Source organism: Colossoma macropomum, unplaced genomic scaffold (assembly GCF_904425465.1).
Source record: "Colossoma macropomum unplaced genomic scaffold, Colossoma_macropomum, whole genome shotgun sequence".
NCBI classification, from domain to species: domain Eukaryota; kingdom Metazoa; phylum Chordata; class Actinopteri; order Characiformes; family Serrasalmidae; genus Colossoma; species Colossoma macropomum.
The window spans coordinates 1,273,722-1,402,500 of NW_023495303.1; the positions used below are offsets into that span (position 1 = coordinate 1,273,722).

General features: G+C 41.1%; 4 protein-coding genes across 5 annotated transcripts in view; all 4 read left to right on the forward strand.

The window, feature by feature from the left end:
• The first annotated feature begins 7,821 nt into the window (after window positions 1-7,821).
• Window positions 7,822-22,624, forward strand: cnot9 (CCR4-NOT transcription complex subunit 9). Its single transcript, XM_036562063.1, has 8 exons — window positions 7,822-7,854; window positions 10,569-10,748; window positions 12,975-13,090; window positions 13,907-14,016; window positions 16,095-16,204; window positions 17,628-17,726; window positions 17,862-17,953; window positions 21,606-22,624. The coding sequence occupies exons 1-8, from the start codon at window positions 7,837-7,839 to the stop codon at window positions 21,772-21,774; spliced, it is 894 nt and encodes a 297-aa protein (XP_036417956.1). The 5' UTR covers window positions 7,822-7,836; the 3' UTR covers window positions 21,775-22,624.
• A 6,533-nt stretch (window positions 22,625-29,157) lies between these two features.
• Window positions 29,158-74,920, forward strand: plcd4a (phospholipase C, delta 4a). The gene is made up of 16 exons (XM_036562052.1): window positions 29,158-29,239; window positions 34,902-34,952; window positions 40,826-40,984; window positions 42,156-42,384; window positions 43,356-43,485; window positions 45,167-45,398; window positions 50,774-50,975; window positions 53,043-53,187; window positions 57,164-57,316; window positions 61,852-62,010; window positions 68,410-68,566; window positions 70,695-70,811; window positions 72,853-73,031; window positions 73,947-74,079; window positions 74,321-74,470; window positions 74,739-74,920. Exons 2-16 carry the CDS (start codon window positions 34,913-34,915, stop codon window positions 74,828-74,830), a joined length of 2,277 nt encoding a protein of 758 aa, XP_036417945.1. The 5' UTR covers window positions 29,158-29,239; window positions 34,902-34,912; the 3' UTR covers window positions 74,831-74,920.
• Window positions 74,921-81,743: 6,823 nt separating this feature from the next.
• Window positions 81,744-105,939, forward strand: fam207a (family with sequence similarity 207 member A). 2 transcript variants are annotated; one of them, XM_036562066.1, is made up of 6 exons: window positions 81,744-82,045; window positions 83,097-83,226; window positions 98,954-99,022; window positions 103,570-103,741; window positions 104,577-104,645; window positions 104,984-105,939. In XM_036562066.1, the coding sequence occupies exons 1-6, from the start codon at window positions 81,848-81,850 to the stop codon at window positions 105,102-105,104; spliced, it is 759 nt and encodes a 252-aa protein (XP_036417959.1). In that variant the 5' UTR covers window positions 81,744-81,847; the 3' UTR covers window positions 105,105-105,939. The 2 variants fall into 2 exon arrangements, with proteins under 2 accessions (XP_036417959.1, XP_036417960.1); XM_036562067.1 differs by having other exon boundaries at window positions 83,100-83,226.
• Window positions 105,940-114,360: 8,421 nt separating this feature from the next.
• adarb1a (adenosine deaminase RNA specific B1a) overlaps window positions 114,361-128,779 on the forward strand; it is a 56,704-nt gene continuing 42,285 nt past the window's right edge. Inside the window, exons 1-2 of the mRNA XM_036562056.1 lie at window positions 114,361-114,517; window positions 118,065-118,167. Of these exons, the coding sequence (XP_036417949.1) occupies window positions 114,415-114,517; window positions 118,065-118,167 (206 nt within the window). The 5' untranslated portion in view covers window positions 114,361-114,414. The remainder of the gene's footprint in view (window positions 114,518-118,064; window positions 118,168-128,779) is intronic.

Sequence of the window (128,779 nt, forward strand, 5' to 3'; positions counted from 1 at the left end):
GCTTCTCCTTTTTTGAAGGAACACTACTGGATCCACCTGCAGAAAGAAGATTTCACATTCAGTGTTTGCATATCAAATAATGGAAATGGCTGTTTTACTAAATATGTAGTGCCTGTTTTAAAGTTATATTGCCATTTATCTCAAACTTCACTAAATCTAAACTACACATGAATTTAATTAACCATGTTAACTTACTCATATCAGCAGTGCAGCGACTCTGCAAATGGTCCTGATCTGATGTATGCCCAGCATTATCGTCCTTTCTGGATTTCTGTGATGTGAGAAATTGATCGTATCATCAAACTTGTAATCATTTAAGTCTCACCACAATTCAAAGTGTTAGTATTAATATTGCATATAACAGCATGTTAATAATATGATGTACATAATGTTACTGGGACAAAATAGCACAACATTAAAACTAATTCTTACCTTTTTGAAGATGCTGAGCTTTGGCATCTTGATATGGAAGATGTTCTTGAGCTTCTTCAAGTTTATGTTCTTCGGCCTCTTTGTTTCGGGCCCTGCAGTTGAAGCATCTGCATCTAGATGCTTCCGTAAGGCAGTCATCAGGGCCTCGTCAAATGCAGAGTCTCGAAGGTCCAAAGCTTTGTGCAGAGAACCTTCCTTACCAAACCTTTGAAGGAGCTCAAGAAACGTACCCGTTAGAATTTCCTCCAGCTTTGCAGCACTAGAGGATGCAGAGAACTCGCTGAGAATTCTCTCAATCAGCTCTTTCGGATCGTTCGAGCTCGCTTCTTTTCTCAGGTCTGATGAAGTTGCTGCTGACTGCGCCAGAGTCCGAAGAACAAGCCAAGTTGCCAGGATGGCATGATCGTTTGTTTGCGACGTAAGCGAGCCTCTGCTTGAGACTTGGCTTGATACGAAAACGTCATCAGTGGTCTGGCTGGAGACCAAAGGTTCCTCTTTGATAGTGGGAGAGGAACCAGACTCAACCGATGCAGGACGGTACAAGTCTTTAGGGTCTGCACTCTTAATTGCCCTGACGATGGAAACAGCCAGAGATCCTGCCAACAGCTCACTCTGGGCTTTTACTGCTTCAATGAGCTGATTTTCAGATCTCATTCTCTGAAGAAGCTCTTCATACACAGCATCAATGATGGAGCGGTGAAGTTTTTTGAGAGCATGCTCTCCATCTTCCACTGTGACAGCAGTGAAAAGAGCTAAAATTCCTTTGACCATGTCGGTAACATTCTGGACCTGGTCCTCATCAATTAAGAGAGGAGATCCATGGACCCCAGTGGATGAAATCTCCTGTACTTTTTGTAATATTGCACGTACGCAACAACGGAGAGCATCCACGGAAATGGTTGGAGGAGATGTATTGAGTTCTTCAGAGCTGTGTGAATCACTTCCAGATGTCTCTTCAACATTTGAATCCACAGCATCCAACTCATGATCAGACAATGCTGACACTTTGTCCATCACACTGTTCACGATTACTTCAGAGAACAGATCCATTTTGTCAGCAAACATCTCAGATGGGGGTCTTGAGATCTCAAAGCTCTCAGGAGTGACTCTGAAGGGCATCACCAGACTTGGAATGTCGTTAGCAGTGGTAGAAGCTGGTCGAGGGGCAATGCATGACCTGAGCAAACATTTCACCGCCTTGTCTGCAAATTCAACAAAAAACTCAGAAGCAAAGGGTCGTTGAAGGTAAGGGTAGTGCTGTAGAACAGATGCTGACATGTTCAGAGAACTTAATCTGTCTGTCAGTATGAGCCGGACCATGTTGGCGAACTTCTGAGGGGCTGTGGTCAAAAACAGATCCTCAACTCTTTCTGCTGCTGCAGATAACTCCTCAAGGGAGTTAAAAGGACCTGAGCTCAGTAAACCCAGGGAGGCCATCATGGTGTCCAGTAAAGAGGCCATTGAAACCCTCTCTCTGCTCTTGGGTGGCTCGTGTTCATCCATCACTGATGGTCTTTCAAGGTGTGATATCTTACCAACACTTCCCCCAACACTGATCTCTAAAGGATCGACCTTAGGTGGTTTCTGCTGATACATTGCAGAAAAATCCCTGAGGTGTCTCATGGCACTGTTGTAAGTACTACATGCAGTGTACCACAGAATCTCCTCAGGGACATCAACACCTGATTCCATCCAACCCAAAGCTTCAGACCGTGTTTCTTTCAAACCATCTGGTGTAGAATCCAGATGTTCGCAAATTCCATCAATGACGGAGTCGACGAGGTCGAATGCCTTAACCAAGCATTCCGAAGGAGTTGGTTCCACACTGCAATGTCTTTGGCTTGTGTGAGCACGCCGGGAACGTGGAGAACTCACAAGGAAGCTTGAAGACTCGAGTAAGATTTTACTCACTTCCTGAGCTGCCTTGGTCCGAGTATCCTGACTCTGGATTTTTTGGAAGCTTTTAGCTGAGAAGCTTCGACGGAAAGAAGGTACCTGACAATCCAGAGTAGTGGCAGGTATGCGGTCTCCGAAGGATGAACCTGAGACCTCTTGGATGTATGCCATTAAATGGTCTACAAGCAACTCTGATATGAGTGATGTATCAGAGGTACATTGTCCAAGTACTGACTGAGCATCCTCAGATACCTCGGACTTTGTAAATGAGTCCAGTTGGACTAACAGCTCATCCACAATGATTCTGGCATACCAGAACGCGTTCTTCAGAGTTTGTCCAGGAACGGAAGTCTCCATCTTGCAAGCCATATTGGTCAGTTTCATAAGGCTGGGGATTCTATGACAGGACTTAGCTCTTTTGAGGGATTTATCAGCCATGCTGTCACTTCCACCACAGCCTGGATCAGAGCTGATATCATCACTGATCGATGAACTCCGAGAGGACGTTAGCATGTCAACCAGCTCTGATAGCAAATATTCAGCAAGATCTGTCGCACACATCTTTGGAGGGCAAGACAAATCCGATGCACTCTTGAATTCTTTGGCCCGATAGATGGTGCAAACCTCAAGAATCACATCTTTAGCACATTCCTGAAGTTGTGCCTGGTCTTTGGATGTCATGTTCTCAGCACTGGGCTCAACAGACAGTGACAAATTACAGAGCTCAACTGACCCACATGGAGACGCCAGGAGCTCAGTCTTTTCCGTCACATTTCTACGAAGCTCACACATGTGAGAATCATCAAGAGCGTCAATGATGGTCTTCACGATGGCATTCAGAACTTCTTTGATGACTGACTCCAAAGAATGGTTTGAAGACCCTGGTCTCGTGAGGAAAAGCGACCTGGCATCCATATTAAGAACTTCATAAATTGTTGGAATGATGACTTTCTCTGACAATGTGGTCACGATCTTCTCAATGTCCGTGTTCATTGTCGTGATTTCGTCCCTCGTAAACTTTAAGCAAAAGAACATATTGACAGTATTAGTCATCACTAGCATTGTCTTACAGGGTTCATCTGCTGTGATTTCACAATAATGATATTAAAATAAAAATATAAATTAATTGTATTTGAATTATAAAAGCTCACCATTTGATGCATTCTACCAAGCATCACCTGTAGTTGCCTGAAAGATAAAAGATAATGCAGAACAGCCATTTAGTGCTGATGTAACAGAGACAGCGACTTTTGCACTAAAATGATCATAAATGTCAACAAATTCATCATTATTGAGTCTTGTCTATTTAACCACCCTAGAGGGAAATGTCATGTCTGTTAGCTTGTTTCATCACATTTTATTGGTTACCAGCGGCTAAAGACCCAGGAGTAACCAATCAGGATTCAGATCTGTTACCATAACATTAATAATTCATTTGAAAGCTAACAACACAGCTGTAATGGAAGATAAGCCATAATAAATGCCATATATGTGTTTTAGTCCTTATGCATAGTAATGTCATTCATATGTATATTTCATATCTGTGTACTTGTAAATACATTTGTACATTGTGCTGGATATTTGTATGTTTGTATTTGACAGTGTACATTTGAGTAATTCCTGGCTGCACCACTCAGTGCTGAGTACATACCGATCAGTCAGGCTCTGTAGGAAACGGGAGACGTCCTGAGACTTAGCAGAGTCGCCAGGCTCTGAGTGAGAACCTGCTGCGTTACGAAGAGCATTCTCTGCCATGTTAGACTCTCCTGAGATATTAAAACACAGAAAAAAACAAGAAATCAGGGAATTTAAATACTTACTCAATTACAACAGCCATCTAAAACATTCATTTAGACCCTCACAGTTCTTGTTCTCACAGTACTAGTAGCCTAGTAATAATAACATCAATAATAATTACAACAACACTAATAACTGATTATAAAATACACAAAATAATAACCAGCAGGAGAGAGAGAGAGAGAGAGAGAGAGAATGGGAGAGAGAGAGAGAGAGAAAGAGAGAAAATGGGAGAGAGAGAGAATAGAACAGTGAGAGAGAGAGAGAGAGAGAGAGAGAGAGAATGGGAGAGAGAGAGAGAAAATGGGAGAGAGAGAATATATATATTCTGGTTCTTTTTCTCTATAGTGGTTCTTTATCTCTGTTTCGGTTCTTTTTCTCTATAGTGGTTCTTTTTCTATATATCTCTGTTTCGGTTCTTTTTCTCTATAGTGGTTCCTTTTCTATATATCTCTGTTTCGGTTCTTTTTCTCTATAGTGGTTCTTTATCTCTGTTTCGGTTCTTTTTCTCTATAGTGGTTCTTTATCTCTGTTTCGGTTCTCTATCTATACTCCGGTTCTTTTTCTCTTTTTCATAGTTTAATGTCCTGATTTGGTTCTTCAGGTGTAAATGAGTTTAAACTGTACTCACGTTTTATCTGGTTCTGTCCGGGAGAAGATCCGCGCTGTTCTGTCTCAGAATAATTCGGGGTCCGGATAAATGACGTCGCACATCCGAACACTATGAGGTCATCAATCCGACTGAACGCGAGGCTGAAAACTTCCGCTATTTATAGGCAAGCTCCGCCCCTCTGTGACGTCATAGACGCTGCTCGGTTACCATGGAAACCAGACTATACATACATATATGTATGTATATATATATATATATATATGTGTGTGTGTGTGTGTGTGTGTGTGTGTCTGTGTGTGTGTGTGTGTGTGTGTGTATGAATAAACCCCATTAAATAAAACTCTTAGCTTTTGTTGATCATTTCTAAGCCGTTCGGCGATGTTTATCGGTGCTGGTTGGAGTTTATTGCTGTTCACTGCTGAGAGTTTCAGCGGGACGAACGAGCGCGTTCTCTTTTTAGCTCCGTCTCAAATCGCTCCCTACACCCTATCTAGTGCACTGCGTAGCTCACATAATAATAGCTTCAACATCCAAACAGGGCGCTGTATGTAAAACACAGAGCCATTTGGGATTCAGCCACAGGCTGCACGACTTCTTATTGGACATATAATTCACTCTTTCGGTGTAGATGCCATCGTCTGACATGCACTACAGAGGGAGCTTGAAGCCATTTGAGACACAGCCTGCATTTCTACAGCGTATATCGTGTTAGGCGGCTGTTTCAGGCAGCAGAGCTCACTACTGGCATAATGACGCTACATGTATTTGTACTGTTAAACGCTGCTCTCACTGTGAGATGCTTTTATTTTCTAACTGATTAAATCTGAGATTTAATCTCAGACACTGCAGATACGATCTCCACCGCCCCCTTACATATTTACTACTTCTCGTTCCACCTTAAATGGTGCGGCAGTTACTCTCAGGTGCCTGAGGCGAGTCTGAGTGGCCAGAATGTAACTGCTGAACTATTTAAGGTGGAACGGGAAAATTCGAGTCACCTTAGCTAAGAAGGTGGTTTCAGCCTCGTTTACTCAGTTTAGTCAGTCAGGAGAGCTAACGTTAGCTGAGCTAGTGAGCCAGGCGTAGTTCCCCCACTGAGGCCGGTCAGCACTGACGGTCAGAGCTGTGTTTGTATTTCAGCTCGTTTGAAGAGTGTTAATGCTAATGCTAAGCTAGGTTAGCTGTTAGCTGTTAGCCCAACAAACCTTCATTCTGTAAGTAGCTTTGATGCCAACTTAGCTACCTAACTGAGCCTAAGTTAGCATGTTAGCGTCAACTGTTAGCGTCTGTTTTAGGATCGACTGGATAACATTAACACATTAACGTTACTTTGGTTCTTAATATTTTGGTTCTATTATTGTTCTCATAGATTTATTAGCTGTGGTTTTGAACCAAGTAGCTACTTGTTAATCCATTCAAACCCAAATTTTGTATGAAAAGGAATTTAGTTTATTAAATTCCACACTGTAATAATAATAAAGCCACAGAACCTTTTCTGACTGTTTGTGTAGTTTGTATAACTGCCTTGAATGAATATCTGTTTAAATTTCATTTTCACTTTTATTCACAATATTTTCGATGTTGCTTTGTTAAAAATCGATACTCACGTTTGACCAAATGACCAGATTTCTATGATCAATTAAGTGATAAAACGTATTTATCTGTATGGTTTGATCGGTTTGATACATTTTTTCACGTTTGTGCTCAAACTGAACTTTAAAAATGATTAAATTCATTTTCACACTTAAAAGATGGTTCTTCAAGGGTTCTTTACTAAATAAAATGGTTCTTCATAGAACCATAAACAAAGAACCCTTTGTACAATTGAAGCGTTCTTTACATCATTAAAGGGTTCTTCAGGTTGATGGAGAATGTGCATGAATGTGCTCTAGATGGTTCTATATAGAACCTTTTTCAAAACGGTTCTATACAGCACCAAAAATGCATCTTTTGTTGTTATGATGTCAAGCCTGTACCAATAGAAGAACCCTTTTCAAAAAGGTTCTGTATAGAACCATATACAGCACGCTTTCCATCAATCTGAAGAAGCCGTTCATGATACAAAGACCTGCTTTAACCATGCAGAGGGTTCTTTGAGTGTTCATGGTTCTATATAGAACCATTTTTGTTACTAAAGAACCCTTGAAGAACCATCGTTTTTAAGAGTGTACTAGTGTCTGATTGTGTCAGTGCTAAATGTGAAGCTACACACTTTGTATAGAAACTTTCTGTAAAGGGTTCTATATAGCACCCAAAAGGGTTCTTCTACTGTGGTGAGATCAAGCTTGTAACAATGAAACTAATCAGTTCCAAACATTTCCACTAGGTGGAGCTGTTTAACCGCACTGACTACACTTAGTGAACCTGGTGCTGCTGAAACAGCGCCTGCATGTTCTACAGCTTCACTGTATTAGTCAGTCATTAAAGGGAAGATCCACCAAATTTTAGATTTCTGCATAATTCAATCACTGAGATGTAAACAAAGTCAGTCACAGTGGTTTGATGTGAAACGGTTCACTGTAGAGAAACTTAGCGAGTCAGATTTCTTTACAGTGGTGGTGATGGTGATACATGGTGTACATATGCTGTCGGAACAAAACCTCATATCTCCATTTTTGTGTTTTTTAGTTTTTTGGGACAATTCGAAAATGCTTGTTGTCCTGTTTAAACACCTCAGTGTCACTGCTGGACTGAGAATAGTCCACCAACCAAAAATATCCAGCCAACAGCGTCCTGTGACCACTGATGAAGGACTAGAGGATGACCAACACAAACTGTGCAGCAGCAGATGAGCTATCGTCTCTGACTTTACATTTACAAGGTGGACCGACAAGGTAGGAGTGTCTAATAGAGTGGACAGTGAGTGGACACAGTGTTTAAAAACTCCAGCAGCACTGCTGTGTCTGATTCACTCAGACCAGGTGGTCATAATATTATACCTAGTTGATCTGGCGCCCTCTGCTGGACGCTGCAACTCTGAGCGGAGCGGTTGAACACAACAGACAGGATTTCTCATGTGAAAGAGGGAAGTTTCACTGTTTTCGGCTGAAAAAGGTTCTCCACAGGTACTGAAAGAGCATAGACAGCCCTTTTGGAGGATGCTGGCCACAGGAGCGGTGAGTTATGCGGCGTTCTTTTCATTTTATTCACCACTTTATCCTTCGTTATACCGCTGACTCTGCCTCCGGCCTGCTAGCCAGGGTAGCTAACTTAGCGCTAGCGCCAAACTTTACTTTTAGCTGGAACTGCAAACTTTAACCGCCTGGTTTGATGCAGCGGGGTTTTTTTTCAGTGCTGCAGAGCTCATTATTACATGGCGGGTCCGTAAAGTGACCAATGTAAAGATTTTTAAATCATAAGCTGGCCGGCCAGATGGCTAATGCTAATACTAACTAACGCTATCTGTTAGCCCCGCAAGCTATAGTGTACGGTCTGTGTGCGCGAGCCAGCTAGCTAACGCTAAAACTCTCCCAACGGTCACTGTGACGCGAAGGATATTGGACTTTGTGGACTTAATTTATGCTGTTTTTACCTTTAAACAATCTTCTTTTGTACTCCAGATATTTTCACTGAAATCAGAGCTTTTGTATAAGAATAACTGACGTTAATTTGCCAGCTAACAGTCTAGCCTCACTAGCTAGAAAGTTCCTGGCCAGTTTGCATCACGCAGTAAACCAAACTAACCCATATTTAATCGATTCACTAAAATAAAAATGAGCTGAATCAAATCCTATCAATCGATGTCCAGCTCCGTTATTAGAGCGTCTAGTGTTAACTGAGGGCAACCGGCAAAACTGGCTAACTGCTGTGCGTTAACTGAGGGCAACAGCTAACTGTAACTTAGTTAACCTACAGCAGTAGGTACGAGTTGACTGTCCAGTCTGAGGTCAACAACTAAAGAAGACTTTAAAAAAAGATGGTTGTTCCAGGGTTCTTTAGTTTAGACAGCGGTTATATATAGAACCATATACACTTAAAGAACCATTTACATGCTTAACTTATTCTCCAGGGTATATTTTGGTTTTCTATCTGAATTTACATGACCAAATCGTAAGGCAAATTATTCAGTAACTGCATGAAATAAATGTACATTTTTTATTTTATTTATTTTTTTTGTAAAAGCTCCCCTCAAATTAACAGAACATGTGTTTTATGATCACACATATTGCTATATGCTTACAATTTACTGCTGAAAGCCAAAAATCTTAGACGCTCTTTATATTATTTCTATAAAAATAATGTTTACAGAGCAGATCACTGAAGAGACGCCATCTGTTTGTAGTTTATAGCCCAGATTTTTATTATAAGGGTTTAAAATTACATCACCCTATCTATTTGACAGGAAAGAAGACAGTTACAGCTCTCATACGACCCCCACCTTTAGAACGTAGCTTATGAAATATGAAAGTTATGAAGAATATGACGAAGTGCGTTTTGGAACCACCGGTGGTCTCAAGGAGTTGAAGAGGTTAAATGGTCCTTTGCATGGTGAAATTTCTTTGAAAATGATTCTATATAGAACCAAAAAGGATTCTAACAACAACAGGAGAGCCCGATTTGGTGCTATATAGAACCATTTTCAAAAAGGCACCATATGGAAACGTATACAATACATTCTCCATTAATCTGAAGAGCTATTTAAGTAAGAACTGGTTCTATATAGAACTCATGGTTCTAAATCCTACTTCCTTTACCAAAGAACCCTTAAAGGGTTCTCTTTGAAAGTGTAAAAACAGTTTGCATCACATAAAGAATTAAAAATAAATCATATCTACTCGATTCACTACAATAAAACAGAAAATATTATCTCATGAAATCAGGCCCTGTTATTAAAGTGTTCACAGCGTAGTGTTAACTAATGGCAACAAGTGAAACTACTGTGTGTTAACTGAAGGCAACAGCTAACTGTGACTAATAGCAATAAAGTTAACTGAAATCTGAGGCCGACAGCTTAAGTAGACTGTTATAATTAAGGGCTACAGTTACTAAATAATTTATAGGACTTAATGGGCTTAAAGTTAAATACCTCAATAATCTGTTGCAAATTAAGGGATTAATGCTGCATCAAACATGAACTGTTTCTGATTTAAGATTATTATGTGAAGATAAAATGAATAATAAATTAACAAAGTTCTTACGTCTATTAAAAATCATCCTGAAACCATTTTTTTTGTTGGGCTGTGTCGGGCTCAGGCTGGGTAGCGAATCTTTAATCTGCACCTATGCAAAATATACTTAAGAAGCATTAAAAGATGTTTATGTTCATTGGCATGTTTATGGTTATTTATTCTTTAAACTGCACTATTTGCAAATAAAGTCACTGTCATCCATAAATGTGCAATATCATAGCTGCTACATTCTTTTATGTTCATCCTTGCTTTATCATTTTAAATGATTTAAGTTGTATTATTTTTGTAAAGCTAAATTATATAATTTTAAATTAAATAGTATTTTCTTTTTAATATTTTGCATTTCTTATTAGTTTATATTTTTCTTTTATTTGTAGTTGCTTATGCACAGTTAGCATTGCTGCCCAATTTCGTTGTACTCAGTGCAATGACTTTAGTATCTTATTATCTTTATAACGTTTATATCTTTTATGGTGTCTTAGTATCTTTACTTTATCTTGAAAGCTTTTTTCAGCACCAAATATACACAAATTGTAATCAAAAAAACAATATTGAATTACAGGTTAAAAAAATGTATATAAAAAAAAAGAAAGCATCAGGATCAGTAGTAGTTTTGATGCTTAAGTATTGACCTGCCCTTTTCTGATTTAGACCATTTTCGCATTACTGCGTGTTGACATGTGTTGACGTGTTCGATGCAGGCTGTAAGCACGGCGCTGGCGCAGGTGGACCGCGAGAAGATCTATCAGTGGATCAATGAGCTGTCGAGCCCCGAGACGCGGGAGAATGCGCTTCTGGAGCTCAGCAAGAAGCGGGAATCGGTCACTGACCTGGCCCCGATGCTCTGGCACTCGTGTGGGACCATCGCTGCACTCCTTCAGGTACAAACGTGGACGTCTTGAGGCTGATTTGTATTTATTTGGTGTATTTGCACTGAGATGAAAAGGGTAAGAACCCATAGATGGCGAACACTCGCAAAAAAGCCGATGTTCAGCACCTACAAAATCTACTTGGGAAACAAATTCCAGGGTTGGGACGCGACTCCTTGTTTTGTGCGGACCAGTCAAAGTTTCTCCTTAGTTCAGTCTGTTTTGACAGGTGTGACAGGAGCACACCAAACCACTGAAAAGTGGTGCCCCAAAAATTGTGGGTCTCAGTCCGTTTAAGATAAGATAATCCTTTATTAGTCTACAATAATTCCAGTGTTTAAGACCATTTATTGTTAAACTGTGTTGAACGATCAGCAGAGCTTTATTTTACTGCAAAGGACGATTATTTTATTTTTATTTAAAAATCAAGTTCTGCGTGGCGCCGCAAAAGAGCAGTAAAAGAGCCACGTGCGGCTTCGGGGCCACATGTTGCCGACCCCTGTTCTAACCAAAGGTAAAAATATTCTAATAGCACCAAACTGTTAGAAACCATAAAACAGATTATGTTCAAGAAATCTTTGATCTGAATTATTTGTTATGGAACGCGATATAATGTAACGTTATACATATATAATAAATACATAAATACATTGTATTTAATAAATGCATAAATACATTTCATATGCATTTTATTACACTGTATATCGTACCGTCTTCTGAAAGCAATAAGCCACTCTTTACAATAATTTCACTACAAGAGGGGGGTTCATTTAATACTGCTGTAAAAACTGTAAAAATAGATGGATTCTTACTGCTTTACAGTGTCAGTGCTGCTGTCTCTCTGTCAGATCACACCAAGGACAGCCTTTAATCTGAGTAGTTTGCTTTCACCTGCTGGAAGTTTGTGTATGTATGGGAAGCCTTGAGGTTCTGCCATAAATCAAAACATGAAGACGACTGAAACCGTGTTGTATTCACAGTGCACAAATCAGTCAGACCAGAATAGGAACCACAAACAAACTGTACTGAGACCAACTCAAGAGGTTTGGTTTTGGGATCGCTTAGAGAGGTCCGAGTTTCAGTGTTTTCACATATAGTTCGTCTTAAAAGAACCGAACCGAGTTCTGTTAAAGTGAACATGGAAGGGAACCAACTGCAAATGACCTCAGTTCTTTTTGTTTTCACAATGTAAGTGGACTATAAAGAGGACTCAGTTTTCTTTCTGGTCCTTTGAGATCTCAGACCACTTTTTGTTCAGACCACAACTCCATTAGAACTCAGACTCCTTTCGTGGCACTCACGGTGGGCGCAGTGCTCGCAAAGTGGGCAGCGTTCTCTTGAGAACTCTGACCTTTCAGGTGGTGAGAGGAACCACCAGACCCGCCTGCTGCTCTCCTATTGGCCGCGCTGAAACGACTGTATGAAGTGCACTGTGCAAAATTAGAAAAATGACCCAGAGGGTCTGCCGTGGTGGGCTTTGTTTTCAGCTGTGCTCCTCACTGAGCTCCACCCGGCAAAACTCTGCGTCTGCGGTGAATCTTCATTCATTCAGCGTTCGGGATGAAAGCAGCTTAAAATCCTTGGTCTGTTTTACCTGCTGAAGTGCTGAAGACTGTGGCTGTGTGTGCGCCGAGCCTCGAGGTCTTCACCATATAGCAAAGCTGAAGCAGACTGGGGCCGTTTTGTTTTTACAATGTACAAATCAATCGAACCACAAAACAAACTACAAACGAACTCGAGGTGGTCTCAGTGTGGTTCGTTTTTGGGGGCGTTTAGAGGGTCTGAGTTTGTTTGGCGTGTTCACATATGCAAAAGGAACCATGACTCAGTGGTCCAGCTCAGATGCTGAAACAGCCCAAGTACACAGAAAACCGTGACTCAGTGGTCTGAGAATTCAGAGCTTGAAATGCTGAAACAGTCTAAGCGTGTGAACGTCCACAGTGCAGAGTGCCGGGAACAGAGAACCAACCCAGCGTATTATCATGAACAAACTAGCTGTGACATTTGTCCTGAAGAGTTTTCACTCAGCTGCTGCGCATATGAAGCAAGATTTAGTTTTGATTTAACAAATGGTGTAACAGTTTAACAAGTGTGGTTGGTTAACAGATAAACCAACAACCAATGTGTACAGTTTTGTATCTGTGAGACTGTCATCATAACCGCTAGTAAGATATGTGACTGATTCTCCCAGCACTGTGTCTGATGGTTATTTTTCTTTTGATGTTTTTTTTTTAACAGGAAATAGTGAACATCTATCCCTCCATTAACCCTCCCACGCTGACGGCGCACCAGTCCAACAGAGTGTGTAACGCCTTAGCTTTGCTGCAGTGTGTGGCTTCGCATGTAGAGACACGGTAAGCGCTGCACACTCCAGGAAAAAAGGCCAAATATCATGTACTGTAGCTAAAACAAAACTAATGTCACTAGTGTGCAGGTCCCATCCATTGCATCGTGGATGATACAGTGCTGTGTTATTGTTTTCATGATTAATTATGTCACAGCATGCGTTCCTGAGGAGTTCACAAGTAGCTTTATATCTAGAACACTGGCCAGTTGCATGTGTAATGGAACAATATATAGAAGCTATGTTTGAATTACAAGCCTCATTGGTCCAATCCGATTTTTTGCTCAAATCCGATCTCTCTAACACGATGGTTCACACTCATTTAGGTAAGTGACTCAAATCTGTCATTAATATGAACGAACCGCGTCCTGAAATGACCCGCATGCGCACATCCTACTCAGTAACGTCACGTGAATGAGCAGAACGAGCTTCACTGTGAAGATAATTAACTCTGATCAGCTCTCAGCTTCATTATTAGAGCGAGACGAAGGAGAAAAAGGTGAGATGAGCTGCTTTTCCACCATTTACAGGCTTTAACTTCTGTTCAGCGCTGCTGCCATAGTAACGCTGACTGATGGCGCAGTGGAAAAAAGCACATGAATTCCGATCTGAGCGTCACATTAAGGTCACATGGCCATGAATCGGATACGTATCCGATCTAGGAGCACATATGAAAGTGACTCAGGTCAGATTTGAAAAGAAAAGATTTGCGTCCACACAGCTCTGAAAACATCAGTTCTGAGTAACAAGTCCATCTGGTCCATCGCTGTTGTGATCTCAGCATTCAGAAGTTTTGAACAGCTCTCTATGTGTTGGTTTCTTCTAGATCAGCGTTTTTGGCAGCCCACATCCCCCTGTTCCTGTATCCATTCCTGCACACCGTCAGTAAAACGAGACCCTTCGAGTACCTTCGTCTCACCAGCCTTGGAGTCATCGGTACGTGCCTTAACCTCTCTCACAGAACATTTCAAATACACAATTAGGCTGCATCTAATGATGAATGTCTGAATGATTGTTTACATACATCTTAAAAACCCGGTAACAAAGGCTGTGTTCACACAGCAGGTAAAACTGGCCCAAATCTGATTTTCTCACCAAGTCCAATTTTTTTGTTTGGCTGTTCACATTATCTTTTAAATGTGATCTGTATGCGACATCAGTCTGAACAGATCAGCTGCCAAACTGAGCCACATGCGCAAAAGATCAATGCTTCACGCGGCTCATCCAGAGGTAAACAATCACGACTGCCAGAGAACGCCAGTCGCTCCCGGAGGATCAGCTTCATCTTCGCCAGCATCACAGGAGCCATCATGAAGCTTCACTGACTGACAGCTGGGCTCATCACCCAGAATGTGTTTGAGCCGTAAAAAGGGCGCGGTCACTTCTTTGGTTCGCGTCCTCGGATTCTTTAAACTTTGCTTTCAGACTTTTAACTGTTCTTTGACACACAGACACACATCTGTGTCACATATGAAGAAAAAGATCAGATTTGGGCCACTTTTACCTGCTGTGTAAACGCAACCAAAGCCAATTCTGAGGGATAAAGGTTGGAAAGTGCTCATGTGAAAATGATATATGCTTGTTTTTGGTACATAAAACCCTGTAATAGACCTCAGGGGGAACAAATGAAATGCAGGGGAAGAAAGAAACACGTAAAAAGCATCTAGATGAGGTTGTGAAAGTGAGACCTTAATTTTTGGCATTTTTATTCCGAGAGTCGCTCTGTAAAGCCTGAAATAATCATTTAAAGTCAGAGACATCAAGTTGTGAGCTTTTCAGTCAAAGTAATACATCTTTAGCCGCTTTTGCGCTGCATGGTACTGGCTCGGCTCGACTCTTACGCTGCAGATACAGTACCTCCTCAGTGTAGCTGGTCATCATAGCAACGCGAACTGAGTTCAGACGATGAGATGATTCTGGTTGCGACACGCGAGGGTCTAACTGGTAGTTAGTGTTAGCATTTGTGATTAGCGATTCTCTCCAATCAATCAGCAGCCTATTGTGATTTTACATCACCTTTTGGTATCAGCTCAGCTGCTTGGAACGTCGATGGAGATGGGGTCTACACTAAACAGTATTTTGGCCGATTTTAAGCCTGATTTGCCCCTTGCGTCAAATTTTCACAATCTGAAGCGATTTTCCAGGTCAGGAGCTCGATCAGAATCGACTGAACGCGCGGATGATCTGGTAGTGTGAGAGGAGAAATGTGTGAATCTTAAGCGATCAGAGCCCCTCCGATATTATCAGACATGTTTGATATTTACGACTCAAAATGTTCACGAGTCCGGCGGTGTGAGAAGGTCAGAGATGTGAGTGAGGGATTCAAACAGCAGCCAATCAGAGAGCTAGAAGAGCGGAGAAACAGGCAAAGAGACGTGCATGAACAGCTGAGTGCAAACGGGAGCTGCGTGTAAAACAGTATCATGTTTATGTTTGAATCCAGACGTCAAAACACTCTCTTCACAATTTCGGCTCAGCTGCCAGTTTCTCAGGAGTTCTCAGGATTTGAGTGGTAAATCTGAGCCTCCTGCTGCTGCATAAACTCAATCTATCTAATTAACCATTGCTCCACCTGTTTTTCCCCGTTTTGTATTCTAATATTTTATATTTTGTATTCTAATATGCTGTTTCCTATCCGGTGTCGACCAGAAGAGGATGGGTTCCCCTTTTGAGTCTTGGTTCCTCTCGGTGTTACTTTCTCCTGCTCTTAGGGAGTTTTTCCTTGCCACTGTTACCATTGGCGACACTCATGGGGGCTCGGACCCGGATTTTTCTGTAAAGCTGCTTTATGACAACACCTGTTGTAAAAAGCGCTACATAAATAAACTTTGACTTGACTAAATCTGAAGTGCGACAGTGGATCGTCACTAATGTCTTTTTGCATTAAATGTGCTTTTATCTGCACCCATATTGAAAATGTATCTGTGTGTGATTTTATTGTGAAATTCTGTGCAAGACAAAACATGAAATTTGTGTGTGTGTGTGTGTGTGTGTGTGTGTGTGTGTGTGCGCAGGAGCATTGGTAAAAACAGACGAGCAAGAAGTGATTAACTTCCTGTTGACGACAGAAATCATCCCACTGTGCCTGCGCATCATGGAGTCCGGCAGCGAACTCTCCAAGACGGTGCGGTCACAAATTCACCATGCTCTAATATTGCTAGCTCTACAACAATAGGGCTCTTTTAAATGGGTAGTTTGGCCACAAACACTACTGTAGCTCACAGGAAATGCAAGATAGCCATGCTAGTTACTAGTTTGCATTGATGATGCAGATTCTGACTACTTTTCATATTTGAGTATACATGATAGGTTCATGAACAGATAAAAAGGCAGCAGGGAAAGTGGGTAAATAATAGCTAGAGGTCCTTTTTCTGGTCACTGCGAATTAAACTGGTAGTTTTTTGGAGGCTGCCTCTTCACATGATCTAATGCAGTGGTCACCAGCCCTGGTCCTGGAGATTGAACCCCGATCTTGATCCTGGTTCCAGCCCCAATCTACCACCTTGCTCCAGCTAAATAAATCAGAAGTTCCCATCACTTAACGCAATGTTAGTCAGCGCAGGCGTCTGTTAGCTGACGTAACAGATCTGGCGGTTGACGCTTTCCTCCGAGCGCGTTCAGCTGTCCAATGACGTTGCGTGAGCGGCAGTCTGAAAAGATGCGGTGGCTGGTTTCACAGGTCTTGGAGGAGGCCTGTGTTAGCCTTCACCCTCCTAGCCTTGGTAGTATCGTGTGACTGGGGGAGTCTTAACTAGCGGGTGGAATTGGAAACGTCTAAATTGGGGCGAAAATTGGGTAAAAATCCCCCAAAATTATATTAAACAAAAATGAACATCGATAACATTGACAGTTTGGAGACAAATCGACTTATTTGCATTTATAAGCACTCAGCTGCTTTCCTGATACGTTTAATCTGCAACGAGAATCTGTCATAGTCGTGAAGCTGTAGTCAGCTTTTCATTTGCCAGATTCTCCTTCGAATTTTCCACTTTAAATGGTGCAGCAGATACATTCTGGCACCTCAGACTCCATTTAAGGTGGAACGGGAAAATTCGTACAAGAAGCCTCATAAAAATCGAACGTTTAGAGACATTTTACAAGAAACTGTCCGACTTTTTGGGAAAAGTTTCCTGCTGGAGATGCGAGAAAAGCAGCTACAGCTGAGCTAAAGCTTAAAGTAGAGCAAAGTAAGTCTGCGTTTTCGTTGATATTATATATTTTCTTATCTTAGCACATGAGCACATACTGAGATGTATTTACAGCCAAGATGGTAAAATGGACATAAAATGTTGTGGCTCCCAAGGTGGTTTGATTTTTGTTGAAAGGACAAAATGGCTTTTCTTAACATTTGGGTTGCGACCCCTGCACTAGAGTAAACTCGTGAGGGCAAATGATCCAACATATTAATTTGTTAACGTAAGTTTGGCAGAGATATTAAAGCCCAGGTGCTTTAGCTTCCAGGTGTCCTGTTAGATATCCTGCCTAGTAAGTCCGTGCAGAGCTGGGACCAGTTGACTTGTACTAACAGTTGTGTTGCTGTGCTGCAGGTTGCAACGTTTATCTTGCAGAAGATCTTGCTGGATGACACGGGCCTGGCCTACATCTGCCAGACCTACGAGCGATTCTCTCACGTAGCCATGATCCTGGTAAGGACGAAATGCACCACTGATGGGTTCTTAAGTGGTTAGATTTCACTTCATTTCATTTTACTTGCCCCAGTGTTTGATAATTAGTGATTTCACTGCACAGTTGGTAACAGTGTTGTGACTGGTTGGCCGTAGGGGAAGATGGTACTGCAGCTGTCTAAAGAGCCTTCGGCCCGGCTGTTGAAGCACGTCGTACGCTGTTACCTGCGCCTCTCTGACAACTCCAGGTATTTAAAACTACGAGCAGCTACGTTTAATACCAACTATTACTCTTTCCTGTTGTGTGGGCCTCATGTCTCCAGTTCCTAATGAGCCAAATTAGTGAGCTTTCAAAATGGGCACTTATAATAAAATGAATCTGAGTTGTATAGACAGCGAGCAGTGGGTCGTATATTCTTCCTCAGGTGTGAGTGTTGTCATAACCGTAATCCTGGTGTAACACAAATAAGCACAGGTAACGCAAGGTACAAACAGTGCAACCCATGCTAACGTTACCCGCTTTGGCTCAGTGTCAGAGTCAGGAATGCTTCAGTCAAGTTTCCAGTGAAAATGAAAACGCTTTGATTCTTTATCACACCTGTGCAGAAACGGCACCGAGGTTCAGGATCCATCTGCTGGAGAATGTCCAGCTCAACTAATGCAAATCATCTCTATATAAAGCTAACTTATTCCTTAAGAATTCAGACTCACACATTCTGTCAGATTTGGTCTAATGACTAGTTTATTTAAGACCCTGGCGGCCAGACTTTACGTAAGTTTTTTGTTTGTTTCTTTGTTTTTTTTTATGACCTCTCTTTTTTACTTCCTATCCTTTTTGTTAGAGTATGCTTACCCTTTTTATAATGTAAATTGACATTATTGTTAACATATGATGTTTATTGTTATAAGAAAAGCGTGCATTGTCGGAAGAAAACCTCGTATCTCCAAAATGGTATCTTTACAGGAGAAGGAAAAAACCTACTTTACTTTTAATGTAAGTCAATGGAACCAGTTTTTTTTTCCCCCGTCATTTTGGGCCGTTTCTGTCGGCCCATTCATCATGAAATTTACACACAATGTAAAGAGCAACAGGCATTTTCAAATTATGTCCAAAAGTGAAAAACAACAAAAATGGAGATACGAGGTTTCGTTCCGACAGCAGCGATATACTCATACAAGCATCTAAAGTGACTGTATTGGATTATGTCATAGCAAAGTAGTTATATAGTCATAATTGTTGTAGTAATTGAGGTACCGACACGTTCGTTTGATACATACGAGTTTTGTAGAGAAAATTACAAACAGAAAACGAAAACGCAGCAGACCCTCGATGACCTCCTGCCGTCTAGTCCGAAAGCAGGCCACTTTTGAGGTTGTGGCTGTAAACAAATGGCCGGTCTTTTGGGGTTAGCATTAGCTTTATATAGATCCTTTTACATAAAGCTCCTCTGTTTCCTCTCCTACTGACTCGGTCAGCTGCTTCAGATGGCCTGCTGTCTCTGGGCCTTGTGCACGAAAGCCATGCAGTGCAGGGTCTGACTGTCAGAGTGTTTTGGGATGCACATATGAGACAAATGACTTAAGAAACTCTGAAGCTGAAAGTGGCTTCTTACTTAAATTCCCATGCCACCTTAAGGAGTGTACAGGTGCCAGAGTGTAACTGCTGCTCCGTTTAAGGTGGAACGAAAAACTTGGAACAAAAAGTTGGCAATAAGAACTTCAGTAGAAATTGATGAGAAACAACTCTTAACACTGTTTTTGGCAGTTGATAGAAAACAATATTGACATGGATTTATCTATATATTGATCAGTTTTGATTTTACTGATGGGACGTCACTGTTAACCCACATCATACCGCGTACTGCCCACTGCTTTGACAACCATAGAGGTGTGTGAAACAGTCTTAGCCTGATTTGGGCTGTAATAATGTCCTGAAAAAGGCGTAGAACATGGAAAAAATATGAAATGTGGGTTTTATTGTGTGTTCTTTACTAAAAAAAAGCACTGATGTTCACATGTGGAATCGTGCAGGTAGATTGCACTACACTATAGAAAGTGATGTAGCTTCGACTAATTTTGTTACAGGACGAATAAAAAAACTATGTTGTATAATCGTAGTGGCAACGTTAGTTTTGATGGTGAAAAATTAAGTTTATTCACATTTATTTGCCTGATTCATCTTACTTACTTACATTTTAAATATCCTCAACCTGTCTTTATTTTTGAAGATTTATTTGAACATGTATGTATGTATGTATGTATTTATGTATTTATTTATTTATTTATTTATTCATGGCTCTGTTGTTTGGTCTAGCCATAGTCATTGCTGTATTTCCAAGAAAATCATTTATTAGTCCTACAGTGGGGAAATTCACAGTGCTACAGCAGCAAAAGGATAGCAAGGCACTCAAGAAGAGAAGTAACAAAGTAATTAACCTTGTTGTAACTTAACAAGGTTACAGTTGTTACTTAGTGCTGTATAGACAATATACACCGATCAGCCATAACATTATGACCACCTCCTTGTTTCTACTATCGTTGTCCATTTTATCAGCTCCACTTACTATATAGGTGCACTTTGTAGTTCTACAGTTACAGACTGTAGTCCATCTGTTTCTCTGCATACTTTGTTAGCCCCCTTTTACCCTGTTCTTCAGTGGTCAGGACCCCCATGGACCCTCACAGAGCAGGTGCTATTTGGGTGGTGGATCATTCTCAGCACTGCAGTAACACTGACGTGGTGGTGGTGTGTTGGTGTGTGTTGTGCTGGTCTGAGTGGATCAGACACAGCAGTGCTGCTGGAGTTTTTAAACACCTCAGTGTCACTGCTGGACTGAGAATAGTCCACCAACCAAACAATATCCAGCCAACAGTGTCCTGTGGGCAGCGTCCTGTGACCACTGATGAAGGACTAGAGGATGAACAACACAAACTGTGCAGCAGCAGATGAGCTATCGTCTCTGACTTTACATCTACAAGGTGGACTGAGAAGGTAGGAGTGTCTAATAGAGTGGACAGTGAGTGGACACAGTGTTTAAAAACTCCAGCAGCACTGCTGTGTCTGATCCACTCGTACCAGCACAACACACACTAACACACCACCACCACGTCAGTGTTACTGCAGTGCTGAGAATGACCCACCACCCAAATAGTACCTGCTCTGTGAGGGTCCATGGGGGTCCTGACCACTGAAGAACAGGGTAAAAGGGGGCTAACAAAGTATCAGAGAAACAGATGGACTACAGTCTGTAACTGTAGAACTACAAAGTGCACCTATATAGTAAGTGGAGCTGATAAAATGGACAATGAGCGTAGAAACAAGGAGGTGGTCATAATGTTATGTCTGATCGGTGTGTGTGTTGTATATATATAATACTAAAGATAAAAAAATCTAAGACAAAAAAACATAAACTCTATCCTTCACATAAACCTTATTCACAAAATTAACAATATAAGCAATTAGAAATAAACAAGCAAGAGAAATATTTACACTGTAAGGATATTCATTATTGACTGTAAACAAGACGGAGCTGCATTCTCCATACTCCATTTTTATGCTATCGTTCCTTTCCACTGAAACAGGAACACAATAGTTGGATTAGTTGGTTAATCAAAACAGATGTTTAATAGGTTAATTGATTACAGAAATATCGCCAGTTGCAGCCCTTTGCGTGCTGCATAGCTGGACTGGGAGAATATTTTTGGGAGGCTGGTTTGTTTTGCATAAACCACAATAAGATGAAACTGTTTACACTGATCAAGTGATGTTTGCACAGGTTTCATTTTGTTTGCATTTCCTTCTCTCTCTCTCTCTCTCTCTCTCTCACTCTCTCTCCCTGTCTCCCTCTCTCCCTCTGTCTGGTTGTCCGTCTATCTCTGTCTCTGTGTCTGTCTGCGTAGAGCGAGAGAGGCGCTCCGTCAGTGTCTGCCCGACCAGCTGAAGGACACTACCTTCGCCCAGGTGCTGAAGGACGACACCACCACCAAACGCTGGCTAGCCCAGCTGGTCAAGAACCTGCAGGAAGGACAGGTCACAGACCCCCGCGGAATCCCACTGCCTTCACAATAACGCACACGGAGACCTCATCCAAAACCTGACACAGAAACAGGGTCATAAGCCAACACATCTCTCTGTAGCTGGAGTTTTACATGCTTACACACACAACACGGACTGTTCTTGTACTCAAGAGCACTTAGACTTGAGGGGTTTTTGCCAAGACTTAGGAAAGGTGCTTAACGTTTTGCTTTCAGGTTCTTTAAGCAAATTTCCACGGACGTTCTGGACTTTACTGGACTTGCCAGCAGCAAAACATACTCCATCGTTTTTTTTTGTTTGTTTGTTCTGTTTATTTTTTTGTTTTTGTTTTTTTGAAGGCCTGCCTCTCCATCATTCTCTCTCTCTCTTACGGTCTTACAGACTGAGCCCCCTCTTGCACACAGCTGGTAGAAACATTTGAATACTGTAAAATACAACTGAATCATTCTACAGCTTGGTGCGCAGGGGTTGGGGGGAAGGGGTGGGATTTGCAAGGGGTTGTAAAAATTGATTTTTGTAAAATATTTTGGATGGTGGTGTTACTGTGTTTACTTTATTTCAGTGCATAAAGGGGCTTTATGAAATATTAAATCATGTATGGCTTTTTGATTCTGGAGTCTGCTGCTTCACAGCTTCACACGTCCTGTATAAAACACAAAGGTCCCGTCGTAAAATATGACGATCCGTTAAAACGCTAAGGATTATTCTGCGGTCGATGCAATAATCTTTGACTGTAATGCTTCTCGCAGGGGGCTCTGAGTGTACAGATGAATTAAGAACCTAATTTTGTGTAAACTGAGGGGCTGACGACTTATTTTCAGTACTCCTCCATTAAAGATGCAGTGTGTAAGATTTAAGAGATCTATTAGCAGACATGAAATATACTACATACAAAAACCCTGTTTTCATTAGTGTCTAATTAACTGTAACTACGAGTTCTGTTTTCGTTAGCTTAGAATGAGCCCTTCAGATCTACATAGTGAGCGGTGGCTCCTCCTCCAACTGCTCTTTTGTCATTGGCTGTAGCATTAAATAATCCCATGATACGGGCCCTTTAAAGCCTAACATTGAAAAATTCCATGATCAGGGCCCTTTAAAGCCTAACGCTAAATAATCCCATGATCCGGGCCCTTTAAAGCCTAAAGTTATATAATCCCCATAATCCGGGCCCTTTAAAGCCTAATGTTAAATAATCCCCATGGTACAGGCCCTTTAAAGCCTAATGTTAAATAATCCCCATGGTACGGGCCCTTTAAACCCATGATACGGGACCTTTAAAGCCTAATGTTAGATAATCCCATGATACGGACCCTTTAAAGCCTAACGTTAAATAATTCTATGATCTGGACCCTTTAAAGCCTATCAATAAATAATCCCATGATACGGGCCCTTTAAAGCCTAACCTTAAATAATCCTATGATATGGACCCTTTAAAGCCTATCAATAAATAATCCTATGATACGGGCCCTTTAAAGCCTAACGTTAGATAATCCCATGATACGGACCCTTTAAACCAATGATACGGGCCCTTTAAAGCCTAACATTAAATAATTCTATGATATGGACCCTTTAAAGCGTATCAATAAATAATCCCATGATACAGGCCCTTTAAAGCGTATCAATAAATAATCCCATGATACGGGCCCTTTAAAGCCTAACATTAAATAACCCCATGATACGGGCCCTTTAAAGCCTAACGCTAAATAATCCCATGATACGGGCCCTTTAAAGCCTAACGTTAAATAATTCTATGATATGGACCCTTTAAAGCCTATCAATAAATAATCCCATGATACGGGCCCTTTAAAGCCTAACGTTAAATAATCCCATGATATGGACCCTTTAAAGCCTAACGCTAAATAATCCCATGATATGGACCCTTTAAAGCCTATCAATAAATAATCCCATGATACGGGCCCTTTAAAGCCTAACGTTAAATAATCCCATGATATGGACCCTTTAAAGCCTAACGCTAAATAATCCCAAGATATGGACCCTTTAAAGCCTAACGCTAAATAATCCCATGATACGGGCCCTTTAAAGCCTAACGCTAAATAATCCCATGATACGGGCCCTTTAAAGCCTAACGCTAAATAATCCCATGATATGGACCCTTTAAAGCCTAACGCTAAATAATCCCATGATATGGACCCTTTAAAGCCTAACGTTAAATAACCCCATGATACGGGCCCTTTAAAGCCTAACGCTAAATAATCCCATGATACAGGCCCTTTAAAGCCTAACGCTAAATAATCCCATGATACGGGCCCTTTAAAGCCTAACGTTAAATAATTCTATGATACGGGCCCTTTAAAGCCTAACGTTAAATAATTCTATGATACGGGCCCTTTAAAGCCTAACGTTAAATAATTCTATGATACGGGCCCTTTAAAGCCTAACGTTAAATAATTCTATGATACAGGCCCTTTAAAGCCTAACGTTAAATAATTCTATGATACGGGCCCTTTAAAGCCTAACGTTAAATAATCCCATGATACGGGCCCTTTAAAGCCTAACGTTAAATAATTCTATGATACGGGCCCTTTAAAGCCTAACGTTAAATAATCCCATGATATGGGCCCTTTAAAGCCTAACGTTAAATAATTCTATGATATGGACCCTTTAAAGCCTATCAATAAATAATCCCATGATACGGGCCCTTTAAAGCCTAACGTTAAATAATCCCATGATATGGACCCTTTAAAGCCTAACGCTAAATAATCCCATGATATGGACCCTTTAAAGCCTATCAATAAATAATCCCATGATACGGGCCCTTTAAAGCCTAACGTTAAATAATCCCATGATATGGACCCTTTAAAGCCTAACGCTAAATAATCCCAAGATATGGACCCTTTAAAGCCTATCAATAAATAATCCCATGATACGGGCCCTTTAAAGCCTAACGCTAAATAATCCCATGATACAGGCCCTTTAAAGCCTAACGCTAAATAATCCCATGATATGGACCCTTTAAAGCCTAACGCTAAATAATCCCATGATATGGACCCTTTAAAGCCTAACGTTAAATAACCCCATGATACGGGCCCTTTAAAGCCTAACGCTAAATAATCCCATGATACGGGCCCTTTAAAGCCTAACGCTAAATAATCCCATGATACGGGCCCTTTAAAGCCTAACGTTAAATAATCCCATGATATGGACCCTTTAAAGCCTAACGTTAAATAATTCTATGATACGGGCCCTTTAAAGCCTATCAATAAATAATCCCATGATACGGGCCCTTTAAAGCCTAACGTTAAATAATCCCATGATACGGGCCCTTTAAAGCCTAACGTTAAATAATTCTATGATACGGGCCCTTTAAAGCCTATCAATAAATAATCCCATGATACGGGCCCTTTAAAGCCTAACGTTAAATAACCCCATGATACAGGCCCTTTAAAGCCTAACGCTAAATAATCCTATGATACGGGCCCTTTAAAGCCTATCAATAAATAATCCCATGATACGGGCCCTTTAAAGCCTAACGTTAAATAACCCCATGATACGGGCCCTTTAAAGCCTAACGCTAAATAATCCCATGATATGGACCCTTTAAAGCCTAACGTTAAATAATCCCATGATATGGACCCTTTAAAGCCTAACATTAAATAATCCCATTATACGGGCCCTTTAAAGCCCATTCTTAAGTAAAATTGCTTTAAAGCCTAACGTTAAATAATCCCCATGGTACAGGCCCTTTAAAGCCTAACGTTAAATAATCCCCATGGTACGGGCCCTTTAAACCCATGGTACGGGCCCTTTAAACCCATGGTACAGGCCCTTTAAACCCATGGTTCGGGCCCTTTAAACCCATGGTTCGGGCCCTTTAAACCCATGGTTCGGGCCCTTTAAACCCATGGTTCGGGCCCTTTAAACCCATGGTTCGGGCCCTTTAAACCCATGGTACGGGCCCTTTAAAGCCTGTTATCCAGTGGCTGGGTGTTCATGGCGAGATCTAGTTTAAATGAATGGCTTGTGAACGATGAGCATTACGAAATCCCAATGACAGCAGCACCGTAATCGTGAACTTTGTGATGACGTAAGTGAAACGTGAACGTGTCCTGAGAGCTGAGAGCTGACGGGAAAAACAAATTTGATCAGACGCCTAGCGGCCAGTTGGGTGAGAGTTGCCGCTCGTAATGGAAAGTGTTTTGGTCCCCAGCCGGCCACTCGGTGAAGGGACCCCCGGTGTAAGGATGGCTGGCGCTCTGCGCGTGTAAGTGGAGCTGGGAAGCTGAGCTCCGCTGTGTTTTATTGATGAGCAGAAACCTGATCAGGAGGAGACGGAGGGGAAGAGACCCTGCTGCGTCGAGCACAGACAGCACCTCCTTCCTCCTCGCACACTCGAGGAGCGCTTGTTTGTGCGGAGGAGGCCCACTCGGACGGGGCCAGACGAGGACAGCACCCTCCCTCTGCCTCCCAATGACACTTATTCAGTCATTTCAGCTGATCTGAGATGGTCTGACTGATCATTTCACTGATTTAAAGGGAAACTCCACCAATTTTTCAAACTTTCTGCATAATTCAGTGTGTGAGATGTAAACAGAGAGATTCAGAGTTTGGTTTGGTGTGAAATGGTTCAGATGTCTTTACAGTGGTGGTGATAGGAACCAGGGGTCGCCATGACTACAACACAAATATAGACATTTTATTTACTATCCAGAACCACCAGTGAACCTAAGGCATCAGCAGTGTATTTCTAGCCATTTCATGTAGTAACTTTCTGTGAGGGGGCTTTTAGAGGGGGGCGTCTGGTTACTATCACCACCACTCTGAACAGTTTCTCTAGAACTGAGCATTTCACATCTGTGGCTGGAGCGATATGGCAAAAATACTATATCACAATATTTCAAGACATTTTCACGATACACAATATGCATCACGATATTTAGTTTTTCTGAGATTTAATAAGTTGAAACACACAAAATAGTGCTGTGTATTAAAAACACTAATAATAATATTATTATTATTAAAAAAGTAATAATAAAAGACGTACAACTACAATGATTTTTAATCAGTATTTTACAAACTGCACTGCACTGAATCCGGTTAAACAGGCCTAATTCTGCTCGCTTTGTAATGAAACGTGTTCTTTAAGTACTGACGATATTCACGATACGCTCAGAAAAGCATACTGTGAGGTAATTTATCGCGATGATGATATAATATCGTCGTTTTGCCCAACCCTAGTATAACCTGCCTCTCTCTCTCGCTCTCTCTCTCTCTCTGAGTGGGTCATCGCCCTCCCCCCCACCTCATTTGGACGTGACCAAATTACTCTTTAAAAAGATGGTTCTTCAAGGGTTCCAAAAAGGGTTCTTATATTGTCACAAGCTTGACATCGTAACAATAGCAGAGCCCTTTTTTGGTGCTATGTAGAACCATACACAACACATTCTCCGTCAATCTGAAGAACCATTTCACCATGCAAATGGTTCTCATTGTTCTATACACAACCCTTCGCTTTACTAAAGAACCCTTGAAGAACCCTCTTTCTTAAGAGTGTATGACTACACCATACTGCAGCATGACCTCTTCCTCTGTTTTAAACAGACCCCTTGCTCAATTTGAACAGGCCGGCTAAACCGCTGCAGGCCTAACGGGCCTCATAGGTAAAGGTGTTTGTTGTTGTGGCATCACAACCATGGCGAATTCAAAATGGGCTAGCTCTTGTGGCTAAGCTGCCCTGATATAAGGGCCGGGGTATGTTTGTAAGAAATGGTACGTGTCTCCAGTTTTCCACGTTAGTGACCCTTTAAACCGGCCTTTGTGACCCGTCTGGCAGCGTAACCCGAGAAAACTGGAGTGCATGAAAGGCTGGATGGAAAAGCCTGACCCCGCATTGTTCCGCATCAGAAGCGGCTCGAGCCGCTGAGGCGTGCGACCCGCTGGAGGAGTTGTGAAAGTGTAGAAGCTCCACACACTGCCCTGTGCACCCCTTAACACCCCCCCAACACACACACACACACACTGCACCTTTTCTTAGGAAGGACCCCGTTCTGAACGCTTATGTAACCCCACTATCCTGTTTCTGCCTTGAAGGGGAATTCCACCCATTTTTCAGAAATTCTAAATAACTCATATTAAATGGTTGGGATGTAAACATGAGATGAGTTATTCAGAGTGGTTTGGTGTGAAATGGTTCAGATGTCTTTACAGTGGTGGTGATAGGAACCAGGGGTCGCCATGACTACAACACAAATATAGACATTTTATTTACTATCCAGAACCACCAGTGAACCTACACGAGTCTTCTGAGTTTATATGGAATGTTGATGATGGAAAAATAGTGGAAAATCTGAAATAATACGTTTTCTTTGGGGTCTATTTTGCCTCACAACACCCTTCGTGTATTCCTCCACCATGAATGGATTGAAATAAATTGACTAAAATCAACATAAAACAGCCATTTTTTACTATACATTTCATGTAGTAACTTTCTGTGAGGGAGCTTTTAGAGGTGGACGTCTGGTTCCTATCACCACCACTGTGAACAGCTCTGACTCTCTAGAACGGAGCGTTTCACACCAAACCACTTTACATCTTAACCACTTAATTATGCAGACATTTTGGAAAATTGGTGGACTTGTCCTTTTAAGACAACATGTCGATGTACTCTACACTCTTAAAAATGATGATTCACTAAGAGTTCTTTAGTAAAGAAAATGGTTCTTATATATAGTATATACATAGTTATATACATAATGCTGATGATGAGAAAACAGTGGGAACGTTTTCTTTGGGGACTATTTTGCCTTAGAACACCCGTCATGTATCCCTCCACCATGAATAGACTAATACATTATTATTAAACCTTTAACCACCAAAACCACCATAAAACAGGCAGTGAATTCATAACCACTTCCTGTAGTAACTTTCTGTGAGGGAGCTTTTAGAGGTGGACGTCTGGTTCCTATCACCACCACTGTGAACAATTCTGACTCTCTAGAACGGAGCGTTTCACACGAAACCACTCTGAACGACTCTGTTTACATCTCAACCATTTAATTGTGCAGAAAGGTTTGAAAAATCGGTGGAGTTTCCCTTTAAATGTGACTGCGTTCACCTGAAGGAATGGTGAGATAGACGATAAAGCGCTGTCGCTGAGGTGAAAAGGTGAGAGAGAGAGAAAGAGAAAGAGAGAGAGAGAGAGAGAGAGAGAGAGAGAGAGAATTCACCTCAGACGGAAGAGAACTGTGTGAGATTAGCCGTCTGTTTGCCCTCTCCTTGTTTTTCCCACCCGTTTTCCGACAAGCCCCGGGGCTTATCAATCTACGACGCAGCCGGTTGGCAGCTTCAGAGTGCGAACTTGCCAATCAGAGCACAGGAGGGGCGGGGCTTGTAGGAATACGGGTGGGGAAACAACGCCAAAACACAGCCCGTCTCCGGCGCTGTGTTAGCGTGGCGAGAGCGAAGCCGGACCGGCGGAGCAGAGCGGGAACAGCGGACCCCTCCGACCCCTTTCTTACCTTGACCCGGGACAACCCGGCCGGTGAGTCACACATACATCACTTTCTTTCTGTCTTTCTCTGTTTAATTAAAGGGAAAGTCCACCAATTTTCCAAAAAATCTACCTAATCAAACATTTACGATGTATACAAAGTCATTCAGAGCGGTTTGGTGTGAAATGCTCAGTCAGACTTGTTCACAGTGGCGGTGATAGGGAACCAGACGTCCTCCTCTAAAAACTCCCTCACAGAGAGTTATTACAGGTAGTGGTTATGAATTCGCCGCCTGTTTTATGGTGGTTTTGCGATAAAGTGTTAATCAGTTTATTAGTCTATTCATGGTGGAGGGATACATGAAGGGTGCTCTAAGGCAAAATAGTCCCCAAAGAAAGTTATTACATGACGTGTTACGAATACGCTGCCTGATGCCTGAGACTTTATTTTACAGTAGTTTTGTGATAAAGTTTTGGCCTTAAACGTCTTGTTAATCCATTTGTTTAAATCCATTTATGATGGAGGAATACATGCAGGGTGTTGTGAGGCAAAATAGTCCCCAAAGAAAACGTATTATTCCAGATTTTCCACTATTTTCCATCATCAACATTCCATGTAAACTCAGAAGACTCGTGTAGGTTCACTGGTGGTTCTGGATAGTAAATAAAATGTCTATATTTGTGTTGTAGTCATGGCGACCCCTGGTTCCCATCACCACCACTGTAAAGACATCTGAACCATTTCACACCAAACCACTCTGAATCTCTCTGTTCACATCTCAGTTACTCAATTAGGCAGAAATTTTGGTGGAATTCCCCTTTAGAGCTCTTTTTTTCCTTTGGCCTTTCAGAACCAGGCAGGTTTACCACTGTATTGGTATCGCTGTTCTCTTTTCACACTTGGGCTGTTTCAGTGGACTGAAGTGGACTCAGACTGCTGAGTCATGGTTTTCTGTCCATGTGTGAACACGCTAAACGAACTCAGACCCCCCTAAACCGAACTGAGACCATTTTCCAGAAGGTTCTATATAGAACCATACACAGCACAGTCTCCATCAATCTGAAGAACCATTTAAACATGAAATGATCCTATAAACACACTTAAAATGATGGTTCTTCAAGGGTTCTTCAGCAAAGAAAATGGTTCTATATAGAACCATGAACGCTCAAAGAACCCTTTGCATTATTAAAGGGTTCTTTGCATCATGAAATGGTTCTTCAGGTTGATGGAGTTCAAACTCCATCATTCAAACAAGAAGCCGCTGAACGCAGATTAAACGTATCAGAAACCAGCTGAGTGCTTATAGATGCAAATAAGTCCATTCGTCTCCAAATTAACGATTTTCACCTGCCTTTTTGTTAGATACTAGCCAAACAAGATTGCGTTGCTATGGTGACCAGCAGTCTGTGTTGTGTCATTACTGTTATACCGGTACGCAAATAAAGACAGATAATCCGACGTACAATCAGCGCAAAACACGCTCACTTCTCATGTAGTTAGTTGCAGCCTGAGGTCAGTTTAGTCCAGTTTATTGTCCAAGAGACAGACATCACATTGTAACGAATTAATGAGTTAACAGGGGGAAAACAGAGTGGAAAGAAAAAGCCAGTCTCTTGGGGTTAACCTTTAGCCTTTGCTTGGCCGGCTGCTTCAGGCAGTCGAGAGTGTGAATGGCTGTAATATTTACGAAATTCCAGCAGCGTCTGACGCTCGTTGATTAAAGGTTTCACATGGAAAACAACATTCAGGGTCCTTTTTACGAGGCTGAAGTCGGCTTCCCGTTCGTCAGCTTGTTTTCCGTTTTTTTCCCGTTCCACCTTAAATGGCGCAGCAGCCCCATTTAAGGTGGAACAGGATAATTTGAACAAGAAGCTGGCGAATATGAAGCCGAACAGCTTCCTACCGTTTATATCGATGTGGACTTCATATACACTCACCTTTATCTCATTAATGTTTGAAAGCAATATTGACATCAATAAAAATATTTTAGATTTAGTTCAGCTGTTAAATATGGTTCTCATTTCAAGTGAAGGGACATCCAGAATAATACGCTGTTGTTAATCTACAGAAAAAATGTTTAATTAAGGATCTAAAATAGTTCTATTTGGTTATATTTATATACCGAAACTGTCTGTAATCTTAATTATACCGTGATATAAATTTTGCTCATACCGCCCACTACTGTACCCGTACTACTGTAATGGCACTTTATTTCATATTTCAGCATCTTTAATTCATTTTTAATTTGATTTTTTAATTTATTGTTTATTTCTTCTCTTTTAAATCTGTTGTTTTGATCATTTCTTTCATTTCTACTCTCCTACATCTTGTTAAATCTTTGCATTTTCTCATTTGTGAAGCACTTTGAATGACCGCAGTGTACACCTTGCCTTAAAAACTAGCAGCAGAACTTTAAAATCTGTCCAGAAAGATCCAGGCGGTCAGTGCAGTGTGTAAACGGGGGTGATATGAGCTCTCTGTGTGCTGCTGCGTCCTGTATGAGTAGTAGAGGACGTATTATAGAGGATGTCCAGTAAAAAGAGCATTACAGTGATCAACTCTGCTGGAACAAATGCATTGCTGTAGGGAAAAAGGCCAGACTTTAGCAATATTGTGTTTACATGCTACATTCTGCAAAAATTCCATATAATTCAGGCCACAGTAAGTCAGAGTATTCAACTGACTTCACGCTGTTACGTTAGGATTATGTCTAAAGATTAATATTGCCTTTATTTCCAGGACAAATCAGTGTAAAAATGTTTGAGAAGTCTAGTGTGGAAGAGAGGAAGCCAGGAACAGCAGCCATTGCCTTCGTTAGGGTGCCAGTCAGAGACGTTTGAAGTGTTTAATTGCAGATAAACATGCCGATTCTGATTTCTTTACTGTGGTGGTGATAGGAACCAGGAGTCACGATGTCTGCAATGCAAATATAACCCTTCCATTTGCTATCCAAAACCACCAGTGAACCTTCACGAGTCTTCTGAGTTTTATGTGGAATGTTGATGATGGGAAAATAGCGGAAAATCTGAAATAATAAGTTTTCTTTGTGGACTATTTTGCCGTAGAACACTCTGCATGTCTCCCTCCACCATTTACAAAATGCATTTTAGGCCAAAGCCCTACCTCGAAACAATGAGTGAGTTTACATGAACTCAATAATCTGATCATAATCAGATTTCTGCAGTTATCTGATTATTCAAAATGGTCATGTAAACAGCAAACTCTGATTTCTCAGATCGGAGTAAGGTCTAGAAATCCAGAAAGAATGAAATCTGATAAAGAGTCTGGATTTTAGCTCAGTAATCAGATTTTTCAGTGCTGTAAACTCTTACTCTGATTTCTTTCGGATTTCTCAGTCTGCGCATGCGTGAGAACAGACGGCGGTACCGGAAATAAGTGAGCAGCGTCGCCGCGAGACGCAGCAAAACACTTTTGGAGCGGCGCTGAAACCAAACACGAAATAAAGGATTTAAACATTCTTCATCTTCTAGATGATGTATGTTCGTATTTTTAGGTAATGTGGGTTGATGTTTAAAAAAAAAGCCGCAGCATGACGTTTTATGTTATGTTTACGTCACGTCTTATTCTGTGAGTTTATTGGCTGATTGTAAAGCAAAAGTCTGATTACTGTCTGACTCATGTAGACCTGGAGTTTCCCTATTATCGGATTATTAAGTGCATGTAAATGCACTCAACGTCTCAGACATCAGGCAGTGAATTCATAACCATCTCATGTAGTAACTTTCTGTGAGGGAGCTTTTAGAGGTGGACGTCTGGTTCCTATCACCACCACTGTGAACAGCTCTGACTCTGTAAGTTTCAACAAAGTATGCAGAGAAACAGATGGACTACAGTCTGTAACTGTAGAACTACAAAGTGCACCTATATAGTAAGTGGAGCTGATAAAATGGACAATGAGTGTAGAAACGAGTAGCGGGTCATAATGTTATGGCTGATCGGTGTAAATGTTAGTAACTAGTAGGGAATCATTTTTCCGGTGGGGCTGATGGTGCTGGGCGTTGAGGGCTTTAGGTCTGAGCTCTTTGGCTGACCATGCATTTTTTAGGTGAAGAGAATCCTGGGCACACAAAATCCTCTACTGGACACAATACTGGCTGGAGTGACCGGCTGAATTCTCATGCCTTTACATGGCCAGCAGACTGACCATTACAAAGACACAGATAATCCCAGCACAGGAGCTCCCTATTCTCTCTCTCTATTTCTTTCTCTCTCTCTCTCTCTCTCTCTCTCTCTCTCTCTCTCTCTCTCTCTCTGTCTCTCTCTGTCTCTCTCTGTCTCTCTCTCTGTCTCTGTCTCTCTCTCTCTGTCTCTCTCTCTCTCTCTCTCTCTGTTTTTGCACTTATTAAGCTTAAATAATTGTTTGTTTACTATATAAAACCATTTTCCTTTACTAAAGAACCCTTGAAGCACCATCATTTTTGGTGCTTTATAGAACCATTTTTAAAAACAACAACACATTCTCCATCAATCTGAAGAACCATTTCACCTTTTAAGAATGAATGGTTCTGTGTAGAACTCATGGTTCTATACTCAAAGAGTTTTTCTATTATTATAGGCTTGGCATCGTAACAATAGCAGAACCCTTTTTGGTGCTATATAGATCCCTTTTCAAAAAGGTTCTGTATAGAACCATCTACAGCACATTCTCCACCAATCTGAAGAACCTTTTCATGATGCAGAACCCTTTAATTGTGCAAAGGCTTCTTTGAGTGTTTATGGTTCTGTGTAGAACCCTTAAAGAAACTTCATTTTTAAGAGTGTAGAATACATCATTAACAATGTTGTCATAAAAGGGAAACTCCACCAATTTTCCAAAATGTCTGTATAATTAATGGTTAAGATGTAAACAGAGTCGTTCAGAGTGGTTTGGTGTGAAACGCTCCGTTCTAGAGAGTCAGAGCTGTTCACAGTGGTGGTGATAGGAACCAGACGTCCACCTCTAAAAGCTGCCTCACAGAAAGTTACTACATGAAATGGTTATGAATTCACTGCCTGTTTTATGGTGGTTTTAATCAGTTTATTTCAATCCATTCTTGGTGAAGGGATACATTAAGGGTGTTGTGAGGCAAAATAGTCCCCAAAGAAAACTTATTATTTCAGATTTTCCACTATTTTCCCATCATCAACATTCCATATAAACTCAGAAGACTCGTGTAGGTTCACTGGTGGTTTTGGACAATAAATAAAATGTCTACATTTGTGTTGTAGTCATGGCAACCCCTGGTTCCTATCACCACCACTGTAAAGACATCTGAACCATTTCACACCAAACCACTCTGAATCACTCTGTTTACATCAAACACTGAATTATGCAGAAATTTTGAAAAATGGGTGGAATTCCCCTTTAGCAGGTTTTAAATTGGGGGAAATGTAACCTAATAACAGAGAGGTTTTGAACTGCCTGTAAATGACTTTAACCAACAAAAACCCACGTTCTGCATTTGTGACATCACAACCGTCACAACTAACTGCTAGTCTGATGCGCTCATGCCAGAAAAGTGGACATTCTGGTCTTCTTGGCCAAAAAAACAGGCCTGGACATGAATTCATAGATGTAGATATTGTAGATATTTACATGGCAATTGCAGTGCTGGTCATTCAGCCCTATTATGACTATTTATATCTTCTCTAGCCTTCATTATTCTCCAGCATTCATGTCTCTCTTTCTGTCTGTCTCTTTCTTTGTGGCAGATACCTGAAGTATGACCGAGCAGCAGATGGCTAACCACCAAAGCTTCCTCCGTAAGTGCGCTATCACATGGCTCATTCATTGCACGCAACCAAAGGGTCCTTTTTGAGGCGCTTAAAAAAGATAGCGCTGCGTTAGAAAAGCGAGAATAATGAACTTTTTCTTCTCTGTCTCATTTGGGAGGCAAATACTAGATAAGCAGAGAAGCTGCAGAAATATAAACATATATGTATGTGTATATATTGGTATGCAAATGGTCACGCTTCTGTCCAGAAGTGAGTTATTCTGAAGTTTATCAGCTGGACGCCTCAAAAGGCTTTTGAGGAAAGTAAGCAGTGTAGTAAAGTTACAGAAACCTGCAGTACTGCCGTGTTTGCAGCTCTAACAGTGGCCTGATAAGCGTAATAATACGATGCTTGAAACATGTGCAATTAATGCTGATGCAGCTTTACTAAGAACCGGACGTTCTGGTCAGAGTTTATTCTCGGTCGCCTGCCAGGCTGCTGAGGTGAGACGTGCACATCCCCATCTGATTGACTGGACATAATGTCAGTTAACCACGACCGTTTGGCGTCAGTGGTTTCCTGCTTTGGTTTTGTACTGGAGCTACAAGGCTAAAGGGTAATGTAAGCTTATGCACCACCAATTAGCACTGTGCTAACTATACGCCTGAATCATCACACACTCTTCTCACACTGTGTGTGGTGTTCAGCGTCTCTGATAGACCTGATTATGAGGGTTCTGACGCTGTGTGACTCACTGTTATCTATAAACATGGATTATACAACAGTTAGTTCCGGCCACGCAAGCTGATTGGTTGAGAAGTGTTCTAACCGTGCTGTTACTTCTTACTTTTCCACAAACAGAAAATGGACACTTTTAAGATCACATTTGACCGACAGCCGATTTGGTCAGACTCTGAAGATGAGACGACACTAAATTCCCAAACTGTCATCACCACTGAGCAGCTTTTCAGTCGGCAGCTGAGACAGAAGAACAGCTAAACAACCTGGAATCAGCCAGAAATGAACCCAACACCATTCGCCAAACTAAATGGGCTGTAAGATGCTTTACAGACTGGCTGGAACAAAACAACATTAATACTGATCTGGCAAAAACTGACAAAACTGAGCTGAACTTGATATTGCGGCAGTTTTATGGCTCAGTCTGATTTGGTCAGACTCTGAAGATCAGACTACACTTTTGGCGAATGGTATTGGGTTCATTTCTGGCTGATTCCAGGTTGTTTAGCTGTTCTTCTGTCACAGCTGCCGACTAAAAAGCTGCTCAGTGGTGACGACAGTTTGGGAATTTAGTGTAAGGAGCTGGAGAACAAACTGCCGGCTGTGCAGCGAGTGGGCGGAGCTCGTTATTCTGACGTAGCAACAAGCTGCTCGTTAAGGAACTATAATTTGGTGAAGGAACTGAACATTAAAACATATTAAACGCCGCGTTCACGGCCCAGTTTATTAATTTATTACTGTATTTATTTAACTGTTATATAAAAGCAGTAGAACACTCGAGGAGTGTGTTATCGCCAATAACATCACGGCTGTGATGATCTACGGCGACCAAATCACAGCCGTGATGTTATTTTGTGATAACACACTCCTCGAGTGTTCTATTGTTTAACTAAAGTATGAAAAAATTCAGGCTTTAAGAGACTGACTGCTACTTTTTGAAAATATCCTTTTATGCAGTATATGTCCTTCAGATCAGGGGTCTCAAACTGAAATTACCTGGGGGCCACTAGCCAGGTGGTCTTTTCCTCTTTTTTTTTTTCAAGGAGCAGCCTGTTGAAAAAAATGCAAGGAAAAAAGTGTCCTATATGCAACATTTTACCAAATATTGTAAAGCCAAAAAAATGTGAAAAAGTTGACTTTTAACTACTTAACATGTACATTCATTCATTTTAATGGATGTTTATTAGCAATTCTTTTGTCACCACAAACCACAACTACTACCGTTGCTACTGCTAATAATAATAATAATAATAATAATAATAATAATAATGTCTAAATTGAGCTATTATCGAAGAAAATGTAGTGAGTGATTATGAGTTTAAGCTAGATGTGGCTATGCAGTTGCTATGGTGGTTGCTAGGATGTTGCTAAGTGGTTGCTATGGTATTCCAGATGGTTGCTAGGGTATTGCTATGAAGTTGCTATGTTGGTTGCTAAGGTGTTGCTAAAGCAGCTGCGATGGTGTCCCACGTGGTTGCTAGGGTGTTGTTAGGCTGTTGCTGTGCTATGCCAGATGTTTGTTAAGGTGTTGCTAGGTGGTTGCTGTGGTAACCCAGATGATTGCTAGAGTGTTGCTACGAGGTTGCTGTGGTAATTGAAGTTGTTGCTAAGGTGTTGCCAAGTGGTTACAATGGTGTCCCAGGTGGTTGCTAGTTGTGTTGTTAGGTTGTTGTTATGGCTAAGTGGTTGCTAAGGGACTGTTAGGCGGTTGTTATAGTATCCCCAGTGGTTGCTGGTGGTTGCCATGATATCTCACATGGTTAATTGGGTGTTTCTAATTGGCTTGTATGGCATTGTATCATGACTGAAGCTGAGTGCACAAACTTCTGCGCTCCATTCATTCTTAAGGGGCAAATGTTTTGTCACTTAACGATGATCAAATGAGAACCGTACATCCAGTCAAAGAGCTTTTTGCAAGCATACCATTCCTGATCAGGCTCAACATTAGAAAAATGCAGAGTCAAAAATCCGGCAGAAAAAAAAATAATAATAATAATAATAAGAAGAAAATAAATCAAATAACAATAGTTAATCACTAGTAATAACACTAGTAATAATTCCCACATAGTGTTTAATAACTATTTTAGTGTTCAGTTAAATCAAGTACTCCCATTTAGTGAACAGTAGAATTTGATGGGACTTTTATTGTGACAGCATTATTGTTCCTCCTGAACATGATTAAAGTTATTGCAAGTGACGGAAAACCAGCTCCATATGGTCTTTAAGGAACCTATTAAAAAAGGTTCCACTATTGTTGAGTAATGAGTTAAAGAACGCTTATTTAGTACTACATGGAACACTTTTTTGCTAAGAGTGCTGGGTAACCAGCCATGGCGTCAGTGCGTGAAGCAAATCATGTAAATATTTCGGATTGAATGTTTCGGATTTGAGCTTAAATTTTAAGTAAGTAAGATTAAGAGACGCTTATTAGTCCCACAACGGGGCAATTTCACCTCCGCATTTAACCCATCCGTGCAGTGAAAAGCCATATACACACTAGTGAACACACACATACACTAGGGGTCACTAAGCACACTTGCCCAGGGCAGTGGGCAGCCTATCCACAGGACCTGGGGAGCAGTTGGGGGTTAGGTGTCTTGCTCAAGGGCACTTCAGTCACGTACTGTCAGCTCAGGGGATCAAACCGGCCACCTTTCGGTCACAGGGCTGGTTCCTTAACCTCCGGCCCACGACTGTCCCACTTATCATGTATGTGATGGACTGTGTGAAACTGAAGCAGTAGTTTGAGACCCCTGCATTAAAATCTATCACAAATTACTTAATAACGTGACACAGTGTAAGGCAGGTGTGGAATGATTCCGGCAGTTAGCACAATGCTAATTGGTGGGGTATTAACCTCCATTACTCTTTAGCCACATCTTGGCTGATTGACTACATTTGGGCTAAAAGGAAAATCAGATTTTTGGTTGAACCATAGCTTGAAGTAAGCTGGCATGAAGGAACATGAGGTAGAGAGGTGGTGGAAGGAGAGAGGGGGTGCAGCGAAACGCAGGATTGATTTCCTGAACGTGAGAGAGCGAGGCGGATATTTCACTCCAGTCAGTCTGGGGTCAGGATTAGGGTCAGGGTTGGGGTCAGCGTTCACGTGATGACGTCAGAATGTGGGTCAGGTGTGTCACCTGTCGTCTGACCGCTCCTTGTCTGTCTGTCCGTCTCACCTGCAAGCCCCTCACAGATATTACATAATGACCTGATCACAGGAATTTAAGATGATCGTAGCTATTTGAGACAATCGGTTACTGTCCACAGTCGTTGAATATGAATTGGGTTTGTTGGGTTGAGGTAAAGTAGTAAGTGCAGGCACTGAGGCACATTGTGGTTCTTATGAAAACAAAAACGCTAATTTTTTGCACTAGAACCTGTTTAGACCCTGTTTACACCGGGCCGTTTCTTGCATCTTGAGCATCAGGATTAAATAGAGATGATCCAGATTCAAAATGCAGGTGTAAACACACCCAAGACTACATTTAAAACTGATTCAAATCTGATCACTCAAAACACTTCTGGAGGTGGTCTGAGATGCCAGATGTTATATTAATGTAAATGCGTCCATCTCACCAAGTCACATTGGACAACCAAAACCCCTCCCAACACTGTGGCTCCTCCCCCTGGGAAAAAAAACCCACTTGAGTGCCACTTGACTAGCCTTTATCGGCCCCAGTTAAAGACCCAGGGAACCTAAATCTTTGTAATGATTTTAACCCTTGTAATGAGGTCAGTCCTGATCAAACAGTAAACATGTACTAAGTTCACCCTTTGAATAATGTTCCAGTGACCAACAAATGACCGATATATTCCACCGTATTTCTCTCCTCTCCATGTAAACTGGGCGGTTCTAATCTTGGCTAACACTCTTGTAAGAATTCCCCTGACCAATCACAGGGCTGCGTCTTTGGCCCCGCCCACACAGAACAGTTTAAGAGACAGAGAAACTTAGCGACCTAAAGCTAACCCAGCATAAGCTGTCTGTAGCTGCCTGTTGGCCATTCACTCATTTATCCAACACCAACACTGGTCGAGTAAGTTCCTTCGTTCACACTTCGTCCGTCCATTTGTTCATCTGTTCATCTGTCTTTTCGCCCAGTTAGCGTCACATAAAAGCTGGATAATGATTTTGGCTCTGTATGAGGGGCGGAGCAGTCTAGGAGTGCTGGACAGAGAGCTGTCAATCAAGCTGCTTATTAGCCACGCCCACACAGTTCTCAGATAGGGTCTGATCAGCCGTGTTTTATCATATTTGTATCTTATATTTTTCATTCAGGCTAACACTCGAGTTTTAGCACACATGTAAATATGTAAACAATGTAAATCGACTGTATTGCAATAAATAATGCCATGAAAAACTGTAATGGAAACCAATTATTTTAATAGAACAAGAAAATCTAGGAACAACACTGGTGACGGATTGAATTTGAGCTGGTTTGCATGTTATCCACCACAAATATAGCCACAAGTGGCAATGTGCGGGGTCCAAGCACCGGTCAGCTCAGTGAAGCCTGATGCGCGGGACTGGGGCCTGTTTGACAGCCATGAGATAAATGTTAGAGAGTAACATGTGTGGAGTCAATACAACTTAGAAAATATAATCTCAATGGGTTATGGTACAGTTATGTTCCCTGACTAAAGGTACTGAGATGAACCCTTGAGAGTACCACCCCAGTGACAAGAGAGGCACTGACCCAGTGACAGTTTAGTACCTTTATTTCTGAGAGTGTAGGAAATGGGAAATAATGGGAAATGGATTTTTAATGATTTATCATTAAAGTATCATTGCTATAGCGCCCCTGAAGGCCAATCTGGGTCAAGTTTTGCCTGCGTCCCATAAGTTTCAAGGTTTAAATTTTGATATGAGGAGACTTTAGTAATGTAATTCAGGTTTGCCACAGTGATTACTTAATATGTGGTGACTATTGTGGGTAATGTTGATAATAATTTACATGTAGAGATTATTTCCCAGATTATTTCAAAACCAATAACAGTATAGGGTTTAGACAGTATCACCAGTGGTAGCTGCTAACAATGGCCAATGGCCAATTTAGGCTTGTACTTGAGCAGTTGCCTACAGAGACAAATCAATCGTTATTTATACGACAGTTAAATGTCAACTGAAATTTCATGACTGTGACAGCCTTACTCACCTGTCCGTCTGCCCACCTTTCCAGGTATTCAGATGGACGCCAACCTGCAGTCGATGCACGTTGGGGCCGTGATGCGGAAGGTGAAATCCCGCACCTGGAAGAAGCAGCGCTACTTCCGCCTGCAGGACGACTGCGCCACCATCTGGTACAAGAGCAAAAAAGCGGGCAACGCCCACTCCACCTGTAAGCTCCGCTGGCCATGGAAAATCCCACTCAGTATGAGCCTTTTACTCCATAAACTCTGGATTTGGTGCTGGGAAGAGACATCTACGCAATTCTGGGAAAGAGCTTCGGAATATGCTTTTGATCTGGGAATAGAAACGGGGAAATAATCTTAGCTGTTACTGATTTTTGCTTTTGATACCTTTAAAGGGGAAAATTCCACTAATTGAAAAAAAAATTCCACATAATTGAATAATTCAGACATAAACAGGGTGATTCACAATGGTTTGGTGTGAAATGGTTCAGGTTTCTTTGAAACCTGAAGTGGTGGTGATAGGAACCAGGGGGCGCCATGACTACAACACAAATATAGTCTATGGCATGCACCCGTCCCCCTGGGCCCGATGACGGACACGAGAGCCGGCAGGAAGGCGGGGCCCGAACTCTGAGCGAGGACGAAGCCCTGTGAGGACGGTGGGGAGAGGAGAACCGCAAGTGTGGGGGATGGCTCAGGTGCTCACGCTGCCCTTAATGAGAGCCAACTGATGCTGATCTGGCAACGGAGTGTACACCTGGCAGAGAGGCAACAGGGAGAGAGAGAAAGGGATGAGCAGCAGCAGCAGCAATAGAGTGAAGAACTGAAAAGCTTGAGTGAGAAAAGGACCGAGTAGTCTTGTTTTAAAGTGTCCAGCATAGGTTTTGGTTTTGGAGTAAAGGACTGAAAGTCTAGTGTGAAGCCACTGATAAGTGGCCAGTTTGGCTTTGGTTTGTTTGTTTGGAGAGAAAAATAAATTAATAGTGGCTGCTGCAAACCTGAACCCTGCCTCCAGCCTCCTTCCTGAGCCCGGGGTAGCACAGGTCGTGCTACAGTGGTGCCGAAACCCAGGATTCGTGTGCCGTCCCCCTCCCACTCACAGTTCTCCTGTTCCTGCCGTCCTCGCCGGGCTTTGTCCTCGCTCAGAGTTTGGGCCCTGCCAGCATGCCATATAGCCATTTTATTTACTATCTAAAACCACCAGAGAACCTACACATGTCTTCTGAGTTTTATATGGAATGTTGATGATGGAAAATAATAGAAAATCAGGGAAAAATCATATTTTTTTCTTAACGCCATAAATTTGAAGAACCATCATTTTTAAGAGTGTAGATGTGTATGTGGTGTTCATCTATGGACGTACGCCTGTGTGTCCAGTCTCCATCAGTGATGTGGAGGCAGTTAGAGAGGGTCATCAGTCTGAAGTCCTGCTCAGCATCGCCGACGAGTTCCCGCCGGACCGCTGCTTCACGCTGGTGTTCCGTGGTCGCCGCGGCAACCTGGACCTGGTGGCCGAGTCGCCGGAGGAGGCGCAATCGTGGGTCAAAGGCATGAGAACGCTTATCGAGAGCCTGGAGAACATGGATGAGCAGGAGAAGCTCGACCAGTATCCTTCACAGCACACAGAGAGTGAAACAGTACACACTTGAAAAAAATTTTTAGTTAATGGTTCTATATAGAACCATGAACACTCAAAGAACCCTTTGCACGATTAAATGATTCTTTGCATCATCAAAAGGTTCTTCGGATTGAAGGAGAATGTGTTTCATATGATTCTGTCTAGAACCTTTTTGAAAAGGGTTCTATATAGCACCAAAAAGGGTTCCACACTTTTAAATAAGGTGGTGCTTCAAGGGTTCTTTAGTAAAGAAAATGGCTCTTTATAGAACCATGAACGCTCAAAGAAACCATTCATGATTAAAGGGTTGTTTGCATCATGAAAGGGTTCTTCAGACTGATGGAGATGGTTCTATATAGAACCTTTTGAAAAGGGTTCTATATAGTACTCAAAAGGGTTCTTCTATTGTTACAAGCTTGACACTGTAAAAATAGAAGAATGCTTTTGGGTGCTATGTAGAACCCTTTTCAAAAAGGTTTTATATAGAACCATCTATAGCACATTCATGCATATTTTCCATTGATCCAAACAACCCTTTCATTAAAGATCATTCATTTCAGATCCCTGTTAAAAGGTTCTTCAGATTGATGGAGAATCATGCAAAGAACACTGTAATCATGCAAAGTGTTCTTGGAGTGTTCATGGTTCTATCTAGAACCATTTTCTTTACTAAAGAACCCTTAAAGAACCGTCATTTTTAAGAGTGTACCAGTGTACACCCTTCATTTTTTTCGTTTCCAGTCAAAAGTGCCCACCCAGACCTCAACATCACTCAGTGTGTCTGATTACTTCAGAAAATGGTCAACCAACTTCTAAGACTGAACTTTGGAGGTGTGTCGCATCTGTGTTGCACTGTTCGCAAAGACTTTGCTTCACTCCTACCACAGCTTGCATTATAGGAGGTCGAAACACAGAGTAGTTTGAGAGCGTGTTCCTGTTCCTTAACGACGGCCCTTCAGGTGGATCAGCGACTGGTTTAAGAAGGCAGATAAGAACGGAGACGGCAGGATGAACTTTAAGGAGGTCAGAGACTTGCTGAAGATGATGAACATGGACATGAATGAGGATCATGCACTCTGCCTGTTCACGGTAACAGTAAACAACAGCAAACAACGCTGACTGTGTGAACACATGATCTCTATATTATAAGTGTCGCAACAGGTAACGAGTGGTGCAACCGTGTAAGTGTTGGCCCTGTGATCAGGAGATCTCAAGTTCAATCCCTGGTGATGCTACAGCCGTCCGTGGCTGGGAGTCCAAGAGAGCACAGTTGGCCTCGCTCTCTGGGGGGTGGTAGGATGGTCCCCCGTCTCGCCCCATCACTGAACTGGTATCTGTTAGCTGACGTAACAGATCTGGCGGTTAGTGTTCTCCTCCAAGTGCGTTCGGCTGTCCAGTGACGTTGCGTGAGTGGCAGTTCGAAAAGATGCGGTGGAGCTTCACAGGTCTCGGAGGAAGCCTGTGCTAGCCTTCTAGCACTGGTAGTATCGTGTAACTGGGGGAGTCCGAACTAGTGGGTGGAATTGGAAACCACTAAATTGGGGAAAAAATCTCGCCCCCCAGCAGAGCTCTATATATTGCTTATATACCAACATGTATTTTGTTTGGGTAAAGAACTGGGGCGTATTTTACAAAGCACAATTTCTGTTTAGCTGGATACACAGAGGTGTCATTTACCCTGGGGATGTTTTTAGCTTTAAGGCTACGTTCACATTACCAGACTGAAGTGGCACAAATCCGATTTTTCGCCCTAATGTGACTCAGATCTGATGTAGTCAGGGCTGTGTGGACACGCAAATCTGATTTTTCATATCTGACATGAGCCACTTTCATATGTGGTCCTAGATCGGATACATATCCAATTCGTGGCCGTGCGACCTTAATGTGACGCTAGAAGTTAAAGCCTGTAAACGGTGGAAAAGCAGCTCATCTCACCTTTTCCAGGTTCATTTCTCTCTAATAATGAAACTGAGAGCTGATCAGAGTTAATTACCTCTCAGCGAAGCTCGTTCTGCTTGTTAGTTTGTGCTGATGATGCACGTGATTCATTCACGTGACGTTACTGAGTAGGATGAGCTCATGCGGGTCATTTCGGTTCGTTCACATTAATGACAGATTTGACTCACTTACCTAAACGAGTGTGAACCATCATGACAGAGAGGTCAGATTTGAATAAAAAAATCGTATTTGAGCAATGAGGCTTGTAATGTGAACATAGCCAAAAAGCGATGCTACAAAGCAGGAACGGGTGAAGGGTTACTCCAGACTAGGAGGCTCCACCACATCTTTTCAATTGGCCGCTAATGCAACCTCATTGGACAGCTCAACACGCTTGGAGGAGATTGCTAACCATTAATTCTGTTACGTCAGTTACCAAGCGCCCGTGTTGGCTAGCATCACGTTAAATGATGGAGGGGATAAGACCAACCTACCCACCCAGATAGAGAGGACAGTTATGCTATCTTGGCCTCCCGGCCACGGACGGCTGTGGAATCACGGGGGATCGAACTCAGAGCTCATTATACTAAAATTAATTTCAGGACTTTATTCTAATGATGTTACGATGAGTTCATGTGGTTCACCAAGCACTTAATGCAGGGTGTTCGCAGCTACTGAACTAATATCTGACTGATAAACCCATGACTGATTTGTCATGAGTTTGCATGAGTTTCAAATTGCAGTTTACATTTACACAACCCTATTTTTGCTCTTTGTGAGGTGTTATGTATGTTCAGTAGTAACATATACGGCTGTACTGTGTACTCTGCAGAAGGCGGATAAGTCTCAGTCGGGCACCCTGGAGGACGACGAGTTTGTGCTGTTCTATAAGATGCTGACGCAGAGGGAGGAGGTGGACAAGATCTTTCGGGAATACTCCAGCGATGGACAGACGCTGTCGCTCCGAGATTTGGAGGAGTTCTTGCGAGAGGGCCAGTTGGAGCAGGAACGAGTACAGGAACACGCCATGGAGCTCATAGAGCACTACGAACCATCTGACGCAGGTACATGTCTCACCTGCAGATTCAGTACAGTCTCTGATACGACCATTCAAAAGCGTAGAAGCACTGTGTTTTAATAATACACAGCCAGTTTGTTTGTTGGTGTACGTGTAGTTTTGATTATAGTATGATGCTAATAATCTGTTACAAACTGTTATTAAACATTCAGAATACCTCGGTAAAAACTAGCAGATGCAGTGTGTGAAATACAACCTGGTATTCAGAGGGTCCCACGTTGGCTGGCTACTCCAGCGTTGGTGGGCTGCTAGCTCACTCACCATAGTGGCGCTGATGCTTCAAATGCAGCAAAATGTTTGTTTGATCAGTTGTTCTTCTGTAAAGTCTCTGTTCTAGTGTGGTTCTGCGCTCTTCCTCACATTAACTGAGATCTTCCTCACCTCCTCTTCCGTCTTCAGTGTGAGAAATGAGGAACAGTCACTCTTCACTCCAAACTCTTGGGAAACTGGGAGAGTTTTCAGATTTACAGATATGCTGTGGCACATTGGGAATCCAGGCAGAGTTACAGTTGATAGGCTATGAAGTAGAGAGATTCCCAATATTGTGAGGCATTCGCCTTGATGGAACTGTGTGGGTGGGAGCGGGACAAATGATTCCGATTTTCTGCGGGAACGGGATGAAATCTTGTGGGTGCGGGTGGGGAGCAGGACTGAAAAAATAGTCCCGTGCAGAACACTACTAGGAAGGACCAACTGGTTGACCCAGTCTGGTACAGCGCCACCCTGAGGCAGAGCAATGCTGCATCTCTAGTTAGTTAAGAACACCAAATACAGAAGATGATTGTGGGTGAAGCAGCTAAACAGTGAACTTCAATGAATTGGCATTTGAGTGTCTGACGGACAGCATAACATTATAGAATTTAGATTTTGAGACATTCCGGGGGGTCCAGGAGGTTAATTAGGAGGTCCCGGACCCCCAGGACCCCCTGTATTTTGCACCTTGAGTAAAAGTATATACGTCAAAATGAATATGATTTGTGAAAGAGACAAATTTTAGTAGAACAGAAAATATAAATATATTAGCAAATAAGATTTTTTTTTGATGAATGTGTGAAAAACAGTTTCCAAACACGGTTTTAAGTTTTTTCAGTGTTCTTTAGGAGGCTTAGTTACAGCATGTCAAAACTGACCTCCTGGCCGTAGTAGCCTGGCTAGCTCTCAATATGAGTTGTTTATATTCTTCCAAATAGGGCTACTCTAACCCTTGTTGTGCCCTCAAAAACTGAAAAATTGTACAAGCCATTTAAAAATCTACCATTATGTCTTCTAGCATATAATGTTTCAATCCACACTGCAAATAATTATTAGAGGTGGGTGATATAGCAAAAATATAATATCGCAGTTCTTCAAAAAAAGGTTCATGATACAAGATATGTCACGATATTTATTTTTTCAGGCAAAGAACAGAGAAAAAGAGCCAGTAGAGCTACATTTTTTTTAAAATACCATCAAAATGATATTTTTCCAATGTTTGGCACTAAATCCAGTCAAACGGGGCTAATATTGCTCTCTTTATAATGACACATGTAGTTCATCAGTGTCTACAAGTACTGACGATATACACGATATGTTCAGAAAAGCGTATTTTATCATGATAATGATATATATCGTCATATTCCCCAGCCTTAGTTATTATTGAATGGCATAACGACAATTAACATATGTGATTCCAAACTTTTGAGCACCTGCAGATACAGACACAAGAGACTCCCTCAGCTTCGCTCCTGTTTCACCCATCTCACATCTCACACGCTGACTAAAATGGCCTGGCTCCAGCGTATCTCACTGATCTGTTGAAGCGTTACGGCCTGTCCTGACCACTTCGTTCAGCTGAGGCAGGCTTACTGCTTACTAGCATCACTTACAGCTCAATTGGTGGAAGATTACTTTCTTATTTAGCTGCTAAACACTCTGAAACAAAAAGTTGCGTTCAGTTTACTTGATTCACATGTGTACACTGGCTTCACACGAATGGAATATGTTACACCAACTTAATTACTATGTGTAAGTGCTTAAAGGTGCAGTAAGCGATTCTGGAGAGCGATTGTTGATGTTTGAACTCAACATCGACACAAATATACCACTCCCTTCAGTAGCTCCGCCCCTGGAATTCATGGACGCGCATCGCGAAGGAGAACGACACTGCATTTGCATTACATTTACATATCGCTGTTGTCGAAAGAAAACCTTGTATCTCCAAAATGGTAACTTTACAGGAGAAGGAAAAAACATACTTTACTTTTAATGCAAGTCTATGGAACCAGAATTTTTTCAAAGTCATTTTGAGCCTTTTCATTTGGTCCATTCATCATGAAATTTACACACAATGTATAGGACCATGGGTACTTTCAAACTATGTCATAAAAACAAAAAAGACATACAAGGTTTTCTTCCGACAGCAGCGATTTACGGCATTTGGCAGACGCTGTTATCCAGAGCGACTTACAATTTCATTATTTTTACACAGGGAGGTGAAGGTAAAGTTAGGAGTCTTGCCCAAGGACTCTCATTGGTGTAGTGTAGAGTGTTTGCCCAGGCGGGGATTTAACCCCAGTCTACAGCATATAAGGCAGAGGAGTTATCCACTACACTATACAACCATTGTAAGTTGTCACAAAGAAGCGCTTGACCCGACATGATTTGAACACGAAACCTTCTGATCTGGAATCAGACACGCTGCAGTTGCGCCACGAGGTCCTGGGCTAGCAAACTTACTTTTTAGATCTTCGTGGCCATAAAACGTTGCAAACGTTGTACGGGACAAATGCGGTGCTGTAACGTTAAAGCGAGCAGCCACACAGCAAATAATGTTTTAATTATTAAAACATCCTCATGTACAGGAGCACACATACAGGAGTCTCACCTGGAGTCAAAATGATCAGACACCTGCGCCGACATGACAAAAACGAAACCTCAGATACAGGCAGCCGTCTCACTGGCGTACGGTTACCCCTCTCACTCGGAGACATAAAACACCCTCAGATACAGATATCACCCCTCACCCGTCCCAAAAGAGAGGTTCCTGCGTCGCTCGCAGACGTAAAACACCCTTTACATTCCCGTATTTAACCCTACACTGAAAATGGTTCTGTATAGAACCATGAACACTCAAAGAACCTTTTGCATGATTCAAGTGTTGCCATGGTGACCATTTGCGAAAATGGATGATTATGAGAGGAGAGCTTTAGCAGTGAATGCTGTTATTTAAGGTGGAGAAAGGCGGAAGGACTCTGCACTTGTTTATTTTTGTTTAGATAATTCTGGGTTCGTCTGGACTTCAACAATGAGATGTTTGGCGTCTGTGGCTCCCAAAAAAATAACATCTGGTTTATTTCACTGCTGTGGTTGATGGCGGGGAAGGCTGGGAAATTTGGACTCTCATGAATCGCTCTTCCCGACTGTTGCTGCTGCTGGCGGTAGCAGAATTTTCTGTCGCTGCTCCGTTGAAAACAATAGAATATCTGGTCTTTTCCGACCGTCCGTCTACTGTCAACCTGCAATCATTGATCTAGGTCAGGCGTCGGCAGCCCAAGTGTTAAGAAGAGCCATTTTGTTCTTTCAGTAAAAATCGAACCACCTTGGGAGCCACAACATTTTATGTCCATTTTACCATCTTGGCTGTAAATTTGTCTCAGTATGTGCTGATGTACTAGTAAAAGCTAAAAATATGATATAAATTAAAATACAGACTTACTTTGCTTTAAGCTTTAGCTCAGCTACAGCTGCTTTTCTCACATCTCCAGCAGGAAACTTTATTTAAAAGAAGAACAGTTTCTTGTAAAATGTCTCTCAATGTTTGGTTTTTCTGAGGCTGAAGTCGCTTCTCGTTCGCCAGCTTCTTGTTCGAATTCCCCCGTTCCACCTTAAATGGTGCCTGAGGCGCCAAAATGTAACTGCGGCACCATTTAAGGGGATTGAAAGGGAAAATTCAAACAAGAAGCTGGCGAATGAGAAGCGACTTCAGCTTTGTGAATTTTTAGTGTTTTAGTTTCAGTTTCTCGTTGCAGATTAAACGTATCAGGAAACCAGCTGGAGTGATTATAAACACAAATAAATCCATTCGTCTCCAAATTATCGATGTTCATCTTAAATCTTTCTCTTTGCCTTTTCGTAGCTACTAGCTAGGCGAGATTGATGTCTGTGTTGCTATGGTGACCAGCAGTCTGCACTGATCTTCAGGGTTAAAGGGTGAATTAGCAGTTCTACATTAACTGCAGTGTTTAAGGCCATTTATTACAAAAGAAACACAGTGTCTCTCTGGCACACATAATGGTTCACATTACCAGGTTGAAGTGGCACAAATCCCATTTTTTGCCTTAATATGACTCCGATCTGATCTGTTTTCAAATCCGACCTGAGCCACTTTCATATGTGCTCCTAGATCGGATACGTATCCGATTTGTGGCCATGTGACCTTAATGTGACGCTCAGATCGAAATTCATGTGCTTTTTTTCCCCACTGCGCCATCATTCAGCGTTACCATGGCAGCAGTGCCAAACAGAAGTTAAAGCCTGTAAACGGTGGAAAAGCAGCTCATCTCACCTTTTTCTCCTTCGTCTCGCTCTAATAATGAAGCTGAGAGCTGATCAGAGTTAATTATCTTCTCAGCGAAGCTCGTTCTGCTCGTTAGTTTGTGCTGATGATGCTCATGATTCATTCACGTGACGTTACTGAGTAGGATGTGCTCATGAGGGTCATTTCAGGACGCGGTTCGTTCACATTAATGACAGATTTGAGTCACTTACCTAAACAAGTGTGAACCATCAAGTCAGAGAGATCGGATTTGAGCCAAAAAATCGGATTTGAGCAACGAGGCTTGTAATGATCTTTTTGAAGGCTTTTTGATTGCTTTTAACAGCTTCTGCAGATAAATCAAGCGCAAGTATAGCCAGCTTCATATTGGAATGTTCCATTCCACCTTAAATGGTGTAGCGGTCAGGCACTGGAACGGAACTACTGCACCATTTAAGGTGGAACGGAAAATCTTCAAATATAAAGTTGCTTTTTAATTTAAGTTCAGTAGTAATTTTCCCATTTTTTTCATAGTGCACTACTCTGTCATGGTTATCTGTGTACTGTGGATTTTGTATTTTAGTTGGAAGAGTAAAAAATAATAATAAAAAATTAATATAAAGCCATACGCTGCTAAAATGCTGTCATTAAAAGGCTGGAGTACTGTTTCCATTACTCAGTGTTGCGGCCCTAAATTAGCTGAACAATGCAGACTGACTTGTTTAGGACTTAAAGTTTAGGGCTATTGACTCGGGACTCGACTTGACACTCGACTGTACTGATTTATTGTACTATGTACAATTTTACTATTTTTGTACTATTTTATCTTCTCCCGCTTCCCTGCGTAGCTAAGACGCGTCAGGCCATGACGATCGACGGCTTCCTGATGTACCTGCTGTCGTCGGAGGGCTCCATCTTTAAGCCAGCCATGCAGCAGCTGTATCAGGACATGAGCCAGCCGCTCTGCCACTACTTCATCTCCTCCTCGCACAACACCTACCTGATGGGGGACCAGCTCCGGGGGAGCAGCAGCGTGGAGGCGTACATACGGTACACGAACACACAGCCCAAACCCGGACGGCAGTAAAAGTGCTGTTACCTCAGTGTCCACCTCCTTGTTTCTACGCTCATTGTCCATTTTATCAGCTCCACTTCCTATATAGGTGCACTTTGTAGTTCTACAGTTACAGACTGTAGTCCATCTGTTTCTCTGATACTTTGTTAGCCCCCTTTTACCCTGTTCTTCAGTGGTCAGGACCCCCATGGACCCTCACAGAGCAGGTACTATTTGGGTGGTGGGTCATTCTCAGCACTGCAGTAATACTGACGTGGTGGTGGTGTGTTAGTGTGTGTTGCGCTGGTCTGAGTGGATCAGACACAGCAGTGCTGCTGGAGTTTTTAAACACCTCAGTGTCACTGCTGGACTGAGAATAGTCCACCAACCAAAAATATCCAGCCAACAGCGTCCTGTGGGCAGCATCCTGTGACCACTGATGAAGGACTAGAGGATGACCAACACAAACTGTGCAACAGCAGATGAGCTATCGTCTCTGGCTTTAAGATGTAAAGTCAGAGACGATAGCTCATCTGCTGCTGCACAGCTCATCTGCTGCTGCACAAGGTGGACTGACAAGGTAGGAGTGTCTAATAGAGTGGACAGTGAGTGGACACAGTGTTTAAAAACTCCAGCAGCACTGCTGTGTCTGATCCACTCAGACCAGCACAACACACACTAACACACCACCACCACATCAGTGTTACTGCAGTGCTGAGAATGATCCACCACCCAAACAGTACCTGCTCTGTGAGGGTCCATGGGGGTCCTGACCACTGAAGAACAGGGTAAAAGGGGGCTAAGAAAGTATCAGAGAAACAGATGGACTACAGTCTGTAACTGTAGAACTACAAAGTGCACCTATATAGTAAGTGGAGCTGATAAAATGGACAATGAGTGTAGAAACAAGGAGGTGGTCATAATGTTATGTCTGATCAGTGTATTTGGGTGACCATTGATTTCTAGTGTTTGTTAGCACCGTTAGCCGTGTGGGTTCAGCGCTAAACAAATGAAGGGTCATTCTACAGAAACGTCCATTTCTGTGTCCCTAGCGTTTACAGATATATTACACTTAAAAACATGTTAGGGTTACAATTCATTTATAATTTAAAATAAAACAATAAGTTATTTTAACAGTTACACCTTCTTGAGCCTCAATTTAGCAATATTGGTTTTAAAATCAATTATCTAGAATTCCAGGCACCACAGAAGAGCTCGTCCCCACAGTCATGTGAAAAGGCTGAGGCCATATTTTGAAAAAAAACCAAAAAAAAACACGTTTTTCTGCAATGTTAAGTACAGTAATTTAAACATGAGTATGAAATATATAAATTAAATGACATAAAGAAAACAAAAGCCAAACTAAATATTATGAAATATATAATGAAAGTTGTGGTCCCCAGGAGTCGTGTCACTGGTGTTACCGCATAACAAAAAAATCTCGTATTTTGAAATAAAAGTCACATTGATGACATCACTCGACTTCATTTTACCTTTGTTCTGAGGATCTATGAAGAAAAGCTCATGGTGAGTCCACTGTGTCTTTCAGTTATCAGAGATTTTCTCATTTAGCTCATGATTTCATATGAAGCTTTTAGCTGAAGTCACTGTAAAAAAAATAGAATACAAATGGATTAAATTCCATATTTTAGTGGATATTCCATGATTGACAACATGTGGTTTGATGCTCTGTAGCAGTTATTGTGTAAAATGTATTTTTCATTAAAAATGTCTCTGGTGTTCCTTTATTATGTGTAACACCAATGAGGACCAGTAAGACCAGTGACTCCTATGGAGAAATAGAAAAGTGGACGTTTCTGTAGAATGACCCTGAAGCAAAATTCGGATGCCGAACCTGTCTTTGATGATCGACAATGACTGGTAGATTTTTGAAAGTTCGATTTTTTGTTGAACTATCTTGTAGGTTAGATATGTTCAGTGCATTCAGAGTGATATGAAGTGCAAAGGTCCTCAGAAAGGAAGTATAACCGGAATGTGTGTGTGTCTGTGTGTGTGTGTGTGTCGTGTGTGTGTGTGTGTGTGTGTGTGTGTGTGTGTGTCAGGGCTCTGAAGCGCGGCTGCCGCTGTGTGGAGGTGGACAGCTGGGATGGTCCGAACGGAGAACCCGTCGTTTACCACGGACACACTTTAACCTCCAAGATCCTGTTCAAAGACGTCATCACTGTAATCGGCAACTACGCCTTCAAAGTACTGACCCTTCTCTCTCTCTCTGTCTCTCTTTCTCTCTCTCGCTCTCTCTCTCTCTGTCTCTCTCTTTCTCTCTCTCTCTCTCTCTCTCTCTCTCTGTCTCTTTCTCTCTTCTCTCTCTCTCTCTCTCTCTCTCTCTCTCAATGTGTCTGTCTCTTTCTTCCTCTCTCTACTCGCCTTACTCTCTCTATTATATTACTTTAAACTTCTGATCTCTCACTTTACTCCTCTAATCTCTCTTTCCACTCCTCTAATCTCACTTTGCTCCTCTAATCTCTCACTTTACTCCTCAAATATCTCAGTTTACTTCTCTAATCTCTCTCTCCACTGCTATCATCTATTCACTCCTCTAATCTCTCTCTCTCCACTCCTCTAATCTCTCACTTTACTTCTCAAATATCTGTTTACCCCTCTAATCTCTCTCTCCACTCCTCTAATCTCTCACTTTACTCCTCAATTATCTCAGTTTACTATTGTAATCTCTCTCTCCACTCCTCTAATCTCTCACTTTACTCCTCTAATCTCTCTCTCCACTCCTCTAATCTCTCACTTTACTCCTAAAATATCTCAGATTACTCCTCTAATCTCTCTCTCCACTCCTCTAATCTTTCCGTTTACTCCTCTAATCTCTCTCTCCACTCCTCTAATCTCACTTTGCTCCTCTAATCTCTCACTTTACTCCTCAAATATCTCAGTTTACTATTCTAATCTCTCTCTCCACTGCTCTAATCTCTCACTTTACTTCTCAAATATCTCTGTTTACTCCTCTAATCTCTCTCTCCACTCCTCTAATCTCTCACTTTACTCCTCTAATCTCTCTCTCCACTCCTCTAATCTCTCACTTTACTCCTCAGATATCTCTGTTTACTCCTCTAATCTCTCTCTCCACTCCTCTCATCTCTCAGTTTACTCCTCAGATATCTCTGTTTACTCCTCTAATCTTTCTCTCCACTCCTCTCATCTTTCACTTTACTCCTCAGATATCTCTGTTTACTCCTCTAATCTCTCTCTCCACTCCTCTCATCTCGCAGTTTACTCCTCAGATATCTCTGCTTACTCCTCTAATCTCTCTCTCCACTCCTCTCATCTCTCAGTTTACTCCTCAGATATCTCTGTTTACTCCTCTAATCTTTCTCTCCACTCCTCTCATCTCTCACTTTACTTCTCAAATATCTCCATGTACTCCTCTAATCTCTCTTCACTCCTCTAATCTCTCACTTTACTCCTAAAATATCTCAGATTACTCCTCTAATCTCTCTCTCTCCACTCCTCTAATCTTTCCGTTTACTCCTCTAATCTCTCTCTCCACTCCTCTAATCTCACTTTGCTCCTCTAATCTCTCACTTTACTCCTCAAATATCTCAGTTTACTATTCTAATCTCTCTCTCCACTCTTCTGATCTCTCACTTTACTTCTCAAATATCTCTGTTTACTCCTCTAATCTCTCTCTCCACTCCTCTAATCTCTCACTTTACTCCTCTAATCTCTCTCTCCACTCCTCTAATCTCTCACTTTACTCCTCAATTATCTCTGTTTACTCCTCTAATCTCTCTCTCCACTCCTCTAATCTTTCACTTTACTCCTCTAATCTCTCTCTCCACTCCTCTCATCTCTCAGTTTACTCCTTAGATATCTCTGTTTACTCCTCTAATCTTTCTCTCCACTCCTCTCATCTCTCACTTTACTTCTCAAATATCTCCATGTACTCCTCTAATCTCTCTTCACTCCTGTAATCTCTCACTTTACTCCTAAAATATCTCAGATTACTCCTCTAATCTCTCTCTCTCCACTCCTCTGATCTTTCCATTTACTCCTCTAATCTCACTTTGCTCCTCTAATCTCTCACTTTACTCCTAAAATATCTCAGTTTACTTCTCTAATCTCTCTCTCCACTGCTGTAATCTATTTACTCCTCTAATCTCTCTCTCTCCACTCCTCTAATCTCTCACTTTACTCCTCAATTATCTCTCCACTCCTCTAATCTCACTTTGCTCCTCTAATCTCTCACTTTACTCCTCAGATATCTCTGTTTACTCCTCTAATCTCTCACTTTACTCTAATCTTTCTGTTTACTCCTCTAATCTCTTTCTCCACTCCTCTAATCTCTCGTTTTACTCCTCAGATATCTCTGTTTGCTCCTCTAATCTCTCTCTCCATTCCTCTGATCTCTGTTTACTCCTCTAATCTCCCTTTTTACTCCTCTAATTTCTCTCTCCACTCCTGTAATCTATTTACTCCTCTAACCTCTCTCTTTACTCCTCCAATCTCTCTATTTACTCCTCCAATCTCTCTTTAGTCCCCTAATCTCTTTATTTACTCCTCCAATCTCTCTCTTTACTCCCCTAAACTCTCTAATTACTCCTCTAATCTCTCTCTTTACTCCTCTGTTCTCTCTCTTTACTCCTTTAATCCCTCTAATCTCTTTCTTTACTCATCTAATCTCTCTGTTTACTCTTCCAGTCTCTCTCTTTACTTCCCTAATCTCTCTATTTAATCATCTAATCTCTCTATTTACTTCTCTAATCTCTCTTTTTGCTCCCCTAATCTCTCCAATAACTCCTCTATTCGCTCTCTTTACTCCTCTGTTCTCTCCCTTTACTCCTCTAATCTCTCAATTTACTCCTCGAATCTCTCCTTACTCCCCTAATCTCTCTATTTACTCATCTAATATTGCTTTTTACTCCTCTAATCTCTCTATTTACTCCTATAATCTCAGTATTTACTCCTTTAATCTCTCTATGTACCTCTCTAATCTCTCTCTCTTTGCTCCTCTAACCTCTCTGTTTACTCCTCCAATCTCTCTCTTTACTCTTATAATTTCTCTATTTACTCCTATAATCTCTCTCTTTGTTCCTCTAATCTCCCTGTTTACTTCCTTGCAAAGTGTTTGCAATGCCATTGCAAACACAGTGGATTTTGCGAGGGAGCGCACAACATTTTGCAAAGGAAAGCAGTGTCATTGCTTCTTTCCACCTCGGCCCTCCTCGGCCCCCCTCGGCCCTCAGGGGCTTCATATTCTCTGCATTTCTGTGCTTCTGTATGATTTATGTATTTCTCTGGAATAGGGAAGGAGGCTAATGTGGTGCAGTATGAGTTATATGAACTGCACGTGACTGACTCGCTGTGCCTTCCTCAGGTTCAGATGTGTGACGGAGCACTGAACACTCTTACCAGTCTGTGTGTGTGTGTGTGTGTGTGTGTGTGTGTGATGGTAAAGTGATACAGCTGGTCAGCCGCTCTCTGGCAGTGTATTAGCTGCTAGTGTGTGGTTTTGGGTGTATCCTTTCCCCTCATCACTAATTAACACACACACACAGAGCATTATCATGGCTGCTGTGTATCTGGCTGTGTTGAGGCAGTTGAGGTGTAACGACTCAGAAAATTCAGAATTTAATGTGATGCAGCACAGTGGTGTCTTAATTCAACATATTTCCTCTTACAGCAAATATTATATGAGTTTCAAAGTTTCAAAAGTTCAAAATTGTTAAGATGTAAACAAAGTCTGTCACAGTGGTTTGGTGTGAAATGCTCAGAATTGCTGGTGGTGATAGGAACCAGACATCCACCTCTAAAAGATACATCAAAGAAAGCTATTACATGAAATGGTTATGAATTCACTGCGACATTGTTTTACAATAGTTTTGAGAAGATTTTGGCCTTAAAATCCATTCGTGGTGGAGGGATACATAATAGGCAGGGTGTTCTGAGGCAAAAAGTAGTCCCCAGATTTATCACCATTTCACGATCATCAACATTCCATATAAACTCAGAAGACTGGTGTGGGTTCACTGGTGGTTTTGGACAGTAAATAAAACGTCTATATTTGTGTTGTAGTCATGGCGACCCCTGGTTCCTATCACCACCACTGTAAAGACATCTGAACCATTTCACACCAAACCACTCTGAATGACTTCCAGCCGTCAACAGTACAGCCATACAATACAGTACATTACGGTACATTGTTGTTGTTTGGCAGAACTCGCAGTACCCGGTGATCCTGTCCATAGAGAACCACTGCAGTGTGGAGCAGCAGAGGACCATGGCTCAGCACCTCACCCGCATTCTGGGGGACAAACTGCTGAGGAACACGCTGGAGGGCAAAGCCAACAGCGGCCTACCCTCACCTGAGGTCAGTCACAGCAAAGATCTGTGCGAAGATCTCATGCGACACACGCAAACACAGTGCTGCTCCCAGAGTCATAATGGATCAATACAAATATAACTTATATAGTGTGTTCTAGTCACTGCCTTCAAAGGCAGCTCTCTTGTTGGGCAGCATTCTAACCGAAAAGGAACCTTAGTAGGCATCGCATTTGGGACTGTACTCCAGAGCCATCATACGTCATAAGTTTCACTGCCCTGTACATGTTTTATCTGTTGACTCGCAGTCACTCGTTACCTTACACTCACCTCCGACTGTAAAGGTGCATCGCCTCAGTGAATAAGGTCGGCTCTGAGTCTGCAGCAGCCGTTTTCCTGCATTGACACTGTTGTGGAAATGGCTGATTTAAGGACTCGTGATACACTCGACTCGGCGCCTCAGATAAATACAGATAAACGTGACTAGCTTGAGAATCATCTCAATTTATTCACTGTCCTCATCCACCTTAACGAACCTGCTTTATTTCTGACACACAAAGGATAAAACCTACGTATAGTTTTGCACAAAATGCACTCAGAAAGAAGGACTGCACACAGTCTGTTAAGCTGCTAATATACATTTTATTTTATGCATTCTCAAATGATTTACGAGCTCCTGGTCTGAAATTTAGCCGTCAACATTCACCTCACACTTTTGTGACTGTGACTGTGGAAGCACAGCAATACAAGACAAGCAGAGCAGGCGAAAATAAGCATTTGTGGTTTTTAGTTTAAAAGCATTTTATTTTCTAAACTTCTACATCGTCCAGCAAGTTGAAGTATTTTTCATTGTTCAGGGAGAACGTCAGTCTGTAGCGCTGGTTTCGCTGTGTTTTTCCCCAAATACGCTCGGCAAGTCGGCTGCTTTCAGTTGTTTGGTGCAGTTTTCTCCCCGAAACTGCTCCTCTTCCAGCCAGTATTTTAAACTAGACCCCCTCTCTTGTTTTAAAGAGCCAGCGCGTTTACACAGCTAGCCCACAAGCTAAGCTAACGAACGTTAGCTTCACCTAACGAGTTACAAATGCAGCCTGTCCGGTCACCTTAGACCACACCACAGGAACAACTTCTGGAGATCTACGAACATGAATATGTTAAATACTTTACACAAATACAACAACCAATCAAAACAGTAAAGACAGAAGTCAAGCAATAACTTACATTTGTCGACTCCTCGGTCGACAGAAACGGCCGCCTCGTCCACCGTGTTTATCTAACTGAAGCGATGGAGCTCTCGGCCGGTCAGCAGGTTAACGGTATTGTGGAATTGCCTTCGCTGCGAAGGATACATGCGATGTTGCCTTCAGATTTGGTCAAAATAAGGCACCTTAAAAGGCAGCTGCCTTATGCTGCCTCCCAAATGGGACAGGCTTCGTCTCGGTAGGCGCAAATGCTGCCTACTTAGACAGCTGCCTCCCGATTGGAACGCACCATTAATTATAATACATACAGTGCGTCTCAGTAAGTTCATACACAGTCGTTTGTCATGTTAATAATATTTGTCATTTTATATACAGTTATAACTTGTGCAGCATAGATTTAATTATCATAAACTAAATATTGAAAGGTATTTTAGATGTTTTATTCAATATCTCAACAAGAAGTTATTGACTGATAAATAATATACTGTTGTTATTTATTTACAATAATTATTGTAAATCAGCCACACAGAACATTCTGGATATTTCACAGTTTTCTCTGTCGTTTTATGTACTGAACAGTGCTGCTTAGCTTAGCTAGCATGCTGCCAGCTCTGTTCACCACAGAACAGGTTCGATTCTGACTAACAAAAGCTTTGCTGACACAAATTTAGATGATAATGACTCAAATCTGAGGAAGCGAAGTCGAGCAGCTGATGTCAGAGGAGCAGAATGCTGAAATTAAACCTGTTCTCTGGAGCTGGAGCCTCCTAGCTAAGCTAATGCCAGCCAGCTCCTCTCTCCTAGCTAACTTAGCTTAGCTGAAGAGATCCAGACACCCCAGTACGGCTTCAATTCGACCACCCGCTGCTCTGCTATCACAAATATAGATGATAAAAACTTATAAAAGTGAGACTGAAGTCAACTGATCAATGCTGGAGTGACAGAAAGCTGAAATTGAACCTGTTCTGTTGTGGTTTAAGTTGTAGCCTGCTAGGCTAAGCTAATCCGAGTGTACAGCGCCTCCCACTGCAGTACAGGCTCAGTTCTAGCGAACCGATGCTGAAAAGCACCTGTTTAGAGGATGAAGACTCATTTCTGAGACCACAAATTCGAATATCTGGTGTTGAAGTGACAGAAACATAAAAATTAGACTTGTTCTGTGGTGCTTTGAGTTGTACCCTGCTGGGCGAGGCTAATGCTAATGTAGCTAGCCAGCTACAGGTGAAGCCCACTGCAGTACAGGCTGTTTCAGTAACAGGTGCTCAAATGACACCTGTTTAGAGGACAAAGAAGGTGAGAGCTCGCCGAGAGACGGAGTGACGGATGGAATGTATTTATATCTATGGGTGGTGTGTGAGTAGCTATTAGCCTGTTAGCAGTTAGCCACTCGTTTGTGTAGTTTTCTTCAATATTTTCTGGTTCTGATTTAAGATTAAGATTTACTGACCCTCATTAGTCCCACAACGGGGAAATTTCACCTCTACATTTTGACCCATCCATGAATGACCCACTAGTGAAGACACACAGTAAGGGGCAGTGAGCACACTTGCCCGAGGCAGTGGGCGACCCTATCCACAGCACCCGGAGAGCAGTTGGGGGTTAAGTGCCTTGCTCAAGGGCACTTCAGTCACGTACTGTCGGCTCAGGGGATCGAACTGGCGACCTTCCAGTCACAGGGCTGGTTCCCTAACCTCCGGCCCACAACTGCCCCCTTCATTTAGCAGCAGATGGAAAAAGAAACAGTAACGGGTCTCACGAGTCCGGACCAGCGTGGGACGGCCCAGTACGGCCCTGAGAACCATTTGGGTCTACAGTAGAAAAGAAGCCACACAGTACCGCTGATGCAGTGATGTAATGGAATCCTTTCTGACCCCTTTACAGTGCTAACTCACCTAAACACAAACACACGTACACACGGACGGCCCCTTGCAGCGCCGAGGCCCACTGACCCCTCAGGATCACGCTCACTTTCTCCCCCGACTGGCTGGGCTTCGGCCATATGATCTGCGTTCCCTGCATTCACTGAGATGCTGAATTATTAACACGCACAATATTATACATGCACACAGACGCGCTGCATCATAGTAGAAGACCGTCATTCATCTTCTACAGTGTGGCTGACCCTAATCCCACTGTGTTCTCAAATGGGTTATAGATCACCACTCAGAAGGTTTAGAGTTACTGTTTTCAGTGCCGGTTTTGTTTGTAGATTAAGGTTTAAATTATTATGATATACTTGTCCTTTACAACTTTACAGGTTTCAAATAAATAGTAGGACACAGCAGGTGAAAGTGGCCCAAATCCGATCGTTTTCTTCATATGTGACACAGTTTCGTGATCTGTGTGTCAGTTTAATTCAGATTTGAGACGCTTTCATATGTGGTACTGAAATCCGATACGTATCCAATCTACGGCAATGCGGCTCAGTCTGAACAGCCAGATCGGAATTCATGCGGCTAATTTTGTGCTGCTGAGACTCATAAACATTTAGGCTGATGTTTCTGCACTAAAAAAAAAGAAGAGATGTATCCAAAACCCTCCGTGTTTGAAGAGATTTAGAGAGAAATGTCCGAACGCGGCTGCAGGAGAACGAGGCTGCAGCGTCAAAGAACAGTTAAAAGTCTGAAAGCAAAGTTTAAAGAATCTGAGGTCACGAACCAAAGAAGTGACCGCGCCATTTTTACAGTGAGCTGAATACATTCTGGGTGATGAGCCCAGCTGTCAGTCAGTGAAGCTTCATGATGGCTCCTGTGATGCTGGTGAAGATGAAGCTGATCCTCCGGGAGCGACTGGCGTTCGTTGGCGGTCGTGATTGTTTACCTCTGGATGAGCCGTGAAGCTCTGTTCTTCTGTGCATGCGGGTCAGTTAAGCGTGATCTGTTAAGACAGATGTCGCATACAGATCACATTTAAAAGATATTGTGAACAGACAAACAACAAAATCAGTGAGAAATAATAGATTTGGGCCACTTTACCTGCTGTGTGAACGCAGCCTAAATGACTGAGAAAGCTGTAGAAGATAAGTACATTAACTGACTGAAACAAATAGACTTAGTTTTAAACCCATTTTCATATCAGGGTGAGAAGTTTGTGCAATATGTATTATATTAATACCACCTACATTAAACAGTATTAACTTGTTGACAAAAAAAAACAGAGCTCCCCAAAAAATGGGTATATATTTTTCAAAAACCAAAAAAATCTCTCAGTTTCAATAGTTGATATGTTGTCTTTGCATGTTCAATTAAATATAGGGTTAAAATGATTTGGCCATCATTGCGTTTTGGTTTATTTACATTTTGCACAGCATCCCAACTTTTTGGAAACAGGGTTGTATATGCTTATATAAAATGGGGGGTGGGGTTATGTGCTTGTATGTGTGCAGGACCTGAAGGGTAAAATCCTGCTGAAAGGGAAGAAGATTGGCGGTCTGGAGGAGAGTCTGAGTGGGGTTGTGGAAGATTCATTGGCGGCGGAGGTCAGCGATGAAGATGATCCTGCAGAAATAGACGAAGAAAACGACATCGTCCGCCGCAGACCTAAGGTGGAGCTTTCTGGCTTCGTGATTCAGACTGTTATTACCGTTTTCAGCCACACTTTAGCCCAAAGATTTTAATACAGGGTCAGTAACCACATAAATAAAGTACTATTCAGGTTAGTTTTACACGTAACTGTATAATCACTGTTTCTCAGTAATTTAAGTCACATCTAAATCCGTCATGTCAGTGATTTTTTCGGACTGCGTGCCCCTACAGACTAAAGGTTCTGGTGGCTTTTATCCATAAAATGAACCATAGAAATAACCTGAGTTTATATTAATCCCGTGCAATGAAACAAACTGTAATAACAACCCAGTTTATATTAATCCTGTGGTATAAAACAACCCTTAATAATAACCCCAGTTTATATAAATCCCATACAATAAACTGTAATAATAACCCCAGTTTATATTAATCCTGTGTAATAAACCATAATAAGCCCCAGTTTATATTAATCCCATGCAATAAAACAAACCATAATAATAGCGCCAGTTTATATTAATCCCGTGCAATAAACCGTAATAACCCCCAGTTTGTATTAATCCCGTGCAATAAACCGTAATAACCCCCAGTTTATATTAATCCCGTGCAATAAACTGTAACAACCCCCAGTTTATGTTAATCCCTTGCAATAAATCGGAATAATAACTCCAGTTTAATCCCACGCACTAAAACAAACCATAATAATAACCCCAATTTATATTAATCTAGTGCAGTTAAACAAATAAACATTAATAATCCCAGTTTATATTAATTCTGTGCTATAAACTGTAATAATAACCCCAGTTTATATTAATCCCATGCAATAAACCGTAATAATAACCCCTGTTTAATCTCATGCAATAAAACAAACTGTAGTAATAACCCCAGTTTAAAGTAATCCTGTGGTATAAAGTGAGCTGTAGAAATAATCTCAAATTATGTTAATCCCATGCTGTAAAACAAACCATACAAATGATCCTGGGATATATTAATCCTGAGCAATAAACCCAAGTGTGATAATAACCCCAGGTTATATTAATCCCATGCTATAGAAAGAACTGTAAAATTAACCACAAGTCATATTAGTTTTCTTTTATAAAACAAACTGTAGAAAAAAAACACAAGTTTTATTAATCCTGTGCTGTAAAACCATCCATAATAATAACCCCAAGTTATATTAATCCCAAGCTGTAAACCGAACTGTAACACAAATCAAACTGATATATATATATATATATATTTGTACACACGACTCGGAACATTAAAAAGCATAAGATGAAAAAAACTTTGATTTTATGCAAAAATGTGGACTGTTGGCTGTAAATTCCCATGTTAATGACCTACTTCATGTACTAAGGACAGCTAGGTAGACAAAATTATGAACAAACTAAACATTTAGCTATGTTTTCTATTTGTGAGCAGCTGAATGTTTGTTCATTTTCAGTTTATGTAGTGATTTATTGTCCAGTGAGAATCGGTCATAAACATTACAGATGTCCAGTGGTTAAATTACATTACCCCTATAGAAAACTAATCCTGTCTAAATAGTATTTAAGTCTTATTTAATGACTTATTAGCAACATTGGCCTCGTAGCTCCAGTGCAAAACTGAAGAGGCAAACTTCAGACACCAAACACATCTTGGTTAATCCACAACATTTGGAGTAAGATGGGAAATCCAGAGTATCACTTTAAGTGGCCCAGCTCTTTAGGTGCCTTTAGGCTGTCACCAGAATCCCTCTGTGTGTGAATTTCATGTGTGGTGTGTCACATCATCCTTACATAACCTCCATCGCTGTTACTCACACTCCTCCGCCGTATTCGGTTCCGCCAGCCATGTGTGCTCACCACTTAAAGGACTCTTATTATAGAAAATCTTATTTTCCCTACTTTTTTTTAAATGAAAGAGTCTAATGTAGTATGTAAACATAACATGTTTTAAAACATAACATTTATTTTCCAGTCCGTACATGGAAACATACAGCCTATTTTGAACTTACATATATCCCCCTATTGAGCCATAGCACTTTAGCCCCACCCATCCACACTGACATTAGAAGGAGTATTTCAGCCTGGCCTGCTTTTTTGATGAGGCACAAATACAGGGCAGCCAACCAGAACAGAGCTCCTTTACATATACACTATTTGGCCAAAAGTATGTGGACATCCCTCCTAATTATTGAGCTCGGGTGTTTCAGCCACACCCATTGCTAACGTGTATAAAATCAAGCGCACATCCACAGACTGGCAGGAGAGCGGATCGTCCTGAAGAGCTCAGTGACTTTAACTTTTGGTGACTTTAAGTGACTTTTAAGTCAGTTTGTGAAAATCCTGCCCTGCTAGATCTGCCCCAGACAACTGTAAGTGCTGTTATTGTGAAATGGAAGTATCCAGAAACAGCAGCACTTCAGTGACAACAGGGAAATTCACCTCTGCATTTAACCCATCTGTGCAGTGAAGCACCCACATACACACTAGTGAACACACACACTAGGGGGCAGTGAGCACACTTGCCCAGTGCAGTGGGCAGCCCTATCCACAGCGCACATCAGTGTCTGACCACACAAATGCCCACAAACACACTCCAAAATCTTGTGGAAAGCTTCCCGGAAGAGCTGCAAAGGAGGGAAGCTCCAGATGATGCCCCTGGTTTTGGAATGAGATGTCCAACAAGCTCATACAGGTGTGACGGTCAGGTGTCCACATACTTTGGGCCATATAGTTTAGCAGTCTTAAAAACAAAACAAAGCCAACCTGTTAACCATAAGGGACAAAGAGTGGTTGGAAAAAGGTCATGTAAAATGAATTATGACTGTTTTTTTGGCACACAAACATCATAAGAGGACTTCAAGGAAAAACTGGAATTCAAGAAAAATGAAACACCACATGATATTTTGATGCGCGACAGCCGATGGGACGGGGCCGGGCAGTGGAAACGGACGGATTAACGGGTAATGAAAGATGGATGGGGTGAGTGTGGGGCCGATACCAGACGCACACGAGAAGACGAGAGGAGAGAGGGATATGCTCACGGTGTTATGTATACAGAGAGAGAGAGAGAGAGAGAGAGAGAGAGGAGAGAGAGAGAGAGAGAGAGAGAGAGAGAGAGAGAGAGAGAGGGAGAGAGAGAGGGAGAGAGAGAGAGAGAGGGAAAGGAAGAGATACAGCAAGAGATTGCGATTGAGCTGTAGATAAGAGAGGCAGAGAAAGAAAGACAGGCAGGGTGAGAAGAAGAGAGTAAATGAGAGAAAGAGAGAGAGAGATTAGATCAGGAAGAGGCAACATCACACTTTCCTCGCTCGGCCTCTCTGTGATGTGAGAGGCGTGTGTATGTGCGCGGCGGTGCAGTTTGATGGACTGGGACACTTGGTCGTTTGAACTCTGGGTAATTGCAGTCAGAGATCATGTATCTTCCCCTTTTTTACTGCCTGCCTTGTCTGGTTCACACCATCCAGAAAAAAACTGCAGCGTAAGCTTCACTTTGCATCACTGCCGTTTCTTTGAATTAATGGTTTCGATTTGAGGGAGGAAATAAGGTGATGCCATTCGCCCGTCATAAAAAACATCTATCTGTTATGAATTTGTGTCATTATGACACCTGGGGCTGGGCAATATGGCAATAATGGCCACTTTATTAGAAACACCCACCTTGTGCTTCCACTAGCTGGCCACTTTATTAGAAACACCCACCTTGTGCTTTCACTCACTGGCCACTTTATTAGAAACACCTACCTTGTACTTCCACTAACTGGCCACTTTATTAGAAACACCCACCTTGTACTTCCACTCAGTGGCCAATTTACTGGAAACACCCACCTTGTGCTTCCACTAACTGGCCACTTTATTAGAAACACCCACCTTGTACTTCCACTCACTGGCCAATATACTGGAAACACCCACCTTGAGCTTCTAATAATTGGCCACTTTATCAGAAACACCTACCTTGTGCTTCCACTAACTGGCCACTTTATTAGAAACACCTGCCTTGTGCTTCCACTAACTGGCCACTTTATTAGAAACACCCAGCTTGTGCTTCCACTAATTGGCCATCTATTATGAATTCATGTCATTATGTCACCTAGGTCTGGGCAATATGGCAACAACTAGTGTTATCATGATGTCACAGTATGCTTTCCTGAGCTTCTTGTGAATATCGTCAGTACAAAAACAGGCATGCTTGATTAAAAGAGAGCATAATTAGTCCTGTTTAATTTAGTATTTAGTTCAGTTTATGATAGTATTTCCTAAATCTGACCACTGCAAAGTGAAGTGGAAATATTGGCCTGGGTTCGATTCCCTGGCTGGGCAACCAGGATCCTTTCTGGGTGGAGTTTCCTCTGGGTGCTCTGGTTTCCTCCCACACTCCAAAGATTGGGGGGGTTGGTGCGGGGGTTCCTTTACCTTTTCATCCAGCAATTTTGTGACCATTCCTAACACTGAAGCTGATGCAAGAAGAAGTACACTGAAAGCCTGATTCTGAGTCAGAATTGGTCACAGTGGTGGTGATAAGAACCAGACCTCTAAAAGCTCCCTCACAGAAAGTTACTACATGAAATGGTTATGAATTCACTGCCTGATGACTGAGACACTGTTTTAGGATAGTTTTGAGAAGATTTCGGCCTTAAACTCCATTCATGGAGGAGGGATACATACTAGGCAGGGTGTTCTGAGGCAAAATAGTCCCCAATAAAACTTATTATTTCAGACTTTCCACTATTTTCCATCATCAACATTCCATATAAACTCAGAAGACTCGTGTTGGTTCACTGGTGGTTTTGGATAGTAAATAAAATGACTATATTTGTGTTGTGGCAGGTAGAGTGTCATGTTGCATGGCAGGTCTGTCAGGTAAACCCAGCAGGTGGGGTGTGCGTGCGTCTCGGTGCCAGGTGGAGTCCCTGTCGCTCTGCATAATGTGGGTTTGATGGAAGCCTGTCCGCTGGGATGTTTGTGTGTGTGCGCTTGTTTGATAGCTGTTTATCTGGCTGCAGTTTGAGCACAGAGTGAGATCAGTTTTCCTTTAGAGCAGCTGTGTAGTGGAGAGCAGCATCGCTAATCTATCTGGCTCTGAGCCTCTGACCGTAAAGCTTCGCTGGACACACGCCTCTGTGTGTGTGGATGAGTGACCCACTGGAGTGTGCCTGCTGGCACAGTTGGACTGATTACAGCTACTGATATCACTATAACAGCAATTTATTTCATGTCATCAACAGTAAATGCCACTCAAAGTGGTTTATGTCACAATAAGAGCTGAAAGGCGAATCAGGCACCACTAACTCATTCGTTCATACTCACTGTCCACTTTTTAAGAAACACCCACCTTGTACTTCTACTGGCCACTTTATTAGAAACACCCACCTTGTACTTCCACTAACTGGCCACTTTATTAGAAACACCCACCTTGTACTTCCACTAACTGGCCACTTTATTAGAAACACCCACCTTGTACTTCCACTAACTGGCCACTTTATTAGAAACACCCACCTTGTGCTTCTACTAACTGGCCACTTTATTAGAAACACCCACCTTGTACTTCCACTAACTGGCCACTTTATTAGAAACACCCACCTTGTACTTCTACTAACTGGCCACTTTATTAGAAACACCCACCTTGTACTTCCACTAACTGGCCACTTTATTAGAAACACCCACCTTGTACTTTCAGTAACTGGCCACTTTATTAGAAACACCCACCTTGTGCATCCACTAACTGGCCACTTCGTTAGAAACACCCACCATGTGCTTCTACTAACTGGTCACTTTATCAGAAACACCCACCTTGTACTTCCACTAACTGGCCACTTTATTAGAAACACCCACCTTGTACTTCCACTCACTGGCCACTTTATTAGAAACACCCACCTTGTACTTCCACTAACTGGCCACTTTATTAGAAACACCCACCTTGTGCATCCACTAACTGGCCACTTTATCAGAAACACCCACCTTGTACTTCCACTAACTGGCCACTTTATTAGAAACACCCACCTTGTGCTTCTACTAACTGGCCACTTTATCAGAAACACCCACCTTGTGCATCTACTAACTGGTCACTTTATTAGAAACACCCACCTTGTGCTTCCACTCACTGGCCATTTTATTGGAAACACCTACTTTGTGCTTCAACTATCTGGCCACTTTATTAGAAACACCTACTATGTGCTTCCACTAACTGGCCACTTTATTAAACACCTGTCCACATCAGTGTCACTGCTAGGTTGAGAATGAAGCTCCACCCGAAAAATATCCAGCCAAGAGTGACTAAGTTGTCAGAGACTGTCTGTTAATGAAGTGCCAGCCGCGAGGGGCAGCTGGTGGAGGGAGGGGTTTCTGATAAAATGGTCACTGTTAACTAATATAACTATCTCTAATCTGTTCTTGTTCTATTACTACTACTAACATCCAAACTGTGTCTGTGCTCAGAAATCGAAGCAGCGTTTGTCTAAAGAGCTGTCGGACTGCGTGGTGTACTGCAAGAGTGTCCGCTTCAACAGCTTCAAGCACTCGAGCGTCCACTCCAAGTTCTACGAGATTTCCTCCTTCACTGAGTCCAAAGCCAAGAAGCACATGAAGGACGCAGGTAAAACACCTCAGTTCATCCAAAGTTTCATCCCATCCATCACAGCATGCATAAAACATCGTTTCTGATTTGTGAAACGTCCCACAAAACCTAGAGTGACCTGCGTATTCTTGCGTTTCACATGACGTCGCACTGTATAGTCGCTGCCGTTTTGAGGACTGAATCAGGGAGTGGCTGTGCTGCATGACGCCTTCAATCAGCTGTGCTTTGTGAATGATTCACCTGCGAAACGACGAGAGACACACAAACCTTTAATTCAGTCTTCACTCCAGGCTTGGAGCCGCTGCACTGTATAGTTTAGTGTTCCTCTCTGCTGTTCTCACCTCGTTCAGCTCAAGAAGGGATTAATTAGCTAATAATATCAGGAATTTTAACCAGGAAACCACAGTTATGCAGTGCAGGGGTTTCAGGACTGGAGCTGAACTCTGAACTAACTGCACCAGCAAACTTACAGAATCACGTCTGTCGAAACACGACGTCGTTTTCCGACCCACGACATTCAGTCTGATATTTAACGCTTATGTTTCTCCATTCAGACGTCATTTAAATCAGAAACAGAGAGTAAAGTTATACCGGCGGTCTGCAGCTCCACTAGGGGGCGACTGTTTATCTCTCTCTGTTAACATCAGCTAAAGTAAAGCAGTGTTTCTCGTCTTTGTGCAGTACCATGGGGTCCTTTACCCACCCTGACGTGAAGAGCCAGTGGGCTTCTGTGCTTTTAAATGCTGTGAGAGACTCTCCAGAACAGGGAGAGGGGCTGAGTATGAGATCAATATAAATGTCAGGAAAACACAAATTTGGTGACTTTCCGCCAGTTTAAGTGGGACCAGGAGTTCAGGGGGAAACTGTATAAGGATCACAGACTATTTTATCAACTTTGTTGAGGTCACGTTTTCCTCTTCTAAAGTAAGGAGAGTAATTTTAGCCATCTTTCACCTCCAGTTACGTTCATGCGGAACAGCTAAGCCAGAAATTTGGTCCCAAATATGGCGGCCACAACAGAAAAGTCACGTGACTGAAATCCTAAGATAGAACGCAAGAAGAACATTTTTGTTAACCTTTAACTGGTCAGGTCCAAACTGCTCCTGTAACTTAAAGGGCACACTGACTGTTAAGACCTGCCTTAAAACAGTGTACATATGTAATACAATTAACCTCTTACTCTCCAGGGTATATTTTGGTTTGTCCATCTGAATTTACATGACCAAATCGTAAGGCAAATTATTCAGTAACTGCATGAAATAAATAAAAATTTTTATTTTATTCTTTTTTTTTTTTTCAAATTAACGTGTTTTATGACACATATTGCTATATTCTTACAATTTACTGCTTAAAGTCAAAAATCTTAGACGCTCTGTTTTATTTTATAAAAATAATGTTTACAGAGCAGATCACTGAAGAGACGCCATCTGTTTATAGTTTATAGCCCAGATTTGTGGAAAAATGAGTCGACTTTCAGTAGAAAAAAAAATTGTGAGTTCAGCTTCTTTTATTATAAGGGTTTAAAATTACATCACCCATCTATTTGACTGGAAAGAAGACAGTTACAGCTCTCATATGACCCCCACTTTTAGAATGTAGCTTATGAAATATGAAAGTTATGAAGAATATGATGAAGTGCGTTTTGGAACAACCAGTGGTTCCAAGGAGCATAAGAGGCTACAATATGACATATTCAAACAGTTTTTCTCTTGAGCTATATTGCGCTCTAGCTAACGTTGGAAAGGCTGAATCATATTTTAAAGTTAAGTCAGATATTTAGCTCGCTGTTCCTCACTCAGTGGACGAGAGAAAGAAAAGGCAACCATTTGATGCAGCAACAAAAATGGAAGCCTAGTAGTAAAAGGCTTTTCGGTGCGTTGTGCGGTAGCGGGCGGGAGCGGGACCAGCACACATCAAGAGAAATCCCACAAATTAATGACCAGCCCGAATAAAGTAGAACGATCACTAAATCATATGTTTGAGTCAGTGTTGTCAGCGGTTCAGTTCAAGTTATGTGGTTAAAAGTAAGTTTTTCCATCTCCTGATGAAACAGTTGCCAGTTGTAATGATACAGTGCAGTATAAAACCCTGCTATAGTCGATATTCCTACCATTTACAGTCGTCTCCTTTTCTCTCTGTTGGATAGGAGCAGAGTTTGTGCATCATAACGCCCGGCAGCTGACCCGAGTTTATCCCAACGGCTTTAGAACCGACTCCTCCAACTTTAACCCACAGGAGATGTGGAACGCAGGGTGCCAAATTGGTAAGTCTCTAGCAGTGACTCAGGGCGCTTTCACACCGACCTTGTTTGGTGGACTTCAGCATGTGAACAAGGCTTGATAGACAGCGTCATTGACAGGCAGGCTTGGTCTGATTGGTTGAACATCACCATTTGTGTTTGTTTCCTTGTTTTTGTTTATTTTTGCCCGTGCCAGTAATCCTTGGCCATACTACCTTCCTCCCTTTACAGGGACATTAGCTTTTCTTTTTCACTTAATTTTTTGGAATTTCTTCCAAAGTTCTTCCCAATTTAGTTGTTTCCAGTTCCAGCCACTAGTTAGGACTTACCCAATCACACAATACCACCAGCGCTAGGAGGGCGAAAGCTAGCACAGGCTTCCTCCGAGACCTGTGAAGCACCACTGCATCTTTTCGACCTGCCGCTAACACAACGGCATTGGACAGTCGAACACGCTCAGAGGAGAACACTAACCACCAGTTCTGTTACGTCAGCTTACATGTGATGACTAGCATCACACTGAGTGATGGTCATCCTACCCACCCAGAGAAAGCGAGGCCAACTGTGCCGTCTTGGACTCCCGGCCACCGAATGGCAGTAGCATCACCAGGGATTGAGCTCATGATCTCCTGATGATGGTTGCACCACACGGGAGCCATTTCGTTATTAATGTCACACAGTTCGCCGTTTATTCATGGTCATACAGATATTAGGTGATGTGGTACTACGACCCCTTAAACACCCACAGTCCCTCCCCCTCCTCTCACAGCACCCCCACCCCCATGTGCTTGTTTAATTTTCTCTCATTTGAGGCGCCAAAGAGACTGAATTTTTACTTTTTAGCTTATAACTTTTTTGACGGCTGCCAGAATGTGAGGAGAATTACACCAGATATGATGTGTTCTGACTTAAAAATCACTGACCTTGCCATTAACCGTAAAGGCTTTATTTACATAAATAAATCTACCAAATCAGAAATGTTTTATTGCAGACAGTATCTTCACTGTAGCAGAAGCAGTTCTGGCGGCCCAAAATTATCATGAAACTGATTTAGGCCCTATCTCATTTCACCCCTCGCCCCTACCACTTAGCCCTTCCCCTCCATTTTGTGCATTCTAAGTGTAGGGTGTCCTGATTCTTGTTGAGATAGAGGGGTAGGGCGAAGTGTTGGGGCTACATGACCCTCCAAACGGAGGTTTTTCAGAGACTCCAAACAGAGAGTTATGAGAAAAACAGAAAAACTGGCCAGATTCCTGCACCAGAGACCAAAGAAACCCACAAATGTGAGAATTTCCTCTGTTAAAAATTATGATAACCATTGTTTTATCTTAGTTTAATGTCGTTTAAATGTATTATGGTTCTTTTCTTCATAACAAGCATAAACAATTGCTAGTAGTCTCGGTAGCTAGCTAGCTAAATTTCCTGTTCCACCTTAAATGGTGGAGCAATTACATTCTGGTGCCTCAAGGAAAATTTGAAGAAGAGGCTGCAGCCTCATATCACTGAAGAATTAGGGGTGGGTGATAATAAATAATTGCCCCCCTCTTTGAAGGCATATGATGCCCTAAATGTAACTAAAGCCCAGCAGTGAGGAGCTGAACTTTACCCTCCTCTGCTGTCACTGCAGACTGGCAGGGTCGCCTACAGAGCAGCGCTGGTAGCTGTTAATGAAGTGATGCTCTTTTTATTTGAGGGTCCCATTTCAGAGGGAAGATTTCAACCACTACACTGTAACTCAGTTAGAAGTTGCAAGGTGACCCACGAAAACAAGGGGTAGGGGTAAACATAAGAAATGGGATTGGGCCTCGGTGCTCGGAACCAACAAAACACCATACTGTGCATATGTTGCTACATATTTTGACTGCATATCAGTGAAATGTTGATTAAATGTTGTCCAAACATACTGTTTACATGTGTCTGTCCATGCGAATGTATTGAACACCCAGAGAAACTAATTTAGAAGATTTAAAATGATGTGATTTGTTTGGAGCATCACAGCACTGTTGTGATCTCAGTACTGCATAGGACAGCAGTAATGAATGAATCTCTGTCTTCTCTGCTCCAGTTGCTCTGAACGTCCAGACGGCCGGCACAGAAATGGACCTGAACGACGGCCTCTTCAGTCAGAACGGTCGCTGCGGTTACGTGCTGAAGCCGGCGTTCATGCGCAGCATGGAGAAACAGTACGATCCTGATCATCCCGAGCTCCGAGACGGATACAGGCCTGTGAAACTCGCAGTGGAGGTAACAGCACCGAGGACTCTACAGGCTACTGTGCGACTTTCACAGCCTGGATTTTACACCTTTCAATTCACAAAACGTCATGATCAGATTTTTATCTGGGCTCTGCGTTTGCCCTACTGTATAAACCCCTCAGACCCAAAGGCTTTGTAAAGTAGGACACTCTGGTGCAGCTCAGCTTGGAGGAGGAAAGACAATGCAATATAGTTTCCATTGATTTTTCATGCAAATTGCAAACGATAAAATGAAAATGTGTAAAAAAAAATTGCCGATTTTGGCTGCCAGGCAGCTTATTTCCATCAAACTCTTGCACAAGAGCAGAGTTGGGATAGCTACTGAAAAATGAGTAGCTAGCTACAATTTAGCTACTTTTCCGGAAAAAGTAGTGGCTACTTTTTAGCTATTGCACTATTTCTAGCTACTTTTTCAGAAGTAGTGCACTACTTTTTGGATACTTTTTGAAAAGTAGTGCACTATTTTTAGCTACTTTTTAAGAAGTAGTGCACTACTTTTTGGATACTTTTTGAAAAGTAGTGCACTATTTTTTTGGATACTTTTTGAAAAGTAGTGCACTATTTTTAGCTACTTTTTAAGAAGTAGTGCACTACTTTTCGTCTACATTTGAAAAGTAGTGCACTATTTTTGCTGCTTTCAAAACGCGATTGTGAGAATGTTTGTGTACCTCCACCTGACATACATCTCGTGGTGAGAGATCACGGTTCTCTGCCATATAAAGCTCTTGGATCACCTTCCGTTTAGAAAGACTGTCTTCTTTCGTGGACATCTCTCTGTAAATGCTGAAAAGTAGCCTTCTATCGGTCAGTGCTTTTCTATGAAGCTTATTTAAGCTTCACTCATGAGAGCCGTCTAGATCCAGTGTATGTGCACAGGACGGTAATTGTGTGTCTTTAATATCAGGTGATCAGTGGTCAGCAGCTGCCGAAGATAAACCAAAAGGAAGGCTCTATTGTGGACCCGTTGGTCCGGGTGGAGATACACGGCGTCATGAAGGATCAGGCCAAGCAGGAGACCCGACACATCGACAACAATGGTCAGTTGAACGGATAAGCTGGGTAAAAATGTTTCATTCCATAATTGAATAGTGATTTTCTCAATGAATTCCAGTGAACTTGGATTTATGGAGTCACAGTAAAAGATGCTTCAAAGAGTCAACATAAGTGTAAACTAGATTAAGTATCTAAGTAGAATTGGTTTGATTTGATTCAGCAAACAGTATCAATGAAATCTGAAGCAATTTCAGTACTAAAATCCCCCCCATCCCCCCCCCGCAGGCTTTAACCCAGTGTGGCGCGAAACTCTCAAGTTCACCATCCACGTTCCTGAACTCACCCTGGTGCGCTTCGTAGTGGAGGACCATGACAAGACATCCAAGAACGACTTCATAGGACAGTATACACTGCCTTTCTCCTGCATACAGCAAGGTACTGAGGAGCTCCACTGCTTCTGTCTGTGCTGGGGGTGTAAACGAATCTGAAACCGAGACAGAAACAATACAATACAAACGAACCACAGTCTCGTGTCCCGGAACTGCGATTACACCCAGGACGATAAAGCGGCTTAGAACGTTTGTGTTTAACCCATTAAATATCAAAAATCGAACCAAATCTTGACCCCAGAGCGCAAAAACGTATCGAAAATATATGTATCATCACCCCTCACAACATTTTTCTCTGTTTTTCTCTGTTCCAGGATATCGGCACATCCACCTCCTGTCGAAAGACGGCACCAGCATCCCGCCATCCTCTCTCTTTGTTCATATCAGGATCAAAGAGGGAACTTAACACCTGCTCACTGCGGAAATGGCGTTACAGAGACACAAAGGGCTTTCACAGACAGTTCCAGGTCTTCCCAAGTCACCACCATCATACTGACCACGCGTTGCCGATGGTATATGGTGTAGAATAACCAGAAATAGGTTCATTTTCAGTTAAAGCCTGTCTGGGAGTTGAATATAACCGGCCTTCTATAGAGGTAACATAATCGATAGAACAAGAAATAGTGCGCCAAATATTTTTTAAACCTATTAGACTAATGCTTGTGTGACAAAAGGGGTTTAATGTCTAACGTCCTTCAGTGTCCAATGTGTTGTCTTAGCTTTGCTTCTACTATAGGTAAAGAATTCAGACTTATAGGGCTTTTTTTGCTTTCTGGTTTTATGTTGCATGCCACCGACTTACTATTGGTCACATGACTTTTTGCCTACACGTAATGTGCAACTCTCCAAACAAAGTGCAGGTGGTGCTGCATCCCAGCCAAACAGGCATAAGGACCTAGATGAATGCTTATCAGTGAGGGCACATATCATGGAGAACCAGATTTCCCCCATTAGGGTCCAAAAAACACTGTACAAGTTTCAAAACGTCCACACATTCTGTTTAACTAGGCTGCAAAAACAGCTGCTTTGAGTTCATTGTTTTTGTGATGTCACAAACGCATTTACATACCGACACATTTACATACGATAAGATTATTTATTTTATTTATTCAGCTTGCAGCAGGTAAGCTCCGCCCATTCACACTGAAGTTGTAAGGAGTGTTGCAGAATGAGACATAATACAGGAAAGCCAATCAGAACAGAGCTCATTTACATACAGTCGTACGTAAATTGTACATTTTGTTGATTTTCTAAGTGAAAATAAGTTCTACAGAGAACACATATCTGCACGTTTTAATGCACAATTACTGTTTATTTGAGTTTATCGTATTGGAAACAACAATAAAGCATAAAACATGGCCTGTGAAAAAGTTATAGCACCTATATTTTAGCTTTTTTTTCCAATATGTTAAACTCAGCAAATAAATAGAAACTGCATGCTAAAATTTGCTGAATAATTGCCATATTTAAGTGTGTTCTCTGTAGACGACGTGTTCACTTATTTTCACGTAGAAAATCAAAAAAACTTGTCACGTGACCTGAAATGTTCAAACTTTGCATAAAACTGCATAATCAGTCTGAAAGGCAGATTAAAAGACTGATAGTTCTGGTCCTAAAATCTGATTGGCTGAGCCACGTTCATTTGTAAAATACACGATATACACACATCGACCACTTTACAGCAACTGAACTCTGTATTGCTGAGCCACGGCGTGAAAAACTCTGTGCTGATAATTGAATAATCTTTGACTCTAATGCTGCTCGTATGGAGCACCACTAATATTGATGAAGTAAAAACCCGGTTCTGTTTAAACTGACGGGCTGACAACTTATTTTCTTAACTAGAACCAGGCTAGTCAGATAACTAACAGGCTAAAAGAGCCAACAGCCTAAACAGCTCCATCATTAATATCACAGACTTGAATTAAAGTACTCACGATACGATTCACTGAAAAACATCAATATAAAACACTAAAAAATGTCACTTGAATATCTTACACACTTCAAATGTTCGTGTTTTACTCAGAAGTCGCATCAAACCCAGGCTGAATCCCAAACGGCTCTGTACTCCCTAAGTAGTGTTCTAGCTATGAAAGTTTAGAAATTCTAGCCTCTACAGCCAAACAGTGCATCATGTATCGAGTGTGGATGTGTCTGAATCCCAAATGACTGTTTCTTAGCTGTGTTTTGCTCTGTTGGGCTGCAGGATCCAGTATTTAAACTCCTACATAGTGCACTATGTAGGGAGCAGGAAGGCATTTGACATTCAGCCCCAGTGTGAGAAGAGGGCGCCGCTGGATTGGTGCTAAATAAGACTCTCGGTGGTGATTTAGTAACTAAAAAGTACTTATAAAGCGAAAGCTCTGCATTAAACAGTGCTGTGTTATCATATCTTCACTGTTATACGACAAAAAGTTAAAAAGTTCATGAAGAGACTGCAGTAAATAGTGACGGCTATTTGGCAATGATACCACACACTAAAGGAACTACATTTCTTGGCAGAATACTTGTTTATGTTGTTAAATAATTTTCTGAAAAAATGTGTGTTTTATCATATTTTATGTTGGCTGCCGTTTTCATATAGCAACAACCACTCGAGGCCGTGCGTTACAGTGATTTTATCACTTCACGTCGTGCCTAAGAACACCGTTCCCTGTGGTAAAATCACAGTAACGCGCGGCCTCTCGCGGTTCATTGCTTTATTAACAAAAAACAGCCTGTGTAATCATACATAGGGCTCAAATATTTGGAGATAATATCTAATTTGGATTTGTCTGACCAATATTGTGGTTCCAATTTAGATGTGATTCTTTTTTGTGAATTATGCTCCTTTTTTGCCAGCGTATCCACTTTTCCCAGCTCACTAGCTCTGTTTTACTTCCCCACTTTAAACTGAAGACATATTTGAAACATTGAAAAATGCCCCTTTTAAAATAGCGATTTCAATACTGCAACGATTAATCGTTCAACCTAATCATAAGTGTTAAAGAGAGGATGGAAGATGGTCGTGAAGAATAAATTTAGCCTTTTTTTGGTACTTAACCCCTTAATAATGCCACAAGTCGACTTCAAATGAAAGAAAAACACGGTCAGGGATGCGGGAAGTTGTTTTAAGGTGTTTTATACAGAGAATATGTGACATGCAGAATGATTCGCCTTTATTTAAAATTGAATTTGCTCATTTACATCGAACAGAACACGTCATAATGTGCAGTAATCAAACCACTGAGACACATCACTTCTCTGCTCTCTCGTTCTGGTCGATCTGTGTGCAAGTGAGTGAGTGGAGGCCAGTCAGAGTGTTGATCTGTGTTGCGGTGACTGGCTGTGTTCCACCCACAGTCGGGCGCTGAGATTTAACACTGGAAGATTCGATTATTTAAGTTTAAAAATGATATTCGGCTGCTTTGGGGCTCAGAACTGGCCTGTGACTCTGCACACACTTTCCCTCTTTGCGCCTCAGCCGGCGTGTGATTTAGCGACGCGCCCCCAAAGAGGCCAGCAGCTGGTGAAGGAAGCGATTTGGCTCGATAGTGTAAACGGTGCACAGCTACTGAAGGTTTTGAAAACAAATAAATAAAATATAAAAATGCAAACTCTTAAACAAGCACCCTAGAACATCAAGAGAACCTCAGAAAATCAATATCACTGACAGATGTTTTACTACCTTGACATCAAAGTTGGCGAATTCAACCTTTATGACAAATTACGCCTGTTTGAATAAACTGGAGTAAATGTTTATGTAGGTTTATGTCAGTTGTAATGAAGGGTGTATGTAGGTGTCTTGTACATTCTTAGAAAAGATGGTTCTCCAGTGGTTCTTTAATAGACAGTGGTTCTGTATAGAACCATGAACATTCAAAGAACCATTTGCATGATTAAATGGTTCATTGCTTGGTGAAACGGTTCTTCAGATTGGTGGAGAATGTGTTGTATGTGGTTCTACACAGCACCAAAAGGGTTCTTCTGTTGTTATAACCTTGACATTGTAACAGTAGAACCCTTTTTGACACTATACAGAACCATTTTCAAAAAGCTTCTATAAGGAACCACATGCTCTTAGCAAAAAGGGTTCTATATAGTACCAAAAGAGTTGTTTGGCTTGTAACAATAGTGGAACCTTAATGGTGCTACATCAAACCCTTTTGAAAAAGGGTTCTATATAGAACCATCTACAACACATTCTCCATCAATCTGAGGAACCCTTTCACGATGCAAAGAACTCTTTAATCATGCAGAGAGTTCTTTGTAACAGTAGAACCCTTTTTGGCACTATATAGAACCATTTTCAAAAAGCTTCTATAAAGAACCGTACAGTCTTAGCAAAAAGGGTTCTATATAATACCAAAAAAGGTTCTTTGGCTTCTAAGAATAGCGGAACCCGTTTTGGTGCTATATAGAACCCTTTTCAAAAAGGGTTCTATATCGAACCATCTACAACACGTTCTCCATCAATCTGAGGAAACATTTCACGATGCAAAGAACACTTTAATAATGCAGAGAGTTCTTTGAGTGTTCTTGGCTCTGTATAGAACCCTTCACTTTACTAAAGAACCCTTGAGGTTTTTAAGGAGCGTAGCTGTATGAGCACTACAGGAAAGAGACACAGAGCTTTGAAGGACCGTCGCTGAAGTAAAGCTGCACTAATTGACACTAATCTAAACGAGAGGCATTTACGGTGCCTCGTTTAGTCCAGACGGGAGCCGTAATGGGGGCTTGAAGGCAGACGAACGGGGTCCATTACACAGTCACCACGACCAGCAGCGGCCTGTGAGGACGGGCTCGGTTACAGACACTGGAGGAGACACGGTGAAAATTTAAAGTGTCCCAACCACAGACTACAGCTATACCCCCCCCCCACCCCTCACCAGGGTCTGCAGCTATTTATTTATTTATTTATTTATGTATTTATTTATTTATTTAGAGCTGTTACAGGGCTGTATAGTGCTGCTCATTGGTCTCAATGTAAGATTTCACACTCACCGCATTTCTGTCAGGGTTTTTGAAATGTTCTGTAAAGGTTCTCTGCTCTGAGCTGCATGACCTGCTGTAATTTTGTATTTGTGCTGCTGGTTAATAGTATTATTTTTATACTCTGTGCTTTTATTGTAGTTTATTATAGACCAGTTCTTATTGCGCGACTCGGGCCTTCAGACGCTTTTTGTACCGCTGCTCTCGTCTGCTGTTGTACGAATGTAAGTTGTTTGTATTGTGAGAGATGTTTATTCATATATTTGCCACGTCCTGCTGGAATAAAGATGATTTTGAGTAATTTCTTCTGATTTCCTTTGATCTGCAGTGTTGATCTGAGCCAGGCCACCAGCTTTGGTACAGTGTAAGATAATAAAAGAGCTTTAATACTTTATGACAGCATCTATCTCATAATTATGTCTTAGCATCTCATAATGATGACTTCATAATTATGACTTAGCGTCTAATAATAATGACTTACTATCTCATAATTATGATTTATTACCTCATAATGACTCACTATCTCATAATTATGACTTAGCATCTCATTATAATGACTTACTATCTCATAATTATGACTTAGTATCTCTTTATAATGACTTAGTATCTCTTTATAATGACTTACTATCTCATAATTATGACTTAGCATATCCTTATAATGACTTACTATCTCACATATGACTTAGTATCTCATAATGACACTATATCATACTTATGACTTAGCATCTCATTATAATGATTTACTATATCATACTTATGACTTAGCATCTCATAATGATTTACTATATCATACTTATGACTTAGCATCTCATTGTAATGACTTACTATATCATACTTATGACTTAGCATCTCATTATGACTTGCTATGTCATAGTTATAACTTACAATCATATCATAATTATGAATTAGCATCTTATAATAATGACTTATAACTGATACTTTTTCATAATTAATGACTTACTATCTCATTTTGACTTATCTCATAATTGACAATTATGACTTACTATCTCATAATTATGAATTAATATCTCATGATTATGACTTAGTATATGAAAATTGACTTAGAATCTTATAATTATGATAATGATATATTGTTATTAAGATAAGATATTAAGTAATTATGAGATACAGGGTCATAATTATGGAAAACGTCCTCATTATTATATGACTTACTAAATTGCTAGATATGTTTATTCAGACAGGGATAGATGTAATATTTTAGGGATTAATAAGCTTTGTGATTTAGATTATTGAGGAATCGTTTATTTGAGAAACAATTGATCATTAAATGTACTAAATGAAAACTAGACCAGACTAATCAGACTGATTAATACCACAAATATGACTGACAGTTGATCTGCTTGTTGCTTGGGCTGCTCCTCAATACAAACGAGTCTCCAGTCAAATGAGTGGTAGTGATAGGAACCAGACATCTGAAGAGTTTAATGCCTCTAAAAGCCACATCATAGACTTTACTGTACTGTATGAAATGGTTCTGAATGCGCTGCCTGATGTCTGAGACGTTGTATTATGATAGTTTTGTGATAAAGTTTTGGCTTGAAATGTATTTTAATCCATTCATGGTGGAGGGATACATGCAGGAAGTTGGGAGGCAAAATGGTTCCCAAAGAAAACGTATTTCTCAACCTTTTCTCAATCTCAACAAGTCAATTATGCAGCAAATTTTAAAAATCGGTGAATTTTAAAAATGTTAAAAAAGGAGAATTCTACCAATTTTTCAAAATTTCTGCATAACTCAGTGTGTGAGCTGTAAACAGAGATTCAGAGCGGTTTGGTGTGAAATGGTTCAGATGTCTTTACAGTGGTGGTGATAGGAACCAGGGGTCGCCATGACTACAACACAAATATAGACATTTTATTTACTATCCAGAACCACCAGTGAACCTACACGAGTCTTCTGAGTTTATATGGAATGTTGATGATGGAAAATAGTGGAAAATATGAAATAATAAGTTTTCTTTGGGGACTATTTTGCCTCACAACACCCTGCATATCATGTATCCCTCCACCATGAATGGAGTTTAAGGCCAAAATCTTCTCAAAACTATCATAAAACAGCGTCTCAGTCATCAGGCAGTGAATTCATAACCATCTCATGTAGTAACTTTCTGTGAGGGAGCTTTTAGAGGTGGACGTCTGGTTCCTATCACCACCACTGCGAACAATTCTCTAGTTTCTCCAGAACGGAGCATTTCACACCAAACCACTCTGAATGACTGTTTATATATCTTAACCATTTAAATATGGAGAATATTTGAAAAATCGGTGGAGTTGCCCTTTAACTGCTCTGAACCGGAACTGAGATTGTCTGCAGTGTTGCACTCCGGACGCTTTAGAGCGACGCGCTCACTGAAACATGTGAATTACCAAAACAAACCACGCGGTTTAAAGAGCAGAGAAGTTTCTGTTAAAGCGGTAAATCAGAGCAGAAATGGTAGGAAAAATAAAGCGGGCGCGACAGAAGCTTCACCACGGAGCTGTGAGGGTGGAGACGCAGAGCGGCTCCTCACAGAAGCTGGAGAAAGCGCCTGTAAACGCGCAGTTAAAGGAGCCAAACACGATAATAAAGCCTGCAACTCAACCAGAACCACAGCCAGCCAGACCTGCTGAGGAGACCCCGGACCTAAAGGTACCGAGACCCTCAGCCCTTCAGCAGTGATCCGTTTCTGACTACAGGGCCGCTCTTGGCTGGATATTTTTGGGTGGGGTTCCACTGTGTGTGTTAAACCTCCAGCAGCACCTCCTCTTTGGTCGGCTTTAGGGTCGAATTTTGCTGAAATAGCGCGGCGCCAGAATGTGTCTGCTGCCCATTTAAGGTGGAACGGAAATTTGCGCCTTCCTGTGGTCAGAAGCTGACCAGTGGGGGTTGGGGCAGAGGAGGGTTGATATATTTTACAGAAACAGTTGAGCTGTAGTCTGTAATTGTGGCCCTATGTAGTGGAGCTATGTTTAGGTGTTTCTGATAAAGTGGCCAGTTAGTGGAAGCACAAGGTGGGTGTTTCTAATAAAGTGGCCAGTTAGTAGAAGCACAAGGGTCAGTTAGTGAAAGCACAGGGTGGGTGTTTCTAATAAAGTGGTCAGTTAGTGAAAGCACAGGGTAGGTGTTTCTAATAAAGTGGTCAGTTAATGGAAGGACAAGGTGAGTGTTTCTAATAAAGTGGTCAGTTAGTGAAAGTACAGGGTAGGTGTTTCTAATAAAGTGGTCAGTTAATGGAAGGACAAGGTGAGTGTTTCTAATAAAGTGGTCAGTTAGTGAAAGTACAGGGTAGGTGTTTCTAATAAAGTGGTCAGTTAATGGAAGGACAAGGTGGGTGTTTCTAATAAAGTGGCCAGTGAGTGGAAGCACAGCGTAGGTGTTTCTAATAAAGTGGCCAATTATTAGAAGCTCAAAGTGGGTGTTTCTAATAAAGTGGTCCGTTAGTGAAAGCAAAGGGTAGGTGTTTCCAATAAAGTGAACAGTGAATGGACCCTCTTACCCTGGTACCAGTATGGCATGAAGAAGTGGGCAGCGCCGTGAAACGTCCACTGCTCCAAAGCTCCAGTAGTTTTTCAGCAGTTTCAGTCTGACGTTATTTTCTATGTCATTCCATTTATATGGATGTCCAGCCATTTGAACAGACCAGGTCACAGTAACCAAGTAACAGCTTTAGGTTTCACATCTCATTCACTTTACTCTCCAGCAGGCCTTTAACTTCCCAAAGGGAATATTTTCCGGGACCAAAATCACTCCGGAGGCTCTGGTCCAGACTCTGAAAGTCGATGAACCTTCACCAGTCCGAACCACCAAGCAAGCCACCGAGGAGCAGAAAGGTGAGAGATCCAGCTGCTTTATCACATCTGGACTGCAGATTTATAGTGATAAGTCTTCAGTTAGGAGATTGTCATTACAATTTGTGGCCACTAGATGGCAGCTGTTATTAAGATATTAAACAAGAACAGCTTCTCTTTAACTGAGCTGTGATTTTATGATAAAGCTGCATTTCCACGTTCACATTTGTAGTTGGTGTAGATTTATAGAAGACTAAATCACTTTAAAATGTATATATAAACGAATCAGGCATAACATTCTGACCACCTCCTTGTTTCTACGCCCATCTGTTTCTCTGATACTTTGTTAGCCCCCTTTTACCCTGTTCTTCAGTGGTCAGGACCCCCATGGACCCTCACAGAGCAGGTACTATTTGGGTGGTGGATCATTCTCAGCACTGCAGTAACACTGACGTGGTGGTGGTGTGTTAGTGTGTGTTGCGCTGGTCTGAGTGGATCAGACACAGCAGTGCTGCTGGAGTTTTTGAACACTGTGTCCACTCACTGTCCACTCTATTAGACACTCCTACCTTGTCAGTCCACCTTGTAGATGTAAAGTCAGAGACGATAGCTCATCTGCTGCTGCACAGTTTGTGTTGGTCATCGTTTACCAACAGGGTAAAAGGGGGCTAACAAAGTATCAGAGAAACAGATGGACTACAGTCTGTAACTGTAGAACTACAAAGTGCACCTATATAGTAAGTGGAGCTGATAAAATGGACAATGAGTGTAGAAACAAGGAGGTGGTCATAATGTTATGTCTGATAGGTGTATATAGACATAACATTTTCCAAAAAAGTTCATTCTGTCCCAGAAATGTCTTTAGGAATGGGCTGATAGAGCCGTAATCATCAGTAAACTACACAACATAACTCCATAAAAGCTCCTTGTACTGTTAGTGTGGCTCAAAAACTTTTTACATTTACTACAGTTTTATTATTAGTGTGCACAATTAGTTTCTGACCATAGGACCACTATAGGTGTTTCTAATAAAGTGGCCATTGAATGGAAGCACAAGGTAGATGTGTGTGTGTGTGTGTGTTGAGGTTGGTAAACACTCCTGTTCTAATTTTAGTTCTCTGCAGTATAAATAACTGATGCGTGAAATAGTTCAGCTGCATCTCAGCGCGGCTGCCCTGCAGACTGACTGTCCGAGAGAGAGAGGGAGAGAGAGAGGGAAAGGGAGAAGGAGAGGGAGAGAGAGAGAGAGAGAGAGAGAGAGAGAGAGAAGAACCTCCTTATATTTTGCTAGACTGTCCTTAATACGAAAACATGAGAGAGAGAATGAAAGGGATAGACAAAGAGAGAGAAAGAAAAATACAGAGACGTAAAGATGAAGAGACAGACGGAGAGACAGAGAGACTAATGGAGCAAGACAGAAAGGCAGACTGAGAGAGAGACTGAAAGGCAGAAAGAGAACTGAGAGAGACAGACTGAGGGAAACAGTGATGGACTGAGGGAGACCAAGATGGACTGAGAGTTGGACTGAGGGAGATAAAGATGGACTGAGGGAGACAAAGACAGACAGAGAGAGACAGACTGAGGGAGACAGAGTCGAACTGTGGGAGACAAAAGGACGAACAGAGGGAGACAGACGGACTGAGAGGTGGACAGAGGGAGACAAAGACAGACAGAGAGAGACGGACTGAAGGAGACAAAGACAGACAGAGAGAGACGGACTGAGGGAGGCTGAGAGACGTACTGAGAGACAGACAGAGAGAGACGGACTGAAGGAGACAAAGACAGACAGAGAGAGACGGACTGAAGGAGACTGAGAGACAGACAGAGAGAGACGGACTGAAGGAGACAAAGACAGACAGAGAGAGACAGACTGAAGGAGACTGAGAGACGTACTGAGAGACAGACAGAGAGAGACGGACTGAAGGAGACTGAGAGACGTACTGAGAGACAAAGAGACTGAGAGAGACAGACAGAAAGACACTGGAGCGTTACTTTAAATGAATAGTGAGACGCGAGTTCAGAACTAAAACAGCCCCAGTTCTCTGTTATGTGGATGTTCTGCTGTCCCTGATTTATAGATCAGTATTAATCCAGTCAGTTGACCAGACACTCGGCCAGTCCAGTAAAACGCAGCTTCACAGACAGTTTTGACTGCCAGGAGATCTTTTTGACTTCTGAACCAGTTCTGGCCTTTACGGGTCACTGCACGTGTGAGAGGTCAGAGGTTTTATGTGTCACTTCTGACCTTTATTGATCAGAACCGTTTCCTTTTAGCTGCGTCCTCCCTCATCTATGACTGACCCATCGACCGTAACAATTTACCCATTAATCCTCTGACTTCACACAATCAGATTAGAATGTAATATAATAAAAAACTGCAGTATTTAATGTTGTGAAGGGAAAAAACTGTTTAATTAAAATTTTTGCTGAAATGTCACTTTAAACGTCCCCAATCTGAACTGTCCTCCTCACGGCTGCGTCCAGCGCCGGATCGATCCGGCTGCATTTCTGCTTTGACAGGGCGAGATCTTTAATCGGAGGTATCGGTGTCTCGCCTCGACCCCAAAAAACCGCCTCCTTAACCCCCGCCACTTCTCCACTTCTCCTCCGAGAGACAGAGGGATAAGGAGGTGGGGGGGAGACAGAGGCAGATAGAATGTTCTGTCCATCCTTAATTGAGCCGTGTCCATTTCTGCCAGCTTTTGGAAGACGATATCCTCTCTGGGCAGGATGTGGTGAGGTGGGGCAGGGTTTTTTCCCCTCATCCCTCGCTCTCTGCAAACAGACGAGTGCAGGCTGAGGTAGGGTGTTATCGGAGGAGATGCCTATCGCGCTGCTACAGCACATTAAACATGCCTGTTTTGCTGCTGTGGGTGATGGAGAGATTCATCACTTTCTCAATCTTTCCTGCTGCTTTGCACTTTTTTGGCTTAAAGCGATAGTTACCCCCACTGCCACCACCACCCCCGCTGCCCCCACCCCCACCACCCCCCAACCTAGATGAAGTTGATAAGTCAAGACTTGTTTGGGTGTCTGAAGTTTGCTTTTGTAGTTTGGCACTGGAGCTACGAGGCCAATGCAGCTAACAAGTAATGGGAGCTTATAGCCCACCAATTAGCAATGTGCTAACTGCATGGCTAAATTTAACCATTGCTATGCCTGGTGAACATGCTAACTCGCCTCCCGCAGTGGTGCTGCAGTCGTCTATATAATGAGGTATTCCGATTTAAAGACTAGGAAACCCTCCTCCTTATGATGTATGCCGAAGGTGGGAGGAGCTTCCGATAAACCAGCTGCTTTGGGGTTGATTTTTGTGGGTGGGCTGTTTTGAGATTGAACTGTCTTCAAATCGTTTGGGCTATCATAACAGTGGCCTAGCATCACTTTAGCAACCACCTGGGACACCATAGTATGGCCTAGTAATGCATTAGTAACCACCTGGGACAACATAGCAATGCCCTAGCAACACCTTAGCAACCACCTGGGATAACACAGCAATGAAACGTGAAAAAAACCTTGTCTCTAGTATCCATTTAATGCTGAATGAAGATAAAACTGCTGTTTTCTTTTTGATTTAGTTTGATAACTGAGGTAGGAGTTGTATTGACGCTATCTGTGTTGTGTTTATTAGCCTATCTTAGCAACACCTTAGCAACCACCTGGGATAACATAGCAATGGTCTAGCAACACCTTAGCAACCACCTGGGATAACATAGACATGGCCAAGCACACCTTAGCAACCACCTGGGGTAACATAGCAACACCTTGAAATAAAACACCTGTATTTATTGGTTTTACCTGATAAAAAGAAGTAAAGATTCTGTATTTTATGGAAGTTTACTTACTGATCCACACAGTCACTAACCCAGCGGCTGGGCTGCCCAAAAATACCAAAAATACAACAACAAAAAAAAACAAAAATACAAAAAACAAACCTGTGCTGTGGAAATAACCCAACAAATTGACCCAACAAGCTACCCAGCTGTTTTTAGAATGTAAAGCTAGCATGGTAGCTAGCTATCTAGATACTTTACCTCAGTTTGGCTTCTTTTTATGGTTAAAAGGTAAAAAAAAAAACTGGTCTCTAGTATCTATTTAATGCTGAATGAAGATGAAACTGCTGTTTTCTTTTTGATTTTGTTTGATAACTGAGGTAGGAGTTGTATTAATGCTATCTGTGTTGTTTATTAGCCTATAGCTCAGCGAGGTTAGCAGTCAGGGTTGGTTGATACCACAAGGATTCACCATAACTGTCTGACTGTGTTTGTGTAGTGTGCGCTGAATAAAAACATAAACACTATAAAATAGTAAATTCAGTCCAGCCGAGACTGAGGGATGCAGTGCTGAGCTGTGGAATAGGGTATAAGACAACATATCACATTTTTAGTGACCTCAAATAGGCTTAGCTGATGGGCTGATGTGGTTTCTGACACTGTTATCTGTAAACATGGAGAAAAGTACATGATGAGAGACACTGTAGGATCTCAGTTCGTGTCAGTAGTTCTCCCTCATGTTGTTAGGGATTTTTTCCCGATGCTGGCTCCCTCACCGAGGCTCAGCGTGGGAGCGGAGCGGCGTGATTTTGCTCGGAGCGCGGTACAGCTTTCCGCAAAGTCGGAGCGTCATTGTTGTCGCTCTTGCTCCAAAATCACATCGCTGTTCTGCCGCTCTGAGCCACTGCTGAAGCAGTGCAGGAGAATCAGGCGAAACACAGGAAAGACAGCCTTACTGCTACAGAGCTGCGTCTGTCCAGGCTTTACAGATAGTGACCAACAGAAGTTTTGAGGGGAAAAATCTGTAACAAAAAACAAACATTTCTCACTCAGTAGCAGTAATATTAATAACAGAGTAGGTCCAAAACATTAAGAAACCGAAATGAATGAAGAAACTGTTTACATTTACTGCTGTAAGTCTTTCTGAATTGGCTGGATGTTGATACATTGCTTTAGTCATCATCTGCATCATCCCCTACTAAACGGAGTCCTTCTGCCTCACCGCCAGCACTCTTTGTTCTCTATACTTCAGTGTTAAGGTCACCTGCCTCACTCACTGACTCCTGAAACTTATAGTTTGTCTTCAACATTTTATCTGCATTTCTTTTCATTGGGCCTCATTCACCAACCATTCTTCAGATTAAATTTCTTCTAAAAAACCATGAAGATTCTGACATCACCATTGTGTTCACCCATCCAAATCACTGAATTCAGGTGGTCCAATCACTTCCATGGCCCCAGGTGTATAAAACCGAGCCCCTAGGCCTGCAGACTGCAGACTGCTTCTACAGACATTAGTGAAAGAATGGGTCGCTCTCAGGAGCTCAGTGAGTTCCAGTGTGGTACCGTGATCGGATGCCACCAGTGCAACAAGTCCAGTCGTGAAATTTCCTCACTACTAAATATTCCACAGTCAACTGTCAGTGGTTTTATAACAAAGTGGAAACGATTGGGAACAACAGCAACTCAGCCACGAAGTGGTCGGCCACGTAAAATGACAGAGCGGGGTCAGCGGATGCTGAGGCGCATAGTGCGCAGGTCACCAACTTTCTGCAGAGTCAATCGCTACAGACCTCCAAACTTCATGTGGCCTTCAGATCAGCTCAAGAACAGCGTAGAGAGCTTCATGGAATGGGTTTCCATGGCCGAGCAGCTGCATCCAAGCCTTACATCACCAAGTGCAATGCAAAGCGTTGAATGCAGTGGTGTAAAGCGCCGCCACTGGACTCTAGAGCAGTGTAGACGAGTTCTCTGGAGTGATGAATCACGCTTCTCCGTCTGGCAATCCGATGGACGAGTCTGAGTTTGGCGGTTGCCAGGAGATGGTACTTGTCTGACTGCATTGTGCCGAGTGTAAAGTTAGGGGTGTGGGGTTGTTTTTCGGGAGTTGGGCTCGGCCCCTTAGTTCCAGTGAAAGGAACTCTTAATGCTTCAACAGACCAAGAGATTTTGGACAATTTCATGCTCCCAACTTTGTGGGAACAGTTTGGGGACGGCCCCTTCCTGTTCCAACATGACTGCGCACCAGTGCACAAAGCAAGGTCCATAAAGACATGGATGAGCGAGTTTGGTGTGGAAGAACTTGACTGGCCTGCACAGAGTCCTGACCTCAACCCGATAGAACACCTTTGGGATGAATTAGAGCGGAGACTGTGAGCCAGGCCTTCTCGTCCAAAATCAGCGTCTGACCTCACAAATGGGCTTCAGAAAGAATGGTCAAAAATTCCCATAAACACTCCTAACCCTTGTGGAAAGCCTTCCCAGAAGAGTTGAAGCTGTTATAGCTGCAAAGGGTGGGCGGACATCATATTAAACCCTATGGGTTAAGAATGGGACCTCACTCAATTTCATATGCGTGTGAAGGCAGACGAGCGAATAGTTTTGGCAGTGTAGTGTAGGCTTAGCTGATGGGCTGATGTGGTTTCTGACACTGTTATCTGTAACCATGGAGAGAAGTACATGGTGAGAGACACTGTAATGTCGATTCCTCTCAGTAGTTCTCCCTCAGAGCATCAGTATTGTTGCTTCCGCTCCAAGATCGCTCCAGTATTGCTTCATCCCGTGAGCCAGACAGTCGTAGTACCTCTACTTCTGTGTGACATGCGTGGTACGGCAGCGTGATCGCTACAGCTGGCACATCACGGCACCGATCGCAGCAAAGTGCTACAGATATTGCACACAGTCAGTCTTCCGTCATCCATTATGCTGCACAAAGAGAATTTCTGGCTTGTGATTGGGCCGCCATTTCAAGCCTTAACGTTCCAAAAAAGCCAGTAGCACAGAATATTTGTCATTTTTTGTTTAGTAACAGCCATAAATGGTATAATAAATGGAATAAAGTGTTTAGTGTCATGTCAATACGTTCATGACATAAAATATCATGACAATCATATGGAGCAGGTTTTCTCTGATGTGTGATCGAGAGGCGAAAATAGAGAACCCAGTGCTGAAAAATGTCCGCTTCTCCACTTATATGCGCTGGATGCTCATTAGCAGGCTGGACAAGCTGCCTTAGGACAACGAGCAGTGTAAATAAAATAGAGCTGACAAACTGAAGTCCTCAGTGTGAAACACCCGGGTCATTAAATCTGGGAGTCGCAGTCCGACAGCGCTGCATGAAAGTTTACGCTTTAGCATTACACCAATCAGGCATAGCATTATGACCACCTCCTTGTTTCTACGCTCATTGTCCATTTTATCAGCTCCACTTACTATATAGGTGCACTTTGTAGTTCTACAGTTACAGACTGTAGTCCATCTGTTTCTCTGATACTTTGTTAGCCCCCTTTTACCTTGTTCTTCAGTGGTCAGGACCCCCATGGACCCTCACAGAGCAGGTACTGTTTGGGTGGTGGGTCATTCTCAGCACTGCAGTAACACTGACGTGGTGGTGGTGTGTTAGTGTGTGTTGTGCTGGTCTGAGTGGATCAGACACAGCAGTGCTGCTGGAGTTTTTAAACACCTCAGTGTCGCTGCTGGACTGAGAATAGTCCACCAACCAAAAATATACAGCCAACAGTGTCCTGTGGGCAGCGTCCTGTGACCACTGATGAAGGACTAGAGGATGACCAACACAAACTGTGCAGCAGCAGATGAGCTATCGTCTCTGACTTTACATCTACAAGGTGGACTGACAAGGTAGGAGTGTCTAATAGAGTGGACAGTGAGTGGACACAGAGTTTAAAAACTCCAGCAGCACTGCTGTGTCTGATCCACTCACACCAGCGCAACACACACAAACACACCACCACCACGTCAGTGTTACTGCAGTGCTGAGAATGATCCACCACCCAAATAGTACCTGCTCTGTGAGGGTCCATGGGGGTCCTGACCACTGAAGAACAGGGTAAAAGGGGGCTAACAAAGTATCAGAGAAACAGATGGACTACAGTCAAGAACAAGAAAAGTATGTATGGAACAGTAAAGCCACCACTGTCCAGGAAGAGCCCTCCAGCCTGTTTGAAGATTCTAAAGACCACCTGGTTGAGCCAGAAGATTACTGAATAATGTTATGTGGACAGATAAGGTCAAAATGGATTTTTATGGTCTAAATGACAAAAGTTATGTTTGGCAAAAACCAAACACTGCATTCCAGCATAAGAACCCCAACTGTGAAACATGGTGGTGGCAGTATCATGGTTGGGGGCTGTTTTGCTGCTATCTGACTGAGACAGCTTGCCAACATGGAGTTGTGAGTTCTAGGTTATATCAAGAAGTTCTTCCGGAGAATGTCAGGGCATCCGTCCATGAACTGAACCTCAACTGAAGGTGGGTCAGCGACCTTAAAAACGCTAGTCTACAAAGAATGGTTGAAGCAGAAGGAATGTCAAAGTCCAGACCTTAATCCAATGTCAAAGCGGAATCTAAGGCGTGGTGTTTAAGAAAGCCCACCAACGTAAGAGTTCAGGCATTTCTATAAGAAAGAATGGGCCAAGATTCCTCCAAGTCAGTGGAGGTCTGATTAACAGCTACAGGAACCGTTTGGTTGAATTGCTCAAGGGAGTCACACCAGTTCCTAAAAGTAGGTTCACCTACTTTTACCAACAAAAACCTTGTTAGGTTGCTTAGTTGATTAGTTACTTGTTTGTGTTTTCAACTCTCTTGTCATGAGTTGGAAATCTGATCACATTTAGGTCACATTCATGTAGAAATTCACGTAATGCTAGAGCTTTCCAGCAGCACTGTATATTATTTTACAGCTCATCAAATGATGGACTTGGTGAGGAAAAACTCCTATAAAGATGAATATTTAGAGCTAAACTGCTGTAGGCTAATAAGTGTATATATACCAATGCATCTGTGTTCATGACATCATCCATGAATCCAAAACGAGCAGCATATATGGAACGAAGGTTATGCTTTGAACTTTTTACAGTGTTTACATACTACATCAAACTCATTTGTTTTAAAAAATGCAAGGTTCCATGACATGGGCCCTTTAAATCCATCCGCAAGCACAACTCATGTGGAATGTTCTTTGGCACTGATTGATTTAATTAGCTTCAGTTTGGTCTGTTTGGAGATGACGATGATGATGATGATGATGATGATGTAGCTGGCCCTCCAGGCTCTTCGCTGCTGGGAATGAGATAATGAGCTGTATTCTCTGTAATGACTCTGTGGTGCTCATGCATGCTTAAAAGTGCCGTTCTGTATGTGCCACACTTCACTGATCTGGCATACGTGTGGTTTATGGCCGTTTTTAGCCTCCCATCCCCCAATATCTTCATCACCATCATCATAATTACATAAGAAAAATGTGATTAACTAAACTACAGTAAATCGGTTGAATTGAAAACAGTTGCATACGTCCAGGTATATACACTGATCAGGCATAACGTTCTGACCACCTCCTTGTTTCTACGCTCATTGTCCATTTTATCAGCTCCACTTACTATATAGGTGCACTTTGTAGTTCTACAGTTACAGACTGTAGTCCATCTGTTTCTCTGATACTTTGTTAGCCCCCTTTTACCCTGTTCTTCAGTGGTCAGGACCCCCATGGACCCTCACAGAGCAGGTACTATTTGGGTGGTGGATCATTCTCAGCACTGCAGTAACACTGACGTGGTGGTGGTCTGTTAGTGTGTGTTGCGCTGGTGTGAGTGGAGTGAGTGGACAGCAGTGCTGCTTTGTAACAAACTTGACATCGTAACAATAGAAGAACCCTTTTGGTGGCATATAGAACCCTTTTCCAAGAGGTTCTGTATAGAACCATCTACAGCACATTCTCCATCAACCTGAAGAACACCTTTCACGATGCATAGAACCCTTTAAGGGTTCTTTGAGTTCATGATTCTATACAGAACCATTGCTTTTGCTCAAGAACCCTTGAAGAACCATCTTTTTTGTGTAGTTATATGTAATTATGTGGTTTACATTTAAGTAGTTCTGCAATGTAAATCATACATATTTACATTTACACCATTTGACAGACACTCTTATCCAGAGCGACTTACAATTTCATCGTTTTTACACAGGTAGGTGAAGGTAGTGTTAGGAGTCTTGCCCAAGGACTCTTATTGGTATAGTGTAGGATGCTGCCCAGGTGGGGACTGAACCCCAGTCTACAGGGTAGAAGGCAGAGGTGTTACCCACTACACTACACCAACCTCACATATAACATGATGACAGTATGAATTCGACTTCTAAGAGTATTTTTTTTATTTTAAAGTCATAATAAATAACATAAAAATGAACCTGTTTAGCTTTTGATGAATATTCATTGACTAATCTGAATATTCATCAGCTATCATTACAGCTGTTGTCCACTTTGTCAGTTTCAGCGTTAGATGTTTTCGTGATAACGGGCTCTGTGATGTGTTTACGCTGACTGAAGTATTGTTGGCTGTCTGATCGATCACTGCCGAGAGATTAAGCTCCGTTTACTCCCAGGAGGCTTTGGGGCAGCGCTGAGATCGGCACGGTCTCATTTTACCTCAACATGATAAGACCCTCGAGACGGGACATGCTCTCATGGATCACACATCGACTCTCACTTTGGAGGCTCTTTGTTCAAAAGGTTAAGAAATGGAAGGAGTTTTTCTTCAGACCAAGAGTTCATCTAAAAATGAGCAGTTTACCCCCCCTTACCTCAAATATAGTCGCTCAGCTAAGACATGTTTCGTGTCTGATTGAGGCCCAGTGTCCAGATGAATTAGATCAGGGGGCAAAATAAATAGCAGAAGCGGCACAGCTACGTCTGCCCAATAAACAACTGACGGAATAGGTGGTGTTAGGGTGTTAGTGTTAGCACTAACCTGTTCCACTTGGCATTATACTTAAGCAGTAGAACCCGAGAGGGAGTGCGTTATCACAAAATAACATCACGGCTGTGATTTGGTCGCCGTAGATCATCACAGCCATGATGTTATTGGCGATAACACACTCCTCGAGCGTTCTACTGCTTTAATACAACAGTTAAATAAATAAAGTAATAAATTAATAAACTGGGCCGTGAACGCGGCGTTTAATATGTTTTAATGTTGGCAGTTAATTATAGTTCCTTAACAAGCAGCTTGTTGCTACGTCAGAGTAACGAGCTCCGCCCACTCGCTGCACAGCCGGCAGTTTGTTCTCCAGCTCCTTACACTAAATTCCCAAACTGTCATCACCACTGAGCAGCTTTTCAGTCGGCAGCTGTGACAGAAGAACAGCTAAACAACCTGGAATCAGCCAGAAATGAACCCAATACCATTCGCCAAACGTGTAGTTTGATCTTCAGAGTCTGACCAAATCAGACTGAGCCATAAAACTGCCACAATATCAAGTTTAGCTCAGTTTTGTCTTTTTCTGCCAGATCAGTATTAATGTTGTTTTGTTCCAGCCAGTCTGTAAAGCATCTTACAGCCCATTTAGTTTGGCGAATGGTGTTGGGTAAAAAGTAAAAACATTCAAATGGCTTGAGCATCTCCTACAGCTGTCAAAGTTGTTGCCTAGCAACGGCATCTCAGCAGAGTGATAGAGTTTGTGAAAAAAAACGTGATGTTATGGCGAAATAACAGCACAGTTAGAATGCTTCTCAACCAATCGGCTTGCATGGCTGGAACTAACTGTTGTATAATTGCCTAAATCATTAAACAAAAACATTTTTTAGTTGTAAGACATAAATAAACATGATAAACTTGCTTTTCCGACTCCCAGGTGGTTGCCAAGGTCTTCCTTGTTATCTTGGGTTCTTGCTGTAGTATTCCAGGAGGTTGATAGGGTGTTGCCTCGTGGTTGCTGTGATGTCCAGTTGCTGCGTGGTTGTTTTAATGTTCTAAGTTGTTTCCAGGGCTTTGCTAAGCAGTATTTTTAGTATTCCAGGTGGTTTCCAGGGTATTACTCAGTGGTTGCTGTGTGTTTGCCAGGGTGCTACTAATGTACTTTATACACCAAATTTATCAAAACGATTATCAACTATATAATCAACTATATAATCAACAGCTGTTTATAGCTGGTAACTTCAAGTATTTTTAAGGTCAAGCCAACTTTAAAGTACAGTATATGGACAATGTATTGGGACACACCTCTTAATAGTTGAATTCAAGTGTTTCATTCGGTCCCATTGCAACAGGTGTATAAAATCAAGCACCTAGCCATGCAGTCTGCCTTTACACACATTAGTGAAAGAGTGGGTCATTCTAAAGAGCCTCCTGAATTCGAGTGTGGTGCTGTAATAAGATGCCACTGGTGCAACAAGTGAGTTCGCAAATTTTTTCCCTCCTAGATTTTCCACAATCAACTGTGAGTGGCATTATTAAAAAGTGGAAGTGTTTAGGAACCACAGCAACTCAGACCATGAAGTGTCAGACCATGTAAAGTTACAGAGCGGGTCGCTGAGTGCTGAGGAGCATAAAAGACACCAACGCTCTGCTGATCAATAACTGCAGAGTTCGAACCTCCTCTGGCATCAACATCAGCACAAATACTGCACCAGGAGCTTCATGGCAGGGTTTCCATGGCCAGCAGCTGGATGCAAGGCTTACATCACCAAGCACAATGCCAAGCGTCAGCTGGAGTGGAGTAAAGCGCCGCCACTGGACTCAGTGGAAACGAATCCTGTGGAGTGACGAATCAGCTTCTCTATCAGTCAGTCTGATGGACGAGTCTGGGTTTGGCGAATGCCAGGAGAACGTTACCTGCCTGACTGCACTGTGCCAGCTGTAAAGTTTGGTGGAGGAGGGATGATGATATGGGGCTGTTCTTCAGGGGTTTGTCTAGAACCCTTAGTTCCAGTGAAGGGAAATCTTAATGCTTCAGCAGATCAAGACAATTTGACCCTGTGTTTCCAACGTTGTGTGAACAGTTTGGGGACGGCCCCGTCCTGTTCCAGCATGACTGAGCCCCAGTGCACAAAGCAGCTCCATAAAGGCCTGACTGGGTGAGTTTGGTGTGGAAGAACTTGACTGGCCCTCACAGAGCCCTGACCTCAACCCCATCAAACACCTTTGGGATGAACTATAATGGAGATTGTGAGCCAGACCCTCTCGTCCAACATCAGTGTCTGACCTCACAAATGCTCTTCTGGATGAATGGACAAAAATTCCCACAGACTCTCTCCAACATCTTGTAGAAGCTTCCCAGAAGAGTAGAAGCTGTTAGAGCTGCAAAGGGGGACCAACTCCATATTAATGCCTATGGATTTAGAATGGGATTCATAAAAGCTCCTGTAGGTATAATGTGGAGGTGTCCCAATACTTTTGTCCATATAGTGTGTGTTCTCTTTGGGCCCTGCAGTGGACTTGACCTTGTTTTTATCCGAGACTGTTTTTCTCATGCGTTCTGGGATCTTGTGCCCTATTGTTTGTGTGTGTGTTTTCCTTAACGTCATCTTTATCCGAGTGCTGGGCCTCTTCTTTGATTGGACATCAAGGCGTCCACTCTCGGGGCACTCGTGGGAACTACTTAATCTCTTAAACACTGCATCACACTGGGGGTTCCATATAGACGAGTGAACGCACTCATATCACACACAGCCTCAAAATTACACATATGGAACGAGCATGTGGTTTACATTAGACCCACTAATGTAATAACAATATTCATATCAACTTTACCCCCCACCTCACACACACGTCCACATCCTGTGCCGTGGCGCTGTTAGTGTTGTGGCAGACTGGCGGGCTGTTCTGGCTGATAGCGCGGCTCCATCCGGGAGCAGGAAGCTACACACAGCTACAATAACAGGCTGCGCTAATCGCTGCGCACACAGCTAGCCGCTAACAGGCTATCTCCTCCACTCTCCTCACATGTGTCCCTGTATCAGCAGGGCCTGATACTCCGTTTCCCCTCAGTGACACTGTACTGTTTTCACTGAATGACCGCACGGAAAAAATGGACATCATACTGCAGTGGTTTTATCTAATTGTTGGGAACCTTGACTTGTGATGTCTTGGATTCTGTGTAGATGTATTCATATTCAGTTTGAGTTTATGCTAATTCAGATTGTTCACATTGAGTTTATTCAGCTTGTTTAGTTTGAGTTTATTCAATTTCAGATTGAGTTTAAATTAAACTTTTAAAATCTAATTAAACTTATTGAAATTCAGATTGAGTTCAAATTCAGCTTCTTGTAATTGAGTTCATTATAATTTAGATTGTTCAAATTCAAAACTGAGTTTATTCAAATGTGTTTGTTTATTTGAATTGGGTTATTTTTTCTTTAATGTACGTATTCATGTATTTACTTATTTTCTCCAGTTTGTTCATAGGCTGTTAAATTAGATTGTTGAATTTGAGTTTATGTTAATTCAGATTTGCTGACTCAGTTTGAGTTTTAAAATTGAGTTTATTCAAATTGTGCAAATTGACTTTATTCAAATTGTGTTTTTTTCAAGTTCAAATTTAGCTTATTCTATTTGAGCTCGAATTTAGCTTTAGTTTGTGTTTATTCAAATTTTAAATTCAGATTGTTCAAATCGAGCTCAAATTAAACTTTTTGAATCAAATTGAAATCATTGAAGTTCAGATTGTTCAAAATGAGTTAAAATTCAGCTTCTTCAGATTGAGTTCATTATAATTTGGATTGTTCAAATTCAAAACTGAGTTTATTCAAATGTATTTTTTAAAATTTTTTATTCAAATATTTTTTTTCTTCTTAATGTTCATATTCGTGTATTTACTTCTTTTCTCCAGTTTGCTCAAATTGAGGTTATTAAAGTTCAGATTTTTGAATTTGAGTTTATGCTAATTCATGTTGTTCAGTTTGATTTTATTTAAGTTCACTTTGTTCATATTGATTTTATTCAAATTGTTCAAATTGAGTTTATTGAAATTGTTCGGTTTTTGTATTCAAGTTTACATTATTCAATTTGTGTTTATTCAATTTCCAGTTGTTCAAATTGAGTTTGTTCAAGTTCAGATTGTTCAAATTGAGCCCAAATTTAGTTCATTCAAATCAAGCTCAAATTCAGCTTGGTTAGTTTGTTTATTCAAATTAAGGTTGTTGAAATTGGGTTCAAAATAACTTTTGTAATCAAAAATCATTCAGATTGTTTGAATTTGAATGAAGTTTATTCCAGTTCAGATTGTTCAGTTTGAGTCTTGGTCAAATTCAATTTGTTTAGTTTGAGGTTATTCAAATTTGGATTGTTCATATTTAAGTTTATTCAAATGTCTTTTTTTCAAGTTTGATATTTTTTTCTAATTTGTTTATTCAGATTGGTTTTGGTTTGAGACGGAATAATTCTGTAAAATATTTTTACAGATTATTTACAGATGTTATTGTGATTTTGAGCTTTAGTTTGACATTAGTCACTTATTCTTGGAGTAAATAAGCTCTATAAATATATATAATGCTGAAAGATGAACATTTGTGATGATATTTCAGGACTTAACCAATAAAAATGACAGTATTCAGATGTGATTAAAATGCCAGTGAGCAGTGAAATACAGCAGTTTATTATTTCTACTAAGTGTAATAGTGTTTAATACAACTGTCAGAAATTAGTGTTTAATTTTAATAAAACGCTGTAGTGTTTAATATTAGTGACAGGCAGTGTTGCATAATAATGAGAAATAAAATAAAAATAAAATTGAGTGCTTAATATTACAGTTGGAGAGAAATACGTTCGTGTTTAATGAAAATGGATTTGGGGTTAAATGTTACAGATTGTTTAATTTTGCAGGTCCCTCAGAAACGTGAAATGTACTTTGCTGCTACATTTCCATTAAATGTTAAATTCCATTAAAAGCTTTTAATGCTCTCCCATTAAAGCTCAATTCAGAAACCCAGACTGAGTAGCCGGAGCTGGACGGGGTGCGTTAATATTTATGGTTTCTCATTCATGCAGGTAGAGAAGAGAAGAAACAGCAGTCGAAGAAGGAGAAGATGAAGGAGAGGAGACAGCGATGGCTGAACAGTGAGTCATCGTGTTCTGTTTTTTTCCCTTTTCTTTCTTTTGCTTTGTTTTGTATCTCAGTATTATCGAAGGAAATAACGTTTAAAATTGTAAATATTAAATACATCACACTCTGATCCTGATTCCTCAGATTTAACTAAGCTGGGAATGTTATTCTGATCACTTCAGTAAAGCTGTGATTAAGAGATTCCACAATCTCCGCTTTGATGTTACTGTATATTACATATGAATCACCTTCCATAGGAGTGGAATTATGAGATTTAGACTTTAGTGTTTATTACTACACTGTGAGGCTTAAATAAGAGAGGCTGTTTTTTTTATGCTCGTGGCCTTTTTTCATGCTCTGAAAGCTTTTTCCCTGGCGCTCATACTCATCAGCCCATATTTAGCAACGTTATCACTCTCTATCACTGTCCCATCTCTATGCTCTATATGTCTCTGTTATCAGAAGAAAACCTCGTATCTCCATTTTTGATGTTTTTCAGTTTTTGACATAATACATGTTGCCCTTTGCATTGTCTGTAAATTTCATAATGAATGGACTAAAAGAAATGACCTAAAATGACATGGAAAAACTCTGGTTCCATTGACTTACATTAAAAGTAAAGTATGTTTTTTCCTTCTCCTGTAAAGTTACCATTTTGGAGGTACAAGGTTTTATATCTATCTATCTATCTATTTATCTAGCTATCTATATATATATATATATGTGTATATATAACATATTGAAGAAAAAGAGAAGGAAGAGTAATGTAAAACATAAAATGTACCATAACATTTGAACAGGCCATGTTGTGTTTTACTTTCCTCCAATATGTTAAATTGTTAAATATGCATAAAGTGTTCACTTATTTCCACTTAGAAACATGGAATTCGACCAGTGGTGCCTAAACTTTTACTTACGAATATATATATGTATGTATGTGTATATATATATATATGTATATGTATGTATGTATTTATGTGTGCATTTATGAATGTGTGTTAGATCTATTTTAGTAACAAATTATAGTGTAATCTTCTGAAAGACATTTTTGAAGAACACTATTTGAAACCTACCTACTTTTTTTTTTAAATATAATTTGCTTCTTTTAAAATGCTTGATAAATTTCACTTTTTTTTTATTTATTTTTTTAATTTACTATTGTATATTGTATACAGGACAACCTTTAGAAACTCTTCCATGCTGCTTTGGTTTGTCTGTTTGAAATGGCTTAAAATAATCTTCTCTACGTGCAAAAAAAAAAAAATAATAATAATAATAATTGTGTCTTTAAAACCTGCAGATCACATTTTGAAAAATAATCTCTGTCTGATATCTGCAGACTACATTTGTCCAGTTTAGTCCCTTTTGTTTTTATAATTGCGTTTTTGCAGATGTGTAACTCTGAGTGCTATTATCTCTGTTTAATTATTTATGTTATGAGATTTATTGCAGTTATTTTCTTCTTGCCTCTGTATTGGACTCCGCTGTTCTGCGGCGGTGCTTGGCCCCCTTGTGCGACTCGGTGTCGTCTCGTCTGCAGGCTTCCTAGCGCCGCAGCGTCCTCCGTTACCCGTAACTGCGCTCATTGGAAACTGAATCTGCTGAGCCAATCAATGCGCTGCGTAACACTAGCCCAGCAGGCTGATTATAATTAGGGCTTAATGGAGATTTTGACTCTCTGCAACCCGACGCAGCAGCGCTGGAGGACAGGCAGCTATTAAAAAAGGGGGCGAAATGTATCGATCGATTTCGCTGTCATGGTCAGTGGACGCGTCAGCGGGGAGGAGCAAGCTGACCTCTGCGTGTCCGCTGTTAGTTTGAGTACGGCCCGAGATGACGGACACAGCGCTCCACCAGGAAAGTTTGGTGCCGGTCAGTGTGTGTGTATCCGGGAATGATTCAGTTTTCCGGAAAAACAAGTAAGATTCCGGTTGGAGGCTCCTGATGTTAATATTCAGCAAAAATGTTTGCATTAAAGGCTGGATGAGAATAACACCATCATCAGGGGGCCAATCAGGGGGCCAATCAGGGGGCCAAGCGACACCACAGAACATGCAGCTCGCATAAATGAATCTAAAATCATCAGTAGGCCGACATGAAGGCCAGTTCAAGCGCTACCTTGTGTGGTATCCCATATTAAACAGCCTAAAATAATAAATATTTGCAAATAAAAACCTATTTCAGCCAATCAGAATAGAAAATAGCTTATAATATCATATCATACCATCCACAACCTACTCCATATAGTCTATACAGTCCATATATGGAAACTAAGCTGCAGAAAACAGCTCATTTTGAACTCACTGTTTCTGTGATGTCACAACTCATTTACATATATTCACCTATTCAGCCTACAGCGGTTTAGCCCCGCCCACTCATATTAAAGTTCTAAGGAGCATTTCAGCTTTGAGAGCTTTTCAAATGAGGCACAGTACAGGTCAGCTAATCAAAGCAGAGCTCATTTGCATGTATCAATCTTAAAGGCACAGTAACAACCAGACTGTTTAGTTCTGAGGGGTAAATAGAGGTTGAAAGTGGTCGTGTAGAAATTATGACTATTTTTGGTATATAAAACCACACAGATGTTATGAGGGGAAAAAAATAAAAGGCAGAAATGTTAGATTTGGGCCTTTTGAGTGTTGACTGTTTTGCCGTGTGTGTGTTTGTATGTTGGCCTTAAATAATGCACAACACCCAGTCAGTGTGCTTTAGTGTAGAAACTAATTGGCTACACTTCTACAGTATTATTTCTCTTAGCTTGTTGCCCTGCATTCATTATATTTCGGTCATATGTACTTTTGTAGGCTTTGTTTTCTTGACCAGGTATTGGGCCAAATTTTTTTTCCAGTCAAACCAACAACCAAATCCTGTTTCCTCCATTCCATTCGTGGGGCATTTACTAATGAATCAGAAGGGCTATTAGCAAACACCCAGTCCCTCTGTGACCACTCTTAATAAATCTGTCTGCAGGCTGTGAGTCATTAGGAGACCACTGTTCTGAGAAGTGAAGCCCTGTGACCGTATTTGGTGTTATTTTGGAGTTCTGATGTAAAGCAGTAAACTACGAGAGGTTGTGCGTTACAGTGATTTTATCACGAGTGAAACTATCCTTACATGGGATAAAATAACTGTAACGTACGGCCCCAGGTGGCTTATCGCCTTGGTGAAACGGCAGACATCAAATATAGGTGGGTTGGTTGGTGGGTGGGTAGGTTGGTTGGCTGGTAGGTGATTGGTTGGTTGGTTGATATGTAGGTTGGTTGGTTTGTTGGTAGGTAGGTAGGTGATTGGTTTGGTCGTAAGTAGGTTGGTTGATGGGTAGGTTGGTTGGTTGGTAGGTAGGTGATTTGTTGTTTGGTTGGTAGGTGATTGGTTGATTGGTAGGTAGGTTGATTGGCTTGTTGGTCGGTAGGTAAGAAGGTTGGTTGGTTGATTTGATTAATAGGTAGGTAGGTTGGTTGGTAGGTGATTGGTTGGTTGATATGTAGGTAGGTTGGTTTGTTGGTAGGTAGGTAGGTTGGTTGGTAGGTGAATAGTTTGTCGGTAGGTAGGTTGGTTGGTAGGTTGGTTGGTTGGTAGGTAGGTAGGTTGGTTGGTTGGTTACAGCAGCACAAATATGGTCAAGAGCAAAAATATTGCTGTGCGCTATTATACAGATGCATAAATAGAAAGTAAAGATATATAATAAAATAAATGTTAAAATAACCATAGAGTATATTGTGCAGTACAAAAATAAGTAAAATTTCATAAATATTATACAGGTGACAGTTCAGTGTTGCATGTCACATTCAGTGAATGAACCAAGTGACTAAACACTGTAAAGGATAACATTTGTTAACAGTTGTCCAATAAGCATCAGTGTATGAACAAGTGGCAGTACAATATGCAGTATGTATAGATGTAATATAATAAAATGCATAATTTCTCAATAAGTATTTTATTTTTAATCATGATAAATAATTATTCCGAAAAGAAATGTAGTGTTATTGTCGCCGGTTATCGACTCCTGAAGGAAGATAAGAGCGTTCAGTTGCTTGTTGGACACTGCAGGCATTTCGTGGCCTTTGTCATATAATAATGAACATATCATTATTGTCCTCATGGTGGTGTTTAATATGAAAACATGGGCTCTGTAAGTAGCTTTTAATTCCCATTCTTACATTAGCACTAAGCTTTTCTGCACTGAAACAAAATAACAAAGAGCCGTTCAGGATTCAGTCTTTATGTTGCAGTTTTGCTGTGATTCATATAGAAAGTGCTGTAACTCAAAGCCTGTGATGTTAATGCAGGAGTTGTTTAGCCTGTTAGGGTCTCAGTTTAAACGGAACCGGGTTCTTTCTTCATCAGAGCACTCAGTGGTCCATTAGGCAGAGATTATTCCATTAATAGCGTGGCAGCTTGTTTGTTCTGAGACCTCGTTAAACTTTACCTGATGACCACCTGGACGCAAATAACTTGAGGTTTGGTGAGATGACAGTTTTCCGACTGTCCGAGTTGAAAAGTGTCCTAATGCATGTCTGTGTGTGTGTGTGTGTGTGTGTGTGTGTGTGTGTGCGCGCAGAGATCAGTGCAATTAAAGTGGCCCGTGAGCAGCAGGTGGCGCTGGAGCGCAGGAAGGCCACGCCGGTGGTGGGGGATATGAGGGTGCTGGCCGACGCTCTGCCTGAACTGACCCAGCTGCTGCCCTCGGTCAGAGAGAGCGCTACTGCATCAGCACAGAGGAGACACAAAGGGTACAGTAACTACACCTCTCTCTCTCTCTCTCTCTCTCTCTCTCTCTCTCTCTCTCTCTCCCTTTTCTTCATTCTGTCTTATTATTTCTGTCTTACTGTTTCTCTTTTTTCTTTCTTTTTATTTCATATTCATTTCTTTCATTTTCTTTTTTCTTTTTCTTCTCTTTTTCTTACTCTTCCATTTCTTTTTCTCTTTCAGATCATTTTTCTCCTCTTTCTTACTCTTCATTCAGTCTTTTCTTTCCTTTCTTTCTTTCTTGCCATCTTTTCCTTTCATTCTGTCCGTTTTCTTTTACTTTCTTGTTCTTTCTTTCTTTCTTTCTTTGCTGTTTCATATTCTTTACTTTTTTCCTTTTTTGCTGTTTCATATATATTTTTTTTTTTTTATATTTATCATTCTTTTTCTCTTTTTTCTTTTTTCTTTCTTGCTCTTTCTTTTCCTTTCATTCATTCCTTGCTTTGACTTCTTTCTTTTTTCTTTCTTTTATTTTTCCTTTGTTTCATATTTCAGTTTTTCCTTTTTCTTTTGTTCCTTACTATTTTTTGTCTTTTGTTCATTCTTTTTTTTCTTTCTCACTTTTCTATTTCTTTCTTCTTTTTCTTTCATCTGTTTAATTTTTTCTTTCTTTTTTTGTACTACCATTATCATCCTCCCTCTCTCTCTCTCTCTCTCTCTCTCTCTCTCTCTCTCTCTCTCTCTCTCTCTCTCTCTGATAAAGTGCATTTAACACTATAAACTCACTTGTGTTTGAAAAAGTGTTTGTTCCTTGGATCCACTGACTTTATTATTTTTTATCTCTCTCTCTCTCTCTCTCTCTCTCTCTCTCTCTCACAGTCCGGTCAGGAAGAAAGCAGAGCCCACAGACTACTACCAGATGAAGCCTGCGCAGAAGAGAAAACTGCTGTAAGAGCCAATCAGAACGTTTACATTTAAAGCCATAATTTGGTTAAAAATCTAATATACACTGTTTAACCACCCCCGCCCCCCCATGCACAGCCCACCCCCTCAAAAAGTTTGCTTCTTCAGTTTTACACTAGAGCTACAAGACTCATGTAGCTATCACGTAATGGGAGCTTATGCCCACCAATTAGCGTCATGCACAGATCATCACACACTCACCTCAGACCATGTTTATCTATCTGTAATAGACTTTGATCCTGTGGTTTCAGAGACTGTACGACACACTGACACCACTGTTTTAGCTGTGGGATGTTTAAGTTTGCTTTGTGCTTTGATCTCAGGGAGACGGAAGCGTCCCATTTCAGCGAGGCGATGAAGGACCCCACCTTTAAGGCCAACCCCCTCGCTGCGATTGGAGAACACCTGAGGAAACGCCTCAGACAGGAGGACGAGCAGAGTTAATCCCACCAGCCCCCCCTCCCCCCACAGACTGTTCCATACCCATCCCTCCTCTGTTCCCAACACGCTGACCAACAGTAACTCAAAGCCACACTGGACACAGCAGCCCTGAATGCTGTGGGCTAATTTAAAACGGTGCCATAACCACAGTAGCCTTATTAAAGGGCCAGTCCAGCACGGTCAGGACTTTAAAGGGCCCATATCATAGAAAACTCAGTTCCCTTTATGTTAACATATAAACATTGTTAATGTTTCAAAACATACTGTTCATTCCTCAGTCTGTAGAGTCCACATGTAGGAACTAAGCTGCAGCCTTAACTGCAACCTGCAGTTTTGAATTCATTGTTTTTGTGATGTCACAAAAAAACAACACCTTTACATGTATCCAATAGGTCAGACTACAGCAGTTTAGCCCCGCCCCTTCACATATAAGATTCAAGGAATGTTCTAGCGTGGATGACTTTGTGAATGAGGCACTATACAGGGCAGCCAATCAGAACAGAGCTCATTTACATATATGTCTTAAAGGGACAGTAACAAAAAAAAAAGCCTGTTTAATTAAAAGGAAGAAAAAGGTTGAATATGGTCATATAAAAAATGAATTATGACTATTTTGGGTGCATAACTTCATAACTGGACTTCAGGGTTGAAATATAAGATGCAAGAAAAATGTAGGATATGGGCCCTTTAATGTTTCATTCTATTATACTAATCAATTTAAGCAACGTTATTTTTTTTTTTTCGATGAAAGAAAATATGTAAAGCTGTTTCCTGGGCAGTATGTGTTTATTTGCTTGAAACCATAAGCACAAATAAACAAATATGTAATTTATTGTGATTCTGTGTGTGTCATTGTGTTCATTTAACCATTTGCTCTCACTGAGAAAGCTCAGTGTTACGGTTACCATCTAATAGCTAATCCTTCAGTTAAATCAGGTGTAAAAAGAAAACATTCATTTCACTTTTTTACTGTTTATTTGTATTTATATCATATTTTACATCCACAAACACACTGCCAAGATAAATAGTCTTTCATTTTTGTAGGTACATAAGTTTTGCACAGTACTGTATAATATACTACCATTGAAGTTTGGAATTACTTGTCATATCAATAACTTATTTCATATGCAATAATAATGTAATATAGATTTAAATGTTGTAAGCTAGATAATAGGAAGTTGTTTAGTATTTAAAGTATTTTGGGATTAAGAAGAAGTTATTAAATGATAAATCATTCTGTAATTTTCTGCTTAATTTTGAGATTTGATAACTTTTGGGAAAACAAATCATTCCGGAAATTGAAGTGATTACAGTTTTATTCTTGATGTAATCCATTTTTTAGAATCATCTGCGGCTCCATTCATTATTCTGACGCTGAAGTTGCACAGGACTAACAGAATACTTTGTACATTTTTCTGGACTTAAAGTGCTTTTATTTTATTACAAACATTGATTCCAAACTTATATATATACTTATATATATATATGGAACCAGACTTATTTCCAAGTCATTCTGAGCCATTTATTTTGGTTCATTCATCATAAAATTTACACACCATGTAAAGATCAACAGATATTTTTAAATTATGTTACAAACTGAAAAATGATAATATATATATATATATATATATATATATATATATATATATATATATATATATATAATAGATAACACTGACGTGGTGGTGTTGTGTTAGTATGTGTTGTGCTGGTACGAGTGGATCAGACACAGCAGTGCTGCTGTAGTTTTCAAACACTGTGTCCACTCACTGTCCACTCTATTAGACACTCCTACCTTGTCAGTCCACCTTGTAGATGTAAAGTCAGAGACGATAGCTCATCTGCTGCTGCACAGTTTGTGTTGGTCATCCTCTAGTCCTTCATCAGTGGTCACAGGACGCTGCCCACAGGACGCTGTTGGCTGGATATTTTTGGTTGGTGGACTATTCTCAGTCCAGCAGTGACACTGAGGTGTTTAAAAACTTCAGCAGCACTGCTGTGTCTGATCCACTCAGACCAGCGCAACACACACTAACACACCACCACCACGTCAGTGTTACTGCAGTGCTGAGAATGATCCACCACCCAAATAGTACCTGCTCTGTGACGGTCCATGGGGGTCCTGACCACTGAAGAACAGGGTAAAAGGGGGCTAACAAAGTATCAGAGAAACAGATGGACCACAGTCTGTAACTGTAGAACTACAAAGTGCACCTATATAGTAAGTGGAGCTGATAAAATGGACAGTGAGCGTAGAAACGAGGAGGTGGTCATATGTTATGCCTGGTTGGAGGTATGTACTTCTCAGAATCTTCTTAGAATCGTCTTCTTTATTTGAGGCGAGGGTCAAATTTTGTATATTAGAATTTTTGCCAAACGTTCCCTTTAAAGGGCCCATATCCTGCGTTTCTCTGAAGAATTCTCTCCCCTGAGGTTCACATGTGACGTTTGTGTGGTTTTACGTACCAAAAACAGTCATAATTCATTTCTAAGTGACCATCAGCCTCTCTTCATCCCTCACAGCTAAACAGGCTGTGTTTGTTACTGTGCCTTTAAGACTGAAATATGTAAATGAGCTCAGTTTTAACTGGCTGTCTTGTATCTCATTTAAAAGGCAGTTCACACTCCTTATACATCAGCTTGAATGATTGTGACTAAGCTCCTGTAGGCTGAATAGGTGGATATATGCAAATGTTTTGTGACATCACAAAAACAGCTGGAAAAGTGAGTTTTCTGAAGATTGTTGCTATGGTATTTTAGGTGGTTGCTAAAGTGTTGCTAAGGTATCCCACGTTGTTGATTTGGGTACAGGTAATCAGTTGCTATGGTATCTTTGATGGTTGCTAAGGTGTTGCTTGGTGGTTACTTTCCTACCTTAGGTGGTTGCTAGGGTGTGACTAGGTTGTTGTTATGGCATTTCAGGTGGTTGCTGTTGTGCTGCTAAGGTATCCCAGGTTGTTGATTGACTACTGGTAATCAGTTGCTATGGTATCTTTGATGGTTGCTAAAGTGCTGCTAGGTGGTTGCTATCCTATCTAAGGTGGTTGTTATGTTTTTTTATGGTTTTGCTAGGGTATTGCTAGGTGGTTGCTAGGGTGTGACTAGGTGGTTGTTATGGTATTTCAGGTGGTTGCTGTTGTATCCCAGGTAGTTCATATATTTTAGGTGGTTGCTAAAGTGTTGCTAAAGCTATCCCAGGTGTTTCTTTGAGTATTGGTAATCAGTTGTTATGGTATCTCTAATGGTTACTAGGGTGTTAATAAGTGATTGCTGTCGTATCTAACGTGGTTGTTAGGGTGTTGCTAGTTGGTTGCTTTGGTTTTTCTGGTGGTTGATAGGGTGTTGCTAGGTGGTTTCTATGGTGTTCTAGGTGGTTCCTAGGGTGTGCCTAGGTGGTTGTTATGGTATTTCAGGTGGTTACTATGGTATTTCAGATGGTTGCAAAAGTGTTGCTAAGGTATCCCCAGATGGTTGCTTGGGTACTGGCAATCGGTTGCTATCGTATCTCTGATGGTTACTAGGGTGTTGCTAGGTGGTTACTAGGTGGTTACTATGGTACCTAAGGTGGTTGCTAGGGTGTGGCTAGGTTGTGGTTATTGTATTTCAGGTGGTTACTATGGTATTTCAGATGGTTGCTAAAGTGTTGCTAAGGTATCCCCAGATGGTTGCTTGGGTACGGGTAATCAGTTGCTATGGTATCTCTGATGGTTACTAGGGTGTTGCTAGGTGGTTACTCTGGTTTTTCTGGTGGTTGCTATGGTGTTACTAAGTAGTTGCTATGGTATTTTAGGAGGTTGCTGTTGTATCCCAGGTGGTTACTATATTTTAGGTGGTGGCTAAAGTGTTGCTAAGGTATCCCTCAGGTGGTTGCTTGGGTACTGGTAATTGGTTGCTATGGTATCTCTGATGGTTACTAGGGTGTTGCTAGGTGATTACTAGGTGGTTACTATGGTATCTAAGGTGGTTGCTAGGGTGCTGCTAGGTGGTTGCTATGGTTTCTCTGGTGCTTGCTAGGTTGTTGCTAGGTGGTTGTGTCCCAGCTGGTCACTAGGGTGTTGTTAGGTGATTGTTATGGTGTTTCAGGTGGTTGCTAAGGTATCCCAGGTGGTTGCTATTGCATTCCAGGGTGTTGCTAGGTAGTTGCTGTTATCCCATGTGGTTACTACAGTGTTTCAGGTGGATGCTAAGGTGTTGCTAGATGGTTGCAGTGATATCCCAGGTGGTTGCTATAATGTTGCTATGGGGTTGCAATGATCTTCCATGGACTGTATGGACTGAATGGTACTGAATGATCTGAAAACACCAACAGTGTTTACATACATATCTGTCATTTAAAAACTGTGAGGGTCATTCGGTTTTCCATGATTATGGCCCCTTTAACTTGATCTCGGACTCCGTCCGGCGTTTTTTTTACAAGCGAGGTGAGAGATCTGTGACTGATGAGTCGCTCTGATGCCCTGTTGAGCTTCTGACAGATTATATATGAGCAAAGCAAACGCAATCAATACAGCGCAGGGAGGGAGAGAGGCCATTAGCTTTCATTAATAAACCATCAGAGAGAGAGAGAGACGTGTTAGCAGAGCAGTGAGAGCCCCGCCGCAGTGCTCTTGTTTAGAAGATGAGCTGGACTGAGGTTTTCAGTACTGGAGCCTGAATCTAAAGGGTCGGACAGTTTAGTAGTTTTTTTTTTTTGGGAACAGACGTTTCTAAGTACAAATTTAAAGTTTTCAGTTTTCCTAACTTTTTTATAATGAAAGTTTGATGTGGTATGTAAACAGTGTAAAAGTTTCAAAACACTGTTCACTCCCCAGTCTGTAAAGTCCATATATGGAAACTCGGCTCCAAAAAACGGTTTTGAATTCATTGTTTTTATGATGTCACAATTTACATTTACATATTCAGCCTATAGAAGTTTAGCCCCACCCTCTCATGCTGATGTGGTATTTCAGGCGGTTGCTGTTGCCCAGGTGGTTGCTTGGGTACTGGTAATCAGTTGCTGTGGTATCTCTTATGGTTACTATTGTGTTGCTAGGTTACTAGGCAGTTACTATCGTGTCTAAGGTGGTTGCTAAGGTGTTGTGAGGTGCTTGCAATGGTTTTTAGGAGGTTGCTAGGTGGTTTAGAGTTTGATGTAGTATGTAAACAGTGTAAAAGTTTCAAAACGCTTTCACTCCCCAGTCCGTAAAGTCCATATATGGAAGCTCGGCTCCAAAAACAGTTTTGAATTCTTTGTTTTTATGATGTCACAATTTACATTTACATATTCAGCCTATAGAAGTTTATAGGGGGTTTAGCCCCACCCTTTCATGCTGATGTTATAAGGAGCGTTTCAGCACAGACTGCTTATTAAATGAGGAACAATGGATCATAGCCATTCAGAACAGAGCTCATTTACATATATCAGTCTTAAAGGTACACCTGCCTAGTATCTATACAGTTTGTCCTTTTTATCAGCTCCACTGACCGTATAGTTTCACTCTGTAGTTCTACGGTCACAGACTGGAGTCCATCTGTTTCTCTGCATACTTTGTTACCCTGTTCTTCAGTGGTCAGGATGCCCACAGGACCCCCACAGAGCAGGTACTATTTGGGTGGTGGGTCATTCTCAGCACTGCAGTGACACTGATGTGGTGGTGGTGTGTTAGTGTGTGTTGTGCTGGTGCGAGTGGATCAGACACAGCAGTGCTGCTGGAGTTTTCAAACACTGTGTCCACTCACTGTCCACTCTATTAGACACTCCTACCTTGTCAGTCCACCTCTTTTTATCCCTTACAAACAAACAGGCTGTTTTTGTTACTGTGCCTTGTACATGTAAATGAGCTCTGTTCTGATTGGCTGTTTTGTATCTCATTCAAAAAGCAGTTCAGGTTGACATACCCCTGCCACTAAACTGCTGTATGCAAATGTGTTGATTTTTGTGACATCACAAAAACAAGATTTCCTGAAGAAAAATGGGTTTTGCAGCTTAATTAGTTGGTACTGTGGTGTCTAATGGTTGATAGGGTGGTTGCTATGTTTTTTCTAATGGTTGCTAGGGTATTGCTAAGTAGTTTCTACAGTGTTCTAGGTGGTTGCTAGGGTGTGCCTAGGTGGTTGTTATGGTATTTCAGATGGTTGCTGTTGTATCCCAGGTGGTAACTATATTTTAGGTGGTTGCAAAGTGTTGCTAAGTGTTGCTAAGGTATCCCAGGTAGTTGCTTGGGTACTGGTAATTGGTTGCTGTGGTATCTCAGAAGGTTACTAGTGTGTTGCTAGTTGGTTACTAGGTGGTTACTATTGTATCTAAGGTTGTTGCTAGGGTGTTGCTAGGTAGTTGCTATAGTTTTTTGGTGGTTGATATGGTGTTGCTAGGTGGTTGCTATGTTTTTTTTTTGGTGGTTGATATGGTGTTGCTAGGTAGTTGCTATGTTTTTTTTGGTGGTTGATATGGTGTTGCTAGGTGGTTGCTATTGTATTCCAGGGTGTTGCTGGGGGGTTTTATGCATATCTCATATATTCTGGGTGGTTACTAGGGTGTTTCAGGTGGTTGCTAGGTGTTTGTTGTGCATTTCTCACATGTTCTAGTATGTTGCTATCATTGTTGTTTAACCCTATGTGATCTGGCTTACGAGGCTGTATTTCAGCACTGTGTTACGCAGCTTCCAGCGGAATTGGTTCAGCATCTCCAGACAAATAAAATACTTTGTTCTTCGTGTTCAGCAGATTTCAACCAAAGGCTTTATTCAAACCTCCTCTGCCCGCATTGTGTTAAACCAGTGAGAATATTTATATGAACTTTCGGTGTCCATCATTCAGAAATAATGGCACCTGCATACCTGCAGCGTTTTCCAGCAAAACAGGAAGGCCCGAGGCAGGGGGCCTGCACATCTGTCCAGCTGTGCAGTTTTCCCCTTTAGTTCTCTCTGCGTGTCCCTCAGAGAGTGGAGCTCACACGTCGTCCAGCAACCCACACCAGATCTCATCAGTCCAGCGCAACCCAGATCAGCTCACGAAGATGTGAAACTGAATGAGAGAATCTAAAGTGAGTCAGATTTACTCATATCAAACAATCCCGTACAGCCTTGCGCGATTAGACTTAGTTAGACCAAACACAGTAACACTTTTATGAATGTTAACTTGCTAAATCACCTATGAAGACGACCGTCCAGTTGACCTCTTGTTTCGTGGATCACACACATTTCTGTAAAAATATATTCAGTCGATGTTATTGAAGAAAAATAACTGAAGAACCTCCTGCAAAACAGCCGCTGTGAACAAGGCCTAATCCTCCTGTGGTCTTCAGATTTACTAACAGCTTTTATCCTTGGGGTCAGTTTGACCCCAGCAAATTAAACCTCCACTAAGTATCAACGATGTCTCCCCTCCCCTCATATGGTGTGAGCTATCAGTGGTACTCGCTCTGCTACAGGCGTGGCTGCGTTCAGTTAGGGCCCTAAAGCAGAAGGAAGCTTTAAAGATTATAGTGACCTCAATATGATCCAAAACAAATGTATAAAATGTTTATATTTCTTAGGTTTTATTCAGCTGAAACAGTCTGGGGTCAAACTGACCATTTTCATATACATACACACACACACACACATATATATGTATGTTTTTCAGCACGTTTTTCAGTTTTTGGCATCATTTGAAAATACCTGTTACGCTTTACATTGTCTGTAAATTTCATGTTGAATGGACTTAAAGAAACGGCCTAAAACGACTTTCTGGTTCCATTGACTTACAGTAAAAGTACAGTAGGTTTTTTCCTTCTCCTGTAAAGTTGCTATTTTGGAGATATAACAATACACACACACACATACACACACACACATACACACACACACATATATATGAATGTTAACTAATGTTATATATATATATATATATATATATATATATATATATATATATATATATATATATATATATATATATATATGTTACCAATTTTTAGGGAGATGAACTCCCTGTTTTTCTTGTGTTTTCTGTATTTCTTATACGTATTACTTCAAAGGCTTTAGAGTTTTTTTCTGTCTAAACAAACATAGAGTGCGATTTTTCTTGCATTAATAATTTTAACTGATGACTCTCATTAGCAAGTTGACACTTCTGATAACAGAACCAACCACATTAAACGTTTTAAGACTATTTTGACCAAAAATGACTAAATAACAGGGTTGAACACAGAGATTTTATTCCCGATTAAGCTGATATTAAAGCAGTATAAAGCATATAAAGAGCACAACATAGAGCAGAAGGAAAAACTGGAAATATTTTAATCAAAATATTTTCATTAAAATGTTTGTTTCACTTTTATTTCATTTTCTTTTACAAATAACTCAAGAAAAACAGGTTTGCAAATTTATCCTAGAATAAGGAGCTGCATGCTAACTACTAACAACCATATAGTTTACATATATATATATATATATATATATATATATATATATATATATATATATGTATATATATATATTCTGTTTTCTAACATTAATGTTAGTAACAGGGTTAAATATTCAAGCTTTTTGCAGCCAAATCAGTGTTTTGTGTGTAAACTGAGAAAGTAGAATGAGAATACTGACCTGTCTGATGGTCATTCTGCAGAAAACAGCAAGACAACGCAAATTCCTGTTTATCATAATAAACAGAATGTTCCGTTATTTTACGAAGGGGAGCGAGTTTGGGTAACAGGGGTGCACGTAATATGTTGAACAGGTTAAAATGACTATTTTTGTTATATTTAAATAAATAAATAAATAAAATTAATTAATTAATTAATAGGGACAAATTGTGTTACTGGAAGATTTTAATTAACATATTTTATAGAGAAGATCAATGTCACCCCAAATTCATCATGTTAAAGGTGGATACAGACATTTTTATCTGTTTTTGTGATCATTTAAATACTAATTTTAATAATTTTATTAAGTTAAAGAACAGATCCCTTCACTTTTTACAGAAATACAAAAAACAACAGGCACTTTATTGCTTGCAAAAAAGGTAATGGGACATAAATTTCAGTCTATTAATGGAAACATATAGAAACTACATATATATATATATATATATATAGCTACAGCTACAAGAGAGGTGTTTCCAATAAAGTGGCCAGTGTGAGTAATATCACATGAACTATCACTTTAACCACCAACGTCGTTTATCTTCCCTGTCAAACCGCGGCTGTCCAATCAGAGCGCGAGGAACTGAAGGACCGCCCACTTCTTCACCAATGAAACGAGCCGTGTGTGTGTGTGTTTGTGTGTGTGTGTGTGTGTGTGTGTGTGGTCATAAAGCTGTGAGAGCTCGAAGCTCCTTCTGTCCTCCTCCTTTCATGCTAAGCCGATCATTAGAAACATTTCCTGATCAGTCATCAATAATCATTCGCCTGGCGCGCGCGGACTGGATCCCGGGATCTGCTCTCGAGCCGGAGAAGCGTGAGTAACCGAGCGTCGTGCTTCACATCACTGAGGAGCTCAAGTCAGCTTCTTGTTCGAAATATCCCGTTCCACCTTAAATGGTGAGGCGCCAGAATGGAAATGCTGCACCATTTAAGGTGGAACGGGAGGATTCGAAGGAGGCGCTGGCGAACGGGAAGCCTGAAGCCGCTGGCCGAAGCCTTTCAGTGCTTTTGTGTATGGGGGTCAGTGGTGGGTCTGATCTACAGCACAGCTTAAAGGCTCTCCTCCTGTAAGACCCTCATTATAACCTGCTGAGGGGCTTCAGTAGCAGCGAACTTGTCAGCTCAGTCAGGGCAGAGCAGGAGAAGCTCTACAGTGAGCTGGGCAGGTGCAGGACTGGCCTACAGACATCTATTATTATTAGTAGTAGTATTAATATTAGTATTAGTCAAAAATGTCATAACATACTTTCAGTCCCACCTAAAAATGACTCCACCTGGAAACAAGTGATCAATTAATGCATCTGATAAATAATTTACATGAAACAGTGCAAAAGAGAATTTAGTTATGAACCAAAGTAACATTGTACAGTAATTCAAACTCAGAACACTTCAACTTCTGCCATTCCACTTTTTTACAGTGTATTATTATTAATATTATTATTATTATTATTATTATTTTTGTTGTTGTTGTTGCCCTGCGATGGACTGGTGACCTGTCCAGGGTGTATTCTGCCTTCTGCCCAATGACAGCTGGGACAGGCTCCAGCACCCCACCGCGACCCAGAAGGATATGATAGATGATGTTTAGATGATTATTGTTGTTATTGTTGTTGTTACTAATAATAACAGTAATGATGAACATGGTGATGATAATAATAATTGTTTTCCACTGTAATGTCTTTATTTGCATATTCTGTAATAGAAATACTCAGCGTGTCGCTGTAAACGACTCTGGTGACATTATTATTATTATTATTATTATTGTTAATGTTGTTCATAGTAAAAGTATATAGTATTATTTATTATTTTGTGTTTGCATAGCACATTTCAAACCTAGCAGTGCTCAAAATGCTAAAGTAAAAGTGTATGGTAAAACACTGGTACATTTATTATTATTATTATTATTATTATTAATAATAATATTATTGGTTGCAGTGATAGCACTGCAACTATTATTATCATCATTACTTTTGTTGTTCCTACTTCAAATAGCACCACCACTTCTACTACTAATAATAACAACAATAACGTAGACTTTGGTTAAGTGTACCTATTGCAAAAGGCTTTACATTATTGATCAAATTACTATTATTATTATTAATTTTGTTGTTGTTGTCGTTCTCGTTGTTGTTTACTTATTGATTTTGTTCCTACTACCTTAAATAGAAGCACTACTACTACTACTAATAATAACAACAACAACTTAGATTATAGGTCTATTTATTTATGTATTTATTTATTTATTTATTATGTTCATACTACCTCAAATAGAACCACCACTTCTATTACTACTTGTAATAGATGATAATAATAATAATAATAATAATAATAATAACTTTGGTTAAGTGTACGTATTGTAAAAGACTTAACATTATTGACCAAATAATTATTCTTATTGTTGTTGTTGTTGTTTACTTATTTATTTTGTTCCTACTACCTCAAATAGCACCACCGCTTCTACTACTACTACTACTACTATAATAATAACGATAATAACTTTAATAACATGATAATGATATTAACATTATGGGTCTATTTATTTATTTATTTATTTATTTATTAATTTAGCTAGTTAGTTAGTGTGTTCCTACTACCTCAAATAGAGCCACCACGTCTACTACTTGTGGTAATAATAATAATAAGAAGAAGAATAAGAATAATAATAATAACAACTTAGACTTTGTTAAAGAGATTGATAACATTATGGGTCAAATGTTTATTTATTTATTTACTTATTTATTTATATTAGCTGTAGATGTAGTATTACTGATACTATTATTGTTATTATCACCTTTATTGTTGTTGTCTTTACTGAAAAGAACAGCACTGACAGTATGAATAATAATAAGGTCCTTTGGGCCGCAGGTCTCGTATACGTTATGTCAGTCTGAGTTGGGACCAGGCTGCCGTGTGGAAGGTGAAGGGGATGCAGTAAACCTGAGTTATGATCTTGTTTGTATAAGGCTTGTTTCAGTGAGGCGCTGAAGAGCGCGTCACTGTTACTGTGCGCCGTGCCTGAGAGTGAATGAAGGTGGTGTTTAACTGAGTGGCTCATAGAGTGGAACACAATAGAACATCCTGGTGACCAGCCCGGCTCTGACAGCCCGCTGTCCACTGCACTGTCTGAGTTCACGGCCTCAGCGCTGGACACACTGAACAGGCTGCTGCGCCTCCTTTATTCCTTCACACCGGTTCGGCTCTGAGACGGTTCTGCTCCACACAGAGCAGCTCAGAGTCATTTCCCCTTCTGTAAAGCTGTTTTATCTCAGGACGTCTGTGGACACTGTAATACCTTCACCCTCATGACTACGGAACACCAGTTTCAGAGTAGCTGCTAAATCATTCATAGTGCTTACTGAATAAATTATAGTAGATAGTTAATCATTCAAATTATGTACCAAACATTCATAGTAGTTACTGAATCATTTGAATGATATAATGAATAATTCATAGCAGATATTGAAAAATTCACCATGGTTACTGAACATTGATAGTAGACATTTAATAATTCATAGTAGTTACTGAAGAATTCATTGTGATCACTAAATGATTTGTAGTAAATTCTGAACAGTACATAGTAAATACAGAATAATTTGTAGTATATACTGAAAAATTCATAGTAATTACTGAATAGTTTGTAGTAGGTGCTGATTAATTCATTGTAATTACTCAGTAATTTGTAGTAGATGCTGAAGAATTTATAGTAATTACTGAATAATTTGTAGTATATACTGAATAATTCATAGTAATTACTGAACAATTTGTAGTAGATACTGAATTATTCGTAGTAGATACTGAATAATTTGTAGTAGATCCTGAATAACTCTTAGTAATTACTCAATACTTTGTAGTAGATACTGAAGAATTTATAGTAATTACTGCATAATTTGTAGTAGATACTGAAGAATTTATAGTAATTACTGAATAATTTGTAGTAGATACTGAAGAATTCATAGTAGATACTGAATAATTTGTAGTAGATACTGAAGAATTCATAGTTGTTACTGACTAATTTAAAGCCCTTACTACAGTGTACATCTCTGACTCTGACGACTGTTTAATTCAGTGTCAATTCTGTAGGAAATTATTCAGTGCATCATAAAATACGCACTGAAATATGATTCAGAATCATTTTTAAAAATATCCTGAATGCGTAAATGTGAACTATTGTCACACTTTTGTATTGAATATTATAGTTATCAATGAATGATTAGTGAGATAAAAGCATTATATGCAGTTGAATTATGACCTGCAGTGCATTAATGCATGTTTACACCCACAGTAGTTCCCAGGCCTGCAGTGTAGAGGGTTAAACACAGTGGACTGCGCTTTGGTGTTCTTGCTCTGTTCCTCTCCTGCAGCAGGTCTGGACTCCAGCCTGAGGCGCTTTGGACGCTATCGGCTTTCGGTATCGAGGTCAGCGACCATCGCTGTCATCTGTTCTCCTGGCCCTGAAGAGGGGAGGTATGGATTCAGCTTTTCTCCTGTTCGTTCATTCGTTCATCCATTCATTCATTCATAACTGAGTGTATTTATAATGGATAACGAGGGCCTTCGTCTGCGGTCATGTAAGGTCAGGCGTGATGGTCAGTGGTTTGCACTGAACTTATGACACAAATTGTGCTGCTTCAGAAAATTGATAGTTTGGCCAAATTTCGCCAAAAATTCATCCACATCTAAAAGGGGAATTCCACCATTTTTTCAAAATTTCTGAATAATTCAGTCCTCAGTCCTTGAGATGTAAACAGAGTGATTCAGAGTGGTTTGGTGTGAAATGGTTCAGATGTCTTTACAGTGGTGGTGATAGGAACCAGGGGTCGCCATGACTACAACTCAAATATAGCCATTTTATTTACTATCCAAAACCACCAGTGAACCGACACGAGTCTTCTGAGTTTATATGGAATGATGATGGTAAAATAGTCAGAGATCTGAAATAATAAGTTTTCTTCGGGTACTATTTTTCCTCAAAACACCTTGCAAGTATCCCTCCACCATGAATGCATTACATAACTGCATTCAACCTCATTTTAAACCAAAACTTCATCACAAAACTATCCTAAAACAAGACATCAGGTAGTGTATTTATAACCATTTCATGTAATACCTTTCTGTGAGGGAGCTATTAGAGGTGGACGTCTAGTTCCTATCACCACCACTGTGAACCATTCTGACTCGGTAAGCTTCTATAGAACATTAAACCACTCTGAACGACTCTGTTTACGTCTTAACTATTCAATTATGTCGGATTTTTGAGAAATTGGTGGAGTTCCCCTTTAAAACCTGAATTTTATCTGTACTTTAGTCCACCTTTATAGGTAACAGTGTGTCATACAGCGTCAGACACCACATAATCAAGCCTATTAATGATTACTGAACACCTCCACACAGTTTGAGACGAGTGTGCGATGATCTAGGCCTGCAGTTAGCGCAGTGCTAATCAGTGAGGTATTAACTTTCATTACTTGTTAGCTGCGTTAGCCTCATAGCTCCAGTGCTAAAACTAAAGAAGCAAACTTCAGACAACGAACACGTCTTTGCTTATCGACTACATTTGGAGTTAGAAGGGGAAACGTTTCACATTTGATTTAATGTTTAACACCCAAGTCATTTGAAATTGTCTCCTTGATTTAAGTAGCAAGGCTTAGCGTAAAGCTGTTGGGTAGCTGGTGCTCTTAAGCTCTTTATTTAGAGATGTTTTTCTCTGGATTTTACATACCAGACCCATTAGCATGATGCTAACTGCATGCCTGAATCATCGCATATTTGCCTCAGACCATGTGGAGTTGTTCAGTATCTCTAACAGGCTGGATTATGTAGTTTCTGACCCTGTATGTCACACTGTTGTCTATGAACATGGACAAAATTGCGAGCTTATTGTAGTGACCACTGGTTCTGTTTTTAGCTATTCAGCATTAGCAAGTTTAGTGGTTTACTGGAAGGACTTGGTGGCGTGAGGTTCAGTACCACGGGCTGTTTTAGGCAGTGTAAAGTTTCAGGGAGTGTATTCAGCGTAGGCTGAGAGGGGGTTTGATGCGAGACGAGCAGTGAGAGAGTCTGCGAGCGAACAGGCCCTCTGGCCTGCTAACTCAGCTAATGAGGACGGACATTGAACCCGGAGTGTTTCACCCCTTTAGCCCTGTCACAGAGCGTATCTCCTGGACCGACTGCTGATTTTTTTGGCCAGTCACGAACACAGCAGGGCAAAAACCAAAAGCAGTTCTCTGTGAATCATCTGTGATTCAGCGCAGGGAGGGTTTGTGGGGGAAAGTAAAGGCCATGATGCTGTTTTTATGGAGAGAGAGATGGAGACACTGAAAAGGAAAGATAGTCTAATTATCTTTAGATATTTGAAGAAAACTGCAAGGCTAAACTAGAAAAGTGAATTTCCTGAAGAGTGACTGGTGAAATAGATGTGACGAGGCTGAAGTCGGCTTCCAATCGGCAGCTTCTCGTTCGCCATTTTCCAGTTCCACCTTAAATTTTGCAGCAGTTACATTCTGGCAGCTCAGAATCAGGTTTTATGTCACTAATCAGCTCTCAGGATCGGCTAAGTTGGAGTAATATGGGCCGATCACATATTTGGGCTGAAAATCGGCCGATACCGAGACATATCCGATCAATCCTTCCAGTAGGGCATCTTCATATAGCATACTTTGTACATGTGTATGGATATTATTTGCCTACAACCTACTTAGGAAGAAACATGGATCGAAGTTTCCTGGCGCTTCATGTAATCACAAACAGACTTGTTTATTGTTTACAAAAAGGTCTATTTTTTATAAATAACAGTAAATCATATGATGTCAGAGACCACATAAGCAGGTCTAGCTGAGATTACTTAACAGCTCCACGCGGTTTGAGGCAAATATGTGATGATTTAGGCATCCAGTTAGCATGATGCTAATTTGTGGTGCATTACTTTTTAGCTGCATTAGCCTCGTAGCTCCAGCGCTTAAACTAAAGAAGCAAACTTCAGACGCCAAACATGTCTTGGCTGACTGTCTACAGTTGGGTTAAAGGGGAGACTTTTTGCTGAAAATCGCACTCATGTTGAATCATCAGACTACTTTCCCTCATGGACGTTAGGCTAATAGCACTAATAGCACCATTTACAGTAATTTAGCCAATCAGACTGTGTGAGTAAGTCATTACTGTACTGCGTTAGTTAAAGTGCTTATTGTACACACGTGTGGACACAGGCAGTCCTGTCCTTTCCTCTGTGAGGAAGTTAGAGCAGTTTTAGTGTTTATATTCTGTGAAAAAAGATTAGCTTGTATAAGTTGTTGGGTTTTGTACATGTTTAACAGTGTAGGTGATGTTGATTTTAGAGCTGACGGTGAAGATTCTGAGCTTTTCAAGGTTTCTGACACTGTGTGACATTCTGTGATCTATGAAATGGACTATATAATGTTAGTATAGCTAAAAACAGTAGTAGCATCCATCTTGAAGCCTGAATTTAGTCTGTATCAGGGGTCGGCAACACGCGGCTTCGGAGCCACACGCGGCTCTTTTACTGCCCTGTTGTGGCTCCACAGCAGAATCAGATTTGTAGGTAAAAATAAAATAATCCACCTTTACAGTAAAATAAAGCTCTGCTGATCGTTCAACACAGTTTAACAATAAATGGTCTTAAACTAATGTAGAACTGCTAATTCACCCTTTAACCCTGAAGGTTAGTGTGCAGACTTCTGGTCACCATAGCAACAAACAGTCTCGCCTAGCTAGTAGCTAACGAAACGGCAAAGAGAGAGATTTAAGACGAACATCGATAATTTGGAGACGATTGGACTGAATTACATTTATAATCACTCCAGCTGGTTTCCTGATACATTTAATCTGCAACCAGAAACCATCAAACACTAAAAAGTCGCGAAGCTGAAGTTTCTCGTTCGAATTTTTCCGTTCCACCTTAAATGGTGTTGCAGTTGCATTCTGGCAACTCAGGCACCATTTAAGGTGGAACAGTAAAACAACAAGAAGCTGGTGAATGAGAAGCAACTTCAGCCTCGTAAAAGGTCGAACGTTGAGAGGCATTTTACAAGAAACTGATCTACTTGGTGAAGTTTCCTGCTGGAGATGCGAGAAAAGCGACTATAGCTGAGCTAAAGCGTAAAGCAGAGCAGAGTAAGTCTGTGGTTTCATTTATATTTATTTATTCTATACTAGTATATCAGGGCATAGAGAGACATATTTACAGCCAAGATGGTAAAATGGACATTAAATATTGTGGCTCTCAAGGTGGTTTGATTTTTGTTGAAAGGACAAAATGGCTCTGCTTAACATTTGGGTTGCGACCCCTGATCTATACACATGTCCATTTGGACAAGTGTACAGACTAAATGGATTGGCCCTAGACTGGCCTGTGGGGGTCACCCAAAAACCGTGTGAGGGGGGTTGCCCTGACATGGCTTGTTTAAGAAAATGGACAGATGGATGAACAAACAAACAGTCAGACAACAGGCAGGCAGATGAGCTAGCTTGCTAGCTTTTGGTTATGCTTGCTAAGCTGGCTTTAGCTTGGTGAGCTTTCGCTTGTTGACTTGAACACCGTAAAACTGTGGACAATAATAAAGCCCTTGTAGGAAAACCTGTCCACTCAACGGCCATCGTGGCAACGCCCCAGGGCAGTTATTTCCAGTCATATAAGACCTGCTTCCTGTGTCTTTGAATGGGGAGAGACCTGTAAACCCGAAACTACATCATCTCAGACACTTCATATTCAGCGTTTTTGGTGTTTTCTAGTTTTTGTGTCGCCTCAAAAAAAAAAAGCATTTTATATTACAGTCCAAATATACTGACTCTGCAACATTTGATTTAATGGAAATACACCGACCAGGCATAACATTCTGACCACCTCCTTGTTTCTATGCTCATTGTCCATTTTATCAGCTCCACTTACTCTATAGGTGCACTTTGTAGTTCTACAGTTACAGACTGTAGTCCATCTGTTTCTCTGATACTTTGTTGGCCCCCTTTTACCCTGTTCTTCAGTGGTCAGGACCCCCATGGACCCTCACAGAGCAGGTACTATTTGGGTGGTGGATCATTCTCAGCACTGCAGTAACACTGACGTGGTGGTGTGTTAGTGTGTGTTGTGCTGGTCTGAGTGGATCAGACACAGCAGTGCTGCTGGAGTTTTTAAACACCTCAGTGTCACTGCTGGACTGAGAATAGTCCACCAACCAAAAATATCCAGCCAGCAGCGTCCTGTGGGCAGCGTCCTGTGACCACTGATGAAGGACTAGAGGATGACCGACACAAACCGTGCAGCAGCAGATGAGCTATCGTCTCTGACTTTACATCTACAAGGTGGACCGACAAGGTAGGAGTGTCTAATAGAGTGGACAGTGAGTGGACACAGTGTTTAAAAACTCCAGCAGCACTGCTGTGTCTGATCCACTCACACCAGCACAACACACACTAACACACCACCACCACGTCAGTGTTACTGCAGTGCTGAGAATGATCCACCACCCAAATAGTACCTGCTCTGTGAGGGTCCATGGGGGTCCTGACCACTGAAGAACAGGGTAAAAGGGGGCTGTAAGTAAGTGGAGCTGATAAAATGGACAATGAGCGTAGAAACGAGGAGGTGGTCGTAATGTTATGCCTGATTGGTGTATGTGGCGTGATTTAATTAAGTAAATACAGTGATTCTTATTTTGAGTGCAAAATGCTTCATTTTTCAGCAAAATACTAAACAGTTGCCTGAGGTCTGTGTGCAGAGGAAACCCACCTGAGACCACTTACTCATTCCCAGCGGGACCCTGTTCACACCACAGTAAAAATGACGAAATGTCTAACAGGCACAAAGAGGCTGTTAGAGTTAAAGCAAAGGAGACATTAAAGAATTAATCCATACGCAAGTAATAATAATCATAAATTATACTGTTATTATTACATACCAATACGCAAACATCTCTGCATTAATAATAATGGGAGGGAAGTCTGTGTTGATTTAGCCATGCAGCTAGCATGATGCTAAATGGTGGGGTATGAACTCCCATTACTTTTTAGCTACATTAGCCTCGTAGCTTCAGTGCAGAAACTAAAGAAGGAAACTTCTCATGTCAGACATTAACCTTAAAATCTCGGGCTGATTACATAGTAAGGCTTATTACTCAGTAACTACAGGGACTTCAATGCAGACTGGCTGAGCTATTCTTAGGTTATAGAAGTGTGTAATAAAGCTTTGGGCCTGCTGCTGGGCCCTGGCCATTTAAGGGGTTAAATGGTGTTTGTCTTTAATTTTTTTTGCCTTTTATAACAGCTTCCATTGTAATTTCCCAGCAGTCAGTTAGAGTTTAACTGTACACTGACCTACGACACACAATGTTTACGTTCTGCAATACAGAAACACTTTTTTACGCTTTTTTGGGGTTTAATTAATCTCCATCCTAACCCCTAAATCCAGCTTAATTCATCTCTTTCTCGGTCGAAGCTGGACTGCCAGGCCGTAATTAACCACAGCTGACCCCAAACTGTCCCCACGTCCAGGCCGAGAGGGAGGTTCATTTAAATTGAGGACAGAGTACACAAACTCTGCATGAGCAAAAGCAGAAATAACTTCATGAAACATCAACAATGTCTCCTGTAAATTTGTTCAACAACTACTATGATTTATTCAGTAACAGAAATTACTCAGTATCTACTATTAATGATTTACTGACCACTATGAATTGTTCAGTATCCACTATGAAACATTTACTGACCACTATGAATTATTCAGTATCCACTATGAAACATTTACTGACCACTATGAATTATTCAGTATCCACTATGAAACATTTACTGACCACTATGAATTATTCTGTATCTACTATGAAATGTTTACTGACCACTGTGAATTATTCAGTATCAACTATGAAATATTCACTGACCACTATGAATTATTCAGTATCTACTATGAAACGTGTACTGACCACTATGAATTATTCAGTGTCTACTGTGAAACATTTACTGACCACTATGAATTATTCAGTATCTACTATCAGGATTAACAGTCGGTGGATGGTGGGTTCAGCTGGCGGGTCAGTCGGACTCAGAGCGTTCGGACAGAAATATAGAAATCAAAAACACAAAATTAGTCTTTAAATGCACTTTATTTGCACCACATTTCCCAACAGGAAGGATTTAATCTGTGTTTGACATGAGCTGCAGACTGGTGAGTGTGTGTGTGTGTGTGTGTGTGTGTGTGTGTGTGCGTGTGTGTGTGTGTGTGAGTGTGTGTGTGTGTGAGTGTGTGTGTGTGTGAGTGTGTGTGTGTGTGTGTGAGTGTGTGTGTGTGTGTGTGTGTGAGTGTGTGTGTGTGTGAGTGTGTGTGAGTGTGTGTGTGTGTGTGTGTGTGTGTGTGTGTGTGAGGAGTGCTGAACACACCCTGGAGGTGAAAGTGATGCAGTGTTTAATCAGATATTACTCACTCTCACAGCCTTTATCTGCACACAGACAGAGCTAACACACTCTGACAGCACCTCTCTCTCCCTCTCCCTCTCCCTCTCTCTCTCTCTCTCTCTCTCTCTCTCATTCTCTCTCTCTTTTTTGCTCTCTCTTTGCTTCACTTTCTCTTCTTTCTTTCCTTCTCTCTCTCATGTCTCTCTCTTTTTTTCCTTCTCTTTCTCCTCTTTCTCTCTTTCCTTCTTTCTCTATCTCTTTCTCTTCCTCTCTCTCTTTTTCCCCTTTTCTGTTTTCTGTCTCTGTCTTTCTTTCCTTCTGTTCCTCCTTTCTTTCTTTCCTTTTCTCTCTATCTCTCTCGTTTCACTCTCTGTCTCTCTCTCTCTGTTTCCTTCTTTCTCCTCTTTCTCTCTTTCCTTCTTTATCTCTCTCTTTCTCTCTGTTTTCTCTGTCTTATTCTTTCCTTCCCTTTCTCCTCTTTCTCTCTTTCTCTCTCTATTTTTTTAGCCCCCTCCGTCTCTTTTTTCCTCCTGTTTCTCCTTTCTCTCTTTCCTTTTCTCTCTACCTCTCTCTGTTTTTGCTCGCTCTGTCTCTTTCTTTCCTTCTCTCTCTCTCTCTCTTCTCTCTCTCTCTCTCTCTTTTTCTCTCTCTCCCTCTCTGTTTCCTTCTCTGTCTCTCTCTCTTTCTTTCTCTCCTTCTCTCTCTCTCTCTCAGCTCTGCACAGTTTCGGGCAAAAGTCTAATGACGTCTGTCTGCAGTTAGCATGATGCTAATTGGTGGGGTGTAAGCGTCCATTACTTGTTAGCTGCATTAGCCTCGTAGCTCCAGTGTAAAACTAAAGAAGCAAACTTCAGACACTGAACACGCCTTCTTGGAGGCCGATTGGCTACGCCTGAGGTTGGTGGGAGGAGTTATGCAAATTAGACGTTTGCTGAACTGTCGCTTTAAACGTTTAGAGGGAAATGCGCTTGTTTTTGTTTAGAAATTGAGCAGATGGCTCATTGTATCTGCTCCACCCCCCCCAACCCCCAGCCCTGGGGTGGTCTCTTCATTGGGCCAGGCTGCTGTTCACTTTATTGATTAGTTCCTTTATTGATCAGCTGGACAACAGTCACAGCTGGAGGCACAGATTCGGAGCCAGTGAAGTGCAGAGGACGCTGATGGTCAGGAAGGGCTTTGTAGTGTCCACTGTAAGTCCTCAGTGTTATTGGTTTAATGGTCAGCTCTTAGAAGCCTCACCATAAGTCAGTCTGCTCTACGTTCAGTTTACATCGCACACTCTTTGAAAAGATGGTTCTTCGCGGGTTCCTTAGAGTCCTACATAGAACCATTTGCATGCTTAAACTGATGGATAATGTGTTAAAAAATGAAAATGGTTCTAAATAGCACCACAAAGGGTTCTATTGTTATGATGTGAAGCTTGTAACAGTAGAAGAACCCTTTTTGGTGCTATATAGAACCATGTTCAAATAGGATCTATATAGAACCCTATACAACACATTCTTCATCAATCCGAAGAACGCTTTCACCATGCAAAGAACCGTATAAGCAGGCAGATGGTTCTGTATGGAACCCAAGATTCTATATAGAACCACTCCTCTTACTAAAGAACCCTAGAAGAACCATCTTTTTAAGTGTGAATGTGTAGTACAGTATGTGATTTTGGACACTGTTAAAAAATGAAAAGCGTTCTTTAGTAAGACACTGGTTCTGTATAGAACCATGAACACTCAAAGAACCCTTTGCATGGTGAAATGGTTCTTCAGATTGGTGGAGAATGTGCTGAATGTGTTCTGTATAGAACCTTTTTGAAAAGCGTTCTGTATAACTCCAAAAAGGATTCTTCTATTTATACAAGCTTGACATCATAACAATAACAGAACCGTTTTTTGTGCTAAATGGAACCCTTTTCAAAAAGGATGTACATAGAACCATATACAACACATTCTCTATCAATCTGAAGAACAATTTCACCATGCAAAGAACCATTTAAGCATGCAGATGGTTCTATATAGAACTCATGATTCTATATAGAACCATTCCTTTTACTAAAGAACCCTTGAAGAACCATCTTTTTAAGTGTGAGTGTGTAGTACATTATGTGGGTTTGCACATGCCTACACTCTTAAAAAATAAAAAGGGTTCTTTAGTAAAGACAGTGGTTCTATATAGAGCCGTGAACACTCAGAGAACCATTTGCATGCTTTAAATGGTTCTTTGCATGGTGAAATGGTTCTTCAGATTGGTGGAGAATGTGTTGTATATGGTTCTGTATAGCACCAAAAAGGGTTCTGCTATTGTTATGATATCAAGCTTATGACACTAAACTCTTAAAAAGATGGTTCTTTAGTAAATAAAATGGTTCTACATAGAACCATGAATTCTCAAAGAACCCTTTGCATGATTAAAAGGTTCTTTGCATGGTGAAATGCTTCTTCAGATTGGTGGAGAATGTGCTGTAGATGGTTATATATAGAACCTTTTTGAAAAGGGCTCTGTATGACACCAAAAAGGGTTCTTCTATTTATACCAGCTTCACATCTTAACAATAGCAGAACCCTTTTTTGCGTTAAATAGAACCCTTTTCAAAAAGGTTCTATATAGAACCATACACAACATACTCTCCATCAATCTGAATAACATTTTACCATGCAAAGAACCATTTAAGCATGCAGATGTTCTATATAGGATGATTCTATATTAAACAAGTCCTTTTACTAAAGAACCCTCGAAGAACCGTCTTTTTTCAGCGAGATGTTGATGTAATAATGATAGAATTATATTTTTGCTTTGTGTTTTGTGTAAATTCTCTTTTGCAGCTACACTAAATTCTGCACACTCACAGACAGAGTTCGGGACGCGACATGTGGAACATCCGAAACAGGAGAACGCGAGATAGAGAACAGGTTCACGATAAGATCGATACTGAAACCCCTGTGAGCAGCAACAGAGAAACACAAGAGCATTTAGACCTGAATCTTAAGGGCTCAACACATATAAACAGCCTTGTTTTCTGGAAAGGAAAACAAAAACAAACAGAATATAATCTGAATTAAATTGGAATTAATTATGTAACTGACTGTGTAATTAATGATGTTCTAACAGTAACATTCAAATCAATGTTAGGAATTAATGTTTTCAATATTAATTCAGATTTAGTTGCTAATAAATGTATAAAATGGTTCTAATGTGTTCCTCCTGAAAATCATCGCTGATTTAAAATGATTAATAAGCTGTAAAATGTAAAGAAATGTTAGAGTCCAGAGTTGTGAACAGAGCTGTAGATTCTCCAGTGAATATCCAGTTCTAATAAAATTAATATCCCCAACGAAGTTCTAATAAAATTAGTATCCAGGTTAAAGTTTTAATAAAATTAATATCTACAATGAAGTTCTAATAAAGTTACTGTCTTGAATGACATTCCAATAAATTAATATTAAGAATTTAGTTCTGATAAAATTAATATCAAGAATGAAGTTCTAATTGAATTATATTCAGTGTAAAGTTCTGATTAAATTAATATTCGGAGTGAAGTTGTAATAAAATTAATATCAGAATGAAGTTAAAATTCACATCCAGAATAAATTCCTAATAAAATTATTATCTGGAATAAAGTTCTAATAAAATTAATATCAAGAACGAAGTTCTAATAAAATTATTGACATTTTAATAAAAATTAATA

What these genes read in the sequence shown, in the direction of transcription:
- cnot9 (XM_036562063.1), top strand. An exon ending in CACCAGCCTTGGAGTCATCG is followed by an intron (nt 14,017 to 16,094) that starts GTACGTGCCTTA and finishes GTGTGTGCGCAG; the next exon opens with GAGCATTGGTAAAAACAGAC. An exon ending in CTCACGTAGCCATGATCCTG is followed by an intron (nt 17,727 to 17,861) that starts GTAAGGACGAAA and finishes GGTTGGCCGTAG; the next exon opens with GGGAAGATGGTACTGCAGCT.
- plcd4a (XM_036562052.1), top strand. Translation starts at nt 34,913, where the DNA reads ATGACCGAGCAGCAGATGGCTAACCACCAAAGCTTCCTCC. An exon ending in GAGCAGGAGAAGCTCGACCA is followed by an intron (nt 42,385 to 43,355) that starts GTATCCTTCACA and finishes ACGGCCCTTCAG; the next exon opens with GTGGATCAGCGACTGGTTTA. An exon ending in GAAGCACATGAAGGACGCAG is followed by an intron (nt 68,567 to 70,694) that starts GTAAAACACCTC and finishes TCTGTTGGATAG; the next exon opens with GAGCAGAGTTTGTGCATCAT.
- fam207a (XM_036562066.1), top strand. Translation starts at nt 81,848, where the DNA reads ATGGTAGGAAAAATAAAGCGGGCGCGACAGAAGCTTCACCACGGAGCT. An exon ending in AGCCACCGAGGAGCAGAAAG is followed by an intron (nt 83,227 to 98,953) that starts GTGAGAGATCCA and finishes TCATTCATGCAG; the next exon opens with GTAGAGAAGAGAAGAAACAG. An exon ending in GCGCAGAAGAGAAAACTGCT is followed by an intron (nt 104,646 to 104,983) that starts GTAAGAGCCAAT and finishes CTTTGATCTCAG; the next exon opens with GGAGACGGAAGCGTCCCATT.